The sequence below is a fragment of the Camelus ferus genome, chromosome 21, assembly GCF_009834535.1.
Source record: "Camelus ferus isolate YT-003-E chromosome 21, BCGSAC_Cfer_1.0, whole genome shotgun sequence".
NCBI lineage: Eukaryota > Metazoa > Chordata > Mammalia > Artiodactyla > Camelidae > Camelus > Camelus ferus.
Window position 1 is genome coordinate 203,497 of NC_045716.1, and position 139,002 is coordinate 342,498.

The window sequence follows — 139,002 nt, forward strand, 5'->3', positions numbered from 1 at the left end:
CATTTCTGGTCCATTGGATAAAGCAATATTTTGAATTCAAATCCATTTGCCGGCAACAGTGACATAGTGACATTCACAATGGCCTCATCCAAGGAGAGGCTGTTCATATTTTCCATAGGAATTGATGAACTTCCCATTATCTCAAAACTGTTGCTACTAATGGCAGGCATTCTAGTTTCTGGCAGAGATCTCACTCCTTTGATAGATGATTGGAGAGGTTACTTTATCTTTTCCACTGATGGTAAGGAGGAAAAAGTATAGCCAGTTCAGAAACCATAGTTTGGGTGTCATTCTCCTACGTGTGATAAAAAGTAACGCTCCGCTCCATGTGGTATCCGATTTCAGTACAAGGAGCTTTTGAATATAGTGATAGATATGCCGTAATCTATACTTAGTGATAATTTGTTGATCTGTAGTATATTTTTAATAAAACAGTTCACTGTATTTCCCTGCTGTTTCACATCCCGCATCATGTCTCCAAGCCCACATCTCCCCAAGCCCGCATCATCTCCCCAAGCTCACATCATCTCCCCAAGCCCACATCATCTCCCCAAACCAACATGGTCTCCCCAAGCCCGCATCATCTCCCCAAGCCCGCATCATGTTTCTAGGCCCACATGTCCCCAAGCCGACCTCACTACCCTAAGCCCACATCATGTTCCCAAGCACAAATCATCTCCCCAAGCCCGTATGATCTCCCTGAGCCCACAGCCTATCTGTAAGACTGCTTCATCATCCCAAGCCTGTGTCATCTCCCACAGCCCGCATCATCTCCCCAAGCCCACATCATGTCTCCAAGCCGACATATCTCCAAGCCCACATCATCTCCCCAAGCCCACATCATCTCCCCAAGCCCACATCATCTCCCCAGCCCACATCTCCCAAGCCCACGTCATCTCCCTGAACCTGATAAGAACATTTATACAAAGCACATACTCCGACTCAGAGTTTCTCAAACCATTTCCCACTGTGACAAATGGCACAGTTTATGAGATCCCTTAATGATGCTTTAAACTTCCAAATAAATAGCATAACTAAAACCAGATCAACGCAGGAGGCAAAGCCCCCCATAACCCCCCCAAACATCCTCACCTACTCCTTCGAGAAGTCTCCGCATTGTGTGATTTGACCTCCCCTGCAAACCTGTGGGGTATGCTGAAGCTATGTTATTTCCACGTCTCAGAAGAAGAGCAGGAACACATTATTTGAGCCGAGGGACCCACCACGAGGGCACTGCAGGCGAGTAGGACCTAGTTTATAAGTTCCTGGTCCCGTCTACTGGGGTTTCTGAAAATTGAAGTTGAGTGGTATGGGGTTGAAGGACTCTCCCCTACTAAAATTATGAGGTCGATATGAGACGTCTTCTGGAAACACCTTTTTACTTTTAAAATTAAAAAAAAAATTCCTACACTGACTTTTTTCTTGCATTCTTTATTTCTCACAAACAATTTAGGTCAATGAAGGAACATGAGTGTTTACATTTTCAACTCGGTATATGTGAAAAACATCCTTTTCAAAAGAAAAGAATTAATCCTTTGTGTTCATAGCCAGCAATCAAGTTAAGTCTAGGAATCTGAGAATCAGTTACATTAAAGTAGTGGCTTTTTCTTCCCCCAAACAATGATTAGGAGGAAAATCTGCAAACAGGGTTGTTTGAGCAGGTCAAGCAGCCAAGACTCACTGTGATGACCGCACCCACGGAAGCTTCCGAAACCCCTTCCTCGGGGAGTGTAGGAGCTGAATCATTGTGCTGGTTCCTGAGAACCCGCCAAGGCGGTGAGCTCCAAATCCAAAGGTGATCTCGCAGGGATCCGCGGCCCCTGCTGAAGGGCAGAGTCATGTTCTTGGACTCGGTGTGGGGCTCCTGAGCTCTGCTCCTGCTGAGTGTGGCCTGTCCTCGCTGGGGCTGCCGTGGGCCCCAGTTCTCACCGCTGAGTTCACCCCAACGCACAGCCCCTGAGTGAGCCTCCTAGAGGTCCCTGCAACAAACGTGAATATGCAGGGGGAGGGGAGGGAGAAGGAAAAGTGGGCAAAAGAGGAGGGTAGAAGTATGCTGATGATAGAAAAAAAAATACAGACTTAAGAGTGGAAAAAATTTTCCAACACCAACATGGAAAAGTGTCACAGCAGAGAAGTATCTCTGAAGCTGAAGCTTTTCATTCACTGGGTTTAATTGCACAGCCTCTCAAAGGGATTTTAGGAAACCCAGCTTCATAGAGAAACTGGCGTTCTTGTGATTTATTCCATTGTTTATAAGGAGGAAGAGTAATGAACAATGTCGAATAGTAATACGACAGTGACGGGTGATGGTGATACTTACTGAGCTCTCGCTACGTGCTGGATGTGTGCCAGACACTTTCCCCACATCCCCTGTCCCAAGTAATCCCTGCAGTGATCACAAACTGGGCATGCTTACCCCCACTTTAGAGACGGAATAAACAGCATCCCCGGGAGTCAGGCCCTGGCTGGCCGGACCCCAAAGTGCACTGTTTGCTCTCCGCATTTACACTTCTCCAGCTGCTGTGTGGGGGGCCGGGAGCAGGTGTGCAGGGGCTGTGCTGTAACGTAGGGCACCTTCCTGAAGTGGCAGTTTTCCCTGAGGGGTTGGTGAAAAGGTTTTGAATTTTTTTCCAATGAGTATTAAACATTTCATTCAAAGATTTTAAAGGTAAAAAAAGGTACACAAATACAGATTACATTGTAACAAGACAGTATTCTACATGACAAAAATCAAAATAAAAAAATTAAAAAGTAAATACACAGGTATTAAACACGCATAGTACCTGATACCCACTTCAGGCTGCATACACGCAAAATGCCCTGACCACATACATGCTTATGCAAAAGAAATTTTTTCTTAGAACACAATTCCAACCATTCTGACAAGTGCCTTAGTCCCCTGGTGAGTAATTTGAGAAAACTTCTATGTAATATAAAAAGAATTGGCAACGGCACATAAAGAGTACAAAAAACAATACAATTAAAAATATATTTGTAATGCAATTCTGTTTAAAATACTGAAGTAAAATACACAGTAAATTTTATTAGTTAAAAAAAAGATATAAAAACAAAAGGCCACCCTGAAAAATGGTTAAAACCTCATCACAGAAAAATGCCCATCATTTGTAACATTATGGACAGAAAATTGATGGTGTGTGTGTGTGTGTGTGTGTGTGTGTGTGTGTGTGTGTGTGTGTGTGTGTGTGTTTTGAGAAGATACCTAACTTGAAAATGTCATTCATTCAAAATTTATTTAAAATTGTAGATAAGCTAGTAACTCGCTGTCTACCCCTTTGCAAAACCTTTTATCATGAACACTCTAGGGTGTAGCTCAGAGCAACATAGAAAGAAACAACTCAGGAGGAGTGTCTCAAAATGAGGCCCAGGTAGGTCAGGTCCCAGTGCCAATGTAAAACCTCCAACAAAACAAAGGTTATTTTCTATTCTGCAATTTGTTATCTTTATAGGAGTGTGAAAGTGTCAACATCCTTAAAGGGCAGAGCCCTGAGAATAGGCTCTCTGGTATATTTCAGGCTAAAGGCAACATTGTTTTACACAAAGTGCAGAGCTGGCAAGACTGAGCCTAGAAAACAGGGCACAGGGTTAAAGGAAAAGGAACAGATCTAATGGAGTCAAATTTGTTCTTCTCTACCACAGTGCCTTTTGGTGAGAGGTAAGAGGGTGTTTCTGGGCAGGTCCTCCTCTGCCCCAGGCTGGGGTTGGGGTAGGAGCCCTGCCAGGTTCACCATGACTGTGGACCTGATCTCCCGCAGAGAAAGTAATAATAACTGGTGATTAAAATTACCTGTCAATGTACCTTCAATTGCCTGTAAACTATACCACGGTTGGGGGGGTAAGAAACGTCTCATTGGCTGGTCAATGGTCAGTCTCCCCGTATGCAGAGGACCAGTGTCGTGGCGGGCTCCAAGGTGGCCTGGCCAGCTCAGCTGCCTGCTTTGCTCTCCAGCCTTGGCTTCCTAATGTGGACACTTTCAAAGCTCCAGATGAACTAGGGTCAACCTGCCACTCCTATTTCCAGGAACTAGTCTTTTTTTTTTTTTTTTTTTTTTTTTTTTTTGTTTCCTTACTCTAGTGATGACCTTTGAGGACTTTGCTCATTTTTCCCCTAAAGCTGTGAAGGAAAGTTGGAGAGTGAATGGGAATATAGAATGAAAGAGAAAGAAAGGGAAGAAAAACAAAGAAACTTAAACTCTTGAGCTTTATATTTTTTGCACAATAATTGAATAAATGTGTCCCCAAGCTTCTGAAGTCTCTCCGTCCATCACCAAATGATTGAGCAAGGTAGGGCTTGGGGAACAGGGCATCTGTCCTCTGACTCAAATTGGAGAGCACAGCTTGGCTGCACTGGAGATTCTGCAGAGCACCAGGAGACTGTGCCTTGGTTCTGGGGTGCAGCCCAACCCTAGCCATGCACCAGGGTAATGTGAAAACAAACTGAGATCATCTTCATAAAGGGTATAACTGATGGTCTACCTATGCTGGAAGCCATGATGTTATCTGGCCCTGACTGACTTCCAGCTTGTCACCACCAGCTCTTTTCTGTGTGGAGCCAACGTTCCTTCAGGCCTGAAATCTCCTAATTAAGCGCACCAAGCCTTCATCTCATCAGAGGGGAGCTAATGAAGAAGCTGAGTTGCATAACAGAGCATTGTCCCTATTCACCCACCTCCACTCTTGTGCAACAGGCCGTGGCGATTAGATGGAGCACACAGCAAAAAGGCAGGAAGGTGTCTCTTCAGGGACCTTTCCATACCTGGGAAATGGGGAGCTCAGGCCGTGGCAGAACCAAACCGTCTGTGGCCAGCCCTGCAGAGACCAGCAAAGCTGGGCCTCTTGAAATTTCCAATCTACTGCCGGGGGGGGTTTCTGCCTAACTTGTTTGGAATGTGAGATACGGTTAGTCTTTGCCTTTTAATTTATTAAATCAAAAACCTGTGATGTCTTTGTCTCTAAATCTATACACACACACACTTACGTTATATATCATAACTGGCTGATACAAATGAAGAACCATGTGTTGGTTTAATTGCCCATAACTGATGCAAGTATGTAGCCATCAGTGTTCAGCTTAGGAAACCAAAAAAGTTCTAGGTACTTGATCAAGAGAAGGTTTAATACTCAGAATTCAGTGTTTTAAAAACTATTGAAGGAACAGGTTTTAGGCTGGGGTTCTTGGAATGACTTTTGGAACAATAAGGACCAGCCCAGTTGGGGAATTACTGTCTCTGAGTTCATTGCTGGAGCCACACTAGGCAAAGTTCAGAGCCATTGGGGCTGTGCCCAAAAACATCAAGGTGGGACTTTCCTCATGCTCAGGAAATCAGAGGATGGACACTGGGGACACACTTGGAGGAGAAAGCAACAGAGACAGAACCCACAGGAAGGGCACCCAGCCTCAACCTTGCCTTGCCAATCCTTCTCTAGACTAAGGGTCTGCTAACCTTTCCTGGAAAGAATTAGGAAATATTTTTGGCTCTCTGGACAGTAGAGTCTCTCTCACAGCTACCCAACCAGGACATTATAGTGCCAAAGCAGCATGGATAATTTGCAAATGAATTAATATTCTATGGTCCTGTCCACAAAAACAGAGGGCCCACCAGATTTGGTCCGTGGGCCATACTAGGCCAAACCTTGCTCTAATGAATCTCAATAGAACTTAACTTACCCCCAGAATCCTCATTGCAAGGGAGTTTTGAAAGGGTAGTTTTTAGTTTTCCAGTGAAATGGCCCTGAGACAGTGAGGGAGAGTTGCTTTCCTGCCTAATGAAAGCATGTTATTTCTGCTGCTTTTATGTATTTGAATAAAGGAGAAGCATTAGCCAGAATGGAAGGTACGTACCAGGCACCAAGGGCTATGGTGCTTTTTCTCCAGTAAAGAGACCACATCATGATGAATAACGCCAGTTAGAATTGATTTATAATAACTTTACTGTTATTCTCCAAGAAGTCTCTGTCCTCTGATGGGTCAATAAACAAGAGAGGATGTGGAGCCCCCCCCCCGCTGCACCTTGCAGCACTGTGGTTCTCCCAGAGGTGCTGTGCTGACTTTGGTTTTACCCAGAGGGTGGTTCCAGGTCGCTCCACTTGACCATTTCTGGCAGAGAGGCCCTCTGTCCCTCAGTGAGGGAACCAAGGTGGAGGATGCAGCCAATCATTGAGTATGTCTCTCTTTTTCTAAATTATTGAGGCACAGTAGACATAACATTCTGTAAGTTTCAGGTGTGTACCATAGTGATTCACAGTTTTTAAAGGTTATACTTCACTTATCATGATGAAAACTTTACCCTAACTGTACATTCAGGAGCTAGGAAAGTGAACACAGGATGGGTTTCCAGAGCCACTGGATCTCCTGGGAAATGGACATGGGTTGAAATTCCATTTATCCCCTGACCTTCCCACCTTCCATTAAGTCCCAGTCCTGGAGTAGACTCATCAGCTCGGAGACCACATCAGTTGCTCCCTGACAAGCTGGGCCTCCCTTTCTCCTGGGCACAGCCACCCTGGTTAATGGCTTCTGGTCATGTGCAGGAAGGGAGAGGGGAAAAGCCACAGTGTGTTCTTGGAGTAGCTTCTCAGGGTCTGAGGTCAAGGGACTCAGTCAGCTCCTCATTCAAGACCCTTCCTCAGGCATCCTCACCCCAGGCTCCAGAGGGTTGACTCAAGGGCTGCTCACCATGGTGTCCATGTACTTCATGGACACCATGGCCAATGTGATCTCCCGGAGACCTGTGGCCCAGACACCTTGGTCACAGCTTGGCCCTGCCACTGGTCACTGTGGTCATTCTCATCTTGTCTCTGAGGTAGGGGTTGATAAGGCCTCCTGACATTTCTACCCAGACCACCTGCAGGAAATTCACCACTCACCTGATCATGAAAGGATCATGCCCTTTTCATTTGTTCAGTGAAAGAACTGTGATGTATTTAACACAGACTTCTTGCGTGATTTCTTTACCTACTTATGTATGACTGCGAGTGATGAAAATCTGTGTGTTGTGTTTCAGTGCTCAAAGCAAACACAAATTTGGAATTGTTTGAGTTGGCACCATTTGGAGTTCTGCCTCTTTACTGAGAGTAAGGATAAAGCCGGTGGAAACAGACCTTACAGAGGCATTTCCTGTTATCAGCCAGAACCAGAGCAGAGCAATAAAGTAATCTGTATGAATCAGAAATCTACTTAGCTGAAGCTTTTTAAGAAATCCTACCCCATAACCATTGTGGTTGCAAACCTGGAAAAACTCTAGGTCTCTGAGATTTGAGGTGACTTGTCTGTGGCAGCCAGATTACATGAGACTCAACTCAGAAGCAGAGACAGGTGAGGGGCACCCCAAGTGGACAACTGCTTCTAAAGGAGGCATCAGTCTGGGGCACGGCCCTGATTCCTCTGCCTCAAGGCACAGGACTGCCAGCAGTGAGGATGGGGCACAGCCGCAGGGTGGCTCTGAGCTCAGGCCCAGGAGAGGTTAGCAAAAATGCACAGACTCTGGAACCAAAGTGGCCTGGGTTTGAATCCCACTTCCATCACTTGCTGGAGAAGTTATTAGTTTTTGTCTTAGTTTCCCCATCTATAAAATAGAGATGAGAGAGATTGTTTTGAGATTAAATTAATTAATTCATGTAAAACACTGTGAGAAGTGCCTGCACATTGAAGCTCAGCACAGCACACACATCATCAATGTTGGGGGTGAGGTGGGTGCAGTGGTGGGGATTAGGGATGAAGACAGAATGCTACAGGGCTTCCGTTATTTAACTGGGCTTCACATACCCCTGTGTGGTGCCTGGATGGGGTTATGCTAACTTTTTCCAATTTTAATTTTAATTTTAATTTATTTTTTTGTAAATGAGCTTCTCTCTCAATAAAGAGGTTAAAAAAAAAAGCATGTTAGTTCAAGACCAGACATGCTTCAGGCCAAAAGCACAACAGGAAAACTTTGCAGCCCACTTTCCTGCCCAGGTGTTCCTGCCTGATAAACCCTTCCAGGCCCAGGTAGCAGGAGCTGTGGTCACCCTTCAGGGAGCCACTGGATGTCTCAGCCCTGGATCTGCTGATGCTTCTGAGGACAGTAAGTGGGCAAATAGCCCCTTCCCCTGGCCTCCCTCTTCCCTGCCCTTTCTTTTTCTTTGAATCCCAGAAGTTCTACATCTGCGAGGAAGTTTGAAATACTCTTAATTCATGCAACATCCCTTCAAGGCATCCAAAAAGCTTGCTCCTGAAAGAAATGTGATTTGTGCCGGAGAGAGTTACCCGTGAAGAGCAGTCCACTCCCTCAGTGTTCTGGGTTGAGTTCAGGGTTCTCAGTCAGGCCCCTCAACTCAAGGAACCCCAGCACAGGCAGCCACATCCTCGGTCTTCAAGTGCAGTCAATTCAGCTACCCATGCCTAGCAGGGGATTCATGGTCTTTGTGCAAAAGAAGCGCAAACACTCTGGATTCATATGGTTGGGCCACAAAGAGCTTTGTTGGCATCGACAGCTCTGAGGATGACTAGAGCAGTGTTCCATTCATAAACGGAACCAGGAGCCCCCTCCGGGCAGCCTTCAAGAACCTTAAGCAGGAGAGATTAGAAAAATGAGAATGAGACCCATCAAAGGAGGAGGAGCGAAGAGAGAAAACACATGGCCTATGGCAGCGGTGAACTGGAGAAGTTAGCCCAGTCTTCTAAGAGAGCAGCTAGAACAGTGAGAAAATATTAAAAAAGAAAGAAAGAATTTGCCTGGAGGCACGGAAGATAAAACCAGCCAACAAGGAATTAACAAGGAAGGATTTGGGAGCTAAAGGAAGGACAAGGGTGGTGAACCCAGTCTTCCCAGAGATGTTTACCAATTGCAAAAAAAAAAAAAAAGGCAGTTAAGAGAGAACAAGAGGGGGCAAGAGCCCCTGGCAGCCTTTCAGTGGAGGAGCTAAAACCTGGAGCCCAGTACCAGCCAAAGGGCAGGAGAGAGTCACAGGCCACCTACACTCCAGGTGGGGGCCACGAAGGGCTACATCCTAGGAATAAGGGTGACAGAGATGTTATTCATCTCTCAGAGGGACTGAATCCCAGCTTCAAGTCATGTGTAAAACTGGATTGTGGTGAATGTTCCAGCTGACAGCCAAGAAAAAGCACAAATCCTTCCTCGGGGAAGATAACAGCAGACTAGACCTCAGATTACTCCTACTACTTGTCATACACAGCATTTGATCCTCAACTGCAAATTCCAAATACCCATGAGACCAAAGTGAAGGAATGCAAGCCAAGAAAGGCAAGAGAAAATAGAACAAACTCTTAGGAACTCCCCTCCAAAATAGAGTCATCAGAATCAGACATTTAAAAAAAATTTTTTTATTTTGGAAAGTTTTAAGCATACATCAAAGAAAGAATAGTATAATGAACCCCTATGTATAAATTATTTATCTTTAACAATTAAACACACACACATATTTTGGGGAGCATTTTCAAACAAATCCTAAACATAATATCATTTCATCTCTAAAGACTTTAGTATATAATTCTAACAACCCAATTATCAGACCATTATCACATCTAATAAAATTAATAATAATTTCTCAGTCTAAAACCCAGTTAGAGTCACAGACTTTAAAATAACTACTCTTAATATGTTCAAGCAGATTAAGAACAAAAGTAGGAGTTTCTGGCAGAATATTGGAAAATTTTAAAGAAAAACAATGAACATTCTAAAATAGAAATAAAGAAAATTATTAACATTAAAGCTCAATTAATGGACTTGGCAGAAGTTTAGACACAATCAAGAAGAAACCGTGTGACTAGGAATACAGATTAAAAGAAAAGATTCTGAATAAAACACAAAGACACCAACAGATGGAAACGCAAAAGAGAAGGTAGAAGACCAGAGAACGTTGCCTCCTGTCCAGAGGTAACAGACAGACTGGAGCAGAGGCAGTCTGAACAGCTACAGGATGGTCGTTTACTCAAATTGATGAGAGACATTTTATTGAACACAGTGTATGCTACTTGTTGGATTCATTCATTCATTCCTGACTCCAAGGACTTTGGTCCCTTGGTCATGGGCATCCCCAGCTGCTGCCACCACTGCTGCAGCTACAGCTGCCACCATGTCACATCCAAAGGCCAGGCTGTCTATGCCTCACTCCTCCATGAGGTAAGGCCCAGCCCCTCCAAGTTCTGTTTCGGCAGTTGTGATGGTGGGAGCCGCAGCAACTCCGGTGCACAGGCATGGCCAGACCAGACGCTCTGAGGCTTCTGCTCCATCACCACTTATCCACTCAGCTGATGCTTGGGGTCTGGCTTCTCCGGGGTGACATACTCAGAAGTATGGGTGTGCCAAACCTTCAAGGGGAACTTTGATAAAGGGAGACAAGAAGTAAGAGTGCCAGCAAATAAGTTCTCTCTTCCTTCCTCTGATGGACTGTTCTAGACAGTGTTTTGCGTTCAGCCGGCCTGAAGATCCCATTAAATAATAAGCACCCTGCTTTGTCCCTCCATTAAGCTGCAGTCAGCACTTTCTTGCAGTTGCTTCTCTTTCTTCTACTTTATTCATCTTTCATTCTCACCATCATGTGAGACCTCCTTCACCTTTAGCAGCAACATGCTTGTCCACAGCATGTGTGTACCATAGTGTCATCAGCAATTCCACCATAGATGGACATTCAAATGGTTTCCTATGGTTTGCTATTATAAAACTGTACAAGAATATCTTTAGACATATATTTTGGTGTATTGCTTTTAATTTTTATAAAATGTATTGTTAAAAATGAGATTTTAACATCACAGAATTACTGATACTGATACATCACAGAGTAACAGATACTGCCAGATTGCTTCCCCTAAAAGGTGTAGCAATAGACATGCCCATCAGTACAATTACAGAGTGGCAGCGTCTTAAACTTTTTTACATCTTGGACCCAATCAATTTTTTAATTGTTAAAATTTGCTAAGAAACTTGATTTTTTTTGTTTTAATTAAAAATTTCCTGACACTAGTGAGATTGATGATTTTAATCTTTTGCCACTTTTTGTGTTTTACCTTGCCTAGTCATACCTTTTGATCTTTTTTTAACTAGATCTTTTTTTTCCCCGTTTCTGAGGAAGTTCTTTGTGTAGGAGCAATCTTAAACCTTTGTCCACGTATATTGGAAATGTTTTACCCTGTCAACCATTTATTTGATGATTTCTTATATTCTTTGCCATATAGAAATGTTTGCCATCTACAGAGACTCTGTCACCACTTGCCTTTATGATCTTTGAGGGTGGTTTTTTTAAATCGCTTGCGAAGGCCTTCCTGGTCCTAAGATTAGATGAATATTCTTCTCAGTCTTCCACTAATATTGTTATGGGATTGTTTTACAGTCAGCTATTTAAACCTTCTGGGGTTTATTTACATGGAACAAGGCAGGGGTCTGTCTTTTTTTGTTCTTCCAGTTGAGTAACTGTTATTCACCCAACTGTTAGTCCCTTTTCACTTTGTGCTTACCAGCATAATTCCAGACTTTTTCAAGAAACAAGTTCTGCCATGTTCTTCATGGAAAGCTGACTCCACTCTACTCCAGACTCATGCTAACTTGTCTAATCTTTTTCCAAAGGTTGGTTCAAAAGTAGGCATGTGGCCCAATTCTGGCCAAAAGGATGTGAGGAAAGTCATGCCATCTTTGGGGTAAGATCTGTCTTGCTCATCAGGTTAGCATCCAGAAGTTACGGGCTCTCTTCTTCCTCTGGAAGTGGTCCTGAGTGGGAAGAGGCCAGGGCACCGTACAGCATCTGACCACCTGTAGGGAGGCAGGTGACACAAGAGGGTACAGCCAAGAGACTCATGCGGAAGTTCTAAAGGCTGTACATCTCTAAGCTCATCTCATTCTGCATCCTCCCACAAGACTGTTTAGCGGTCTTCCTTTGTGTTCTATTAAATTCATTTCCATTTATTTTCTAGCTTTCATTTTCATTATAAAATTTATTTCTACTTATTTTCTAGCTTTTATTTTTATTATAAGTGGGGTAGTTTTCCATTTAATTTCTATTGATTGATAGTTTTAAAGCTATTGATTTTTATTTATTTTGTGTGAAAAATTCTCTTTTTAATTCAATAGTTTTTTAAAAATTTGGTCTATGATATTTTCCAAGCCTGCAACCCTATCACCTACAAATAAAGATAAACTGATCCTTCTGTTCTGACATTAGTATAACTTATTTCCTCTTTCTTATTTTTTACATTAGCTAGATCTTCCAAAATCATGTCATTTAATCATGATGCTAGAGGGCATTAAAGTCCTGTTCCACATTTTGTTTGCTTAATATTTCACAATTGGACATGTAGATTTTTGATAAATTCCCTTCATTATGTTACAGTAGTTTATTCCTAGTCTTATTTTACTTAGAGCTTATGTTACAAATGACTAAAAATTATATGTTATTTTAAATCTGTTGATATAATTATATGGTTCTTTAATGTGTTTATATAATGAGTTTGCAAAGCACGTTGAATCATTTTTACATTTTTTTGGAGTAAATTCTACTTGGTCAAGCAAGGTTTTTTTAATTCACTGCTGATTTCAATTTGCTAACATTTTAGAGTATTTTGGATTTTGCATCTACATTTACAAATGGAATTGATCCATAGTTTTCCCTCTTATTTTATTCTCTTTAAAGTCAGATTTTGGTATTAAAATTATAATGAGTGAAATATAAAACAAATGAAAATTTTTCTTCATTTTCCATAATCTGCCATATTGAATAATAAAAAACTACATTTTATTAATTGAGACATGTCCTCTAGCGTCACCAATCCCTACTAAATGAAGTGATGTGCTTCCTAGTATACAGAGTACCGCCAAAGTGTTCTCTTGCCTGAATAAATAGCTTCTTTGAAGTCAGAGAAATAACATTGACTTATGAAGCCCATTAATTGTAACATTTAATAAAAACATAAATTTAGGAAAAGCATTCCAACTCCTCTAAAAATCAAATAATATTTTATGCCCAAATTATATTGTCAAATCAATATTATTATTCATGAGAAATTTATTATTAAATGGCTTCACTGACAGATAAAAACACACTTTAGAGGTGATGAAAATTGTAACTTGTAAAGGATTCACATAGACCATCACAGTGGCCAGAGCCACAGAAAACCATAAAACTAAAATTGTACAACTGAAATGTATGAGAATAGCCCAGTTCACTGAGCCTAAGGAAATGGTCATTTGATACCAACAATCACTCATTCCTTTCCCACTTTACAATGATACAGTAAAGACAAAAAGGTTTCCATGAGAATGCTTCAGAGTGTTTCAAAGGAAGCTGCATTTGCTATATAATCACCATTATTTTTGAGACTGCCAACTTAAAAATGACCTATTTCTGGGAATGCAGTTCGGTGCAGCCACTGTGGAAAGCAATATGGACATTCCTCAAAACACTAGGAATAGACTTACCATAGGACCCAGGAATCCCACTCCTGGGTGTATATCCAGAAGGAACCCTACTTCAAAAAGACACCTGAACCCCAACGTTCATAGCATCACTATTTACAATAGCCAAGACATGGAAACAGACTAAATGTCCATCAATAGATGACTGGATAAAGAAGATGTGGTATATTTATACAATGAAATACTATTCAGCCATAAAAATGACAACATAACACCATTTGCAGCAACATGGATGTTCCTGGAGAATATCATTCTAAGTGAAGTAAGCCAGAAAGAGAAAGAAAAATACCATATGAGATCACTCATATGTGGAATCTAAAAAAAAAAAAAAAAAAAAGAACATAAATATAAAACAGAAACAGACTCATAGACATAGAACACAAACTTGTGGTTGCCAGGGTAGTGGGGGGTGGGAAGGGACAGACTGGGAGTTCAAAATTTGTAGATACTGGCAGGCATATGTAGAATAGATAAACAGGATTATACTGTATAGCACAGGGAAATATATACAAGATCTTGTGGTAGCTCACAGTGTAAAAGAATGTGACAATGAATATATGTATGTTCATGTATAACTGAAAAATTGTGCTCTACACTGGAAATTGACACAACATTGTAAACTGACTATAATTCAATTTAAAAAAAAGCAAACAAACAAAAAACAAAATAATTCAGATCTAGCCACATGGGTCATCCCACTCCCCAAGCACGGGGGCTTCCCATTTTCTGCTCCCTCTGCCTGAAATCATTTCTCTCCAGATCTTGATATTCCTTACCTTCTACTTCAATAAAACCTCAAAGTAAATGCTATTTCTTCAGAGAGGGTGTTCTTGTGAAATAGATTCCTCTTTACTGTCCCCAGTAAACATTTCTCTGGCATTTCGTTGGAGCTCAGTAAGTATTTATTAAATGAATGAATGTGAATCTGAATCCAGTTACTTAATAGGGATGACAGGGCTGTCCCAAGGGTGAGCAGGAATCTGACCAAATCTAAATTTAAACGTTTATTAAAAAACAAAATTTACAAATAAAAAAATAAACATGACCTATCTCTGGGATGACAAAAAAGTATAGCCATTTATGTTATTTGCAAGAACTTCAACTATGAGAAATGATTATTATTCTTGGCTCCATCACAGAATTATTCAATAGGTACCATGTGCCAGAAAACAGTAGGTTTTTCCAGAGAGCTCTCAAGCTGAAATTAGATGATAGTTGTCCAACCTGAGACTGGTTTTTAAAGGATACATAATCATATTACTAAGTCATCCCAGTTGAGAAAAATTCACACAATTTTACTAGAACTTGAAGGTTCACATTGAATGATGTTGTTTGAATTTATTGTTTTATAGAACATGAGCTGATTCTCAAGATGAAATTATTTGCACAAGGTCTCATTTATTCTACAAAGAAATAAGAAATGGTACAAGATGTTCAGGAAACCGTGGTGAGTAAGTAGAAACGATACTTGTCTCAAAATGTTCACAGCGCAACAGAAGAACGTAAAGATCAAAGCGCGTGATCAGGACTGGTAACCGTGTGAGGAGACAATGTGTTGATTACTTGACTGTAGTCATCACTTCGCTAGCTTTTATATATAAAATCACATGTTGTACACCTTAAATATATATAATTTTTGTCATTAAAACAAGAATTGTTGGACCCCTACCTCATCAAATACAAAAATTAACTCAAAATGGATAATAAACCTGAATGTAAACGCTAAAACTGTAAAACAAAAAAACTGTAGAAGAAAATATAAGAAAAAAAACCTTCCAATTTACTAGAATTTATTTGTTTTAGAGAAAAAAAAGAATATAAGAGTAAATCTTCATTATCTTGGGTCAGAGAACACTAAAATTACAAACAGCAAAAGAAAAAACTAAAGGAATTAGAATTCAACAAAATTTAAAACTTTTGTGTTTCAAAAGACACTATCAAAAATTTAAAAAAAAAAAAAACAGCAAAAGAGGATAATGTATTTGCAAATCATACGCCTGATAAGGGACTTGTATCCGGAACATATGAAGAACACTTACAGCTAAACAATAAAAAGACAACCTCAGTTTAAAAGTGGGCAAAGGAGCTGAACAGATTTGCTTCCAAAGAAGAAATACAAGTGGCCGAAAAGCACGTGCAAAGATGCTCAGTATCATTAGCCACTAGGGAACTGTAAATGAAACCCTCAATGCAAAAACCACTTCGCACCCACTAGCACAGCTCTTAAAAAAAAAAAAAAAAAGACAGACAACAAGTACAGGCAAAGATATGGAGAAACCAGAACCCTCAAACATTGCTGGTCGGATTGTAAAATGGGATAGTCACATTGAAAAACAGTTTGTAAGTTCCTCAAAAAGTTACCATTTGATCCCTCAATTCTACTGCTAGATATATGCCCCAAAAGAATTGAAAACAGGTATTCAAACAAATATACGGACATGCATTTTCATAGCAAAATGGTTCACCATAGCCAAAAGGTGGAAATGGCTGAAACATTCATAGAGGAATGAATAAACAAATTATGGTAAATACATACAATGGTACATTATTAAACCATAAAAATATAAAGTCTGATACATGCTATAAACATTACTCTAGCTAGATGAACCTTGAAAACATTAGGCTAAATGGAGAAGAAGCCAGTCACGAAAGGTCATATACTGTACTATTCCACCTACATGAAACGTTCAGAATAGATAAATCTATTGGTACAGAACTCAGGTTGTCAGTTGCCAGGAACTGGGGAGGATGGGAGTCACTGCTTACTGGGTGCAGGGTTTCTTTTCTTTGGTGGATGTGGGGGGGGCAATGAGAATGTTTTGGAATTAAATAGAAGCAGTGATTGCACAGCATTGTGAATATACTAAATGCCACTCAGCTGTGCGCTTTTAAGTGGTTAATTCTATGGGAGGTGAAATTCAATTCAATAAATTACTTTAAAAAATACAGATAATCATGTGATGAGTTGCTGCTGCTCCTGCTGTAGCACCTGCTTTATTTAGGTGGTCAGCGCCCTCCCTCTTATGTTTGCTCCTCTCTTTTCTACTAAGTTGTATTTGATGAACTCAGCATGTCCACATAAAGGGAACGCCTAAATCCCCTGCATACTGGCCCCTGATTAGCAGCCACTGGCCAGCATCAGCAAAAGAGGGACAGAGCAGCAGAACCAGTCTCCAGAGACCAGGTTAAAGATCAGTGCTGTCACCTCCCAGGTGTGCGGTGCCCTTGGGGCAGAGCCCTTCATATGGCCTCCACTTCCCCCTTCATAAACAAGGGTCATAACAATGCATTACCCAAGTCTTGAGACCACAGGGTGTGAGAATTATATACATGCTCTCGTAAGCTGTAAAGCACCAGGAGGGTGTAAATTTTGTATTTGATTGCACCACATGAAATAGCCGAGAGTCAACCATTTTGATCTCAGTTGCTGTCTTTTTTTAGGTTGAAAATGATTAACCCTTGGCAATTTCATGTGACTCAACCTAATTTTTAGTCCACTATGTAGCAACAATCTCTTGCATTAAAAATGCAAGATAATAATCTAGTTTTATAAATTCTTAGGTAGCACTTCATCCTGTCCCATCACTGACCCCTTAAACATGCTAATCTACACACCTTACAGAGCTTAGTCACATACAAAGAGGTTAAAATATTAAAGTATGTTGTCACATAGAAGTTCAGAGCACAGGTGCTGGAATCCCATTGCTACAGTTCTAATCCTGTTCTAGTATGCCCTGTGTGACCTTGAACATGTTGCTTAACCTCTCTGTGCCTCAGTTCCATCATCTGTAAAATAAGATTAATAATAATAACTACTCCACAGAACTGTTGTCAGGAGAACACAGTAAAGACTATCTAGTCATTCAATGTTATTATTATTGACTTTCACATTTTGGATTTAATTCCAGAAAAAAATAGAAATGGAAGTCACCCTTTAAATGCTCTGTGAATTTTTATGTGCCTATAGGTCTATCTCATTTAAGAGGAATAAATGGCAGTCAATTTTGTAGAGATTCAATAAATCATTCAGCCCTAAAAACTCCAGAATACATGACCCCTACATAATCTCATAACATTGGAATTCTGAGAGTCTCTTTCTGTGCTTCCATAGGAAGCCTCAGTATTTCTAGCCTACTAGCCATGAACTCTAACTTTTGATCCAAGTTTAATAAGATACTACACAGGAGTTCATATGTGATACACTTAGGGTACTTACCAAAGACAAATTTTTCCAACATGTTAAGAAGATGATTCTAACATTTTTCTTAACGTGAAAAGCCTGCCTTTATTCTTAAATTGTCTTAACATATGACTTTTTTCCTATTAAATTATGGGAAAATTTGATGAGAAAACCCAGTGCTTTCTTAAATTATATCCATGTTTATCCAGGAATGTTCTGAGAAATAGTTGCATCAGAGTCACTTGGAATATCTGTAAAAACACAGATTACTAGACCCTACAGGTTTTGAAGTGAACAGAAACTGAATTTAAATTAATGGTGTTATTAAGTAACTTTTAAAGGAAGCCTGAAAATATGATCAAGGAACAAGACACTATAAATAATATCTGCATAGCCTTTAAAAGCACAAAATAATTTCTAGATGTAAAAAAGCTTGGCTTAAATTAAAGCACAGTGAACAGATAAACATTAGATTATAGTCAATTAGAGAGAGAATTGGGAGAGGGCTGGAGGGTAGAAATAAATCAATTATCCAGAATACAATCCAGAGAAATAAAGTAACAGAAAAAATAAAAGGTAGTTAAGAGATGTGGATGCTCAGTGCAGCCATTAAGGAAAACAGCATGGAGATTCCTTAAAAAGCTAAAATTAGATTTACCATATGATGCAGCAATCCCACTCCTGGACGTATATCAAGGGAACTCTAATTCAAAAAGATACATACACCTCAGTGTTCACAGCAGCACTATATACAGTAGCCAAGACATGGAAGCAACCTAAATGCCCATCGACAGATGACTGGATAAAGCAGTTGTGGTATATTTATACAATGGAATACTACTCAGCCATAAAAAAGAATAAAATAATGCCATTTGCTGCAACATGAATGGATCTGGAGATTGTTATTCTAAGTGAAGTAAGCCAGAAAAATACTATATGATATCACTCATATGTGGAATCTAAAAAAAAAAGAAAGAAAGAAAGGAAAAGGAAAAAGAAGACATTAATGAACTTACCTACAAAACAGAAACAGACTCACAGACATAAAAAACAAACCTACGATTACTGGGGGCAAAGGGGAGGGAAGGGATAAATTGGGAGTTCAAGAATTGCTAATATTAACTACTATATATAAAATAGATTAAAAAACAATCCAAAAATGGGCAAAAGACCTAAACAAGCAATTCTCCAAGGAAGAAGTACAAATAATCAATAGGCACATGAAAAAATGCTCAATATCACTAATTATCAGAGAAATGCAAATCAAAACTACAATGAGGTATCACCTCACACCAGTCAGAATGGCCATCATTCAAAAGTCCACAAATGACAAATGCTGGAGAGGCTGTGGAGAAAAGGGAACCCTCCTACATTGCTGGCGGGAATGCAGTTTGGTGCAGCCACTGTGGAAAACAGTGTGGAGATTCCTCAAAAGACTAGGAATAGACTTACCATATGACCCAGGAATCCTGCTCCTGGGCATATATCCAGAAGGAACCCTACTTCAAAATGACACCTGCACCCCAATGTTCATAGCATCACTATTTACAATAGCCAAGACATGGAAACAGCCTAAATGTCCATCAGCAGATGACTGGATAAAGAAGAAGCGGTATATTTATACAATAGAATACTATTCAGCCACAAAAAATGACAACATAACACCATTTGCAGCAACAGGAATGTTCCTGGAGAATGTCATTCTAAGTGAAGTTAGCCAGAAAGAGAAAGAAAAATACCATATGAAATCACTCATATGTGGAATCTAAAAAAAATAAATAAATAAATACAAAACAGAAACAGACTCATAGACATAGAATACAAACTTGTGGTTGCCAAGGGGGCGGGGGTTGGGAAGGGACAGACTGGGATTTCAAAATGTAGAATAGATAAACAAGATTATACTGTATAGCACAGGGAAATATATATAAGATCTTGTGGTAGCTCACAGCGAAAAAAAAAAGTGACAATGAATATATGTATGTTCATGTATAACTGAAAAATTGTGCTCTACACTGGAATTTTACACAACATTATAAAATGACTATTACTCAATAAAAAATGTTTAAATAAATAAATAAAGTGTACAATTAATTAGTTAAAAAAACAAATTTCTTCTGTATAGCACAGGAAACTATATTCAATATCTCATATTACCTATAATGAAAAAGAATAGGAAAATGAATATATGTATGTGTATGTATGACTGAAACTTTATGCTGTACACCAGAAATTGACACTTTATAATTGACTATATTTCAATAAATTAAATATATATATATATATGAGATGCAGATGCTCAACTGAGCAGGTCAAATATATGTCTAATTGGAGTTTGAAAGGAAATAATGGAAGATGAGGAGGAATGGTTTTCAAGAGTTGGTAGCTGAGAATTTTCCAGAATTACTGAAAGACACCAATGTTCAGATCCAGGAAGCTCAATGAACTTCCAATATAAACTTTAAAAAAATCCTCTCCACGTATAGATATATCGTAGTGGCATTGCAGAACAGCAAAAGAAAAGAGAAGATTTTATAAGATCTCAAGGAATGAAACAGATCATCTACGAAAGAACTGATAGTAGCAACAGGATCCAGAAGACAGTGGAGAGGAATTACCTAGGTTGGACACGTTGCCAATAAGAGATCTTGAGATACCACCTCAACACCTCCCGGATCGGCAAAAACATAAAGCCTGATCACACCAAGTACTGGAGAGAATGTGCATCAATAGAAACCCTCATCACTACTGGTGGAATTACAAATCTGTTCAGCCAGTTACGTGTCACCTAGTTTGGTGAAGTGGAGCATGAGCACACTCTCTGACCCATCCATTCTGTTTCTAGGGCAGCACTGACAAAGATGCTCCAGAAAGCATACACAGAAGGTTCTAGCAGTGCTGCTGATAATACAAGAAATATGCAAGTAACCAAAATGTCCATCATTACTACTAAGAAAAATAAATGTTGGTTATCATTATGGAAATTTGCAATCGAGTGATCCATAGCTACATGAATCAAAGTGGATAAATTTCAACAACATGATATAAACAAAAGTAATCACATAGAACATATATAGTAGGATTGCATTAGTATTAAGTCCAAAAACAAGAAAGCTTAGGGATAATAATTAACGCATTGTTAACTCTAGGTGTATGTATGTGTGAGTGTGTGCATGTGTGTGTGTGTAGTAAAACAATTCAGCCATAGATATACACCAAGTTCAGATTAATGTTTACTTTTTAGGAGGAAGAGAAGAGAATTAGAGAGGGATAAGAAAAGGGCTTCCGATGTCCCTTATCTGTAACATTTTATTTTAAAAAATAAAACCCAAAGCAAATATAAGAACATGTTATCATGCATTCAATATGTGTGACAAGTTCATAGGATTTTTATATTATTATCTGTAATTTCCCCCATATTTGAAATAGTCCTTAATTTTAGAAAGAAAGCAGACTAGTATACATAATACATAAAGAGCTCACAAAAACTAAGAAAACAAACAACCATAAAAATGGGCAAAAGATGTGAACAGATACTTCACTAAAGAAGACATATGGATGGCAAATGAGCACACGAAAGCTCAACATCAGCAGTTAGTTAGGAAATGAAAATTAAAACTACAATGAGACACCACTAGTAGAGACGATAAAATTTAAAAGACCCTATCAAGTGCTGTTAAGGATGTGGAGCAGCTGGAATTCTCTTATGTTGCTGGTGCAGATGTACAATGACACCATTTTTTTGAACCTCACTTAGGTAGTTTCTTAAAAATTAAACTTAGAATCTGTATAAACATATAAACTGTATAGCCCAGTCACTCCACTCTTTGGCATTTATCTAAGGCAAAAGAAAACATATGTTCATAGAAAAACATTAACACAAAGAAGCATAGTGGCTTTATTTGTAATAACCCCAAATTGGAAGCAATCCAAATGTCCATTGACAGGTAAGTGCACAAATTCTGATATAGAATATTATTCAGCAATATAAAAGGAATACATTATAGGCTACAACAAGGATTGCTTTCAGAAAAATTACATCAAGTGAAAGAAACCAAGCAAAAAGAGTATATGGTGTGTAATTCCATTTATTTTTAGGAAATGTAAACCAGTGCAACAAAAAAACAGCTCAGTGATTGCCAGGGGATGAGGTGGTGGGGAAAGGAGGGGTGGACTGGAACAGAGCATGAGGAAACTGCTAGGACCAATACGTGTGTTCATTATCTTGATTGTGGTGACGGTTTTACGAGTGTATTCAAAATCTGTCAAACTGTACCCTTTCAATATGTGCATTGTTAAATATCAATTATATCTCAATAAATTATTTTAAAATATAAATAAAGCATAGGGAGAAGTAGTAACTGACTACCAAGGCAGATGAAGGCACAAGCCATAAAAATGCAGAGAATTCCAACAAAATTGAGCAAATTCTCCTCAAAATACCAGAAAGTTTCAGGGCTTGGATGTCCCAGGGATGTGGGAAGGTATAAAAGAAAGACATTGGATGAAAAGGTTTGCAAACCAGCAGGTCACTTTCCCTGTTCCCCAGTTAGACACTGACACACTCCCCACCCCGCTCTGCCCTCTGCTGCATTACCGATGGCTACTCCCACCGCTCTGCTCCTGGCGTGCTGGCAGTCAGGCTCCTCCCGGCTCGCTATTGGTATATTCGTCTTCAGGGAGAGGAAGGGCCCCCCTGAGAGATACACATGGAATTCACGTGTGATGTGACGCCTCCCGCAGTGCAGCCCTCATAGGGTACAACCTGCCCCTGGAAGTCAGCTTTCTCTTCACTGTCTCTTTAACACAAATAGATGAGGGCTTCCCAAGCTTGTAAGGAAACCTACCAATATGAAAGAGACAGCCAAAAGAAAGAGAGAGGAGAGGTGGGGAAGGGAGGAGGGGGAGCGAGGAAGATTAAACCAGAAAAAAAAATGGAGACAAGACAGAAAACAAAACACAACCTTAAAAAAACGGTCACTCATGTATTTAGAGAAATAACAGAAGACACTATAGCCATAAATGAAGAATACTTGGCATACGAAAGAGCAATCACAGATTAAGAAATGATCCTGGGAATTAAAACTATGATAGCTGAAATAAATGTAGAATTTAGGGAAAGGGGATTTGGAGGAAGAGTATGGAAAATGAGCAGAGCTGGTCTGAGCTGGCCAGGAGGGAGGAGGAGGATGGATACAAGCAGGCCAGCCAAGAGCTCCGAGCGCTGGGACACCAAACTCAGCTCACGCTCCAGCTTTTTGAGGATTTCATCCTTTGCCAACTTGGGTGGAGGATGAGTGTGCAAGGTAACTGAAGGGCCACCACGCAGGGTGTTCCGTTTCTGCCCAGCCACAGGGCATTGGGATCCTGACCTGCTCTGGGTGCACGGCTTGGGGAACCAAGGGAATGAGTCCCCAGGGAAGGGGGCCTTAGTAAAATTGACACAGAAGAGCACAATGGGCCAGAAGGGCACCAGCACAGGACAGCTGTTTGTCCCACAAAGGAGCACAGACCTTTGACAGCAGGTCGCGGCCCTGAAACGTGACTGGGGCACTTGGCTGTTGAAAGGCTGTCCCCAAGCAGGCACAGCTCCCGCTGAGCTTTCTCCACACAGCATCCCCGCATCTGTCTCCCAGGCTCGCCTCTGCAGTCCGCCCACCCCCAGAGCCCCTCTCCCCGCAGAGGCAGCAGCATCCTGCTTCCTTTGGGCACCCCTCCCACAGAAGGACGCTTGGGGGCAGTCGTATGACGCTGCATACACTTCATCCTCTGGGAGGCTGGCGCTCAGGCTCCTGCTCACCCGGAGGATAAAGCCTTTATCTGGGGGCTCCAGGACGCTCTTTGACAACTCCGAGTCTAATCCCCAAACAAGACCGCAGGTGACGATGCTGGAACTCAGCCGCTGCGGTCTAGCCCCGCCAGCCTGCACTCATTCACGTCACTCACTGGGGTGGATCGGAAAGGCTGGACAGCCCCGCTGGCAGGACTCATAAATCACAGGCCTTGCTCCGGCTCAGTGAGTGGGAAGGGAGAGTAAATCGAGAGATGCGCCGATTTAAGTAAATTTAGAGAAACACACCAGCACACAACTTGATTTCCTCGTCATGCTCCCTTTCATTCCCTTAACAGCCCTGCCGCACTTGCGGGAACACTTCCTCTCCATGGAGACGTGTACAGATTCTATGTGATAAAATCATTAGGTCTTAAGCAAATCAAAAGAGGGGCATAAAACAGACCGAAAGTGATGTTGGGGAGCGCGGCGCCGCGATCCGCGCCCTCCGCGCCGCTCCCCCGCCTGCGGCCCCGCGCCGCCAGAGAGGAAGCCAAGTGCTGCGGGCGGGAGACTGCGCGGCGGCGGCCGCGGACTCTGCTCGGCCCTCCGGGCCACCTTCACCCCGTACTTTCCGAGCGTGTGTGTGCGTGCGTGTGTGAGTGTGTGCGTGCTTTCTTACAAAGGGCGTTTTACGATTGATTCGTAGTCCGCCCCCTTGGTCCTTTGTGCTGTAACCTCTCTCCCGCCACCCCAGATGCTTCGCCCTTCCTCCCCACGCCGGCCTCTCCGCGAGTGCGGGTCGCCGGTCGTGCCGTCCGTTCCGCTTCGTCCCCACCGCGTCCCGGCGCTGCCCTGGCCTCCGCGCTCCACTTTCCGCGCCGCTCGCCGTGGCGACCGCGCCCCCCGTGCCGCCGCGGACGGGCATCCCCGCCTGTGGCCCCGCCACGCCGCTGAGCCCCGCGCGGCTGTCGCGGCTGCAGAAGGAGGAGCCGCGCGAGCTCAGCGACCGGCTGGCCGCGTGACGGACAAGGTGCGCAGCCCGGAGCCGGAGGCCGGCGCGCTACCGCAGCAGTGACGGGGCGTGAGGAGGCGCGCGGCCCCGAGCTCACCGGCCTCCAGGCGCCCTGCGAGACCGAGCTGGCTGACGCGGGAAGCGCCAGGCTGCAGATCGAGCTGCGCAAGTTCAAGGCCGAGCACGACCAACTGCTGCTCCATTATGCTAAGAAAGAATCTTATCTTAATGGAGCCCAAATCAAGCCTCGAGAATACGAAGCAGCTCTGAATTCAAAAGATGAAGCTCCGGCTACTGCGCTTGGTGATTTAAAAAAAAAAAAAAGTTTAGAGAGCGATTTGGAGGACCTGAAGGATCAGATTGCCCAGATGGAAGCCTCTTTAGCTGCTGCTAAAAAACAGCAGATGAAACTTTACTTAAAGTGTATTTGGAGAATCGCTGTCAGAGCCTTACTGAGGACTTGGAGTTTTGTAAAAACATGTATGAGGAGGAGATAAATGAGACCAGAAGGAAGCACGAAACTCGCTTGGTAGAGGTGGGTTCTGGGCGTCAGACTGAGTACGAGTACAAGCTGGCTCAAGCCCTCATGAGATGAGAGAGCAGCACGATGCCCAGGGGAAGCTGTAAGGGGAAGAGCTGGAGCCGACTTACCACGCCCACCTTGAGATGCCCGACTATCGTCAGAGAGGAAGTCCTCCACTGTCTGCAGTGCCAGGGAAGAGCTGATGGAAAGTCATATGAGAATTGAGAGCTTCTCATCTCAGCTTTCTAATCTACAGAGAGTCTAGAGAGTGTTTGGAGAGAATTCAAGAGTTGGAGGACTTGCTTGCTAAAGAGAGAGACAACCCTCGCCGCGTGCTGTCTGACAGAGAGAGATGGCAGAGACGCAGGATCAGAAGCAGCAGCAACTGAACGATTATGAACAGCTTCTTGATGTGAAGTTAGCCCTGGACGTGGAAATCAGTGCTTATAGGAAACTCTTAGAAGGCGAAGAAGAGAGACTGAAGCTCCCTCCTAGCCCTTCTTTGCGCTTAACAGTATCACGCTCGTCCTGCAGTCGCAGTGCGTGCACAACTAGAGGAAAGCAGCAGAGAGCGGACGTGGAGGGGCCCGAGGGCAGTAGTCCTGTCAGCGTCTCTCCTTCCGCTTCGGCCACTGGGAATGTCTGCATTGAAGAGATGGGAAGTTCATCCGCTTGAAGAACACTTCCAAACAGGATCAACCAGTGGGAGGCTGGGAGATGATCAGAAAAATTGGAGACACATCAGTCAGTTACAAATATACCTCAAGATACGTGCTGAAGGCCCGCCAGACTGTTACAATCCGGGCTGCAAACGCCGGTGTCACAGCCAGTCTTCCCACCGACCTCATCTGGAAGAACCAGAACTCGGGGCACTGGCGAGGACGTGAAGGTTATATTGAAAACTTCTCAGGGAGAGGAGGTTGCTCAAAGAAGTGCAGTCTTCAAAACAAGCATACCTGAAGAGGAGGAGGAGGACTGGCTGTGGAGGAAGAGCTTTTCCACCCGCAGGGAGCCCGAGAGGTGCCCACGGAAGCTGTGCGATTACGGAACTTCTCAAGTCCGCTGTCTTCCTCAGAATAAAGACGTGTGGGAATCCTTCCCACATGAGGTGCAGAGCCCTCTCCAACGCGCAGAATAGTTTTCTGTTTCCTTTATGTGAATTTTTAAGCTGCGAATCTGATGGCCTTAATTTCCTTTTTTGACACTGAATGTTTTGTAAAAGAAATCCGTACACTTTGTTGCAAGATGAGAATTATAGACACTGAACTGTGTACTTACTGTTTGGAAATTTTCCCTCAAGCTTTTTGACATTTTTTTAGTGGTTTTTTTTTTTTTAAAGTTCTTATGAGAAGGGGAAGGGAGGGTAAATAAACCACTGTGTGTCTGGGTATCATTTGCAGGTTTCTCCGTCTAGGTTAGCAATCTGCTCTTGATTATTCTCTGCTATGTACAACGGGGCTGTGAGGGAGGGGAGAGGCATTTTTCAATATATTAAACTTTTTTACTGAGTTTTTTGTAATAAACAATCAAAGCTACACTTTTTTTTTTTTTAATAGAAAAGAGAAAAATTGTAAGAAGGTACTATGAACCTAATCATGTAAGCACTCTGGATGAAGGCTTCCACAAAACTTTGCTTTATGGCTACTTCTCTTCATTCCTGAGGGGAACGGGGGAGAGGAATGAGGGCGGGGGGGGGGGAGAGGAATGAGGACGGAGGGGAGGGTAGCTCCTAAAATGCATTAGCTGTGTTTTTAAGATAGCATAACTTGCTTAAATTTCTTGCATGACATTAACAAATAAAAAGCTGTTTTAATATTAATCGACTGTCTTTTTAAAACTTTAAACATATTTTGAGGGGAGAAAAGTATTGTTTCAGTTTTACCTTTGAGAAACATAATTTGGCTTCTTGTTTGAACTAGATTTTTCTTTAAAGCTCTGGCAGTGAGGAAGATAAACACAAACTCTTTTGGGGTGTTGCCCTGTTAAGTACTCTGTTGTCATTAATAATTGCACTAATAACAGTAATAAAAAGCAATTATAATAGCTAATGTTTTGAAGCCAGACATCGTGCTCAGTGCTTTATAGTTTTTAGCTTATTGACAATAAGACCTTTCAAAATCTCCAAGTAGGAGCGCCACTTGGGAACACAGCGGGAGAAGGCACTGGGAAAGACACTCCTTCTAAAGAAAAAAATAGACGTAATATTTCTAGAATCTGGTTTTACTATCTTTTAAAATATGGAAGAGAAAAATTCTTCTTTTAGAAGAGTAAGGCATGAGTGACAGAAAATACAGGAAAGTGTGCGCTGTGTGGCGTAGTTACGTACGGTGATAATGAGGGTGTCATTTGTTAGGTGTTTGGAGAATTTTTATCTTGTGATTGCTTTAGCTGAGAGAGTTCACCTTGTAGAAGGCAGAATATTCAAACCATCCCTAGAATAAACTGATGATAACAGTTCAGAAGCGAAAAAAAAAAAACAAAACAGACTGAAACTGCAGCCTGGGTACGTCCCGCAGCACTCCTCACTGGAGTTTGGGCTTCTTCCTTCTTTATATCTGTGTTTCCCTCACTAGAGGATTTTAATTGATGGAAACAATACCCATGGAAGGATTGTGAGAACCTCAGGACTGGAACACTAATAAACAGACAACATGTGTACAAATGGCAAGTTCAAGAAAGGCAGTCCGGGTAATCAACGAGCAAAAGTTCAAAGGAAGCCGAGTGATGTAAGATGTATGCGTGTGACCCACGCGTGCGGCATTTGAGATGGACTTTCACGAACAAGGGGTGGCCGGCAGAGTCTGCAGGAACAGCTACAAAGTCCCCCAGCCCAGCCCCGGGTGGAGGTCCTTGGAAACCCCAGCAGAGGGGGGATTGCCACAGGGCTGAGACCCACAGGCTTGCTTGCAAACAAAATGACCCCACGCCTGCTCTGCCATTTCTGAGTGGCAGCTATCCCACGTGAAGTCACTACATCCCCGACCATTGTGCACTCCACGTGATTCCAAGCTGAGGACCCCACCTCAGAGGGGCAAAGCCAGTTTTGTGAAAGAGAAACTGGGATCCAACCGGAGCTTGCTGTAGGTTCCTTCATTGTTCTGATGAAAACGTCTTCAGATCCATGCCCACCTGGCAGCCCAGAAGGAAAGAATGTATGAATGTGTGTTGCACGTGTGAGAGTGTATGAGGGTGTACGTGTGTGCACAAAGACACATGGCCACGGGCTCCAGATGGTTCCAAAAAGTCCTCTGTACTGAAGAATTTCAGACTGCTTGGACGATTCATTTAGGGGAATTGCTGAGAGCACACGAAGGAAGGGAATATGTGCCCATGTATGCTACCCAAGGTTCACCAGCTGGCACCCCCGGCTGGGGAAGTTCACTGCTTTCTGGTTTCACTGAAAAGGAGACGCTGAAGGGAGGGTATAGCTCAGTGGTAGAGTGAGTGCTTAGCAGGCACAAGGTCCTGGGTTCAATTCCCAGTACCTCCATTAGAGAAAAAAATTCTACAAAGGAGATGCTGAAAATCGAATCCACGTACTGAGTGCCATCAGACAGATGTTGGAGACAACACAGGAGCCAGAGAAACATCCCAGTTCAGGAAGAGGAAACCTTCACAGGAGTCAGGGAAGTTTTTTATTTCCTCTGCCCTCTTCCCTCTGCAACTCTGTGCTCTCCCTGGTCGGGGGGTCCACCTGCCTTCCCGGGCATCCAGGCTCCCTGCGGTGACAGTGGGCGTAACGCACCAGTATCTCTGGCTGCCTGGGCTTCTCCTCCATTAATTGTATTTCTTTGGGTGGATGATGACCAACTCTTGGGCCACCTCAGGGATGCAGACAGCCCAAGAATTAGGCACCGTCAGGACAATGAGAGGTTAGAGTCCTCCCAGCATGGAGCGGTCCTGCACCTGTGGGCTGGACCCACCCCACGCGGGGCTTCCATTGCCCACACACATGAGCACATGAGTACAAACATACCCTCACACCGCCATACACACTCACATACACACAAACACACGTACTCACATATACACTCACATGCGTATACTCACACACCTTCAACAGCACCATACACACACAAAAACACACACATACACATGTCACACACAGTCACACACTCACCCCATCTCACACGCACACACATGCTTGCATACCTACTCACATTTACACATACACACTTACAGTTACCTGCCTACATTTACACAAACATACACGCACACACACACACCCTGGTTTCAGGTGAGACCCCCCAGCCCCACACCACCCCATGCTACAGACCCATGACCCCAGGTCCCCTGCTGGCTGGATTATCAGGTGACTCTGAGCCCTGTTTCGGGAGACTCAGGCCAGCTCAGGGGCAGCTGCCCCACTGTTCCTGCCCTGCAGTGCCCGCCCGCTGGCTGGAGGCCCTGCAGGAAGGGACCAGGCTGCTGCACTGCCTAGGATCACACTTCCACTTCTCTGTCTTCTCACCACGGCTTCCTTCCCATAGTGTTGAGGTCCACAGAGTCTTTTTTTTGGCCTCTTATTTCCCTCAGGACCAACAGAACTTCCAAACAAGTTGTGTGCAGCCCACGTGGTCCCACTTGGGAACCACTAGTCACTCCTTTGATCAGAACTGATGGAGGCAGGATTTCTCCAGCCTGGGATAGCGGGGCTTCCTGAACATCCTGGCTCATCCACGATGAGCCAGATCCAAAGCTGTCCCACCCTTGTGACAAGCTCTCATCTGAACGGCATGTCACCATGAGATGCAGCAAGGAACATTTCCATACTATCTCTCTGAATGCCAGGCCAGCCAGGGTTTGGGCTTCTGTGAATCCATAATCACCTAAAATTAAATTGTTTATGATCAAAACACTATCCTCACAAGGCTGATTGGAATACCAAGAGGTGATTTTTGCCAACCTTCTTTCTCACTAAGTAGCCATCCCATGTTTGCAAACATCTCAGACGTTGGGTATCCACAGCATCGTACGTAAATGCCTTAATCGGACTGTACGTTCTGTTTCCTCATCCAGGAAAGAGTTCCAAGACCCCACCCTCTGCACACTGGTGGGCTCAGGTCTGTCCACTGATGACCATCTACACTCACTCTCCTGGTGCCCAGCCAGCCTCTGGGCTTGAGACAGCTGCCCTCAGGTGTCTCTAGACTGACCCTCTCCCCCAAACCTTAGAACCCAGTACCCAGCAGTCTGCTCAGAATCTCCAGGATGTGGAACACGCCCTCTCACAGGCCATGTCAAAGATCAAACTCACAATTCCCACCCACCTCTTGGCAAGGACTGGGTCAGCTGCTAGAAACCATCTCCACATAATACAGGCTTAAGCAAGAGAAAAATTTATCTTTTTTTTTCTCCCTTCCTTTTTTGCCAAGTCAGGTGATTTATTTACATTTCTTTAATTTAAGGTTTTACAGACAAGGTACAAAAGTAGTCTCTATATGGCCTTCCCCCAAGTTTCCCTGCCGTCAGCATCTTACATAACCCCAGGGCAGTTATCAAAATCCAGAAACCGGTTTTGGTAAAACACTGTTAAACTGTTAACCAAACGCTAGGCTTTATCCAGATTTCAGGCACTTCCCCATCAATGCCCTTTTTCCTTCCAGGACCCCAGGTTGCGTGTTGCCGTCAGCTCCTCGGTCTCCTCCAATGGGGACAGCTCCTAGTCTCTCCCTGGCCCTTCTGGAGTGCCCTGGCCGGGTGTTTTGCAGGCGCCCTCCGCTGTGTTTATTGGCTGCTCCTCCAGGTTACATCAGGCTGTGAGCCAAGGCTGGCTCCATTTCCCTTGTGCCTCCGTCTCCAGGGCAGCTTGGCGTGGCCTGGTCACTGATGGGCTTTGTTTGACCATCCTGGATGGTTTTGCATTACTACTGATTTTTTAAAATACTGCATTAAAATGTTTGGCTCTAAGGCAGGCCCCTCTCTTGTCTCATCCTAACCCCACCGTGTATCATAGTCAAGCCCGAGTTTTGGGGAGGGAATAGCCTGCTGCCGAGGGGCGGGGATGGTGAAGGCTGTCTTTGGAGACAGCCTCTTCTGCTCTCTTTTCCATCACTTTCCGGGGTACCTTTCTCCTCAGGGCTCTCTTTTCCCCCATCCTGCTCCAAATGTAGAAATGCTGCACTACTTAAAAATGACAATTCAGCAGAGGCAGGGAGTCAAGCCCCAGTTCGCCCCGAGGCCCTCCTCAGCAGGCACGAGTTGCTGGGCCCCCAGGAAGGAAGCTCAAGGAATGCTCTGGGAGCCAGGAGAGGGCCCAGGAGGGAACAGAGCAGGCAGCCTGCTAGGACCTTCTGTTCTTCCCTGGTTCCTACAAGAATGTTTTGTTGTGCATTCTTCTCCATGAAGGCACCACAGCTGTAGGAACAATAAAAGTGGAACTAAAATCTGGATGCCAGTTTGCTGCCTGCAAAAAAGACTCCACGTGGGAAAGAGGCAAGCATGGCCACACCATCCCCATGGCCAGCTTCCACGTGGGGTGTGTGCAGAGGGACGACATGGCTGCCTCAAAAGTGCTCATGGGCATTTACCAGCCCCCCTAGAAAGGTGCAAAGAGCTGCTGACATCACATGACACGGGACATCATTCTCTAGACTCCTCCCCCAGCCACAGCATCCTCACAGCAACTGCCCAGAATCCTCCCCTCCTTCCTGCCCTTCTCACTCACAGTCACCGCTTGCTTTCCCCACTCCCTTCCGGCCACCTTCTTTCTTCCTTCCAGGAATTTCTAAAGTCAATCACCTTTGTTCCTTCTATCCCACCATTCTCCAATTACGCTGCACCAGTCCCATACAAGACCCTCCCCCTCTGCCCCTCTGTCTCTCCCCTCCCCCTTCCCCTCCCCCAATTCCACTCTCTCTCCATCCCCACTACCCCCTCTCCTCCTTCCCTCTTCTCTCCCCTCCCTTTCCTTCCCTCCCCCTTCCCCCCTTCCCCTCTATCTCCCAATTGCTTCCCTTCCTCTCTCCCCCATCTCTCTCTTAGATGCAGACTTTTCACCCTGGAGTGTAGAGTGACTTGCCCAAGGCCACAGACCCAGTGAGAGGTGGAGTTGCCATCCAGCTCCCAGGAGAGCACAGCCTCTGGGTGGGATGCCCCATGGCAGGTTCCAGGCAGCAGGGTCAGAAGAGAGAGCTCAGCCCTCCTTCCACGTTACTGGGGGAGCTGGACAGATTCTTTTCATTCCCTTCCTGATCTGTAAAATCTGAAACCATTTCCTGTTTCTGGCTTGAGTCTCAGACCATGGGTGCTATCTGAGAGAGAGTACAGGGAACACTGGGGGAGCCCCTGCTCCCTGCCCCCTTCTCCCTGGTAATGAAGTGCTTGATTCAGTAGGTGGCACTGTGGTACATGCGCTGAGCTTGAGGGATGAGGAAAATGCCCCCTCTCCTCCATTCTAGTGTTTTCCTTCACTAATAAGTTAGGAGACCTTGGGTGGGTCTTTGAACCCCTGGGTGCTTTCAGCTTCCTTTTGTGTAAAACAGAGATAAGCATATCTGCCTTTCCGGCCCTGCAGGATTATGCTAAGGATCAAATCGTGTGACGCACATGATGATGCTCTGGAGTACACAGAAGCTCTTCATTTTGTATTTCTAGGTATATTTATATTCATTAGGTTTAAAAACTAAAATGCATGATGAACTCCTCTAAAGGTATAGAAGAAGGACTCTTTGTGTCTTAGCTGACACAAAGAGTGGGGCGTAGGGAAGATTCTGAAGTGGCCAAAGGGAAGGGCAAGTGTTCAGGAGAAGAGGACATGGGGGATGTCCCAGCTCATGTGAAGAGCCCCGAGAACCCAGCTGGGGACTTGGGCTTCATTTTATAGGAAGCAGGGCACCCCAAGAGGATTCCTGAGCAGAGAATCGTCATGATGGAAAAGAGTCTGCTAGACAGTGGAGAGAAAGCATCCTGGATGGCTTGGAGAATAGAGACTAAAACCAGAGAGGCTAGCGAGTGAGTAGTTGCATTTCAGGAACACGGTGATGGGGACATGGACCAGAGCACCTGCAGCTACTGTAAGGAGGAACAAGAGACGTAGATGCTGTGGGAAGGAAAGTGAGAGTTTCAAACACCGTGCAGTGGAAGGGACGTCCTATGTAATGAGGTCATGTCTTTTGTTGGTCCAGGAACATGGCACAGAGGAAAGGAAGCTGGAAATGCCATCAGAATTGCAATCAATTGACTTATGCAAATGTTTAATTTCCCCTTTGTCTTCCCAAAAGGGAAGACTTATAATTTGCACAAAGGTGTTATTAATATCTAGAGCTTGGGAAAACAAAAGCGATGTTTAAACTTCAGACTTTTAAGTCTTCCAGTTTGCGCTGCTCTCTGCCTTACTAAATTCACCGCACTGGGGACTGATGTTCTGCAAGCCTCTCTCCCCACTCACTTTTCCTCTTGACAAAACATTAAATCAGTGGATTTCCCACCCCCATCCCTCCCTTTTCCTCTCTAAAGAGTTTTTCTGATAACCGAAATTCTGTTTAAATATGATAGAGTTCTGAAAGGAGCAATGGCTGCAGGGGTGGTATTTCAGATCGTTAGATTTTGAGACTTTAAGTGGTTAAATAGGTGCCTATTAGAGTTTATAATTCAAAATGCTTTCCTCGTGCGGGCGTGGGGCAGAGACAGACAGAGGGCAGGTTCACTGGGGGGTGAGGAGGGCTTAGCCTGGGCTCTCGCTGGAGGCTGCGCTGGCGGCTCCAGTTAAACCTTAAATGCACATCTAGGAACTTGCGAATGGCAAGTGTGTTTGCTGCTGACTCATCCGAGCCATATTTTGTATTTTTGGCCCCCTTTGCTGGTGCTGTTGGAATGGTTAGTGTGTGACTGCGCATGTGGGAGGGCGGGCTATGTATGGGACTTACAGGGGCGTGGGAACTATCTTTGGGGAAGAATATTCCAGGTCAGTGTTTCTCAAACTTCTTTTTTCACCATCAACCCCCACCTCCCATCCCCTGAGTCCTCTTAGACATTTTTTTTTCCTAATTTCTCCCTATTATTAAATTTCAGTATCAAAGACATGCTGTATATTAGTTTCCGTACTTAGTGTATATCTGTACTTTAGCCATAAAAAGAGTAATCATTTCTACTTTCCCAACCAGTTTTCTCCCCCTTGGGGGAGAGATCTTCCCTGTAGAGTATGCATGTCCCAGGTGGAGTAGAAAGTGTTATGCGTCTCCATCACATGCTGTATTGATGGTAACTACAAAGAGATGAATAAACGCAAAGGAGGGGCAGTGGGTTGAATAGTGTCCCCAGAAGGATATGCCTCCATTCTCATCCCAGAACCAGAGGCTGTTATCTTATTGCCAAATGTTGTCTTTTTGTACAAAACACCAATTTTTTCACCAAATTACATTTGCTAGTAAAATTAGATTAAGACTCTAGGGATAAGATCATCCTGGGTGATAAGAGTTGGCCCTAAATCCAAAGACAACTGTCCTAATAACAGACACAGGGAGGAGAGACACAGACACAAGGGAGAAAGGCCCTGGAAAGACGGAGGCAGAGACTGGAGGGACGCTGCTGCAAGCCGAGGGGTGCTTGGGGCCTCTAGAAGGGATGCGTCAGGCTACTGGGAAACCTTCTCCCCTCCGGGTTTTAGAAGGAGCCCTGTCCTGCGGACACCTGGATTTCAGGCTTCTCATCTCCAGGACTAAGAGAGAGGACGTTTCTGTTGTTTTAAGCTACTCAATTGGTGGTAATTTGTTACAGCGGTCCCAGGACACTAATATAGGGGAGCATGGTCAACTGTCCATCAGAGAGTATGAGGAAATCTCTAGAGGACATGACTTTTGAGCTGAATCTAGACAAGTAGGAGGTTGGCAGGTAAAGAAGAGGAAGAGGATTTAGCAGAACGAACAGGACATGGAAATAGATGAAAGGCAACGAGGACGCGGAGGTACTTCTTCCCGCTTCAGTCCTCCCTGACCTACACAGACATTTGGAAGACCTGCAGAGTTTAGAGCTGGACCCTTTTTAGTGTCTGTTTATTGTATTCACTAAGTGAGCTCATCCTTTTCACAGAATCCTTCTACATGTTGGTGACTCCCAAATGTTTATCTTCAGACCTGACCTGCCCCCCGCAATGGAGACTCATACCCAACTGCCACCTGACGTCCCTGTTTGCCCGTCTCCCAGGCAGCTCCAAAAGGGTCTGCAATGTCAAGTCCTTCTTCCCAACTCATACTGCTCCTGCTCAAGCTTCTCCTCCTCTGTGCCACCACTGAGAAGCATCTCTATCTAACAGACTCTTCAGTGAGAAACTTTGCAGTTCTAGAGGATTCCTTCCATTTCCTCGTCTCCACCTCCCATTCATCAGCTTCCTATCAGGTCTTCCTCCAAGATGCACATCACTCCGGCCCTCCCATCTCTGTTGGAAGGGTCATATCAGTTAACAGCTGAGAGCAGGGCTTTGAAACTGCTTCATTTCCAATCCCAGCTCCATCCCTACCCTTGCTTCAGTTTCTCATCTGGAAAATGGAATAGAACAGTTCTTCTTTCCTCATAAAGTCATTGTGAGGATTAAATAAATTAATCCCTGTGGAGGGTTTAGGACAGCAACATTGAGCATTGGCTATTATTCTGATCATGCCAACACTTGTGTTCAAGTCCTTCTCATCCCTCACTTGCACTATTACTACAGCTCCTACCTTGACTCCGATTCCATCCTTTGCCCCTGAGGAATCATTCTGCACACAGGTTTCATACTTCCCATTGCACCTAGAGTAACACCCGGCATCCTCACCGCACTCTGCAGGCTTTGCAATGACCAGCCTAGTCTATCTCTTCCATCTCCTCTCATGTATTACCCCCCTTACTTACTCAAGGGCTGTGCTGTCCAGCACAGGAGCCCCTGGCCGTGAGTGGCCACTCAGCCCTTGAAGTTCCAAATTAGGAGGTGCTCCAAGTGTAAGATATACACTGCAATTGGAAGATTTACCATGAATAAACCATATCAAATGTCACTATTTTTGTTTTAAATCTTTTGTGTGTGTGTGTGTGTGTGTGTGTGTGCGTGTGTGTGTGTGTAGTGAAAGGTTTTAAAGGATTTATCAGCAAAGGGAAAGTGCACCTAGAAGAACAGGACGCAGGCTGATCCAAGGGTCTTGTTTTAAATCTTGATTGCATGTCAAAATGACAAAATTTTGGATATGCTGGGTTAAATAAATTATGTAAATTTAACCTGTTTATTTAGTATTCTTAACGTGGCTACCAGAAATTACATGTACATTATGTTGGGTTAAACAAATTATGTTAATTTCACCTGTTTCTATAATACTTGCCAGATGTCAGAGACTCCACTAAGCGTATTGCATACAATATTTTATTTCATTCTCATCGCAGTCTTTGCACTGGGGATTTTCTCTACTTGGAATGCACCCACCCTACTCTTTATGTGACTAGTTTTTCTCATCCTTCACCTGAAGAGACCTCTTCTGACTATCCACTTATTTCCCTCTTTGTACTAACTGCCACCTCCTCCCCAACCTTTCCCACTAGAAAGTAAACCCCATGATTCAGGAACCGTTTGTCCTGTTCACTGTTGTAACCCCAGGACCTAGCCAGGTGCTACAGGTATACACAGTCCATCTCGAATGCACACCTGTGGAATAAACGTGGGAAAGAGAGTGCTTCTTTAAAAAAGACATTTCTTCCTATTTATAAGGTTCTCTGAGCTCTGTGGAGGGCAAAGAAATGGAGGAAAGGGCCATTTTAGAATCTGCTCCACTGAAGACAGGGATGCACAGGAAGTATATTCTAAACACCAGGAGGCAGAAAACACTGAAGCGAAATGTAACAGAAACTGAGATCTCACAGAAAATGACTGCTTATGTATGCAAGAGCCATCGCAGTGGCCCAGGGCTGGGGGTGAGGGGAACTTACCTGCAGTTACAATTCTCTGTATGTCTCTAGGTAGGAGTTAAAGGGTGTTGGAACTGAGCCCTAGAGTCACACAGACACCCACGCAGTGTCACTGTGCCTGAAACGTTCGTAGAAGCTAATCATTACCACGGGCCAGAGACTCCGCTGAGCGTGCGGTGTGGGATATTTTATTTAATTCTTACCATCATCTGTGAAGATAAGTTCCAGCTCTGTTTCCACTTTCCACCAAAGAAACTCAGACAAAGCAGTAATTCATCTCAGGTCACATCGTTAGTGAGTGATGGAGCCAGGATGAGGGCCCATAGTTAAAGACCAGGGTAAGAGGCTGTGCAGAACAGAGCAGGATGCCAGCTTGAGTTCCAGTTCCAGTTTGCCATCACCTGGGCAGTTTTAGCTTAGTCCAGAGCCCAGGACCTCGGGCTCAGCTCTACCCCGGAACCACTTATCCTTCAGCGTTTCCTGCTCATAGAGTCCCTGGAGATGGATAACTCGGTTAATTCACCCTGGAGTTAGGTTTGACCTGTTTCCCTTCTTAATGCCTACAACCAGTCACTAAGTCAGATGCGCTGTTTCTACTTACAAAATGCTCTGCCACCTGCCCCGTCCCCCCGACCTCTGCTCTCCCTGCCTTGGACCAAGCCCCACATTTCCCACCTGGAGTAGTCCCATGGGCTCCCTACTGGCCTAATCTCCAGTCTCCCCCACTGGAGTCCTTCTTTCTGCTGCTACCAGAGTGATCCAATCTACAATGTAAATCTAACTGCATCAAGTACCTCCCTTCCCCACCCCTTCAACATGATTAGTTGCTTCCCATGACCCATAAAATAAGGCACCACTTCCTGGGTTGAGCACATAAATGCCTCCATAACATGCCCCAGCCTGCGTGTGCTAGGTGAGAGTCTGTGGTGGCCCCAGTGATCCCCTCCCTCCTTCTGTCATTCACTCTTTGTGTGATCTCCTCTCCTGACTCACTTCTAACCAGTAGAATATGGCAAAAGGAATGGAATGTTATGCCTAAGATTAGGGAAAGACCTTGAGATTCACCTTGCTGGCACTCTCCCGTGTCTCATGCTCTCCTTAAGCTTTGCTCACCTGGATGAAGCCAGCAGCCATGCTGTGAGCTTCCCCATGGAAAGGTCCACATGGCAAGGAAGTGAGGGAGGTCTCAGGCCAATGGCCAGTGAGGAACTGAATCCTGTTAACAGCCACGTGAGTGAGCTGGGAAGTGCACCAACCCCTGGTAGAGCCTGGAGATGACTTTGGTCCTGATTGCAGCCTTGTTGGAGACAAGGCCCAAAGCAAGGGTGCACAGAAGCTGTGAGATAATACATGTTTGCTGCTTTAAGCTAAGTTTTAGGATGGCTTATTAAACAGCAATAAATAATGAATGCACTATGTGTCAGACTTATCTTGTAGCAACTTCTACTTATACTCCCAATATTCCGATCACAGTGAATTTCTAATTTGTCCCAAACATGTCAAACACACTTCATCCCCAGGCTTTTGTGTAGATATATATATATATTTTTCCTACTCTTAATGCCATTTCTTTCTTTTCCAAAGAAGCTATTTGAATGGCAAATAAGCAAATAAAAAATGGCACAAAATCTTCATCATTAGGGAAATGAAAATTAAAATCATAATAAGACACCACCATACATCCACTAGAATGGCTAAAATTCAGAAGCCATCTACACCAAGTGTAAATGAAGATGCAGATCAACTAGAACTCGCATATGCTGCTGGCAGGAACTTAAAATGGTACAAGCAGTCTGGAAAACAGTTTGGAAGGTTCTTAAAAAGTCCAACAGATACCTGTCATAAGTCCCACCAATTCTACTCCCAGAAATGTAGCCAAGAGAAATGAAAACATGTCCATCAAACACATGTACTTGAATGTTTATAGCAGCTTTATTTATAACAGCCCCACAGTGGAAACAGCTCAGAAGTCCATCAACAGGTAAATGGATAAACAAAGCATGATATCTCCATACAATGGAATACTACTAAGTGATTAAAAAATAGAGGATTATTAAGATGCATGACAACCTAATAGTATAAATAACCCAGATGTTGACCGTCAAATGAACCGACTTTAGTAAGAGCCATGCAGTGGAGCACCATAGAGCAATGAAAACAATGATTATTACAGGCAGTGATATGGGTACATATACAAACACAATAATGAGGGGAAGAAAGCCAGACACAAAATAATAGGTTTTTATGTATATAAAGTTTTTCTTTTTTTAAGGCAAAACTTATCTATTGTGGTAAACCTTTGGGGCAGTGATTACTTTGGGGAAAATGAATTAGTGACTTAGAAGGGGCATGAAGTGAATTTTGGGGTGTTGAAACGGGTTTATTTCTTGATGTGGGTGGTGCCTTTATAAATATGTTCATTTTTAAAAAGTTTATTGAGGTATACATATGTCTTTTTCCTTTTATTCTAGTTCTATTTTACTTCACTAAAATAATTTATTTTAAAAAGCTTAAGAAGAAACTAAAAGGGTCTGAATGATCTTGGTTACTCACCTTTAATATAGACCCACTATTACTCTCTCAATTCTGAGTGGGCACCAGTTTACACACGTGTCCCCGCCCTCAGCGCACAGCCCCGCCCCCAGGCCACGAGAGCCAATCCGCGCGCTTGCGCTGCCCGGCCCCGCCCCGGAGCCCTCCTCTGCCGCGCCCCTCCCTCCGCCCGCCCAATGTTCAGTTCTTCAGGCGGCGAGGCGGCAGTTGGGCGAGCGGGCGGCGGCGAGGCGAGTCTCCCCAGCTGCGCCGGCCGTGCTCCCACCCGCCAGCGGCGGCGGCTGCGGCGGCGGCCGCGGAGCTTCGTGCCCAGCATGGCGGCGGCGGGCGCGGGCCCCAAGGTGGTCCGCGGGCAGGTGCTCGACGTGGGCCGCCCTCCAGCAACCTGCTCCCACGGCGTGGTGTGGTGAGTGTCCGCCCCCGTCCGGCCTCCGCGGACGCAGCTGCGGCGTCGGGCCCGGCCCCGCGACCCCAACCCCGGCCTCAGCCCCGACCCCAGCCGGGCCGCCCCGCCCCCAGCTGTGCTGCCCCGCCGTCCGTGCGCCGCGGGTCTCGGGAGGAGGGGGTAGGGGCCGGGCCGCTGGGGCTGCGGCGCTGCTCGCGGCTCTTCCCTGGCGGCCCTCGCTGGGCGCGGGGATCGGGGAGGGGCGCGGGGGTGGGGTGGAAGCCCGGACCCCGGCACCCAGGGACCCCACCAAGAAAGGGAACAAGGCTCCCCAGCCCCAGGTGCTGGCCGCGCGGCCTAACCCTTGACGTCCGACTGTGAAGCCGCCAAGTTCTTCAGATGCTTGCAGCGGCGGCCCTGGTCTGGAAAGCGGTTGGCAGCGGCGTGTGTGCACAGCCCTGAAATCATTGTTTTGTTTGTCCCCCTCGCCTGCGTTTTCCGCAAACGGCTTTGGTTCAGCACCTTCCGTGGCGCCAGTGGAAATTGCCCATCACGTCCGGGCCCTTAAAAGAAATTAACGTTTAAATGTGTACTGAGAAAAGTCCTTAGTTTCATTACATGTCAGTTGAGAAGTTTTTTGTGTTTTTTTTTTTTAATCTGTTAACAATTTTTCCTAGCCTGAAGTTGATTTAGATCTGGTAACTTTCTATCACAGCTGTCAACTTAACGTGACATGTCTCTCTTAGATGAAATGTCAAGTCTTCTTAGCGTAATTTTTTTTCTCTTTCTTAAGTAAGACCCAAGTACAAATAATGGATTGGAATCCAGATGATAGCTTTTAATCTTCAGGTTGATGATATTTAATATGTTTAATCTATATTGTGCTTTATTAGTATTTAGTAAATGTTGGTTAACAGTGCTGGGTTTATAAAGGATTTCTTGATTGAGATATTAATGATATTTAAGTAACTGATATATTTACGTATTTATTTAAAATTTTTCTAATTGAGATGTAGTCAGTCACGATGTGTCAATTTCTGGTATACATCATAGTTTCAGTCATACATACATATACATATATGTATATTTGGCTTCATATTCTTTTCATTAAAGGTTACTATAAAATATTGAGTATAGTTCCCTGTGCTATAGAGAAGAAATTTGTTTTTTGTCTATTTTTATTTTTTTATTTTATCTTCTTGATTTTTTGATTTAAATATTAATAATATTTGAATCACTGATATTTTTTAAAGCTTAATGTTTCCAGAAGGACTTAAATCTGATCCAGCTTGGGCTAGTGTCCAGCACTGGTCTTGCACTTGCAGACCCTTGGAGGGGAGCCCTCCTTGCAGGAAGCCCAGGGAGCCACGGGAGGCTGGGGCCGCAGCCAGGGCAGGGAGGGCGGCAGGGGCCAGGCTGGGCTTTCATGCCAGCGGGTCATCGCAGGGCCAGGTGACGAGGTCCAGGGCTCTTGGCCCCTCCTGAGCTAGTGGGGCTGATGGATTCCACAAAACAGCATCTGTAGAGGCACCAAACAAGATACGTGGGGTTACAAAGGAAGCCGGTTATCTGGACCTGATTTTGTTCATAGCCCCAAAGCCGAGGATCAGGAGAGGAGGGAATAAGTGGCCGGAGCCCTGGGAAGTGGGACAGGTGTGGTGTCCAGGAAACCAACAAAAAACCCCCATCTTTCAGGGTCCCCAGTGCTGGGGCAGGAGACCAGGAGGGCAGGTCTTTGGGGCTGGCAAAATGGAGGTCAGCTCTCCCTCCTTCCCCCAGGCTGGCGTGCTGGTGGCAGTGGTCCTTGGCAGGTGGGGAGGAGGTGAATGGAGCAGAGTACGGAGGGCTCTTCTGAGGAGTGGAGATGCAGGGCATTGGCGGATCTGGGAGGTGGGAGGGTGCAGGAGCTGTCCGTGCTGGCGGCCTGGGCCCCTAGTCAGCTCTGCCCCAAGATCCAGCCAGAAGAGGCAGAGCGGGCCAGTTCCATGATGCTCAAACTCATAGTGGGACCACCTTCTGGCCAGCAGAGCTTGCTCCAATGCCCAGGGCGTGGAGCGATTCGTGTTCTAGAGGACGGTCCCCACTGTGGAGTCCCAGGGCTCCAAGGAACCCTGTTTGAGAACTTCATGTGTGGGCTGTTATGGGCTGTCTTCTGGCCCCAAGAGCAGGTGAAGTCTCACTTAAGAGCCTCAGTCCTAGGGGTGTGGCTGCCAGACGGGGCTTTGCCCTGTCGTGCCCCTAAACTCCTTCCCTATTGGTACCTCCCACCTCCTCAGGGTCCAGGCCAGAAACGGCCCCGCCAGGCCCCACGACCCAGCTGGGGCTGAGGTTCTCTCTCCTGTGTCCTGAGCATCTTCCTCCTGCTTCCTTCCTCCCCGAAGGCCTGCCCCCCTGTGCAGCTTGGAAAGCTTGGTTCTGATTGGGGTGCTGTCCTGCTGCTAATGCTCACTGCCACCTCTTGCCCTCTGTGCAGGACAGCGGGTGGGCCTGGCTCCCCCGACATGCGCTGAAGAAAGGAGTGAGCTGGTGCAGATGAGGCCGGCCCACAGGGATGCCGGGAGGGCCTTGACTCGGTCCGGCTCCCATGGGCCCTGGGACACGAGCAGAATTCAGATATGTTCTGCCTGTCCTGGTGCAGTGCCCGGCCGTGCAGAGGGCAGGGACTTTGTCCAACAGACCTGGGCTTGGATCCAGTTTCGGGCGCCCAGGACCTGAGAGTCCCCACCAGGGTGGCTACTCTGTGGCCCCCATGTGCCCGTCTGCAAAGTGGAGCCGCAGCAGGTGCCCCCAGGACTGCTGCTTCGGGGACCCAGCACCTGGCACAGGATGGAGCCCAGTGGTGGTCCCCTCTCTCTGTAAGCCCTGCTCTTCCCTCCAGGCCTGCGAGTGCACAGCTTGGTGGAGGCGGCCTGGCCCTCACCTGCCTCCACCACCTTGTCATCCCCAGCAGACAATCTGAGTGTCTACTCCGGGCTGTACCTGCTTTCCAGACAGGAGGGCTGTGAGGTGGGCTGCCAGGGGCTGGGATGAGGAGGGGAGAGTGTGGGCCCAGCCTGGGCCAGCTGAGACTGTACAGGCCCCTCGGGGGGAAGGTGCTGGGTTTTGAAATAGCCTTGACCCCTGGTCAGTGGGGACAGGACAGAGTGAAGTGGCTGTCACATAGGGTGGTGTTGGGGGAGGCACTGGACTGTGGTCAGACTTTCTGCTAGGGTTCTCCAGGACATCAGAGAGGGTCTGTTCCGGGGCTGGGGCCCTGAGGTGGGGGCTGGCGGCTGCATTAGGTCTCAAGTTGGGTGCAGGGGAGGGCGTGCTGCAGCTGGGGCTGAGGCTCAGGAGAGATTTCAGGTCCCACTGCCACCCTGCCATCAGGCCGAGCAGGCACCCTCCTAGGTGTGCGATTGGCCGGAGGACGTTGGCCCCAGTCTCTGTCCCCAAGTGTTGATTAGGAATCCAGAGTAGGTGGCTCTGCCTACCGCCAAGACTGTCCCCAGAATGGTCCAGAGGCAGGGCAGGAGAACGGGCTTCCCAGTGATAGGGGCCAAGTGCACGTGTGCCCAGTACTGCTCAGAGGGGCAGCATCAGGAGATGGCAAGTATCCTCAGAGGAAATGAACATTTGCCACTGAAGAGCCCCCACAGGGCCGCCCCTGGTGAGCCAGCATCCCCAACTGTACTTCCTCCGCCTTAGGTCCCCTCCTGCCCCATCTCTGGGTAAACCTACAGGTCCAGCTTTTACGCTTGTGCTGAGTTCATGAAGCCTAATTCCCACCTTACAGATGGGGACACTGAGGCTGGGAGGTGAGGGATGGGCCCCGAGTCCACACAGCCATGAGAGGGGCAGCCCAAGTCTAGCTGTCCTGGCCCGGGTCGCTCAGAGCCAGAGGCCTCCCACGCCCAGCTCTTGTCATTCCTACAGACCTGTCAGGACGGATGCTAGGAGGGGACTGCAGAACAGTGACCAACCTTATGTCGCCGGCCAGCTGGGCCCAGGCAGCAAGAAATAAGGAGTCCCTGTGGGCAGGAGGCCAATGTGTGCACAGTCCGCAGAGCAGAGGTGCCAACACCAGGAGGCTGGGCCAGCTCTGGTGCACAGACTGCAGCCTCCCTACTCGCCCGCTGGCCTTGCTGCTGTGTGGGGCGATGGCTGGCCACAGGCTTTGGGAAGGGTAGGAAAACTGAGGCTTGGAAGCAGAAGGAACTTACCAGGCTTCACGTGGGGGCGAGTCCAGGAAGGGCGGTGCTGGCTTCCTGAGGCCAGGACAGCTCTACTGCATCCCTGCTCACCTGGGCCAGGAGCTGCCTTCCTCCACTGGGTGTGAGTGGGTAGCACACAGCCAGCACCCTCTCCTGGAGCCAGGCAAGTGACCCCAGGGCCACGGGCATTGGGGTCAATCTGTGGGGTTCAGGTGTGGGTACTCCGACTTCCTTACTGTGACTTTGTCTGAGCCTTGGTTCCCTCGCCATGAAATTGGGGGATGGCAACCTTGCCGACCTGGTCAAGGCAGGATGCAGGGATCTGCCCAGGCAGAAGCCTGGACCCAGTGGCTGCAGGAGAATCTAGGTTGGGGGTAAAGGAGGAGGGGAGTTTCCTGTTGGGAGCGCAGGTGGGAGGCTGAAGGGGGCACCTGAGGGGCCCTGTGACAGGCAGCAGGGTGGGTGGGGGCTGAGTGGAGGCAGTTGGATGTGAAAGTCACGGCCAAAGACCGGGGTCTGACCCCACCTTCAGCCCCAAAACAATGGGTAAATTTTTATGTGAGGAGGCAGTGATGGGAGGGGAGTCTGCACCCACATGGGCTGAGGTTCAGAGAGTGGGGCTACAGGGAGGCTGTGGGATGGCTGGAATGACCTCTCTCCTTTGCCTCCCTGTCCTGCATCCCCTCTGGCTGGGTTTACAGATCCTTGCCTGAAAGATGGGGTTGGGGAGGGGTAAGGTCAGAGAGGCCAGAGGCCCAGAATGGAAATGACCCCCATGGTCACCATGGGGCTTGGAGACAGGCCCAGAGCAGGGGGGCCATGCCAGTCTGTCTGTCCAGATGGGCACAGCAGAGGCCCATGTGGCCTGCGGCCCTGGCCAGGGCTGCCCACTACTCCCACCCAGGCCTATGTGGGAAAGGACGTGCCCTGGCCCCTGGCTTCCTGCCCCTCCCACCCCTGCAGGTAAACACACTGGCATGTGACAAACAGGTTCCTAGAAAAGGTGCTTGAGAGCAGGGCCAGGGCCTGTGTGAGGGCCCCAAGCTCAGGGTGGGCACTGCCCCCAGCACGCTCAAGTCCCAGCCTCCCCACGGGGCTGACAGTCCTCTCTTTTGCTTTCTCTTCCAGCTGCTGATGGCAGCCCAGGCCAGCGTCCGAGCCCCGGAAGTTAGGAGCCACTGCTGCCCCTGTGGTCGCATGAAGCCCTCTCTTCTTCCTGCCTCTGCTCAGAGCCTTGCGACCTGGCCCTAGCCCAGCCTGGCCCCACTCGCCGCCAGACCCTGGAATGTCAAGGCCTGGCCCATGCCTGCATGTCCAGCCCGTGGAACCCCGGTGGCCCTGCCAGCCAGGATGAGGGGCCAGGCCACTGCCCTGGACGCTCTATGGATTTTTGATCCGCTGCTTTTGTTGCTGCTGGGGTGCCATCCATGTGTGGTCTCGGGGTCGGACGTGGGTCCTGGGGCTGGGCCGTGCCCCAAGCTGATGCAGGGAAAGTTCTTCGGTTACTTCTTGGTGGCCACTGAGTTCCGTGCTAACGCCTTGTGCTGCTCCTGGACCCTGTGCAACCTGGACCCGCGCCGCTACAAGCTCTACATGAAGTTGCCAGGGTGCCTGCCTGCAGCAGCCCCGCCTGCGTCTGCATCTACCAGTTGGAATCCTTGGAGTCCATGCCTAGCTACCTGGGACTGGAGAGCTGTGATGAGGTGCTGAGGCTCTACGACTCCTCAGGGTCCCCTGGCCTTCCTGCAGATGAAGGGACAGCAGCTGCCCCCGGACGATGACCCTGGCCCCAGGGTGGGGCCCTCCCACCCCAGCGACAGCTCCATTAATCACCTGGTCATGGGCAACCATAACCCCAGTTACTTGGCTGGTGGCCCTGAGAACTGCCTCACCTGCCTGACCCAGGATGGGGCGGGGATACGCTCTAGGTGAGTGACCGTTGGGAATGGGCACGGGGGAGAGGGTCTCCTCTGCAGGGCTGCCCTGGCCACCCGTCCCTGAGGGCTCCCTTGGGGAAGTCAGTTGCACTGTGAGTATAGGGACCTGGGGTGCCTGCCTTTGGCCCCCAGTGTCGGGCGTGGTGCCAGCACTCTGGGAGGTGCTTGCTGAGTGTTCAGGGCAGGATGGGTCTGGTTTCTCCTAGGATGAGGGAGGTTTTCATTTCCGGCTAGGGGAGGTCCCTCTTCTGCAGTTAGGGCAATTCTGATGGGGCAGCAGGCTGCCGCGGCCTGTGGCAGGGTCTGCAGGGGCCTCCTGGGACATGGGGGCAAAGTGAGGGGAGTCGGCCTTCGGGATGTGTGGTCAGGAGGCGCAGTTTGGGGGTTGCACGTGTTGTGGCCGCACAAATCCTTACCCTGCAGCTAGTTCCCCAGCTCCTGTGAGGTGTTCTGGTGCCAGCGACGAGATGCAGTGAAGAGGCACAAGGAAAGTCCTTTGTGTCCTGGTGCTGCCTTCTGGGTCAGCAGAGGGAGGAGGCGCAAACACCAAAACACAAGAAGCGGGTGTCAGGTGCGGGGTGAGGGGGTTCCCTGGTGTTGGGGCTCTGTGTCATCCCGAGTTAGGAGCTCATTTGGTTAGGGAGCCGTGTTCAAGATTCTGGGAGAGGTACGGGTGTCGGCGACAACGGCGGGGGTGCATGTGTGCTGGGTGGGATCCAGCAGGGAGGGGTTGGGGCATGGTTCACCTTCTTAGTGTCTTGGTTTCCTTGGTGAGCGGGGTGCCTGCATAGGAGGGCACGATCAGTGGGCTGGGACACTGGGCGGGACTCCATGGCAGCAGGGCAGGTAGGGGGCCTTGCAGACACTTGGAGGGGATCCCTCCTTGCAGGAAGCCCAGGATGTTGCGGGAGGCTGGGCACCTTAGCCAGGGCAGGGAGGGCAGCAGGGGCCAGGCTGGGCTGCGTGTTCATGCCAGCAGGTCATCATGGGGCCAGGTGACATGGTCCTGGGCCCTTGGCCTCTCATGAGCCAGTGGCACTGATGGATTCCCCAGAATAGTATCTATAGAGGCACAAAATAAGCTAAGTGCGGTTAGGAAGGAAGCCGGTTATCCTGGACCTGTTTCTAGTCATGGCCCCCGTGACTAGAAACGTATTGATGCAGTGATTTGCTGGAGAGGATCAGGAGAGGAGGGAACAGTGGCCAGAGCTCTTGGACGAGGGTGCAGGTGTGGCATCCAGGAAGCATTAGAAAATCCCGATCTTGCATCCGTGTATCAGGGCCCCCAGTGCTGGGGTGGGAGGCCTGAGGGCAGATCATCGGGCTGGGCAAGGTGGAGGTCACTGCCACCTTGTCTGGGGCAGCTCCTTCCTTCCCCCAGGGTGTTGTGTGCACAAGGGGTGTATGTGTGAATGTGTCAGTGCATGGGGCACGTGTGTGCCCCTGGTCATGCCTACCCCCTTCCAGCATGTCAGTATGTGTGTGTGTGCATTGCGTTCTTCTGCGCGTGTGTGTGAGGGTGGGAGGTACTCGCATCCACTGTGTGTGAGTGTGTGCATAGGCCGATTTCAGCAGTTGTGACAAAGCGCGTTGAGGCTGTGTGGCAGGGCTGGGGGCCTTGAGGGAAGATGGCTGGCAGGGCCTGTGGGATGGGGCTGCCACGTTGTGAAGCGGGGAGCTTGGCTGCAGGACAGGACACGGTCACCTGGCCCAGAGGCAGCTCAGACTCCCATATGCATGCCCGGGTCTCTGAAGGCCTTGATGCTGTGAGACGTTGAGAGTAAAAATCATCTTAGTGGCGGTGACAACAGCCACGTCTAAGTGTCTCTTTTGTGCAGGAAACACCGCCTGTCAACCAGTTAACTCCTCCCAGCAGCTTGGGGATGGCTCCTCAGCGAGGCGGCCATCTGCGCAGGGCCTTTGCACAGGCTGTTCCCTGGGCTGTAACACTCTTACCCAAACACCCACAGGGCCCCTTCCCTCAGCTTGTCGTGCCCTGGCCATCCTGACCCCCTGACCATGCTGCTTCAAGTGGCAGCAGCCCCAGTCGCACTGTGACCACACCCCATCTGTTTTTCTCTTCCCACACGCGTCACCTGTGAACACTAGATAATTCCTGTGCCCTTTTCCTCTGTCCTGCCATGACGTACCCCTGAACAGGGCAGAGGAATTTGCCCTGCTAGCTCTCAGGTCCTTGCTCTGGGGAACCCCACTGCCCTGTCATCTGACCTCTCAGCTATGTGAAGAGGCCCACGTGGAGAGTGTAGTCGGTTTGAGACCCAGCAGCCCCACAACCCCACATTCAGGTCCTTCCCAGACCTGGGATGTGACCTTATTTGGAATCAGGTCTTTGCAGATGCTGGTAGTTAAGGTGAGGCCATCCTGGGCAGCGTGGGCCCATAGTCCAGTACGCCTGGTATCCTGGGGAGACCAGGAGGAGGGACACAGGAGCACATGGGGAGAGCCTGTGTGAGGATGGAGGCAGGGCCTGGAGCGACGTGTCTGCAAGGCGGAGCGCTCAGTGTGGCTGGCACCCCCAGAAGCTACGAGAAAGGCATGGGCCAGATCCTCCCCGGGATCCTTAGGACCCTGGTCCCGCTGACACCTTGATCCCAGATTTCTAGCCACAAGCACTGAGACAGTAAATCTGTTTTTCAAGCCACCAAGGACGTGAACCTTTGTACGTTGGCCCCAGGAGATGAACAGAGAGGTGAGCCGAGCCCCCCGTCCACAGCGCCAGCTTGCGTGCCGCCTTGGTTGCCTCCCCCCGCTGCAGGTGCCATCTGCCCTGCAGCCTCGTGACAGACCGTGAGCCAGAAGTGCCAGCTGAGTTGCTCTTCAGTTTCCCACAGAAGCAGACATGTTTATTATGATTTTAACTGAGTTTTGAGGTAGCGTGGTACACAGCTAAGATTAACACTGCAGGGACCTTGGGGGAAGGCCATACCCTTGGATGAATACATTCACTCCTTTATTTTACAGTTTGTTGACTCTGGTCTAGATCTATGATGATGATTTGGAGACTTGTCCTGAACAATCAACTTAAAGGTTATCAGGCTGAAAAGGTGGTCTGGGAAACAGTGTGGCCTTCAGGGTGCTGGAAAGAGTGTGCTTCCATGTTACAGAGTGTGAACCCCGAGCACTTCGCACCCCGCCTTCCCCAGAGCACGCACCTTGTCTCCCTGGCCCTCCCACAACATGGGCTCTCCTTTCAGCCCTTCCTGCCCTACCGCTGCTGCAGGTCAAAGCCCTGCTCTCCCAGGGTTCTTTCCAGACCGCTGTAGACCCACGGTTCCAGTCTCAGTTAGAGGAAATTTCAAAAAACCCCAAAGAACAGAGATGAAGGTAATGAACTCTTAGGCACCCATCACTAAGCGCCCCCGCTCGGGCATCTTAAAAACACTAAGGCGAGCTCAAAACCCCTGCCTGGTGGCTCCCCACCCTCCACTCCAGCAAAACTCCCCACCCGTTCCATTTCTGTTCATTTCTCGGGTGGTCTGTCTCTCATGCTCATCTGAAAGGTACCGACAGGAATGCTGGAAAGTCTTACCCCTGGGCCATCAGCTTGGGGAATCTAATACATAAGAGAGACACCACCTGCCAGTTCCCTGTTTGTCAATACAGAAAACACCCCACTTTAAATATTATATAGAGAAGCGGCTGCCATGTGCCCTCAGCACAGCCAGCTCGTGCTCATGGACAGAGAAGGACTTCCGCTCAGAACTACCTGCCCCTGCAGACAGCAAACACCGAGAGACATGCAGACGTTACAGAGAGCTCCGTGTGCTACGCGGTGAGGGGAGCGCTGGCGCGGAACGCTGACGGGACGGCTCTGACTCACGCTGACACGGGCCCGTGAAGGTGTCTGGTCCCCCCTCTTTCAGGATTCACAGTTGGTTCTGTGTCAGGCACTAAGCAGCCTGGCGGCTTCTGGTCCAGCTGGGTCAGTCAGTAGTCTTTCTGCACCTTTGCATCCCTCTGTGAAGATCCAAGTTCAAATGCTGGAAACCGTGATGTCTCTGGGACCAGGATGTCTGACAGAAAGTGAATGGCGCGAGTCATGCCTGCAATGTAAAACGCAATCCCTTATGAAAAAGGGTGTGAGACTGGTGTCCAAGCCAAGTGATCGTTTTGGGGGGGGGTGTTGGATTTTACTTCTTTTAACGGAGGTAGTGGGAATTGACCCAGAACCTTGTACATGCTAAGCATACGCTCTACCACTGAGCCATACCCTCCCCCCAAAACCAAGCGACCTTTAATCACTGCCTTTACCAAAGCTGTAAGGATGTGGGGGAAAAAGTGGTGAGGACTTTAAAAGTAACTTCAAACAAAAAAAGGAAATCCCTGTATTAGCACCCAGCAGGTAACAACACCAGTTGTCTTCACTACCTATTTAAAAAAAATTGGTTTCTGTACCAATCTTGTACCCTGACGCTTTAAGATGGTTGCACAGAATTGCTAACAAAAATGTTAAGGCACTGCTACTGTGATATTTCAACATGTAAACCTCCTCTCAGAGCCTTGGTTTTTATTCCAAACAGAAAGTTGGATTTTATACCTAAGGAGGCTTTAAAAATGTTCCTTTAAAATGAACTTGTCAGAATCCCCGCAGCAGACACGGCAGTGGCTCAGCACTGGCTGCAGCTGCTGCGTGGGGCGTGCGCAGGGTGGGTCCGGCGGCCGCGGGTGCCCAGCCTCTCTTCAGTCTGAAGGCCCCATCCCCTGCTGCTGGCTTGACATTCTCCTTGTGACGTGAAGTCTACACAGAGCAAAACACTCAAGTGTTCAGCGTACTTCTGTGAGTTTTGACAAATGCGTACCCGTGTAAACCAAACCCTGATCAAGACGCAGAACATTTCCATTACCTCCCCTAGGAAGTTCCTCTCAGTCTGACCCTCGGATTAGTGTCGCCTGTTGTGCGCGTCACACGAGTGAAACCAACAGGACGACAAGCCTGCTGTGTCTGGCTTCTTCCCTCAATGACCCTAACACCAGCATGAGGGGCCACAGAGCCGGCCACGCTGAAAGGACCCATGTTTTTGTTTGGGGGGTGGGGCAGCAGGCCTCCCCGAAGAACACTTGGACAGGAGGGACTCCTCCAGAGAGGGTCACGGGTGCTGGCGGCCCTGCCAGCCCAGTGGCCTCGGCACACGTGCTCACCCATCTGACAAGGACCTAGTGTCCACTGCCTGGCGGAGCAGACAGAGCTGACAACTCCCAGCCTTGAGGAAGCGGACACTCCGAGATGTTCATCCACTGGGGCTTGAAAGTTGCCATCAGAAACGTGAATTTATAAACCTGAATGAACTCCACTTAGGGTTCAGGTGTTAACTCTTACATCTCATACAAATACACTGGTTTTATGACACACAAGACTAAAAAGGTTTATTCTGAAAAACATTTTTCCATTATGATTTGAGTATTAAGATCTTATTCTATAAAAGATCATGACATATGCTCTGTTTTCTGCTCATTTTTCTATTATATGATTAAAATATCAATAGAAATGAAACAGGGCACATCACTACAGACAACTCAGACGTTAAAAGGTAATACAGGGCCATCCCCAAAGCTTTATGCGCACACATCTGACGCCACAGGTGAGAGGGAGCAGCATCTCAAAAATACAAACGACTGAAACTCACTGATTATGAACAAGGTAACTTGAACAGCCTTATAAACAACTAAACAAATTGAATTTACAAATTCAAAACTCCTGAGAAAGAAATCTCTAAGCCAGGAAGGTTTCACTGAAGAATTCTACCAAACATTTAAGTTAGAATTAACACCAGTTTTTCCACCACTGAATACACAACCTATTCCAGAAAACAGAGGAGGAGAAAGTACTTCTCAATGCGGTGTTAGCCAGTATTACCCTGACAGCAAAACCCCAGACAGTGTGAAAAAGGAGAACTGTATTCCTCGTGTATATAGATGTGAAAATCCCCAACAGAGTGCTAGCAAATGCAGCTCTGCAGGATCAGAACTGCACACCGCAGCCCAGGGAGGGTTACTCCAGAGACGCAAGGTTGGCTTAAAATTCGAAAGTCAACCAGTGTGACCCACAACACCGGGAAGCTGAAGTAGAAAAGCCATGTGACCTTACCAACTGATGCATGAAAAGCACCTGACAAAATTCAGCACCCTTTGATTTTTTAAAAAGTGTTCAATCATTGATTCCTTCTGAAATTTATTTTGGAATTAGTATAAAATGTGGCTCTAAAGTAATCAAAAAGTTACCTTCAATTTATCCTAACACATTTAACCTTTGCCCTTTGGTTTCTGTGGCTTATGTTATAAAATACCCAATTCTCTCTCTCTCTCTCTCTCTCTCTCTCTCACACACACACACAGACACACACAGTAAACAGCGGGTGTCTGAGTCTGTGGGAATTCTGCTTTGTTCTCCTGAGTTGTGTCCTACACACCCCGCCTGCAGCAGACTCAGTGTTTGCTGGTTTCCTGTCATTGCTCTTGTTTTTCAGAACTTTAATATTCTCTTAACTATTTTTTCCAATTACTAATGTTTTTACTTATTACAGCTTTTAAATTACTGTTAACAGTTATTCACACTTCTTTATCTGATTTAAATAATCATATTGAAATAACTAGCCAAGTTTGCTGTGAATAGGTCAGTGCTGTGCACACATCACAGATGAAACGCAGAGGAGTAAACTTATTATTTCTTCCCATACTGAGCAGCAGTCTGTTGTGTCTGCATAAATATTTCACAGAAGATCTAAAAATACCTGGAAAAAATTCACAGGGGCACAAAACAGGCCAGGGAAATGGACCCGATGTAATTTTCAGCAGTGAACTGCTTTGCTCACAGTCAGTTAACAGCTGCGGAGTCAGGAAGACCAGCTGTGGCAGGGCCAGTGCAGACAGACGGGGACAGACTCCCGCACCCAGATATTTAGACCTCGAGCTGTTCCCTCACTCTTACCTTCAAAGAGGGAATAGGGTCTGTCAGGAATGCAGCACCCATACTCCGTATCCTAGACACCACTCTGCAAACTAGGAAGAAAGATTTCTCTTTAAGAGTGGAGATTGCACTTGGTGGAAATGCAACAAATAAAAGACACCGCAGTGAATTCATCAAGAATCAAGGAAACCAGACTCCAGGCAACAGAGCGGTCGGGAGTGTGGGCTCTGGCAGACACAGCGCCCCCTCTTCTGTGCTGGTGAGACCTGTGTGAGCCTGTCTCCTCATCCGTCAAGTGGAATTCCCTCCAAAGGTCGCAAGGACCGAAGGAGACGTCTCACACCTCAACGACCACCTTGTCTTTTCTAGGCACTGTCTCCTGCCCCAGATTAAGATGTTGGCTCTGAAACCGCTCCCTGGGTGTGCTTCCAGCTCGGCAGGGCCCCGGCCACCATCCCGGCCCCAGTGCCAGAGCCCGCAGCCCTCGCCCCCCTCCCCACAGCTCCCTGGCCTGCCCGCTGCTGACCCACCGCATGGTTCATCCTGAAAACTCGTCCCTCAGCTTTCTCAGTGATTTCCTTTGAGCTCCTGGCTCCTTCCCCCTTAAACCTCTTCAGTGGATTTTTACAACATTGTAATACATTTCCCTCTTTTTGGTTAAGCTAACTTACTTTTTGTTACATGTACATAAAGAATCATAGGTAATAAACACAAGGAATATCAAATTCAGCACATATAAAATAAGACTTTGCTTTCCGCCTCCAGATCTGCTCACTTTTCCAGCCTGCTTGATGCACCGTCTGTCTGGTCTCCCTGGTCAGACAGCAGGGAGACACTCATACATTTCCCTCTTCTCTGCATTAAAAAAACCCCACTAAGTTCTGTAGACTGAACATCGTAAGTGTTTCTAAATCTCTCCTCTTTCATATCACAGCCCATGCCTTGGTTTATAACTCAACATTTCTTGCATTAATTATTAGAGAGCAGTTTGGAAAAACCCAACCCCTACCTCATTTGTTCCACTGTGACCACGGCAAGCACCTCGAGAGAGGAGTCTCAACATGAGTCTCACATCTTGTGAAGCCCCCCTTCTGGGTGAGGACCCACCTGGCTGGTCACGAGCACCCCTGGGGGCTGGGCACCGCCGGCCTGGGCTCCCTCACCACCGAGTCTAGGGTGGGCTCCAGGCATTCTTTCAAAGCCCCCCCCACCGTGAGTCTCAGGTGTGACCGAGGCTGAGACCTGCTGACTAAAGGGAAGGACTAACTTCCTTTGGCCTCTATCCCCCCGACTTCCCCGCTCACCCCTTGCATCCCCCAACGCTGCACTGCACCGTGCTGGGCCTGCCTCCCTGCCTCTGCAGGGCGCCTCTCCGACCCAGCGGCCCCCCCGCGCCATGCCGCACCTGCCTGGCTCATCATCTTTAGAAGGCTAGCCGTGTCTCAGCCCCGTGATGCCTTTGTCAGTCTCCACTTTTACTTAACTGCCTGCTACTGCGATCACCGCCAGCCAGCGCTGGCCCTCGCCTCCCCAGCCCCATTGCCTGCTCCAGCCACAGGACCTGGGTGATCACCCTCCAGGCCCCTCTGCTGGTGGCACTGCTCCCACCCCTCCTTGCTCAATTTCCAGCTGTCTCCTAGGTCTCGGCCTGGATGTCACCTTCCGACACCCAGCCTCAGCGCCTGCCCTCCCCTGCCTGCCGGGCCTCGCTGTGAGCGCGGGCACTGAGCAGCACGTGTGTCCCGGGCACCGGGCCGGGGTCTCTATTCCTCCTGGTTTGAGGGAAGGTTTCATGATAAAAAGAATATAAACAAGAAGCCACCCCGAGCGCCTCCGTCTGCCAAGGGTCACTGTAGACATTCTGGTGTATTTTCTTCTGTCTTTTTCTGTGTCTCTGTGACTCTTTTGTGAAATGTGTAGAGTTATAAAAACACCAGCCAGCATTTACTGAGTCCTGCATCTTCACACCGTGGATGTGTATTAAGTCTCTACCCCGTGCCGGGCTCTGCTCCAGGTACCACGGTAGGGCTGTGGCCTGGACAAACGGCTGTGCAGCTGACGGTCCAGGGTGAGCACTCAGGGAGGAGCAGCACACAGGGAGGGACCGGGCGGCTCCGTCACGGCAGACCTCGCAGGCTCCACAAAAGCATGTAAGTCCGGGTGGGAATGGCAAGGAGCCGCCAGGCAGGTTTCAGGGGGCCAGAGGTACATCCCACTCTGGAGAGAGGGGTGAGGTGGTGGAGAAGCAGCCGACGGCCAAGGCACACAGGGCGCTCTGCCCTGGGGGTGTGGGTTCTCCTCACGGGGCCGTGGGAAACCACTGGAGGGCGCTAAGCAGGGGCCACTGCAGATGATCTGTCTATTGCCTCAATTCTTCCTGGAACAGACTGAGGGGGTTAGTATTTTTACAGATGGGGAAAACAGAGAGCTTGAAGAAGGAGCACCCCGAAGTCATTAAGCTAATAACTGCATAGGAGGGCATTCTAATAGGTCGTGAGTCTCCAGAACACACTTCCTCTCCTTGGGCCCATGTTACAGGAGGGGCCCCGAGCACAGGGCGGCCAGGGGCAAGGCTATGCTGGAAGGAACCCCAGAACACGTCTGAAGGAGGAGAGAGCCATGTGGGGCTCTGTGCCCGCTCTGGATGGTCCAGGAGCTGTTTGGATGGGTGCCCTTACCTTGCAGTCATGGCAGAGGTGCTCTGTGTCCCGCGTGAGGTGGTACAGGGAGAGGAAGGGGTAGCTGTTCCCCGCGGTCCCAGGCAGATCCTGCAGCAGGCCTCGCCGCCAGGTCATACTGCCGCACTCCACAGCATCTTCCAGGTACTTCTCCTTAAACACCTGGCTGATGAAAAACAGATCAGTATTAGAAAGATGTCTTTAATAATGACCTAGCAAAATACTTCCCCTTTCTGTTTAGAAAACTACCCGGTGTTAGGAAACCTGAAGTGGCTCCGGGGGTAAGACTAACCCCGCCGGAGTGTCACACCACCGGCCTGCAATCTCGTCCACTCCTGCACCCCTCATCCTCCGTCTGTGCGTGGTTTTTCAAAAGCAGTTCTACAATTGAGTTCAAAAATCGAAAGGAAAACTACCAGGTCTCTTTCATGAGATGTTCTATCACAAACAGACCATTTGGTGCTTCCTGGGACGCAGGCTGCAACTCTGAAACTCCTTCTCATGTAGTGGGCAGTCGATGGTTTCACAGCATCCTGGCAGCTACATCTAGAAAATTCTATATCCCAGATCAGCCACACATCAAAAGTGCCCCATGAGAGGACATAAACCTCCACAGCGCTTCCAGCCCGGGGGCAGCAGCACTGTCTCCAGGGAGGGGTTACGTGGACGGACAGACAAAGAACGCTGGCAAGACGAGGCACCAGCTTCCCTTCACACTTCATTTGTTTTCCCTCCCTGGCCCTCTCCTCCGAGCCCCTCACTGGCAGCCTCCACCTACTTAGCTCGTTCCATCCTAGTGTGAAAATGTTTTGGGCCACGGACCAGAGGCAGAGTCACTGGGGACAGCTCCTTGGGGTGGGAAATAGGGCCCTCCATGTGGCTGCTGAGTAGCGACCTCCTGGGCACGTGGCTGAGAAGGTCGGAGGCTGCAGGAAAAGCAAAGGGCCTGAACTGCACCCAGTGTCCACCCAGGGCAGGAGCGGGGGAAACGGGCACACCCGCACGCCAGTCACCACTCCTGGGGCAGAGTCTCGCCGGGGTCAGAGGCGACTCTTGACTCACGAAAGCAGGTGAGACTTGGGCTCTGGGGCCCGACTGCCAGAGTCTGAATCTCAGCTCTGTCACCGTTAAGGGTGCCCTTGGACAAGTCACTTCACCTCTTATGTCTTAGTTTTCTTTACCATTTCTTCATCTCAGCGGCTTGCTGGATTAGGATGAAGTACCACGCAAGAAGCTCTCAGAGCCCTGCGTGGCACGCACAGCGCTGACTACTCCTGAGCTGCCATTAACTACTGCTCTCCCACGTTCCCAGCCCAGCACAAATACTCCTTCCTGCCATTAGTGTCTGAAGCCTCTTAAAATGGATTATAAAGAGAAACTTCCCCATCTTAAACAAATATTTGATCCAAGCTAATAGGTGAAGGGAGACCGTGTTAGAAGCTCTGTCCTAAAACCACACAAGAGCAAGGCCAGTCCTACAGGAAAGCTGACTCGCTCCTTTCTAGGGGTGGCCAGGAGTGGGTGAGGGCTGAAAGGGAATTGGGTCAGATTTCCTTCCCGGAACCCCCGCTCCCCTGACAGACTGCTGGAGGGGTGGCCCACTCATGCTGTAAGTGAGGAACTACTTTTAACAGTTTGGGATAGTTTAAAATTTAATGATTATAGAAGACAGCTAACAGATTTAGTCACAGATCTATCTTCTCTACATTGTAGCCATTATAACTTGGCCAGAAAATCTGTTTACTTATCCACCTTACTTTTCTCAAATGGTAAATTTCCCTGGGAAATGTCACGGCATAAAGTCTGAAGAGACAGTACATGCAGAGGAAAACAAACATAAGGGATCTGGAGTAGGGAGACACTGATTGGATTCCTTCTTCCACAAATACTAACTGTAACTTTGGGGGGGTCATCATGACTTCTCTGAGCCTGTTTGCTCATGTTACAGAATGGACAGATGCAGAGATGACCAAGTGTTGAAAACAGAAACAAGGATTTGGGGCAGTTATTGAAAATCTTTCAGGATGAAAAGGAAACTACACTCATCACCAATGAATGGTTTGGAAATCCAAGAGGAAATGTCGCTATAAAGAGAAACGGATATCCAGGAACTGAAAAAATACCAACAGGTGAAATTTGAAAACTTACTGGGTAGGCTTAATAGCAGACTGGACACAGGAGAAGAAACCATTACTGAATATAAAGCTGGATAAACAGAAATTAAGCAATCTGAATTACAGAAAGGGAGAAACCCTAAAAATAAAAGCCTCAGAGATCTGCTGGAAAGTCAAGGCCTAACATTTACCAAATGTACTGAAAGACGTACAATTACGAGTTTAAGAAGCTTAAGGAATCTCAAAGCAGGATAAATACGAACAGATACACAGAGGTACATGATAAAATATTGAAAACCAAAAAGTAAGGAAATGAATGCTTCCAGAGGAAAAGCACACTATGCATAAAGGATGACGAATTTCTCAGGAGCAGCGGAGGCCACGAGACAGTGGAGCTGTATCTTTGAAGTTCTGAAAGAAAAAAAAGAACTGTCAGCTTAGAACTCTACTCCCAGCAAAGTATCTTTAAAGAATGAAGGGGAAATAAAGACAAATGTAAGATAAGTGAAAAAATCAATGTGTGGTCACCAAACCTAGATGATAAGAAACACTAAGGGAGGTTCTTCAGGCCAAAGGAGAGGACACCAGATTAGAGACTGGACCATCCAGAAGGAATGAAAAGCACTGAAAAGGGGAAATATACAAACATATCAAAGACCATCCTTTTTTGTCTTAATTTCTTTAAAACACATAGGACTATTTAAAAAGCAAAAATTATAAAATGGTACTGAGGGTTTACAGCATTTGCTGACACGTCTGACAGATGCAATGAAGATGAACAGGACTGCAGTCAGACAACAGGCGCCTGGTCCTTTCTTGCAGTTCACGTGAAGTTGCAATGTTAACTCTGAGCGGACTGGGAAAAGTTAAGAATGTATATTGCAATCTGTATGTTGCAACATTAAAGATGCATGTTTAGCAGCCACTAAAAATATGTACAAATAGATACAGTTAAAGAGTCAACAGAGAAATTAAAATAGAATTTTAGAAAATATCCAATTAATCTCTCCTACCTCCTTAAAAAAGGCAAGAAGGAAAAAAATCGAAGACAAAAAAGAGTCCCTGGATGTAGCCAATAGAAACCACATGAAAACATGACTGAGCTAAATCCAACCATATAAATAATTACATTAACTATATGTGAACCACACATTCCAAATTAAAGGCCGAGACTGTCAGACTGCCTTGCTAGACAAGTCCCAGTTAAGAAGAGACACACATTAAATATAAAAACATCAAAATTACAATCAAAATTACTGATGTAAGTGAAAGCAAATATAAATAGAGAGATATATCATATTTGTGGATAAGAACACTCAATATTGATACAGGTTCTACCAAAATTGATCTACAGATTGAATGCAATTTCAGTCATAATCCCAAAAGGCCTCTTTTCTAGACACTGACAAACTAATTTCTAAAATTTGTATAGGAATGCAAAGGATTCCAGTATAGAATATTTAAAACAATTCTGGAGAAACAACAACAACAAAGTTGAAGTCTTAAGACTTCAAAACTTACAATAAAGCTAGAGTAATCCCATCAGTGTGGCACCGCGGTGACAGGTGAACAGGCCAGAGTCACAGGACAGAGAGCCCAGCAATAAACCCAGGCTTACCAGCTCACTTGATTTTGACCTCATGCCTTTCTAGGCACCAAAATCAATCAAACGGGAAATAAACATCTTTTCAACAAGTGATGTGGGAGCATTCAGATATCCCTATGGTTCAAAGAAAAACCTCACTCCTTACTTTACATAACATACAAAACTGGGGAGAGAGGGTACAGCTCAGGGGCAGAGCGTATGCTTAGCATGCACGAGGTCCTGGGGTCAATTCGTTAAGATACATAAGTAAATCAATAAACCTAATTACCCCCCCATAACATATAAAAGTAATGAGACAGATCACAGTTCTAAATGTAAATCTAAATCCATGAAGCACGCTGGGGAACATTATTGGTGTAATGTGGGGGCAAGAAAAAATTTCTTAGACAAGATACACAAAGTAACTGCCATTCAGAAAAACGACAACACTGATAAGATAGACTTTATCAGAATTAAAAAACTCTATTCATATTCATAAAGACTATAATTAGGCCAACTACAGACTGGGAGAAATTATTTCCAAAACATATATCTACCAAAAGGACTTGTAACCAGGACATATGAAGAATTTTTACAACTCAGTAATAAAGGGACAAAAAATACATGAAACAATGTGGGTAAAAGATAGGAACAGAGACTCAACAAAAATATACGGCTGACCCACGAACAACGTGGGGGTTGGGGCGCTGACCCCTACCCAGTTGGAAATACTTGCATAACGTTACAGTCCCTCTCTGTATGCCTTTCTGTGTCCTCAGATTCAACCCACCCTGGACTGTGTGGTACCGTAACTGTACTGACTGAAAAAAATCCACATAAAATGGCCCCACACAGTTCAAATCCATGTTGTTCAAGGGTCAACTGTACACTCAGCCCATGAGCACAAGCAAAATTGCTCAACATCATTAATCATCAGGAAGATGCAAATTAAAACCATGATGAAATACCCACCAGAGTAAAACCACGGAGACTTCCAACACCAAGTGTTGGCAGAGACGTGGAGCAGCTGGAACTCCCCTGTACCACTGACGGGACGAAAAACAGCACAGCCCTCAGAGAACAGGTGTGGCAGTGTCTTCTAAAACTAAACAAGCTACTTTCTGATTCGGCAGTTCCACTCCTAGGTATCAGCTCCAAAGAAATGAAAACATATGTTCACAAAAAGACTTGTACAAAAATGTTCACTGTAGCTTATTCAAAATAGTAAAAGAGCAGATACAGTTTAAAAACAAAGGGGTAAATGGTAGCATGTTTACAGATGATGCTTAATACCGGGAAGGTATCAGAATCTTGAGGAAGAAGAAGGCATAGTTAAAAAAATCTCACCAGGTGACTCTGATATGTACACCACCTAGAAAGACATTCCATGTTAGAAAAAAACCAACTTACAAATGAGCCTTTGGAACATAACTTGTATGAAAGTACTTTCTGATGTACAGTCAGCAGTTGCCCATCAGGACACATTTCGAACACAGCTCTATTCTGGGGATGTCAGAGCAGGCTTGCAGGTGCGGGGGGGGGGGGGGGGGGGGGCGCGGGAGGTGTGGTTCCCTCACACATTTAGCCCAGAAGCAAAGGAGTGCACTGGTACCACTTTGGTGTGACTTAACGTGGTTTTCTTGGGCACCATATTTCCCTTTCCAAATGTAATTTCATTTGACCAACGTGAGCACTTGTTCACAAGTGCCAAGTCCACAAAAGCTGCTAGTGTCCTAGGGCTTAAATGTGTGGTCAGAGGAAGGTAGAATTTGTTACCATTACCTGTGGTTTGCTGGCAGATAATCAAGAACTGACTGTAACTGTTCATCAGAGTAGCTTCCAGCTCTGAGGTTCCCAAATGTAATGTGCTAGGAAATCATTTACAGTTAATAAAGTTCCTACCACAGTATAGAAATATTGTTAAAATCTTGACCTTTTCCCCCAAGACTATCTAAAATACTAAATAATTCAGAATAATGCATGTTCATACAAAGAAGAGTAAACCGTAGCTGAAATGTGATTAGCATCTATAGGAAGGCAAAACAAAGTGAGTGAATATGGGCTCAACTCACAGTTTTATTTGTGAAAGATATTAATTCTTTTTCAAATACTTGAACAATTTACGCCTTCATAAGTGTTCCTGAAGAACTTACGTCTTCGTGTGCCAGCATAAGAAACTGTTGAAAACTTATTACTACACAAAATTTAAACACTTGCCAATTTTAAGAGATGGTCTCAATGGACGTGGACCCTCTCGATCTGAGTTAACAATAACTTGAGAGGAAACAGAGGCTAGAGCTGCATTTCCCTAGCTGCGCCACCCCCTGCCCCGGCCAAACGCAGACTGCGCACTCTCCTCGCTGACTTACGCTCAGAGGACGGAGTTTCACCTCCAGTTGTGAAACTATTATACACGCGTCTCCAAATTCCCCTTGGTGCCTCTGCCCCCAAGGATTCTGCTGTGCTTCCCCTTCCTCATGTTTGAGAGTCTTGATGTAAGAGGACAAAATTAAGTTTTACTGACAAAGTACAGGATGTTAATGTCATTGTCCATGCTTCCTAGAAAAGAGACATTGCTGTTTCGGAATCAGCGGGGTGGGGACAGCGTCCAAACGTTCCCCAGAGCCGAGCGCTGCAGGCAGAGTTGCCCATGCGCCTGCTCCCCGGTTTCCAGCCGCAGCAGAGACAGGTGGCGGCCACTGTCAACAGACAGGTAGAAATGAACTGCCCTGGACAGAGGGCCCTCTGGGGGCCCTGGCTCCTGACCACCTGCTCACAGCCCATGGCTCAGGTGAGGAAGCAGGGCTGGGGAGACCCCCAGAAGCCAAAGTTACCCACCACCAGGAGCACCTCCCTCTACAGATGATCCTCTTTAATGTGAAAGAGAAAAGGAGTCTGACAAACAGAAGTTTTCACTTTTAACAAAGTCATAAGTCTGTTCTGAATATCAAAGGATTCCTGTTTGTGCTGTCAATACTGTGCTTAGATATGATGGTTGGATAGTTATAATATTACAGATTTATCTCTGTGTCACTGAAGATACAGCAATTGCTCTCAACTCCAGGAAATGGGAGGCAGTGATGTGAACAGAATCCTGCTGTAATTTAAAAGCTGAGATATTGTCAGCAACATGAATGACTCAGCTCTTCTGATTTCCAAAAAGTATACTTACTGTGCTTCCCTCTCATCAAAAATCATAACTTTGAGTTATTTTCTTGAATGCTTACACCTGACTTTTATATTATGTGAATATTTTTAGTGTTCTTGTTGTAGGACTAAAAAATTCTGAGAAATTAGCCTAACTCATGAGATTATTCCCCCAACTTTTCTAAGTAATTTATTATAGTTCCTGTTAAAAGGAAAATAAAATTTAATCAGGGGCCAGTTCTTCTGTAATTTTCAGGGAGACTTATGCATTCTGCTCCAGTGACTCCAGCTATTTCTGCAAAACTGAGAGACCCGGCCAAACACTGATCAGTCGTTGTGGTGCCAGTTACATCCTTTTGTGTATAAGCAACAATCTCCAACAGCAACTATTGCAAATAAAGATGCACTGAGAGGAAAACAAAATTGCAAAAGAAGCGTTGTTTGCTTTCAACTTTCATGATAATTCAAAGTCCAGGAGAGAGAGCAGCAGTATTCTTAATGCTGTGCCCGGACAGATCTCGAACCTACTGTAATTAATCAGTAGAAGTACTGCCTGTTTTCCTGTAATACCCCATATGTATGAAAATGTGAATGCCACATCCATCTCTTGTAAATAATTTTATAGTAGTTTTTAACTCAAATTTTAAAAAATCTTTATAATACAGAGAAATATAAAATGATGCAAAGTCAAACAAAGAAGCATTTGGCCTATAATACTGCCTATTGGCTTAGTGGCTCTTCATACTTACTAGCATAAAAATCATTAGGATGCTGTCATCTTAGTTTTTTTTTTTACACATGAATAAAATTCCTGTTAAAACACACACGTACACTTAGAGCTCTAACCACAGTGATGAACAGTGAAATAAAAAGACTTTCTGTAAAAACATTAATTCTAAAAGGTTGTATGTTTGCAAGCAAATGTGCTTACCAGAACCAAACTGAAAACTTGGTAGGGAAAACTGCCTCTGCACACATGGATGCTGAGGACACGGGCTGCACGGACCTTGTACACCCCATTCAAAGGACCAGCTCGCCCCCTCTTCAGAGAGCGAGCAAAGGAACTTGCTACTTGTTTTCACTCCCAGGAAAGCCTTGTCTGAATTTCTCATCCGGCCTCTTAGCAACTTCTGTTGCTTAAGGAGACTAAGAACCCTGGTCAGGAGCAAGTTCACGGCTCCCCTTTATTCCCCGCTTTCATGCCATTTCCCATTACAGTTGCCACTGTCATTGCTGGAAAACATGATTTACATATTTTAATGCATTTTAATCTTCTTCCCCCTAAACTGAACTATACAAGGGCAGGGAGTATATTTGTTTTATGTACTAAGAGAATACCCAGTGTTTTCCCGTAAAACCTCAGTGCTTAGAAGTTCTTAAATGTGAACCAAAGTGGTCTCCCCTCTAGAGTCTGGCTCTGCTTTTTGACAGCCACTTGGAGGCAGCTCTTGAGCCCTGCAAGGAAGTTCTTAGTTCCAAGCCCAGTGGGCAGGGTGAACGCTCCCCGGTTCCCTCCAGCCACCTCCTAGCACCTTGGGGATCAGCAAGCAATGGCTGGAACCCACTCTGGACTCTGTGAACAAGTCTTACTATTGGAGATCAGATTTCTGCCCCTCAGGAAATGAACTTTCCATCTTTCAGAAGATGCCAAACTTCGCTGGGGAGAAGATTCTGGTCTATTTCCAGTCTGTCTCTCTGAGGATACACCCCATGTGGAAACGCTAATGAGGATGAACACGACACTGTTTAATTATAGCCCAGCAAGTCATTTATAATTACCTCTTCATCTAATGCTTCTGGGGAGGAAGGAGTGAACTATGTTCCCTTTAGAGGTGAGTGAACTCTTTCTGGCTCCTTATTGCAGTAGGAGCTGTAATTTCCCAAGTGTGACGCTTGCAGCAAAACAGTTCAATTATAATCCAAACACAGGCAATTTACTTACTGGTAGGATGGGTGCCCTTGGTTCATACTTAAGAGGACTCAAACATCAGATGGAGTCGTCTCTGGTGCCGATCTGGTCTTCCTGCTCCTTCAGTTCCAATCTATGGGGCCTTGGAGAGTGCAGTGTGGTGCTCTGAGAACACGGCTCAGCGCATCTGCGGTCACAGCCAGGCCTGTATCTCCACGGAGGCCGGCGCAGAGGAGTCCTGGGAGACCGGTGCTGTGGATGAGCAGGGCAGGAGGAAGTCTAGGGGGCACAGGCCTTTTGGCAAAAAATGACACATATCAGAAAAATGCCTTATGGCAAGATTTGGGGCTGGGGACTCAAAGGTCATTGATCCAGCGTTTTCTGTCAACATCTGTGACATAGTCTCTCCCTAGGGAAAAATGTGTTCAACACACCGCATATGGCTGCCTGGAAAAGGGGTAGTTTTCACAGAGCCCAGGAGCCCATGGGGCAAAGCACTCAGCTTCCCTGCAAAGTGGCCTTTGGCGTTGCTGGGGATAGCGCCGGAGAGCTTTCTCCCTTCTCTCTGGGCAGAAAAGCCAGATGACAAACGCAGTGATAGAAAGAGTGCAGGCACGACGGTTAGGGTTGCAGGGACATGGACGGAGGTGGCTTTGGCCAGGCGGGGAATCGCGCCTGAGGGTTTCTCTGATGGAACCTCCCCTGCAGCTGCCTTGCTATCAAGGAAGACCCTCTCCCTCCAGAAGCCTGGGATTTGGGTCAAAGGGATGGGAGTCGAAGAAGCAGGAGCTGGGTGAAGGCTAAGGCGGAACCGTCTATAGTGAGCACGCTGTCACCTTGGCTCCTCCCCACGACCTGGCCACACCCAGGGGCGGGGCCGAGCCACGAGCCCCTCCCATGCTGGCTTCTGCGGGGTTTGCAGCTTCCAGAAGCAGCAGGGCCCTGCTGGTTTCTCACCTCCCCCCCAGCTTCCGGCGTCCCCTGGTATCTTGTTAAGGGGTGGGGGACGGCTTGCACTTACATTTATTTGTTTCTTGCTTTTCGTTTTGGGAGATTGCCTGACACTGGGAATAATGCGCAGATATTTGACGATGTGCTGTGAGTTTCCTTTCTTAGCAGAAAGTCCTCCGCTCAGAACACCCCATCTCGCCCCAGTGTAAGGCTCCATTTTAGCGCCGTATTTACACAGCAAGTGTCTGGTCCTCGGGTGGGAACTGTGACCACATTCCCCCGCGATGCCGTCACGTGGTTCTCCGCAGGGCCTGGGAATGAACTGAAGATGACCCTCCCCGGACACTCAGCCAAGGTGCTTATCAGAGACTCTTCTCTGTGCGTTGAGGGAAGTGAGTTCAAGTGAGCCTGAAAGCACGGTGGGTGGGAGGGGTCCAAACCCACTGGTTTGTGCTTCAGACTTTTCAGACTTTGCTTTCTCTGGAGCATGAAGAAAAAGCAGGCAGTAATCCCCTCTCTCAGCTAAGGACGCAGGCCTCCATCACATTCCCTCACGTGTCCGCCTGCTAGGGAACAACGGGTGGTGAAATGACAGGTGTTTCAATTGTGAGTACTAATATTTTTAGCCATTTCATTCTCTATGAACAAAGTAGAAAAATCAGAGCGAATTCTTCTTGAAAGTAAATCTAGAGGAGTGGTGAGCTTTCTCCTCAGTTTTTGTGTGCCAATGAGAGGCAGAGACTGCTAATCCCTCCTCTTTTCCTTGGTGCCAGAATTCCAACTGTGTTCTACGGATCCAAGTACCGAGTTAAGAGAGTACAGCTTCCAGTTTCCTTGAGACTAAGTCCTGGCCAATGAATGAGCTGTCAGCTGAAGTCTGGTGTGGTACTTCCTAGAAGGCTTCTTGAAGGGAGTTGACTCTACCAGGGAGTTTTTGCAACATCAGCTCTCTGCCTTCTTATAGCCTGCAATCGGGACACAATGGCTGGTGTGACAGCATCCACCTTGTGGTGTGAGGTGATGTTGAGACTGGAAGTTCCATGTTAGGTTAATAAAGCAGAACATAGGGGGTCTGGGATCCTGAAGATCATGGTACCACCAAACAGTCCTTCCTTTGGACTTTTGCATGAAAATATAATGAATAAACATCTATCTTGTTTAAGCCTTAGATTAAAAAAAATATTTTATTTCCATTCTGGATGCCATTTGGTCCTTTAAAGGATCAAGTTGTCTGTGAGTGATCCCTATGTAATCTGTTCAGATAATGACTTCATCTGATTACAACTAGTCTTTTTACTAATGCTACTCTGGCCTGGGGGAGTTAGCAGTGCTGTTTTATTGGCAGTAACCAGTCCACTCATTCTAGATAAGCTGAAAATAGCCTTTTGGTTGTTCCTGGCTGTGATCTGTCACTTTCTGGTCCAGCCCTAACCAGGAGGGAGAGCTTCCTACAAAAGGAATGCCAGCGACCTTTGTGCCTCTCATTTTCTTTTAAGACTCTTGACTTAATTTCTTCACTTGCCAAAAACTAGGTACCCTTTGTCATCCATGCATCTCAATATTTCTAGCAAGAATAATAAAGCCAAAACTATAAAAGGCCATGTCAGTATATTTGACAGTAGTGATAGGAAATTCTACTAGTCCTGAGTATTTATCCATGACTGTGGTGACACAGCTCATGGGTCAGCAAATTTCTTCTCTAAAGAGCCCAGAGAGTAGATATTTTAGGCTTTGAAGGTCACACGTTCTTTGTCACAGCTACTCAGTTCTGCCATTGTAGCTTGAGAGAAGTCATATTCAGTTATATGAACAAATGATTGCATTCCAATGAAACTTTATTTGTAAAAACAGGTTACAGGGCCGGATTTGATCCCAGACTGTAGTATGCCAACTCCTGATCTAAAGGAAAGAATTTGAAGCAAGGGGTCGAGTGAATTTTATGGGTGCCTCTTGCTGACTGAAAAAAGACACTGGTGGAATGACAGGTAGAGGGTGTGTGGCTGCTGCTGCGATGATGGAGGTTGTCCATGTAGAGGCTGGGATGCGCTCTGATTCTGTGCAGTGTTGTGACTCCAGGCGGCTGTTGGACCCCAGCAGTGACGAGCATCTGCCATGAGTGGGCAACAGAAGACTTTTTTTGGAGGAGGGTAATAAACAAGCAAAGAAATTTGTGTTTCTTCTGAAAAGAAGAGTAAGAGCTTTTGCAAATCAGAGTATGACTCAGCCAGAACCTGAGCCTCTGTCAGGTCGAACAGGTGTCCAGGCGACGTCCGCATGCTTGAGACCTGTGTGTCAGCACAGTGGGGGCTGACAGAGCCCTTCCTGTGGCAGCTCCGGGGCCCGTAGCTTCTCCCACAAGCTGAATATGGGGGGGGAACTGCACAGTTGGGAACAAATCCTTCCTCTGCAGTAAGGTGACCATGTCCTGGCTTGTCTGGGACTGAGGAAGTTCCCGGATGTGAGAATTCCAGAGCCAAAGCTGGGAAGTCCTGGGCAAACCAGGGCATCCTGACCACCCTACTCTGGAATAAACAACCGACCATTCTTGAGGGCCCCCCTCTTGATCCTAAACCCCAATGGGGACGTGGGAGTCAAGGGAAAAATGATTCTAGTCAAATACACATCCTCATGGTACTATTGGAAAAGAAGTCCCAATATGTCTCCTGGAAAACACTCCAGCCTGAAAGTCAGAGGGCCTTTTTCTCATCTCGGCCTCCACTTCTAGCCTACTGTGGGACCCTGGGCAGTTTGCCTTAACATCCTGGCCCTTGTTTCCTCCACCAACAAAATGAGGAAGGAAGGTGAATTTGGTCATTTTTAAAGGTCTTTTTAATTCTCAAATTCTAGATCCAGGTGGCTTCTGCTGTTGCCGTCTGTGACTTTGTGCACCTGTAGTCAGAAACAGGTCATTTTCTTGTACGCCCTAATTTCTTTAGGTTTGGGTGCACGTCTGTTGTGACTATCAAGAAGTAAAAAGATGAATTTAATGATACAACTCTGTTAGATCTGATGGTCTATGAAAAGTCATAGCAAGATCGCGTTGGCCATGGATGAGTGAATGACTGTGGAAAAACCTATGGTGAGCCGTTTGTGCTTCCTTTTTGTTGACTCTTTTACAAACAGCAAGACTGAAATTATCCCTCTCTGGAGGTCTAGCTTACTAACAGCCTGCAGTAAGTAAGGCTTAATCCATAGAGTACTTTGTGTTACATTTCCAGCCTTGTTGCTTATACGTATCAGGCTTCTGCTGTGAGGCTGCCTGGGGTAAGAGCTGCTGAGATACCGAAAGCAGCCCAGATAGTTACTCATCTCAAGGAATTTATCTGAGAAGGAGCTGAGTTTTACACACATGGCAGATAGAGAGGATAGAAAAGTACATGAAAAGTACAAAAGGAGATATTCAAGAAAAAGCAAAAATGTGTAGGCTATGAATTTGCTTTTTTGTTTAGTCCTTCTGTGAGGACTGAACGCATCCTGTCTTTTCAGGGACAACAATATTGTTTTCAAATACTCTGCCCCTTTGTCCCTACCGAAATACCCCAAGCATAGCAGCATTTTGATAGCACAGTAGCATTCAAGCTACAATTTCATCGCTTCCCATACCCGGAAGTAGTACAGAGCCTTCTGTCAGGTTGTGTTCTCATTTTTGGTACTGAAACACGGACTTGATTAAGAGCAGAAGCGATCAGTATTGGCAAAAGTGATAGGCGTGTCTTCAAGGGATAAGTAAGACTTAGATTTAGAGAGTGTGAGACCTGGGCGAAGTTTCAGAAATTACGTAGCCCAGCCCGTCTCTGTACAGGCCGGGGAGATGCATGGACCTGTCCAGGCGTAATTCTAAGGAGGAGCAGAGCCGAGGGTGGAAAGCAAGGCTCTTGACTTTTGATACAGGGCTTCCACTGTGTGTGGACAGGCCATCCCCAGGATGGGCTGCTGTCATTCAGTCAATGTATGGTGACTCTGGGCTTACTCCCCTCCTGGTAGGATGAATGGTGGGCACACAGCCTTGTCCTTTTCATAAATAATGACAACATGTAACAGTACATGCTAAGGATCTACATGGGACATATCTGGAAGATCAAGAGGTGGGAATGAGTGGTGTTTGGAAGTGAAAGGATATATAGTGGGGAGGCCAGCGAGTAGAGAAGAGTGGATGGTGACTGCAGACAATGTCAGCTGGAATGGAGAAGCCTTACTGGAATCCAGGACGAGGAACTGGGGCTGGACTGCCAAGGCAGGGTGGCGAGGCCGACTAGCACAGATGGAGTCAAAGTGTCTGGGCTTAAATCCTGGTTCTGACTTTGGTTTTCAGATATACTTTGCTTATCCGTCAAAAAGGTATGATAGAGGTATCCTTCTAAAGGAGGATCTGATGAAAAACTCTATGATACGGCGTGATGCTTGGCACGTAGGAAGACTCAGTGTTTATGATCATTATGGTTATGATTGTGATTATTAAGTAGTGGTAGGATTTTATCCTTGAGCAAAGGATTTCTTATGACAAAAATCAGCATGTCTTGGAAAGAGATGCCTAAAAACAAGCCCAGTGTTTCCTAAGAGGCAGTTGGTGTGATCCTTAAGAAGAAACGGTATGAAATGTACCAACCTGAAGATTCTGTAAACAACCAGAGTGGAGACTAGGTCCCCCCAGCAACATGGATGAGACGGCTGAGTAACACCAGGTGACGTGGAGGGAATGATACAGGGCAAGGGGAGTGGAATTAGAGTTTGGTGAGAGAATGGGGCTTCCACATGGGCCAGCAGGACCAACCCATACAACATTGCAAAGGACATGGATGCCAAGCAAGGAAGATGAATATTCATGAGGGTTTGGGGCAAACAGTCAAGCAGATTCTGGGATTAGAAGATTAAAAGATGACGTGACCCACTGCGGAAGCCAAGTTCTGAAGTCTGAGCGTGTGGGCTTGCAGTCACTCACTCACAAAATCTTTGGCAGCTCTTAGGAATCTAGAGGTTCCCCCAAATCTAGTGTGCCTGTGACCTCCTGTGGTTCTTGTTAGACACGTGGGTTCTGGATTCCAATCCTGCAGCTCCATGGTGAGATACGGGAGTTTGTGCCATAAGAAACCCCCCAGGTGGATCTGATGTAGGCATTTGTTGGACCATCTCCAGAATATGGGTAATGATATCACAGCACCCTACCTGTTGCGGGTTGCGTTGTGTCTCTCCAAAAGATATGTTCAGATCCTAACTCCTGGTGTCTGTGAATGTGACCTTACCAGAAAACAGAGTCATTGAAGATGTAATCAATTTCAGACAAGGTCATACTGGATTAGAGTTGGTCCCAGTACGATGATTTGTGTCCTTATAGGAAGGGGAGAAGCCGCATAGACAGAAGGTGGCCACATGACGATGGAAGCAGAGACTGGAGTGATACGTCTCTGAGCCAAGGGTAGTCAAGGATTGCCTGCAAGGACCAGATGCTAGAAGAGGCAAGAAAGTCTCCTCCCCAGAGCCTACAGAGAAAGGGTGGTCCTGCTGGCATCTTGATTTCAGGTTCTGTCCTCCAAAGCTGCAAGACAATAGATTTCTCTCAGTTTCTGGTGCTTTGTTATGGCCACCCGAAGAACTGAATACAGTAACTCAAGGGTTGTCAAAAGAATCAACTGAGTTGTTACAATGTAAATTGGTACATTATAGCTAATTTTTTTAAAGAATCCAGAAAGCATTTGTTTCATTATTTGTCATACATGTCCACTGTTACCATGGGTATTTCCCTAAGGTAAAAATGAATTTAGGGATTTTGCAATATATTGTAAGAGGGGCTTAGGGAGAATGACAGCAGTTTTGAAAGAACATTGGACTAGGCATCCAAATTCTAGTCTTAGGTCTGCCATCCACTGACCTCTGACCATGGGCACGTGAGTCAGTGGTCAGACTGCCACATCTCAGTTTACCTGTGGAGATGAGGAAATGCCCTCCTTCCAGGGCTGTTGGAAGTTCAACTGATTTAGTGAATCTAGAAAAGCTGTTAATAAACTCTGAGATGCTATGTAAATGGAAGCGATTATTGCATTGTCTTTTTTTTAAGTTTTCAATAGGATTGTACTTGGAAGCTTACTGAAGGACTTACTCTCAGAATAACACTTGATCTGAGTCTTACAAATCATGGCTCCTTCAGAAGAGGAGAAATTTCAGAGTAGGTGGATTGCACCTGGGTTCTGTGAGTGATGGGGAGAGAAAGTGTTTTTGGTGAAGGGGCTTTTGTGCCCTTGAGGGGAGGGGTTTTGGAGACAGCGTGGTGTCTGTCTCTAAGATCTGTGAGTGGGTCTCAGAGCACAGGCAGAAGCAGAAATGACAGGGGGTGGGGGATGTCACATGCCAGCTCTGTGAGATGTTCAGGCCGGTGTGCCAGGAAGTGGCGCTGAGGGGCAAGGGACCCACCTACTCCAGCAGGGTGGCTATGGCATAACGTGTCATGGGCGTGCAGCAGTTCGGGGGTGGCCCTCAGGAAGCAGAGCCTGGGACAGTGGCACAGGAAATGTGCTCACAGTCCAGCCCATGAGTGTCCAACCAACCACGGGTCTGGGGGAAGGACAGGAGACAAAGTGAATGGCACCGAGACGGAAAGCCTTGTCCAGCGACACTGGTCCAGAGATACCTTGCTAGAAAAGGTTGAAATCTGGGGCAGAGTGTAAAATGGGGAGTGAGGGAGAGTGGGCCAGGGGAGGCCGTGTCTGGTGAAACTGCTCTGTCTGCGCCCACTGGCTGTGGCTGAACTGTGCCCGCAGAAATCTGCCTGTTGAAGCCCTGAGCCCAGGGGACCTCAGACTGTGACTGCATTTGGGGAGAGGGCCTTTAGAGCAGTGATTAAGGTAGAATGAGGTCATCAGAGTAGGTCACCATCTGACTGGTTTTCTCAGGAGAAGAGGAAGTTGGGACACACAGATGCCAGCGATGGGCACGCGCGGAAGAAGGACCACGTGAGGACACCGGGAGGGGGCGGCCTTGGGAGAAACCAGCCCTGCTGCCACCTTGCCCTCAGGCCCCCAGTCTCCAGGACTGCGAGAAAATGAACGTCTGCTTTGTAAGCGGCTCGGCCTGTGGTGTGTCGCTGTGGCAGCCTGAGTGGACTAAGACGCCACTTCGTTTTATTCTCTGTTAGCATCTAAGGGAGATGTTCTTCTCAGAGAGAAAAACCTCCGCAAACAACGGTGGGACCGACGCCTTCCCTCTCCGCCCAGGCCGCCTGCGCCGGGCCCAGTAAGAGGTGTGGGCCCTGGTGAGCACTTTCTAATAGTGTTGCCAACTCGACAGTCAACATGAGCAGGAAGGAACTTCCTGAATGCTTTTAGAAAGACACATCTCATGCCCCTTGGGACAGGCGCTGTGAGTTTCATCTCCAAATCTGCTGCTGGTGTGCGCTATCTCTGGTCACCTCCTCTCAGAACCAGCTCCAGCTGGGAAAGGACAGGAGACTCTCTGTCTGACTTCAGGGAATTCAGAAGCACCCTTTTCTAGGCTCCTGTGATAATCAAACCAAAAAGGAACCTGGGATGTTGCCTTTTGCTTTTCAGCTTAGAATGTCATCAAGGAATACATCTTGGAAAGATGACCCCAGAACCAGAAGTAAAGAGGAGGAAAGGGAGAGATGAGGAAGCAAGTCAACTGAGGTTCTGTCAGCGGGCTGTTTTCTGCTGTGCAAAACTGGGGCTCAAGCCTTCAGGGGCCCGCTGAGGCCCAATCCCAACCAAAGGATGGAGGTTGGGTGTTCATTCACCAAATCCCAATGGTTAAGGATGCCATTGGCAGGTTAACCTCCCTGTGGGACCAGGTTACGCCTGAGCTCAGGCTCTGTGGCTTTCTCTGGTTTTAGAGACAGTTCCATGGTAACCAAGCAAGGGGATGTCATGGTACCCTCATGATTTAGATGTTAGTGACATACATGGACCTGCCGATCAGAGCTGTGAAGTTAGGTGGGCTGAGGGGATGGGGCAGGGTGCAGAATATTCCAGGCAACACAAACAGCCTGTGCAAAGGCCCTAAGGTGAGATCATGCTGAAGGCATTCAGGGAACACCAGAAGGCAAGTGGAGCTGAATGGAATAAGCAAAGGAGGAGAGTTGTAGGAGTTACAGTCAGAGAGACAATGAGGGGAAGGCAGATGCTCCTCTGAGAAAAGTCTGGCTTTTACTCTGTGAAGATGCGTGTAACATAGTCTAACTGATGTTGAGGTAAGAATGGACTTGGGTTGGGTTTAGAATGGGAGTGGAGGCTGTTTCAGAATTCCAGGCTAGAGATGCTAATGGCTCACACTGGGGTGGAGACAGTGGAGGAGCAAAAAGTAATATATATTCTCTGATTCAATAACCCAGCAATGTGATTTTCAGTTTTAATCCCCAGAGTTTCCGTTTTCTGGGAATTTGAAGTCTCTCAGTTTATAGATAAGTTACCTGTGAATCCTATAGGTTAGGAAACTCATCTAGTTTCTGCCCCTGATAAGGGACAAAACTGGGTCCTGAGCCTCCATTGTCTCCAGCTCTTCCCCCAGTGATGTCAGAAGAGCTACTTACTCTTCACGTCCTGTGTCATTAAGCACTGGGTACACTTACTGACAAGAATGAACAGGAAGAGCAAATGAAAAGCACAGAAAGTCCATACTGTTTTTCGAACAGAGAGCCCCCTTTTCTCACCACATTCCAAAGTGCTGAACAAACTAGATGCAAGACCTCAGAAACTACAGAACAGCAGATTATTGAGTTGGGAAGCAATAATTAGAAAGGAAGTGAAGAAAATGGACATTGGGGGCCTTAATGTGAAACATGACATTGATAAATCAAAGGAAGCCTTGAATTAGAGATGTGGACATTTTGGCTGATTAGCCAAGAGAACTCATATCCTCCACGAACCTCCATCATCTTGTTTTGCCTTTTTGAGGACAAAGAGAGCTTTGCCAATTGCCCGGCTCCAGGGTTGTGTCTCCCAAATGTTTATTCAAAGAGGGAGGGGAGGAAAGGGAGAGAGCAGTTGAAAACTTATTTGCTTGTTAAGCAGCCCAGAGCAACGTTCTCCTTTCCACTGAGCCTGGTCTGTTCATGGGAAAGATAATAAGAGAAGCTCATGACGGATTTTGACAGTGAGGCGAAGGTACACAGTCAGCCCAAGCCAGAACTTGCTGGGTTCCCGCACCTTGACTTTCGATACTCAACCTAAGAGGTGAGTGTAAACAGAGTGTCCCGTGACTATGTGGAGAAGAGACATCGCTCAGCTGCCTTCCCTTTCCCAAGGATTCCAAAGCAAATGATGTTCATTTGGGGGACTTTGTTTCTCTTTTTTTTTTTTTTCCCTGAGAAAGATGCCATGGGGACAAAAGGCATATTGGGACAGTCATATGAGCACGTGTCCCCAGATTGTTTTGATTCACTTGATGATGTGATGAAAGTCTAACGGAGACCACAGAGGTGGGAATGGAAAAGACTGGATTGGATTATTCCATTTCAGCCACTCCACCCTTCCCGGCAGGAGAGGGTCCCGCGACAGGGGATGTAATGCCCGGCCTCAGCCAAATGTCCCAGGGGTCTGGAAACTGACAACATGACAGGAGATTGAACGGGAGCCACGAGACGCCTCACAAAACCCTGTGGGTGGAGTAAAAGGGCTGGATTTGTTTCGCATGCGTGTGTTTCTCGGGCCTTTCATAAATGCTTTGGTGCTTAGGTTATGGTGGGCGAGTCCCTGGAGAACCCCTTTTGGCTGTTTTCCAGACCTGTGGCTGCTCCCCTGATCAGCTGTGGCTTTTACGAGTGGAGCTGCCCGACGCCAGGGCTCGCGGGAAGCAGGTCTGATTTCACTGGGGACCAGCAACCATTCAAGTCTTTGTTTCTGACTGGCCCCAGGAACCAGGCCTGATCTGGCAGCAAGCGTGGGGGCCTGAGGTCCTCCTGAGCTCACACATTATGCTGCCGATCATAGGATACCAGTCGCCTAACTGGCCTTTTACTTTCCTCCTTGTTATTTAAAATCCAAAATATATGTGTCTGTCTGGAAGAATTGTTCTATATATATTTAACCAGTGTTGAGAATTATGTAACCCATCATTTTTTTCCCATTCTTAATTTGTTTAAAAATTCAGGGTTAAAAGTCTTGCTTATTCTTCGAACCCTCTGAGATTTTTATTGATGTATTTGCTTTTTGTCTTTCTTTGACATTTCTCTCTTATTTCCATTTTGAGTTTTAAGGATATACATCATTTCTTATAAGCCTTCTTATTACATTTTTTAATTGGGAACAGCAGAGATGGAACACAAAAATAATCATATGATATGGTTTACTTCCCTCAAGACCCATTTAAAGTAATCAAGCCACCAAATCAGAAGTCAGCATGGTGGCTTGCAGTGGGCATCCTTGGCCATCTGTCTGCACAAGTGTGCCCACCGCAGGAGGAGGGCTACAGTGAGGGGGCACGTGGCTGCTGTCCAAGGGCAACAGGCATTCTCCAACCATGCTGCTTGGGTGCATCTGCTAATCCCGTGGTTCTCAAAGCTGGTCCCCAGACCAAGAGCATCAGCACCATCTGAGTACTTCCTAGAAATGCCACTTCTTAGGTCCCACCCAGGACCTACTGAATGCAAAGGTCTGGGGAGGGGCACAGCAATCTTGTTTTGCCAGGTCCTCTGGTCTGATGCAGGCTCAAGCCTGAGAGCCGCTTGCCTACCCAGATGTTACATGCCTGCAGGGATCATTTGCCAAGCCTCCCTTCTGATTCTTCCTGCCCACCGTGAAGCTTCATGTCCTGGCCACTGAGCAGACAGGCTTTATTCCACCGTGTGCTTTCTTGCTCAGTCCAAGTCTCACTTGCTCCTTTTCATTCCTTAGAGGGGAGTCATTTCTCTGCGTCCCTTCTGTCCGGCCCACACGATTGAACAATGACCTTAAGTATCTCCTTGGACCCAGAAACTTGCATGTTTCCTTCAACTTGCAGCGTTACTAAGAATCCGAGTGCATTTTTCATTCCCAGGCACACAGTCCTCATTAATTCATTCCCTGGTGCCCCTGCTGACTCACACTGTTGTTACTCACTGTCCCTGGCTTTTTGAGCTTTAACAGAGGGATATGAACAGGCAGGGAACTTCCATGTATGCGGCCACTAAGCACTGAGCAGCAAAGCCTCAGCAAGGCCATCAGCGTGAAGATGCGAGCGGTGTCCCCTCCGGCCCAGAGCGTCCTGCCCCGGGCGCAGGAGACAGCTGCTGAGCAACGGGCTTCTGCAAAGTGAGGGAAATTCAAGTAGCACTAAGCCTTGAAGTCAGCTCTTTCCTGCCTAAAACCAAGGGTGTTTGTAAGACCTTTCCTACCACATAAGGGTAAAGAAGAAGCTTTGTACATTTTCAGCAGACGTTTGACGGAGAACAACCCCAAAGGAAGAGCCTCGGGCTCTCCACTGATCACATGTTGCTCAGACATGCTAGGAAGCTCATTACTTTATTTGGGGTCCTGGACAAACAGGTACAGATAACTGAAATATGTTTGGCAATCAAAGACGGAAATAGACGAGGCCTGTGTGCATGAAGGCGGCCAGGTGGGAGGCTGGGCTCACTTGCCACAGAGCAGGGCTGTCGCTGTTTGAACATGCTGCCATCTGTGAAGTCCCCGCTCTGGTCACCTGTGGGGTTGACTGTCCCCCTTTTGGCTTCGCATCAGGCCCTGTCTTCCTCCCCATCATCAGGTATGTCCATTCCTGTCCGCACATAATCCACAGGCCACAGTATTCTGGATGGCTTGATGCCAGCTCTATGGTGCGGACACGAGAAGTGTACTGTCTAGTGTTAATCTACACAAGTACAGTTAGTCTCCAGGCATCAAGTTGAGACAGAGGAGTATTCCCAGCTCACCTGGCTAGTCTCCTTAAAGGCTAACCCTCAAAGCCTCGGTTTCCTGAGATGTTGCCACTGTCACGCCTAACTCCCAGGATTTTTTTATTGAAGTGTCGTTGATTTGCAGTGTTAGTTTCAGGTGTACAGCAAAGTGAGTCAGTTACACGTGTACATACGTACGTACTTTCCTTTTTAGATTATTTTCCATTGTAAGTTATTACAAGAAATTGAATGTAGGTCCCTGTGCTGTACAGTGGGTCCCTGTTGTTTATCTCTTTATTATATAGTAATGTGTGTATCTTAATCCCCAACCACCAACTTGTCCCTCCCCACCCTTTCCCCTTTGGTAACCGTAGTTTGTTTTCTATGTCCATGAGTCTGATTTTGGTTTTTAAATAGAGTTTGTTTCTTTTTTTGTTTTAGATTCCACATGTAAGAGATACCATATCATATCTGTCTCTCTCTGTCTGACTTCCTTCAGCATCTTTGTGAAGTTTAAATGAGATAACATGTGTGAGGGACACCCGCTGCCATGCCTGGCGTAGAGCACACCTGGTAAACATTACATCCCTCCCCTCCAGTCCTCAGCCATCAGGCTGCTGTCTGCATGCTCCTTTGCCAGTGATGAAGTCAGAGGGGCTGAGGGGCACTGAGGCCCGCGGGTCCGGCCGAGGGGCCACTAGGGGACATTTCTTTGTAAACTTGGCACTGACCTCCCCTTCACAGCTATTTTTCCTTTTAACTGTTTTCATTCCAGACTCTCAGTTTTACAAACACATCTAGATGCCAAAGGCAATATTTACTCTCTTTTTTTGGCTTATAGCTTTGCCCAAAGCAATCTAAATAGTAGTGAGCGGGGAAAGGAAGCAGCTCCTTATTTTATTTAAGGTTCTGAACAAATAGGCATCAAGGTCTTAAGCACTGATGTAACGTCTGCTCAGGCAAAAAGGTGGTTAAGCAATCTCGCGCAGTCAGGATGCCACCGCTCCTCTTGTGAACACGGGCAACAGAGGGAATAGAACGTCCGTATGCAACATAGCGAAGGGTCAGAGATGTGGCCTGGTTCTGAGCTAAATATGTACATCACCTTTCTTTTTTGATATAAAAATACTCATTAAATATTTGTTAGCAAATAGGCACAAACTAGTCTACACAGTCTGGTGGACTTGATGACGTTGGTCTGACTCGAGACAGACATGTCAGCATTCCAGAGTCAGGATTCTTGACCTGAATGTTCATCAGGCCAGTAGAACTCCCCTTGAGTCAATGGCTGTTCACAGGATGTCAGGCAGAAAGCCTTGGGTACCGTCTCTCTGTTATAACCTTTTTCCTCCCATCTCTTCTAAGTGAAACTGCTTAGCTCAAGAGTCCTTCATTGGGCGGTCACAGGTGGGATTTCTGTTTCATGGATGAGGAGAGGACGTGGGAACCCAGGGCACCTATTACCTGGACTCATCAGGGGCTTATGAAACGGTTTACTGTGAGTGGAAGAGCTGAGACACCGCCACGCCTTCTTGTACTAGGAACAAACAGAGAGAATGAGGTGGTGGCCTCATTGCTTCGATCAGAGCTGAAGCTCACAGAATCCCATTAAAAGAGGGAATGCGGGGTGGCCATAAGGAGCCCTATGCAAAACGAACTGACCAGAAACAGAGCAGAGGCTATGCAGCCCAGAAAACATATAGAGTAGAAGGTACAGAAGCCAGCCAATACCAGGACAGGGAGTAAGAGACGCCCAGACGTTCTGCACTGTGCAGTACGGGAGCGCCTGAGCCCAGGAGCGGACGCCTGCTGCTGAAGTCTTCAGAGCATCCTTAGACCTGGGGACCCTTCAGGTCATGTGTCCGTGAAATTTGCTCTAATGGTAGCTCCTGGTTACCCACTCCCCCCCTGTTGTCCTCCGTGAGAATTTGTCCCCCTTCTCACGCCATGCCATGCAGTTGAGCTGACTTGAGTGAGTCCTGGACACTTGCAACCAAAAAAGTTAACCATAATGTGTTTCTTCTCTGTGTGTCTGGCCACACTGAAATACTGACTTTTATCACAAATTTAGCCTTTGAGCTCTCCCCACCTTTTTCTGTGAAATAAAGAAGAAATGCTTCTCTTGGCTTCTAGAAAGAAGCATAACAAAATGTAACTGAAAATCCACTTTTTTTCATTTTTCACAAATAGTAATCTCCATTTTGCCATTCTTCTGTAAATTGGGATTCATGATTTCAAGTTTCTCCGAAGAACTTGCTCTGTTCTGGCTCTGACTGGTCCACATAGCTTGTTAAGTGACTCAGAGCCCCTCTGTCCTCAGTGTCATGTTGACTCATGCAGAGAAGGACCACAGTGAAGTTAAGCTGCCTTGGGACTGTCACTTTTAAAAGAAATGTCTTATATATTTATATGTTCTTCTTATTCTGGAAGTTACATATGCTCACTGGGAAAGAATGGAGACAGCAGAAGAGTAAAAAGAAAAGACACTCACCTGTAACCTCAGAGAAAAACAAATCACAGTTAAAATCTATACATGTCTTGTCTTCATTTTCTGTGCATGTTAAGAATCAGTTGAGGTCACGTGGTACAGACACTGCTGAAAATGAGCTCACAGCTCACTTAGCACATTGCTGAAACCTCACAGCTCACTTAGCGTTACAATGTAAACATCTTTCCAAGCTCTAAAACAGCTCTTTGCAAACGTCAGTTTTAATAGCTGCCCGCTAGCCCAGCAAATGGAATTTTGTCACTCCTATATATGTAATAATTGCACAGGGTCCAACGCTTGTTTACAATGTTTGGCTGATATAAGTAACTATGTAGTGGGTATTTAGTGCATGTCTTGGCTGAGTGTTTGCAGATGGATTCCTGAATGTGCAATCACTGGGAAAGAGCTTTCTTTAGCTCATTTTTTAAGGCCCCTGAAAGGCTTTTGTCAAACTTGGAAACTTTTTAAATTAAACAGCTTGTCCTCTTGGAATCTATTAACTCTCACGAAAATTCGATCGCTGGGTAGTTGTCAGGAAGCCTGGCTGTCAGAGCTCCCGATGACTAAGGCTGCCTCTGTGCCTACGTAACTTTGCGGTTTGGAAATGTCACAGAGTAATAACCTGATTTTCTCCTCAGAGAGTTTGACCAGATGAGTGGTCTTGGCTAATCTCAAGTAGGAGTTTGGTGGATTAGACTGCTGGGTTGGGTCTTAACTAGATTGTTATCAAAAGTAAAAAAAAAAAAAAAAGTATCAGTTATATACACACTCCCATATACACATGCGTATGTACAAAACACTCCCCTCCACCTTTAAGACCACCTGCTTGGTAGGAGATCAGAGTCGGGGGTGGGGAGGGCGAACTGAGAAGGAAACACTCCGCCCATCCCACCCCCACCTCTGCTTCAACGAGAGGACCTACGCTTGCTTCTCTGTACTTGCCCTCTGGCTGAACCATCTTTTGAAGAAATGATACTTGGAGACTGGGGGATGGAAGAATTCAAGGGCACCAGTCTGGAGGCTATAGGTTCGCCAAAGAGAAGCTGAAAAGGGTTGGCCTCCTTCTGAATTTGTTGTAGTGTCATGACTTTGTTTGAAGTGCAGCACATTTTTAAACTTTCCAGAAAATACGACTGTTAATGCATATATTGAAATCCAGAAAGGGAAACAGAAATGAAAGAGGATTTATTACTTGTCATTTAATTTTTTTTCAATGCCCATGTTTAAATGATGTTTAAAATATTCTGTGTTATAGGTATGGGACCTTTAAGTCATACCTCCAGGAATTCCGGAAGGACTAAGCCGTTACGGTGCTAGTAGGTGTTTAGGACTATTGTTCTGGAACAACCAGCCGAACAACAGACCGACCACCCAACAAAACCTGTGAATGAAGCAAGACAGAGGTAACAGCAGCCTCCCACAGAAAACAAGCTACAGAGGTTGGGGTGGCTCATCCATTCAGTCAGCAAATCCATCCTGAGGACCTACTATGTGCCACATATTGTTCTGGCCACTGAATATACAACATTGGCCAAGGCCCTCAGGAACTTACAGCCCAGTGAGGAAACACGTACATGAAAATTGAACATGCTGCAGGATGAGTGTGAAAATGGAGATGTCTGCAAGGTGTAGTGAGAATAGAGAAAAAAATCTGCATCTTTTAGGGAAAAACATGGGGAAAGTGTCAGAAAATGGAGGTGAGGACTGGCCATGTGAACGTTGCCCAAACCCTGTGCTTGGAAGGGCCCTGGGCTTGACTTAATGCTCTACTCTTGCCATTCTGAAATTCTCCATAATTTTTTTAAAACAAGAAGCCCATAGCTTCATTTTACACTAGACCCTGTAAATTATGTAGCTGGTCCTGGCTAAGGGATTTTCAGGTGATGAAACGGGGGAAGGTGTTCCAGCCAAGTCAAGTAACAGAGTGAAAGAAACAGACTTGAGGAGTGGGAAATGTAAAGTCTACTGAGAGGCACACAGCCTGACACAGGCTCACGTTGGGGAGAGTCTGGAGGTGTACGTGCCCATAAGGTGAGACAGGTTGTGAGATCTGAATCTTGAAGGATCTTGCATTGGTTGCAGTCAAGTTTGGATTTTATGCCAAGGGTACTACAAGTCATTCAAAATTTAGACCAGGTGAGCAGCAAGAGAACATTCTCATACCTGTGAGGTCATTGAAATGGCAAAGCAGAGATAAAGTGAAGGAGGGCAGCATCAGAGGTAGGTAGACTAGTAAGACTTACTCAGAAAACGCCCAGGAAATAAAAGCTGAATGATAGTAAAGGGGACTTTTAAGATACACAGGAAGAAGGTGGATAGAGACATAGGAAGAATGGAAAGAGATGGACACTGGCTGGATCTAGGATATCGGGAAGAGGGAAAAGTAAAGAATGAGTGCTCGGTTTCTGACTTGAACAAAATGGATAGGATGAGATGCGGTCACTTGTGATGGGGGATGTAGAGGGATAACAGTGGCAAAGCAGTGATGATGGCTTCAGTTTTGACTACCTTAATCTTGAGGCAAACACAGTCTCCATCCTAGCTGGGCATGCCGGTGTGGAATTCGGTGCCGTGGTCTGACTGAAGAACTGGGAGTAGGTCAGTAGGAACTGGGAGTACGGGCCTGGAGGTAAGGGAGTACACTCACGGGGGCGTGCAGGGCAAGGAAAGGGGCAGCAGGGCCAGCACTGCGCTCTGGAGAAGGTTAGAGCACAGGGCTCCGTCAGGGGAGGTGGAACCTATAAGGCGTCTCACTCCAGAGCGCTCAGCCCCCACTCCATGCCACCCACCCACTGACATCACTTATTTTCCCCGAATCAGCCATGTGTTGGTGGAGCACAAGCGGGCCGGCCGACTGCAGCCTCAGAAGACGCTGATGGCCGGGGCGGCTCTGGGGACCTGGCTACATTGCTCCCTCACTGACGGGTACATTAGGCGGATGGGTTGGTGCTTCTGAATCACTGAAGCTGGAGGTGGTGGAGCTCAGTGCTTGTCCCTGGTCCCACGGAAAGGGGGAATACCCAGTGACGTCACCAAAGGCTCCCTGGCCGTCATCTCCCAGAGCGAGGGAGGATGCAGGACACAGTGTTAGCCAGAGAGGACGCAGCATACGAGCCAGAGAACACATTTCAAAAGGGAAAGGACAGTCAGTAAATGCCATCAGGGAAAGGGGGGTTCCTTACTCTTTTCTAGAAGCCAGTGCAGCTGCATATTAACCGTGTGACTTTGCCCTCGTCTTTTTATTTTATTTTTTCTCATGCTGGTTTGAACGCTGGACCCTGGTTCTCTCTCTCACTTACTCAGACTTTGTATCAGCAGCTTCCTGGCTGATGTCCGACTCTTGACCACAACACAAACCCTGGTTTCCCTTTGCAAGCCCAAAGTGGTGCTTGACATCCTGAGGGCGCGCCACCCTCCAACTGGCACTAGTTGGGCAAGGACAGATGACAATTCAGAATGGAGGGGGACTGACCGCCTTTTGGTCACGATGCTGACTTTAAACCAGACCCAAACACCCAAGGGCCACATACCTGGCTTCACACCCCTGTGCATCCATGCTTTGTGTTGATTTTCTCTCCAGTCTTCCCCTCATCCCTGACATCCTGCTTTGTTCCCCCAGCTCCCTGCTTCCTGGGTCTCCTAGTCTTGTAATCTTTCTGTGCTCGCACTTTGCTTTTGGACTTAATGGCAGAAGCAGCTTCCCCTGGTGCTCCTCAGGACATGCGTGGCACTCAGCTTCTGGTGAGTTGAGCCCTGTCTGCCATGATGGTGATGGAGAATGTTTTGATCTTGCTGTTTTTCCCCAGAGTCGAACTCATCATTTTAAACCAATAATACAGGAATTATGGGATGCTCTTTTTTCCCTATCCTTTGACATTCTCCATTGGAAGGTCCTTTCTGGAGTCCTTTCAGATGACAGCTTGAGACTGAAGATAGTGAGGTTGCCCTGACTGTACTTGGGGTAGGACTTCTATGTAGTAAATGGTCATCTTGGCTCCATTCACTCTATCATCTGACTTCTTGTGGGATTCTGCTGGGTGAATCTCCTATATAGCATGTACTCTTTTATGGACCATTTCTCAAGCAAAAAAATGCATCTCCAAATGCTTCATTTTAAAGCTCCATGTAACACTTTAAGCTTTACTCACACCTGTGCTTTAGCTATGAAGTAGATCATTTCAGGAGTCTCTATTTCTCACATACTTGTTTGGGTGGAATGATAAGGGATTCTGCAAACAGTTTCATCAAACACAGATCCAAACAGGAAAAAAATAAATAAATAAAGAGGAAAAACACTATAGAGAGTCCTGGCGAGGTGTTAGGTCGCAGGGGCCTGATCGCCGTCTGCGTCTGGATGCGATACGAAGTCTGCCTTCCTAAAAGAGGAAGGAATGCCAGACAAGCTCTTGGTCCCTTAGTTTGGACAAGCTGCCTGTTTGGTGGTTGGAGCCACGCTAAGAAGCTGTTTTGAGAGCCTGCGTGCGTGTGTCAGGAGGGCGAAGGGCCAGGAAGTGGGAGAGGGAAGGAAGGACCGCAGGAGTTACGACAACGACAACGGGGGATTTACTGGGATTTGCCATGAGGAACCTCAGCTGACAGAGCCTCCAGTGGTCGTATGAGGGGCAGCTGCTTCACTGGATTTAGGACAGCCAAAAGGCTATGCTCTCTTGATTATTCCTTACCTTAAAAAGAGAGAGAGAGAGAGAGCTAAATCCTGGCTGATCAGAAATAATATTTCCTAGTTCTTTCTATGATTTAAAATAGAAGGTCAAAATAGAGAAAACTCCATCCAGGTTTTCTTTAGCTTGACATTTTTGGCTAATCACCACTGTTCCCAGGGGCGTTTTCTAGCAGCCACTCGGCCAGTTACGGGGCCCTGGAAGGGTGTGCGGAGAGGGCTAGCAAGTGCCCCTGGGGGTCTGTATCAACTGTCCCCTCAGGGATAGCAAGGGGCACGTCCGTCCGTCCCTGCACCCGGAGCATCTCACTGCCAGACTCCTCTCTGGACCACAGGACAGAAGTGTGCCTGACCTGCAGGGTGTGGGCCACCACCTCTGGCCCTGGTTCCCCTTGTCCTTTCAGTCCTGGGTTTTCAGTTGCTCCCATGGTAATGTCTGGCCCTGATACTGTATATCCTGATCTCACTGAACTTCCAGTATCTTTTGTACATTCATTCAACAAGCTATTATTAGGCTCCTACCACATTCTCAAGGAATTCATGATTTAATTTGAGTAAATGGGTAGATGAGATATAAAGTATTGGTAGAGCTTAAAAGTCATGAGCCAAGTGACCCTTCACCAATGAGGTAACTTCTATAATCTGGTTAAAATATTTATTTTGAAGATTGACGGGGAATCACTGAATTCATGCAGATAAGTAGGTTGGTTCTCAAATTACTTGTTGTCCAAGTGGATTTATTAGCCCCCTTAAACGTACTTAATAAATGGCCACCAGGGGCTGAGTTATCTATCTTGAAGGTTTTTTCCCTCTAATTATATATTTATTACAGGCTAATGCCCACGGCAAAAAGATAAGGCATTCTCTTTGGGAAAAAGAAAATTTATTAATATTTTCCACTCACTAAATTATCAAGAAAGACTCCCCCGATGTCTGCTCCTTGTTCATGGATGACACAAATCACAGACAAGATTATAGATGGACAGTGGAGGCTCCCCGCTCAGTTACTAACTAACTCAGTTACTAACTAACTAACTAATGGCTAAACTCAGGGCCCTGCAGGGAGCCTATTTCCCCTTCTACAACATGGAGGGCAAGATGGTTTCCATCAATTTTAAATTCCTTTTAAATTCTCAGTTGAGGAGTACTGAGTTCGTGCAAAATGCCTACCCAAAGAAAACAAAATAATGACATTTGCAGCAACATGCATGGATCTAGAGATGATCATACTGAGTGAAATAAGTCAAAAAGAGAAAGACAAATATCATATGACGTAGCTTTGGAGTTCATCTCGGGGTTCTTTCATTATGTGACTCCGGGCAGGCGAGCCCAGCGAAGCCCAGACAGGCATCACTCCCCATCAGACAGCCCCATCTAGAGCCACCATTTTAAACTATCCCCAAGGCTCCTGTAGTCAGCCTTTACTTAAAGATCACTTCTAGAAGGCATCCAGTGTCTGGGCTGCCCTGGGCAGCGGCTTAAGACAGGCTTCACCGTGTTTGCTGTTTATAGTTTTGAGCTGACAGCCACTTAAGGGCAAGAGATTTCAGCTGCCGCTACCCGTTACAGCTTTTGCCACCAACGCATTTGCCAGATAGCGCTAGCCGGAACTTTGTGGAAGCCCGGAAACAACTTTAATACGGCAGAGGGGACAGAGTTTAGATTCGGAGTTATTTTCCCGCTGTTATCTGCCGTGTCCTCTCTCACACTGGAATATGGGGAGTTGTTACTTTTGCAGGAAAATGGCACCAGAGAGGATGGTCGTGTCCCAGGTCTCCGGTGAGTCCTTGGGACGCGCCCCGCCAAGTGAGGGTCCTTCGCTTCTCACGGGAAAGAATTCAAGAGGGAGCCATAGCAGAGTGGAAGTAGATTTATTTAGGGAGACACACACTCCAGAGACAGAATGCAGTCCGTTTCAGGAGGCAGACTGACACCAGGGCTTGGGGTCGTCTAGGGAAATCAGAGGGGCCCTGGGGTGTTTCATTTTTATGGGATAGGTTATCTCATGGGCTAACGAATGGGAGGATTATCCAACTATTTGGGGTAAGGGACAGAGATTTCCTAGAAGTGCCCCCCCACACCCACTTTCTGGCGTTTTATGGTCAGCCTCAGAACGGTCGTGGGCCTGTGGGTGTGTCACTTAGCTGCTAATGCATTACAGTGAGCCCACACCGAGGCTCGGGCTCTACTGGGAGTCAAACCTTCTGCCATCTGGGGCTGAGGTGGTTCTAAGCATTTATGTCTTCTTCTCAATTGCTGTGTCATCCTTTTAATAGTTGTGCCCTGCCTCCTTCCCTCCTATCAGGGGCATCTGTGTGGCCTACAGTAACAATTATTTATTCATCAGGCATACGAGGTGCTCAGCTCTACTGAAGTCACTCACATTGTGGGCTAGAGTGACTGGCATGACTGGTCTCTGCTCCCCAGACCTCAGCCTCAGGAGGCTAGCCTGGGCATGTTATCCCAGTGAGGGGAGAAGGTTAGCAGAAACCCTCGTAGCCTCCGGAGGACTAGGCTCTGACCTCATGCACTGTCAAGTCCAAACTGTTGGACAAAGAAAGTCTCAAGGTCAGCTCATTTTTAAGACATTGAGAAAGAAACTCTGACAAGAACTGTCAAGTCCCAAGACACAATAGATGGATGGGTCCAGGGAGAACTGAAGTATGGACATTATCCACGCAACTGACCACAGTTACTTGCACCCGTCCCCTCTTCCCTTGGAGCTCTGTAACTGTGCCTTACTCACCTTTCTGTCTGCCGGTTCCTAGGACAGCACTTGTACGCAGACAGTGCCCAGTAGGTCATCTGGTGTTAGTCTGAGTGTGACTGTACCCAGAATAGGCTCTGACACTACAATGGCAGTTTAGACTTTTCCTTATAACCACCACATCAGTCCTAGGGAGGCCTCCTCGCCCTCCACCCACACCTACCTGGGCATTTTCTCTCTACATTTCCCTAGAGTGTGTCTAGGTCTGGATTCTTTGTATTTATCTACTCAGCATCCATTAGGGCTTTTCATGTCCTTTCTCGTTTGGAGAAAATATTTAACCATTTTCTCTTTGACTGTTTCTTCTCCACCATGCTCTCTAGTCTCTCCTTCTGGGATGCTGAGATACCTGTCAGATTTCTCGTTACAGCCTTCATGTTCCTTCACTCCTCTCATATGTGTATCAGCTCATCATCCTTTTTATTTTCTCTCTTTTTCTCTGTCTTAAGCTATGTCAAGTTTGTTGTTTGTTATCATCATCATCATCATCGTTATTTCTCTCTTCAGTTATGTCTAGTAATTTATTTAACAAAGTACTTCACAGTACTGGCTGCATCTTAGAATACTCAGCAGATTAAAAAATATATAAATGCCTGGCCCTGCCCCCAAGTTTCTGGTTTAATTGGTGTGGGTCAGGGCATGAATATCAGTATTTTTAAAGCTTGAAGGTGATACGATATGCAACTGGAGTTAGGAACACTTGATGAAAATGTTCTTGGAATTTTTTCTCAGTGATCATACTTTTCACATCTAGTATTTCTGCTTTTTTTTTTAAATCCACTGGATCTTATTTCATAAACCTTATTCTTGTTTTGTGGATGCCATTTTTTCTTTAGAACATTTTAAACACTCATAATTTGAGTCTCTTTTACATTGTTCTATTCTCTGTAACTCCTAAAATGTCAGTTCCCCCAGTGGCTATGTCTGGCAGCTGTCTATCATGGTAGTGAATCTCCTCACGAGCTTTGTAATTTTTGACTGTGAGTTCATCTTGCATCTTGCACCTTAGGATGGGATGGCCTCCTAATGAGCTCTTTGCCTGTGCCTGGTCCTGTGGCTTTCACTGGCTCCAAGTCAATTTTTATGTAAGTGTATCTTCTCAGGGTTTATACTGCATATACAGCTCAAATTCAGGGTTTCTATCTAGCCACACAAAGGCTTGGTGTTCTGAGCTCAAGCAAGTGACACATTTTACATCCGTTACCTAGTGCCAGAGGCTAATTTTCAGCCTAGAGGATAAGGGTATCTGGGATTTTATTTGGGAACTTACAGTATCTTCCTGGCTCCAGTTCACATGGGAGCCCAGTTCCGGCTCCTGGCTGGTCTTCCTGATGGGCATCTTTGTGTCCAACTCCTGTGCTTTGGCCATACGTCTTCAGCTCCTGTGCACAACTATGGATTTTCTTTCCATTTCTCTCAGATGGAAATTTCCCTTTCTTGCTCTTAAGCTAGTGTATGTATTTTCTTAATATAAACCTTATTTTATTATAGCTTTATGTTTAGGGAAAATTTGCAAAGGCAGAGAGTTCCCATACACCCCACCTACAGTTCCCTCATTGCTAACCGTTTATATTAGTAAGGGACTTGTGTTACAACTAATGGATTAATATTGGTACATCGTCAAGTAGCTAGAATCCATACTGGATTTATATTTGCTTAGTTTTTAACCTAAGTCCTTTTTCTACTCAGAGATCACATCCACAGTACATTTCATTTTGTCATTCTGTCTCCTTTGGCTTTTTTTGGCTGTGACAGTTTCCCAGACATTTCTTATTTTCGATGACCTTGACAGTTTTGAGGAGTACTGGTCAGATATTTTTATAGACTGCCCTTCAGTTGGGATTTGCCTGATGTATATCTCATAACTAGATGGGGTGATTGGTGTTTGGAAGGAAGACCACAGAGATATCAAGGATCACACCATATCAAGGGTACATACTATCAATATGACGTATCAGTATTGATGTTGACCTTGGTCTGCTGGCTGAGGTTGTGTCTGTCTGGTTCCCCACTGTAATGTTACTCTTTTTGCTCCTCTCCATACTGTCCTCTTAGGAAGGAAGTCACTTTGCACAGCGAACGTTTAAGGAGCAGAGAGTTAATATTCGATCTCCTTGAGGGAGGAACAGCTGCATAAATTATTCTGAATTTTACACAGAAAATTGTGTCTATTCTCCCCGACTGATCCATTTATTCAATCATTTATTTATGTCAGTATGGCCTCATGAATATTTACCTTATACTTTGGGTTATAATCCAATATTACATTACTTATTTTGTTGCTCAAAGGGCTATATAATTTGGACTATTGGGAGCTGTTTTCAGGTGGCTCCTGTGTTTCTTGGAAATACCATTATTGTGGTGGGGGTTTTTTTTGTTTTTTTTTTGTTTTTTTTCCTTCTGAGAGCTTACTCTCCGGCACCAAAAGATGTTCTGGACTCATCTTGTATACTCTCTGTCTCTCTATCTTAGTCTTTGAGTTAGTCATTTCCCCAAATACCCCTCATTTCTTCTATTGGAGAATGGCATTAGAAAGTCAGATCTGGGGTGCTCAGGGTACTTACTGGTTGTTCCTGGAGTTCGTTGCTTCTATGCTCCTCCCAGCTGACAAAGAAAGGAAATGTGTGTGTATGCCAATCTCTGTGCATACACTCACCCCTAAGTTTTTCTGTATGTATCTGTCTCCGTGTGTATTAAGCTAAGCATGAGTCCGTGCTCTAATCCATTGCTGTGTGGATTCTCCTAGCCTCCTCTTGCATGTCTGCCTCCTCCCTGATTCCTGCCATCTCTTAACCGTACAACTCCAGTGTACAGTGATTTCAGAATTGCTAACCCACATCCCCAGGGAAAGAACTTTATCAACAACACATGTGTACAATTCTCATCAGCTTTAGCCTTACTGTCTTCACTCAGGTCCAAAGTTACTGAGGCCAGCACATTCCCCCCGCCCCCATCCACTTCAGTGGCGGTCTATGATGCGTTTGCGGTGGAGTGAGAATTTCTGTCACAATCTGCACTCTCTTGCTGGGATCCCAGGTATCAATGTCTTGTTTTTTTCAGCTTGCATACATGGAGTTTCACTCTCTGTACTGTAATGTTGTTTGTTTTGAGAAATTCAGAGTCATGTATCCACTATTACAATGTCATGCAGAATAGTTTTCCATTTGAAAAAAAAATCTTTGGGCTTCACCAGTTCAACCGTCTCTTCTATCCATGCTCCTGGCCACCACTGATCTGTTTACTATGTCTGTAGTTTTCTAGAATATCATATCAATGGAGTCCTACAGTATATAGCCTTCTCAGGTTGGCTTCTTTGGCTTAGTAATTTGCATTTAAGATTCAGCTATATTTTCATATAGCTTGATAAGACAAATCAAACACCCTTTTTGCCACTGTATAGTATTTCATTGTAAGGATGCACCACAGTTTTCCATTCACCTGTTGAAAGACATTTTCATTCCTTCTACTTTGGGGCAATTATGAATAAAGCTTCTATAACATTTGTGTGCAGTTACATTTTTGTCTGTATGTATAAAATGTTTCTATGTTTTGAAATATACACATATTTGCTTTAATAGCACTTGTATGTGAACTTGTGAAATGTTATTCTGTGTTCAATCTAGCATCTCCATACAGAAACCATCAAGAATTAGCCCGATGCCCAGATCTTGAAGGCTTAGAAGAGTTCCCTAGTACATAAGTAATTGGACCTGAAAGTGGCAGAGAGTACCCTGCTTAGATGGGGAGAGTCATGCTCAGGGGTTGAAGTTGCCACTTTGCCACCCACATACATGAGGCCATGCTGAGTGAACACAGTCCTGTGTGCAGAGAAGGCAGCTCTGCACGGGGAAAATCACAAGCACACACAGAGAGGTGACACAGAGAGAGAAAGGAATAGAGAAGGCGACTCTGTTTCAGTTTCAGATCAGCGTTCCAATCTCTACCTCATCTCCTGTGGTGTCCTGCTATATTTTCTGTTTAGATTCCATGAGATTCCTTTTCATCCATTCAGTAATCTTCCTTTCTTACTGGAGCTAGCCTGGTTCCTTGCAGCTCCACTGCTCCCCACAAAAAAAGCAAAGCAAAACCTTCAGAATAATTCTATTGCTTGTGTTTTTGATAAAAAGAGACAATGAGAGAGAGATTACTGGAACCCCAAATCTCCCAACCCTTACCAGCTGCTGCTTGCTGTGGCTTAGAGCTACCCCACCAGGTCTCTGAGACAAGCTTGAGAGACTCCTCCAGAGCCTCCAGGATCTCTCTTAATAAAAATGAAAGCATGCACTATGCTGTACACCAAAAATTGACACAACATTGTAAACTGACTACACTTCAATAAAAAAATACATATACCAAAAAAAAAAAAAAAGCAAGCAAACAGGGCCTTGAATACCTCAGTGGTCTCCTTTCCTTGTTACCTAGCGTGCACTACGTTGCGCCTCAAGAAATTGATCCCTACGCCTGCTCCATGCTCCTCCTTCTGGCCCCAAACTAATTCTATTAGAACTTTTAAGGACAGGGAAACTTTTTTTTTTTTTTTTTTTTGCCAAGAAAAGAACCCAGTCCCTTAACACACAGCTACACAGATGCTGCAAGAATGAGCAGCAAGGGTCAGTAAAAGGAACCAAGAGGGGAAAGAGCTTGTTACTATAGTAATCTCCACCCCTTGAACACATTCTACTCATTCTCTATTTTATGTATCATTTTATTTTCTATTGAAGAATAGCTAACATGAAGTGCACTAATCTTCAGTGTATAGCTTGGTGACTTTTTACATATGTATACATCAATGGAACCACCACCCAGATCAAGATTTAGAAAATTAAAATCAGAAAGTTTTCTGAACTTCATATAAATGAAATCCCATAATATGTACTTTTTTTTGTTATTTCATCTAAGTTGTTGCATGTATCAGCAGCATGTTATAATTTTGTTGGCTGTGTAGTATTCCACTATATGAACCACCACAACTTACTTATCCACTCTTCTGTAATTGTGTATTTGACTCTTGTGAATAAAGTTGTTCTGAGTATTCATGTACAAGTCTTTTTTTTTTTTTTTTTTTTTTTTTTTGTAGGCACATGTGGTCATTTATGTTGTATATTTACCCAGGAGTGGAATTGCTGGGACAAAGTGTAAGTGTGTGCTTAGCTTTATTGCCAAACAGTTTTTCAAAGTGGTAGGACAAGTTTATACTCTGCCATTAATGAATCAGAGTTCCAATTGCTCCACATCTTTGCTAACATTTGTACTCCAAGTCTTTTAGAATATTTTAGTAGTTGCTTAGTGGTATTCTTTGTTTTTTTGTCCTTGATCCGTAGCATGACTCTTCCTCAGATTTGGTTCTTCCCAAAGTTAGCAGATTTGGCAAATGGGGTTCTTCTTCTATGATAATTTCCTTGTAATAATAGTGGTTTCTTGGAATGAGCACTGGAAAGAGATATGATGGATTAATGATGCCTTTCGCCAGCCCAAAAGGAAAAACACTGGAGTACATACAAAATATTTATCATCCTGAGATTAAAGTATGCCACCAACAATTTCTGAGGAGCAATGAAAGTGCCCTCTCATCTCCTCCCCCCTGACAGATGAAAGCGCACAGTCAGCTCTAAATCCGCGGGAACCTGTTGGATTAGTTCATGCGCATCTCACGGATATACTCTGTATTGCAGGTTGAATCATTAATACGTGACCTCTGCCACTGTCAGGACACTTACTGAAGGAAGAGTTTTGAAGTTTCCAGCAGTTAAGTTTTCCATTTCTCTTTTTCAGTTTTTAGATTTTTGCTTTTCTTAAAGCTGTTTTTAGATACATAATATTTTAGAATTTTTATGTTTTCTTGATAAATTGACCCTTTTATCAATATGTAATGTCTCTTTTTATTCCTGGTAATTTTCTTTGCTCTGAAGTATAACTTGTCTGATCATAATATAGCCACTCAGTTTTCTTTTGGTTAATGTATGCATAGTACACCTCTACCCATTCTGTAACTTTTAACCTAGGTGTGTCACTGTACGTGAAGTGAGTTTCTTGCATGTAGTCCTTCTGACAGTCTGTCTTTCCATTCATTTCATGACTTTTTAAAGAATTTTTATAATAGTTGATTTAAAATTTTTCAAATATTGTCAATATCTATATCCTTTCAGTGTAGGTGTCAATTGTCTTTAACATGAGTTGAGATTTTCTTGATTATTTTTATGATCAGTAATTTTGGATTGTATCATGCACATTTTGAATATTATGTTATGAGACTCTGTGCTTTATTAAATCCTATAGAACATGGTTGTTTCTTCTGTGGATTGTGGGCTTAATGTCAGCTCTGTTTTTAAAGCTTTTAATTTAAATTTGTCTTATATGTGTGCCACTCATTGGATAGCCTGGGGCCTGTGTGCTGGTCTGTTGCTTCGGGAAGTTCTCATACTATTTGGTATGCTGTTTAATATCAGATCTATACACCGTAAGTGCTAGAGTGACCCCAGAAGTTTATCAACAACCTTATGGGGTCACTTTCCTAAGGTCCTCTCTCTCCACTTTCTCTCTGGTGTTTTCCAGTTTCCTGAGGCTCCCTCTTTTAGTCTTCTAGCCAAAAAGCTGGATTTTAGATTTAATGGAAAAGAAAATATGAAAACAAATATATGTATGTGTATGTATGACTGAGACACTGTGCTGTACACCAGAAACTGACACATTGCAATTGACTATATGTCAGTTAAAAAAATAATTTTATTAATAATATTAATATTCACCTCTTCGGTTCCCCCCTCCTTTCTTGCTCTCTCTCCTTCATCTTTAGAGGAACCAGAAAGCCCCCCCCTCCCGTGTGATGTGCACAGAAGTTCCAGCCACATGAAGATGCCTTGGAATATCAGCTTCTATTAGCAAGTGTGTGTTTGTGTCCATGCGTGTGTGTGTGTGTGTGTGTGTGTTGTAGAAAATGCAGTTTTCTTTCTAAGAATATGGTGACATATCTTAATTTAATAGTACTTTAAGAGCATCTTCAATCTACTTGTTTCCTATAGTATCTGTATTCCCAGATACCATACTATCTTTGTAACGGGTTGGCCATGACCTTCTGCCCATGGTCCCCTACTGACCAAGAAAGAACTGTAAACAGTTCATCCCATAAGTGGAGCAACCCAGCTGCCCTGGTGGGCACAGCTGGACGGGCAGGAGTCCTTGCTGATGGCTCTAAACTTTCCCATTGCTTGTTCAGATCAGCACCTTGGGAAGCTTCAACAGCAGACTCTAGAAGACAGCTGGGGGAACAAGAGATAAACAAAGAGAAGATCGTAAGTAGCAGCCATGATGTAACAGAAGCCATGAAAAACAGCAGCCCAGGTGACGAAATCAGTTCGTGTGGACGAACCAGCAGGTGGCTACATGCTAGCACAGAAGGGCACAGAGCAGCCATGACTGACCACTGGGAAAAAAGACAAGCAGAGAGCCAGGTTGCTGGGGCGGGGCGACTCCTCAATGCTGTTCCGCTTCTCTAGAAGGCCCGAGTTCCAATGGCAGGTGCCTCTCCTACTCTGCGAGACCCAGCTCTAAATCTGCTGCTTTTATTTTTCTCTTAGTTTAATTCCCCTACATCCTGCAACCTGACTGTCACAGGAATCTCTCTCTCTGTCCTTTGCAAGAAAAAAAAAAAAAGACCTGATTAAAGCAAAAAAAGGATAGCTACTGAGATGCAGAAATTCAGAGATACTTGCCTGGCAGAGGAGACACCATGATCACAAAGGTGGTTTTCCCAGGGTGAGGCTTATCCATTGCACTCTTGCAACTTCCCCAAATGTGCGAAACTTGACTCCATAATTTGTGGTGGGGGGGGGGACTGCGTTTGTGCTTCCCCACCTCCCAAAACTAAGAAAAGAAAGGAAAAATTCAGAGAAGTCTGTCTGTTCCAAGTGTTTCTGGTTATCTAAATGGAGTCTCTCTCTCTCCCTCTTTCCTTCTGCCCCTCTCTCACTCCCTCTCCCCCTCTTCCCTTAGAAGCAGCCTCCCCCCTCTTCGTTTTGAGGCCTTTCTCCCCTGGTCAGGTGTGATGGGAGCAGGGATGCCCCGTAACTGGGAAAAGCCCCTCCTGTCACTTGCTGGGGTTTTATCCTACAGTTATTCAGGTTTGAGGGACAGAGTGTGACCCCTCTCCAGAAGCGGAACAAACGCTCTTCCCTTTGTGCCTGTCCCAGGGCCTGGATGCTCAGGCTCTCACGTCTGCTCCAGGATGGGATCTGACCACTCGAGTCAAACTAGTGGCGCATAAATGTTCTCTACGCCCCCAACCCCAAAACATAGATATGCACCCTCAAGTCCATGAGCGCAGGTTCTGGGTCCCTTCCCTGCAGCCAAATGTTCTCATCCTGGGGTCTTCAACTCTGGGGTCCTCCTTGCTGGTCTCTGCTGCTGCATCTTCAGACTTCTGAAGCTGCTGCTCCTCTGCATAGCTCTGCCAGGCCCTGTCCCCTCTACCCGCCAGCCCTACTGCTACTCTGTGGCTTCAAACCGTGCTTTCCTGGGACTTCCTGCTAAATTCCCATCTCCGCAATGCTGACACCTTTATTGTTCCTGGGCCCACACAGCGCAATCACAGCCCAGCAGGGGACTGGACTTCACCAGAGAGTGATGACTCCTTCAGACAAATAACTGAAGCTCATTTTATGTGGTCACCGAGCTCTATGCAATTTTACGTGCTACTTGGACTTCTAAGAAGCGCCCTCTGTCCTCCTTCCACTCCCTGAGTCCTGTGTCTGAGACTGCTTGGGCAGCTCCCCCAGGGAATGCCGTCACCCCGTGCACACGGCGCAGGCGCAGGCCTACTCAGCTGACACTCAGCTTGCCGAGTCGCTGAAGCCCTTGGGATCCTTTTTCTAATCGAATTTACTAGATTTTTCTATTAAATTTTATCAAATAATTTTTATTTCATATTTATTTTAATAAATAATTTAAGATTATTTTAATATTTGCTTATTTAATATTTATTTTACTAAATAACATATATTATCTATTTAATATACAAATACTTATTTTATCTATTGAATTTTTATTAAATCATTTTAAGAATTTTTAAATCTTTAATTATTAAATTTAAAAAATTAAATAATTTTCTAATCTAATCTAATTTGCTATAGCTCTTCCTAAGGCCTGGGGTCCTATTTAGATAAACCTCAGGTACCTGATTATGACCTTCCCCTGCCCTTTTCTCTGAAAGGCTGGTATATTTAGTCCACTCAGGACTGTTTACTCATGATCTTGTCTCAAGATGCCACGAGAGATGGATTTCACATAAATCTCTAGTCCAGCTCTGCTTCATAGGACATAGCAGTCATGTGAGTTTCTTTATAAAATTTTTTTTGCATAACAACAAAAAATAGAAGGCGTGTAAAGAGGGAAAGAATCGGGATTCGGATGGATCCAATGTGGTTAGAAAAGTTTCTGTCACATCTCAGGAAACTCGGTGCTCTTCCCCCCACACTCTAATTACTACCTTCCATTTTACTACAGAGGCTGCATTACTGCTGTCACGCCACATGACATTAAATTACCGCTGGAAGCTAGCCAGCTAGGCAGACGCTGGAGTCTGGATGAAACGCCAAGTGGTAAATATTCCCAGCTTCAGGAGAAGCAAAGGCAAATGTGAAATGCAGTGAACTTGAGTTCAGGCATGTTTATTTTGACTTACAGTCTGTACAGAATGGAAATTCCATATATGGGTCCTTCTCACCCTTTGAGCACTGCCAGCTAAAAGGCAGACCTCACTAACTCATCAGCCTACAGACTGTCTTTGAGGAGGAGAAATGTGAATAGCGGACACTCGAGAAACTCTTAATGCTACTCACTCCTTCAACAATAAACAAGGACAGTGGCCTTTTAAACCTGCTTTCATGTCCAGACCTCACATGCATTTTATCTGCTAACTAAAGTACCAATGATGTAGCTGATCACTACTCATTTTCAGGTTCCAGCTGAAATGCCCCTTCCTCCAGGAAGTCTTCCCTGACAACCTTAGTCTGAGTTTGCTCAAACTTCTTGCTGCTTGCTCTCTTAACTCGATGTATTTTCCTCTTCTTATTAGCCATCATAGCCCACTTAAAAGTATGCCATTCAGACCAGACTGCAAGCCATCTGAGGTTAGAGCCCATGCCTGTTTTCGTCATTGTTCTTGGCACTTGGTAGGTATATTCTGTTCAATTCCATGGAGATACGGGTTGAATATAAGGGACTGTCTCTTGGGAGTTTTAATTTATTATCAGAATCAGAGCACACAACACTTGGAGAGGACCTTGGTGGAGAGAGCAGAGTTGGTGTGGAGACAGGGAAGTGACGCTTGCAGAATACCCACCTGTTCCAGGCAGCTTGCGAGATACTTCACACATCTTGTCTACTTATTCTTTACAGCCACCCTCAAGAGATCACCTAATCCAGCTTCTCACAGATGAGAAACTGGAGAGGAACATTTCCAGGGGCAACATGAAATGTCCCTGCTTATGCACATGCGTACGTATGTGTATTTTCACGCCCTGTTGAATGACACCAGGACTTCTGTAGCTTCCTTGTCTGACGTGTCCTTCATGTATTAGTCACTCACAGAGTTCACACTATCCTTCAAAGTCCAGTCCAAGCATTTTCTCCATCTTAAATCTTCCTAGGAGAAGCCTTCCTACTCCACCACTAATCCTTTCAATCAGAATTAAGAATTGCTTCCTTTGAATCTCTTTTGAACCAGAGTTTCTATCAGCTACATGAATGTAGTCGTTCAGTGCAGGGGCTTCACACACAAACTCTGAGCTTAAATACTCCTCCCCCATGCATTAGCCCTATGCCCTTGGACAGGACACTTAACCTCCCTGGTTTGTTTATGCACTTGTATCAGTCAGGGTTCAACCAGGGAAGCAGAGCTGGAAGGAGATACATAATGAGAGATTTTTTACCAGGAATTGGTTTATGTGATTGTGAGGGCTGAGTCTAAAATCTGTAAGGCAAGGCTGTCAGGAAAAACGGGCTGGAACTCTAGGGTCGAAAGCTGTAATTTCTTCTTCATCAGGGGAGCCTCAACTCTGATCTTAACATCTTTCACCTGATTGAATCAGGCCCACCCAGGTTACTGGGGACAATCTTTCTTACTTAAAGTCAACCGATAATGGGCTTTCATCATATCTACAAAGGATCATCATGGCAACAGTAGAGCAGTGTTTGGCTGGATAACAGGGGACTATAGCCTAGCAAAGTTAGTACCTCAAAAGGCCATCATACTAATGTAGCAGGAGGGGGGTGATTTGGGGCAGGGAAGTAACAATAGAACCTCCCTCCGAAGGCCATTGTAGAGATTAAATGGGTTTATCCATATCATGGATTTAGAATAGTGTTTGGTAAGTGACAAGCTCTCAATAACTGTTGACTCTTAATATAGTGTTTTTTATATTATAATTACTTTTATGCATCCACTTTCCCTCCTAGACTTTGAATTTTTTATTCATACTTGTACCCAAAGCTTTGTATAGAGCCTGACCTACAGCACAGATTGGTGAAATTTTTTGAATGAATAATTACTCTTCTTTCAATTCTGAAATGGCTCACAGAAAACCCAGAAGAAGGCCACAGAAGGGATCCATTAATATTAAGACTGCTCTGCTCTTCTTCATGGAAGCTCTTTCTTGCACTGGAGGGCTACAGGGATATAATATTTTGGGCCATTTTCCAAAGAAGGAAAGGGCTATGATGGTTCCTACCAACTGAATTCCACAGCTTTTTAAAAATATATATATTCACTTATAATTGTATACAAAATGTTATAATTTGGCAGCAGGCCAGATTAAGAGACGGTCCACCAAGTGGTCTTGAGATTTGAAAATGTATGAAGACTAAGAGGAAGTCATTTGATTTTCTGCAGTCACTGTGTAAAGATTTTGAAAGGAAATAAACAAACAAACAAAATTTTACTTTCATGTTCCAGAGAGAAGGGCATCTCACCTGAATGTTATACCATGAAGAAAGGCTTTCCATCTGACAAAGATTCAAACAATGGCAAAGGTCTAAACTCACAAAACTCTAAGATAAGAGAAATTAAGGTAAAATCCGCAGAGGTGTCCACATCTTGTGAAGCAGCACTTCCTGCATCCCTTCTGCCCACTCCTGGAGGTAGATTTGTTTTTACTTTATTATCTTGGGGTGGGAGGAGGTAATCAGGCTTGCTGATTTATTTATTCTTTAGAAGAGGTACTAGGGGTTGAACCCAGCACCTTGTGCGTGCTAAGTATGTGCTGTACCACTTGAGCTACGCCCTCCCCGCTTGATTTGTTTTACATAGTGTAACATAATACTGCAGGAGGCAGAAACTCATCAGTAATCTCTTCTTTTATGTGGCAAGGATGTTGCAATATCTAAGATCCAAAAAGTATGGCTGCAGGAGAGAGATTTACATTAACTTTTAATTTTCACTGTCTCTGTCTCTGTTTTTGTTTTTTTTTTTTTTAATCTGTAGAAGTTACTTAGACTTGGCACCCATGTGTGAATATCACCTTTAAGCAGGGTTGCAGGGAAAACTTGCTGGGGTGGCTTTAGAATGATCCTACTTGGAAGGCTAAGTGTAAGCAGTGTTGAACATTTAAGAAATAATGATCAAATTCAGGTCCTGGTAAACAGTTTGTGTGCTTACGTGAACTAAAAGATCAGATGAAAGTGTATAGTTAACTTTTCTTTTTATTATCCAACAGTTTTCAGCATTCAGACAGCATGCATACATTCCATGCCAATTTAGGAATGAGTTGTCACTAAAGGATTGAAAACACAGACACAGATTTTGTTTAACTTATATGTAAACTCCATCCTTCACAAAACCTTTGCATACTATATATGTATGAATAACCAAATGCATAAAGTGTGATACAATTTCTGATTCTCTTTGTCTTAAATTGCTTTTAACAAAAACATTTTCAAGGTGGCCAGATTCTTATTAAAACTTGTTTGAGAAAGATCATTCATGAGGGACCTACATTTGGTGTTAACTAGATGAACAATGGATCCTTCATTTACTCATCCACATGCTAGACATTTACCCAGTGCTTGCTGGGTGCAGGCAATGTGACAGGCATCAGTAATATAAACATAAACCAGAAATTCTCGTCTAGCAGACAAGCTGCTCAAATGGTGTTAGGGAAAAACACGGTGCCAGGGAGGACATTAGAGGGGTGCCCAGATTCTAAATGTTACAGAAAGCTTCTTGGAAGAAATCACAACCACACTGAGATTTTGAATGAATTCATCATGTAAAGTATGTATATGTGTGTTATTGTGTGTCAGTGGGGAAAGGCAAATTCAAACTGTTGCAAAGAGAACAGAATATGTGGGGGCTTGGTGGCCAGTAGAAGCATGGCACATTCCCATTGTACTGTATTTAGTACAATTAAAATGCAGAATGTTTATGTAGACTTGTTGTTACAGGAGTGGGTGGGACCATGAATGGCAAGAAGACTGGAGAAGAAGAAACCCAACAAAGGAGAGTGGTAGACGGATTCAAGAGATATTTAAGAGTTATATTTCAGAATCGTATTAAAGATAGGATCTCGACGGTGAGGGAATGAATGAATCAATGAAGGCATTGAGAGTTCTGCTGTGAATAAGTGGGTAGATGGTGACACCGTTTACCTAAAGAAATGACCCTGGGAGGAGGCAAGGTTTTCAGGGGTAGATGACACAACTGGGTTGGATTTTTGAGTTTGAAGTGGAACAGTTAGGTATGTGGCTCTGGCTCTCAGAAGCCCCCACTGAAGACTCAGATTTGTGATTCATTATCATATAGACGAGGGCTTCTCAGCCTTGGCACTATTGCCTTTGGGACCAGATAACTATTTGATGTGCGGGCCATCCTGTGCACAGGAGGGCATTCAGCAACATCACCTGCCTCTACCCACTAGATGCTAGTAGCACCTCACCCAAGTTACTACAACTTACTATGCTTCTAGATACTGGCACATGTCCCCTGGGGGACAAAACTGCTCCAGCTGAGAACCACTGATGGAGATGGTACCCAATCCATGGGCATGGATGAGCACAGAAAGTGAGGAAAGGAGGTCTCAGGATAGAACACCGAAAGACACCAATTTAGGGACCAAAAAGGGAGAGAAAATCCCATGAGGGAGAGATTGAGAAGACATCAGAGAAGTGTGGGAAAAATACAGAAGCCAAGGAAAAAAATATTTCAATAAGAAAAATGTGATTCCTCAGGGCAAATGTGGCCAGGAGGTTAATCCAAACGAAGCCTAAAAAGCAGCCCTCTGTTTAGCGGCAAGAAGGCTACTGACAATCCTCCCTGGAAATGACTTTAGTGGAGCAGGAGACAAAAACTGGAGGGCAGTGGAGTGAGAAGTAAATGAATTTATATTGTATTGTATTATTTCCTCTGGCCAGACATGGCAGCCTAGGCAAGGGACTACGGACAGTTAAAAAGGCCTTGGCTTGGGGTTTTTAAGAGAGGTCAAGGGATGGTTCAGTGCTAAACGGAAGCTGATGCCATTGGCAAGAGACTGGTTGAAGTGGAGACCCATGAAATATAAAGTAGATGGTGAAAGAAATGAGTACAAGAGAGAGCTGAGGGGTACAGACAGAGACCTTGGATTCGAGGGCTCTGTGAGCATAAGGAGTAGGTAAAGTGCGAATCACTGAGGGGAAAATTTGGAAAGTTCAGCAGTAGAAAAGTCATCCAAAGTCAACCAAATTGGCCCTTGGTTTCTTTATCGCTAATTCCAGGGGCTTAACCTAGATGCCACCAACATCCTTGCAGACTTGTTTTAGTCTTTCTGAACCTTAGGTGATAGAAACAGGACTCTAGGAAATTAAAGATAATTGTATCTTTATGCCTATGAAAGCTTATTGATATAGAAATTTTTCAAGATACAATTGTTTGATTTGGGGCCATGCTGATTTTGATGCTATAAATTTGATGCTGTAAGTTATTTTATTCCCAATGATTAGGTCTAACCAACGTTGATAGATTCTTTAATTTAGAAAGAGGAAACCATAGGTGTATGAGATAATTTTTGGTGGTTCAATGACTTTACTTTAAGAAGCAGCATAAATTCTTAAGAAATACAAAGAACACGGGACCTTTGTTTTTGTGGGCTTTCTTCCTTGTTAGCATACTTTTGTGTGATTTCCTTCTCTCCCCTATAATCTCTTCTAGTAGATTAACAATAAAGGCTTAAATTGTGTGTCTTATAGGAAAATGAGAAGGCTATAAACCAAGGTCAGAAAATACAGGGGGCATACACCTGTGTTTTGCCTTCTGACCCTCTAGGCAGACATCACTAACTGATTTGAATACTCCTCTCTCCTAATTGTGGACATGCGCTTACTGCCATGATTCTTACCTCTGGCTGAGCATCAGAATCATTTGTAGGCTTCATCCTAGATTTACTCAGTCAGCATCTGATGTACTCTGCCTAAGACTGATTTTCTACACATGATCCAGGCAGACAGATTGGAATTGGCATTTGAGATGAAAGACACATTATCTCAGCTGGAGAATAACTGACAACTCTCACCCTCCTCCCTATAGTCCCACTTCACAAAGTGGAGATGCATTTCACTTAAAAAGTTGTCAATTCTGCATTAGAGTAAGACTTAATCCATAAATGAGCTAGAGCAAGACTGGAAGTAATTCTTGCCAAACCATCCCCCATCTAGTTATTATCTAGTTATTATCTTTAAATGTAGTAGCATTAATAAGCTCAGGGAATAATTATTCCATTGAGAGTTGATCATTGATTCATTTATTCCAAAAACATTTATTAAGAGCTCATATAGTCTAAAGATGGCATGTATTTCAGATTGTAAGTGGAGCAGATGATAAACCTGTATAGTGAAGCAATTAACTAGCTCCAGTGGTCTTGTGTTTGTGCTTTCCCAACAAGGCAAAAAAATCTTTAAATAAAAATTCAATCATTAGGGTTTTCCTAAACAAGGGACATACTTGAAAAGCAAGAGTCAGAAGTGTGACAAAGTCAGATCATCTGAAATTGTGTCCCAAGAAGACTTTTGTGAGAGAGCCAGGATCAACATGGTGGGGTAAGAAGACCCTAAGCTCACTTCCACCTGCAGAGCACCACCACCACCACCACCACCACCGCAACCACATATGAACAGACTCTCTGAGAATGACCTGAAGACTAGGTGAACAGCTCTTCTACAATTAAGGATGTAAAGGAAAAAAACACCAAGATGGGAAAGAAGGGAAGAGGAGCAATCTAGTCAGGTGGTCCAAAAGAGGGAGGGGTATCACAAACTCAGAGGTCCTCCTTAAGAAAGAAGACATCTCAGCCCCACACTGGGCACCCCCACACTGGGCACCCAACACTGGCCATTGGCACTGGGAAGATAAGCTTCCCTTAACTAGTTTGAAAGTCAGTGGAGGGCGTGGGTGGTACAGCTCAAGCGGTAGAGCACATGCTTAGCATGCACGAGGTCCTGGGTTCAATCCTTGGTACCTCCTCTAAAAATGAATAAATAAATAACCCTAATTACCTCCCCCCACCAAAAAAAAAAAAAAAAAGAATTAAAAAAAAAAAAAAGAAAGTCAGTGGGGCTTATGACCTGGAAAATCAGAAGACTATGGGAAACCTGGACTCCACTCTTAAAGGGCTTCTGCACAAACTGACTTGCTCTGAGATCCACTGCAGAGGCAGAAGGTTGAAAACTGCCTGCTACTCTAGCTGCCTGCCAAGGCCACTCCAGTGTGCCCCTCACTCCCTGCCTGCATTCAGCTCCAGCTCTAGCACCCACTACCAAAGCAGCAGATTCTAGTGTGAACCAGGAGAAGCCCTGACCTGTACCATGTTCCAACTCTATGCACCCTCATTAAGGAGAAAGGCTTGATGCACCCCAGAAAAAACCCCAGTCTGCACTCACTTCAGCTCCCAGCCTCCCGTCAAAGCCACTGGGCACACAGTCTGCACAGGGATGTATCCACACAAGGACACACCATCAAGCTATCACCTCTAATTTAAAGACAAAAAAAGAAAGTCAAACAAAATGAGAAGACCAAAGAGTATGTTCCAAACAAAAGAACAAGATAAAAACCCAGGAAAAAAATCCCTAATGAAATGGAGATAAATAATTTACTTGATAAAGAGTTCAAAGCAATGGTCTTAAAATTGCTCACTGAACTTAGGTAAAGAGTATAAGAATACAATGAGAACTTCAACAAAGAATTAGAGAGTATAAAAAAGAACCAATTAGAGTTGAAGAATACAATAACTGAAATGAAAACTACATTAGAGGGAATCAACAGCAGATTAGGTGATACAGAAGAATGCATAAATGACCTAGAAGACAAAATATTGGAAATCACCCTATCAGAACAGCAAAATGAAAAAAAGAATTTAAAAAATAAAGCTAGTTTAAGGGACCTCTGAGACAACATCAAGTATACTAACATCCCCATTATAGGGATCCCAGAAGGAGAAGAGAGAAAGGAGCAGAGAACCATGATGAAACATTAGTGAAATGTTTGATGAAACAATGGCTAAAAACTCCCTTGGCCTGGGGAAGGAAACAGATATCCAAGTCTAAGGACCACAGAGAGTCCCAAACAAGATGATTCCAAAGATACACCAAGACACATATAATTAAAATGGCAACAATTAAAGAGAGAATTTTAAAGTCAACAAGAGAAAAAGTCATATTCAAGGGAAAAACTAAGTCTATCAGCTGATTTTTCAGTGGAAACTTTGCAGAACAGAAGATATATTTAAAACGTTGAAAGAAAAAAAAAAAAAAACCACTACACCCAAGGATACTTTACCTGTCAAGGTTATCATTCAGAACTGAAGGAGAGAGAAAGAGTTTCCCAGACAAGCAAAAACTAAGAGTTTATCACCAATAAATCAGTCTTAAGAAATGATAAAGGGGCTTCTTTAAGTGAAAAGAAAAGAGCACAAGTAGAAACATGAAATTTATGAAATCAAAAATCTCACTGGTAAAGGCAAATATACAGTAAAGAAGCATACAATCTTTCAAGACTGGGTCAGGAGGAAATAGAAAATTAAATAAATCAATTACTACTAAAGAATCATTAAATTAAAAAACCCAATAAACAAAAGCCCAGGACAAGACGGCTTCACAGGTGATTTCTCCCAAACATTTAAAGAGGAGTTAATCCCTATCCTCTAACTAGTCCAAAACATTGAAGAAGGGGGAACATCTCCAAACGTGTTCTATTAGGTCAGCATTATACTGATACCAAACCAAAGACACTGTAAAAAAATTATAGGCTAATATCCTTAATAAACATAGATGAAAAAATCTTCAAAACAACATTAGCAAACCGAATTCAACAATACACTAAAAGAACTGTATACCATGATAAAGTGGAATTTTCTCCAGGAATGCAAATATGGTTCGATATTCACAAATCAATCAGTATGATACATTAACAAAATGAAAGATATAAAACAATCATCTCAATAGAAACAGAAAGATCATTTGAAAAAATTCAACATCCATTCACAACAAGAATTCTCAACAAAGTGGGTATAGTGAGAATGTATCTCTAGATAATAAAGGCTATTTATGACAAACCCACAACTAACATAGTACTCAGTTGTGAAAAGCCGAAAGATTTTCCTCTAAGATCATGAACAAGACAAGGATGCCCATTCTCACCATTTTATTCAACATAGTACTAGAAGTCCTAGCCACAACAATCAGACAAGAAAAAGAAATCAAATGAATCTAAATTAGAAAGGAAGAAGTAAAACTCTCTCTATCTGCAGCTGACATGATACTATAAAAGGAAACTCTAAGGAATCCACCAAAAAAACCTGTTAGAAATAATGAAGGAATTCAGTAAAGGGGCAGGATACAGAATTAAAATACAGAAATATGTTGTATTCCATATACTAAAAATGAACTTACAGAAAGAGAAATTTTTTTAAATCCCATTTACAATTGAATTAAGAAGAATAAAATAACCCGGGATAAATTTAATCAAGCAGGTGAGAGATCTGTACTCTGAAAATTATAAGATATTGAGAACAGAAATTGAAGACTACACAAATAAATGGACAGATATTCCAAGTTCATGAATTAGAAGAATTAGTATTGTTAAAATGACCATAATACCCAAAGAAATCCTGAGAGTCAATGTAATCCTTACCAGAACTGTAACAAATAATCCTAAAATTTGTGTGGAAACAAAAGATCCCAAATAAACCATACTATCCAAACCAATCTAGAGAAAAAAGAACAAAGATGGAGGTATCATGCTCCAAGACTTCAAACTATACTACAAAGCTGCAATAATCAAAACAGTATTGTACTGGCATAGATTAATGGAACAGAATAGAGAGCCCAGAGATAAACGCAAGCACATATGATCAATTAATCTGTGACAGAGGAGGTAAGAATACACAATGGGGAAAAGAGACGCTCTTCAATAAACGGCACTGGGAAAACTGGACAGTTACATCCAAAAAAATAAAACTGGACTACTTTTTCACACCATACACAAAAATAAACTCTAAATGGATTGAAGACTTAAATATAAGCCTGAAATCATAACCGCCCCCCACAGAATAAAATACAGGTACTACACGCTTTAAAATCAATCCTACCTAGCAATATTCTTTTATACCTGTCTCCTAGGGCAAGGGCAACAAAAGCAAAAATAAATAAATGGAACCACATTAAAAATACATTTAGACATACATATTAGACATACGGATAAATGGAACAGAATAGAGAGCCCAGATGTAAACCCACAAACTTGTGGTCAATTAATCTTCGACAAAGGAGGCAAGAACATACAGTGGAGTAAAGACAGTCTCTTCAGCAAACGGTGTTGGGAAAACTGGACAGCTGCATGTAAATCAATGAAGTTAGAACACTCCCTCACAGCATACATAGAAATAAATTCAAAATGGCTTCAAGACTTAAGACACAACACACCTCTTAGACGAAAACATAGGCCAAACAGTATCTGACATACACCTCAGCCATGCTCTCCTAGGGCAGTCTACCCAAGCAACAGGAAAAAAAAGCACAAACACACACACAAACGGGACCAAACTGAATTCATCAGCTTCTCTACAGCAAAGGAAACCAAAAACAAAACAAAACAACAACCTCCGAAATGGGAGAAAATATTTGACAAGGGGTCAATTTCCAAACTACAGAAACAGCTCATACAACTGAATAACCAAAAAACCCAAGCCAAAAACGGGCAGAAGACCTCAAGAAGCAATTCTCCAATGAAGACATACAAGTGACCAATAACAGACACATGGCAAAAGGCTCAATGTTGCTAATTGCCAAAGAAATACAAGTCAAAACTACAATGAGGTGTCATCTCACCCCAGTCAGAATGGCCAGCATTCCAAAGTCCACAAAGGAGCAACGCTACAGAGGCTGTGGAGAAAAGTGAACCCTCCTACACTGTCGGCGGGAAGGTCGTTTGGTGCAGCCACTGTGGAAAACAGGACGGAGAGGCCTCAAAAGAAGAAAAATACACTGGTCAAAAGCTTTTGACCTCGGGGGCAAGCTAGCAAGCCCCCAGAGGCCCGGCCCCGCCTCTGCTTCTGCCCCAGGTCGCCCGTGCCCCACAGGGGCCGGGGCGGCCGCCGCTCCCCGCGCAGGTCCGCCCGCGCGGGAAGGCCACGGCCTGAGGGCCAGTCTCACGCGCTGCGGGGCCGGCCAGCGCCCTCCCGTCTCCCGGGGCTGCTCCCACTTTCCCAAGCCTGCGTATGAGCGGCAGCTGAGAAAGCCGCGGGGTTTAGTGAATACTAATGGGGGGTGGGGGGGCACCGCAACCTGGGCAGCGGCCAGGGACCCGCCTCAGGGTCCTAACCCCTCCCTGTGCGCCTCCCCAGCTGCGCAGCCCAGGCCTCACCCGCCGGCTCCCCGACCTGCGCGCCCCACCAGCGCCCTCTTACCTGCCCCGCGACGGCAGCGGAGGTGAAGGCCAGCGGCGGGAGGCCCAGACCCCAGGCCGCCTTCCTCCTCCGGCAGCTGGTCCAGGGGCACCCGGCTCCGCCCATAGTCCACACTCTCTGGGCGCGCTCCCGCGTCCGCGCTCGTGCGCGGCGGTGCGCGCCCCTCCCCCTCCCGCCCGCCGCGCGGACGCTTGGCTGGGGTTCCTGCAGCGGGGACGCTGCGAGCCGGGCCGGGGACGGCGGGGCGGCGGGCGGGGCGGCGGGGCGGCGGGGCGGCGAGGCGGCGGGGCCCACCTCGAGGCCTGGGCCGGCGGGTCCCCAACCCGACACCGACCAGGTGCAGGCACCCAACTAGAATCACCACTGGCCCTGGGCCAGGCCTCACCCCCTCAGCCTCACGCCCCCTGCTCGCCGACCCCCAGCCAGTGACTGCCTCCCCACCCCCTGCCAAGGCCGGTCCCCGATCCATCGGACCCCCAAGACAAGGCTCCTTCTCACACCGAAATCCCCGCCCCAGGTCTGCGCCCCACTAGGTCCTAAACTACAGCCCCCTCAAACCAAGCTGACCCCTCATGCCTCAGCCCAGGTCCCCCTACCATCCAGGGATAGACCCCTCACCCTTCACCCCGGAATTATCCCCCACCCCTCAGCTGGGTCAGTTCCACTCCCAGCGACCCCTTCCCCCTCAGCCTGTCCCCCCTCACCGTGGGATGCCCCGGAGTGCACCCCTACCCCAGCTGACCCCTCACCCCTCACCATCAAATTCTATCATTTCATGCACTCTTTACTCTCTTACTTCAAACGAGTTCCCTCCCTCCTCCTCAAAAATTAAATAAAATAAATTGCCAAGAAGCTTAATCAAATCTAAATGGTTTCTGTGTCTGAGACGGTTGACAAGGGAAGACAAATGACAATCTTATGCTTAGAACTATAAGGGTAAGTTCACGTGCTTTAAATCCAGTCCCATAGAAAGTACATTTACACCTTTCAAATTTGACTTCAACAAACAACCTTTCAGAATTTCGCTTTATATTCTAATCATAGTGTTACACATGTGCTTACTGGTTTATTAGGACTTATCCAGGAATCTCTTCTCAGCATGCTTATAAATTTTGTGATTATTATTATTTGGGACCAAAGCCTAGATCTGCAGGAAGCATGGAAGAGTAAGACCAATATTTTTTCCCCTAAACTAACCTAAACAAGTTAAAAAAAAAAAACAAACTTATTTCAGAGATTCTCCAATCATCATAGCATTTAGCTTTAAATTCAAATTGAATTTTTGTGTTAACATATATTGGAATTAGAGCATTCAGTTAGTTATTTAGCTGACTTCACAAGTCAGAAATTTATTAACCAATTCATTTCCTCAGTTATATAATTTTTTTAACCTTTTCTAACAAATATGTTTACCACATCTAAACAGAGGACAACTGTTTATTTTTCTTAATAATTTTTATTTATATTCACTACCATGTATATTTTCACTAATCACTCAGCACCAAGAAAATGCACACCCACTGGTTTCTACTCCCAGTTAATTTGCTCCAAAGGGATTATCACAGGTTGAAAGTTCACCTGCTGTTGTGGAGACCAGATTTCCCTAAAAGACACAATGCCGGATGGACAACAATCTGACCTCTACAATACAGATTATCAAGGCTGACAGATTCGAATACTGTGAAATCAGAAGCAGAAGCTTGACTTTATCGGCAAAATATTTTTAACTATACTGGCTACCTCCTCCATGATAGAATTCAGCTTCAACATCACCTTGCAGTACGGAATCAAAAAGATGAATATCCAGCCTGTCACTTGAGTAGCTCAGAAAACACCTACATTTATAACTATTTCATGTCTTTATAAATTTTATTCCAGAGAAACTACTTTTCTTAAGGACAATGCAGTGAACAGGATGCTCTTAAACTTAAATGTATACTGTTTATAACCTTTATTGTCTTTGTGATACTTTCCAACATGTATATTCACCTTAAATTAGTCAAATATTTTAAAATTTTCTAATATAAAAATGTAGTTATGAAAATAAAAACAGAAATTTTCACACACACACAAAAAATGGACAGGAATGTTCATAGCAGCATTACTCTTAATAGCCCAAAAGTAGGAACTGCATAAACAGCAGTCAGGTGATGAGTTCATAAAGAAACGTGGCATGTCTGTACAAAACGGAGTAAAGTATTGATACGTGCCACGACATGGTGAACGCCGACGACATTTTGCTAGGTGAAAAAAGCCTGTCACAAAAGACCATATACTATAAGATTCCATTTATATGAAATACTCAAAATAAGCAAAACCATAGTAATAGGTAATGAGTGGTCCCCCAGGGATGGCGCTGAAAGGCAGGGTTGCTGGAAAATGGGGAGTGCTCTAAAATTGGTTGTGGGGATGGTTACATAAGTGTGTGACTATACTAAAAAACATCAAATTATACAATTCAAATCCATGAATTATATATGTGGATTATATCTTAGCAAAGCTGTTTTTAAAAGGTCACAGCAAACTTCAGCAGTACTTCTGCTGTATTCACAGTCTGTCTTCCCTCCATTTGGAGGACATTCTTTCAGAATCAAGCTTTCTAATCAGACATTTGAAGTTAATGATCCCCTTGCCCTTCTCCCTTAGAGATGACTCTAAGGGATAAAGGAACCAGCTCACAATTACACAGCTAGGTGGCAACAACTAGCACCCAAATATTCTCTCCCCTTATCAGGCTTTTGCCAATATCAGCCAAGTTTCTTGTTTGTTTCTTCTGAAATGGATTTGTACCTACTGTAAGTATTCTCTGACAGTCATTTTGTTATATTATGACCAGTTTCTTTCTAAAATATGTATTACTTATTTTTAAAACACCTTACAATACAATATATTATAATATAATACTTAGAATAAAATATACAAATTAACTATCTTCTTCCTTGGACTTTTTTTTAATGGAATAGTCTTACTTTCTATGTGGTATTAAGGGCTTGTACATTCAAAATCCAATCATTTTTTCAATTTAGGTAACTAAAAATTTGAATATCTTTATAACAATTAAAGGATGTCAAGAAATGATTTAATTTATAAATATACACACTATTTTTTTTTCTTTCCTTCTTTGCTTGCTTAAGAACAGTCCTTTAAGTAATTCGTGCTTTAAAATTTTTTTCCAGGTATCAATTTGAAAGTAAATATTCATGTCATTTTGACTAAAGCTGTGTTTTTCGGTTTTTTGGTTTGGTTTGGTTTGTTTTTTTACATTTGGTATGTGAATCACTGAAAGTGGTTTCTCCGGGGTCACCCTTCCTGGATAATACCCCTGTGGGAACTGCAGTTCTCCTACTGGTCATATCCTGATTGTCCACTGAAAGATGGATCTGTCCTCCACTCCGAGAAACTCTTAAGTTTTCACTTTCCTCTTTAATTCTTCTGAGAACAGCTTTTATTTTGCCCCCTTCTGCTTTATTTTAATCACTTTACCTCTCTTATTTCCCTCCTACCCATCTCCTAAACAGTCTCCCTTGGCGGACTTTCATCCCCTGTGAGCAATTCATCTTAGCTTTTACCTAGAACGCATTGCAGTTTTCTCCCTGAGATATTGAGGAGTAACTGTATTCCACATTCAGCAATAAAATAACTGAGACACAAAGATCACTGACAACATTATCCTGATTAGTTAACGGTAAGTCCAAACATAGAGCCCAGTTCTTACCTGAGATCTACTGTGGACATTCAAGTTACATTGCTTATACAAACTTAAGAAATCAGGCCTGGGTTTCACCAAATCAGACAGAAACACTGAAAAGCAATTGAATACATCATCATAGTCTATAAAACCTATTACAACAGTGCATGCTGTGTACAATATTTTTTTCTTTGTTAAGGTTACTCATAATTAGGATGCATATTTATTTATTGAATATTTATTGAAAACGTGTCCACTAACCCTGGTATATTTGGCAAAGTCATTCCAGGTGGAAGGTATGTCTCCTCTTTGACACCAGACTGTGTTGTCTATCATGGAACCTAGCATTTTTCTGCCTCATATTTTTTGTATGTTTTGTCTCTTTTACTAAAAAAATAAAAATTCTTGAGGGTAGAATCCACATCTGAGTCCTTTTCTCAAACCAATGATCCTAGGCAATTCACTGTCACCCAATAAAACAGTATTCGTTGTAGGAGGACGTGTTCCTGTCCTCTTCACAGCCGACGGAGATGTTACAGAGCTGTGAAGTACCTTCCAAAGTTGCCACTATTTTTGAGTTATGAGAACCTAAATTATTTTCCCTCTTAACTATTAAATAAGAATGATTGTTGTTGTCAGAATTAGGGGAGAAACCCTCTCTTTGCAATTTTTAAATGAAACCCAGTTACAACAGAGGAGACCTCTTATAGGTCCAGAATACACTGCATCCAGTCATTTGTTCAGTGCTTTCCTTATCAAACTTGCTCTTCAGAGGCCACATTAAACAAAACGGATCCATGCATTTCCCCCGAACGGGAGACAGCGCGGACCACAAGCAAAAGGTGGACAGTCAGTCTACAGAAGCACCGCCATTCATGTAACCAACACTCAGACTTGTGGGGAATTCAGTACTCCGTGAGAAAAAGTAGCTTTGCCAACACAATGCTAACCTTTCCTTAAAGACAGATTTTTGCTTCAGGAACTCCATAGACTTTTCATACCAAGAAGTTTCAATGAAAACGTGTCAGACAAGATGGTAAGAGCCTGACCCAACACAGAAAGAGTAAATATACACTTAAAGCAAATAATTCAATAAAGCTCATTTTTCATAATTTTTCCACAGACATGTATTTAAATATATTTAAATAAAGGACTGTTACCTATTCTAATTCTTCCAAACAAATTTGATTAATAAAGTAGAGTAAGGGGTATACATTGCATTAAGAAACTGAACTCTGATATCAAAACTACATTTGAATTCCTGCCCCACTATTTATCAACTGTGAGACATCCGGCAAACCCAGCAACCTCTCTCTGCTCTATTTCTTATCTGAAAAATGAAGTGAATAATTGTACCTACCTAATAAGGTTATATGGCTGAAAAGAAATACTGCTTATAAAAGGGTTTAGTAGTGTATTGGCACATAATTTAAAATTCTAGATATTTTTATAACAAATATCATACAATAACATGGATAACTAAGTTTTGATGTTTTCTTTATTTCAATTGCCTGTTGATGTTTCAAAAACAAAAAGTGTACTATTTACTAAGAGAATCTCAAAGTGTTACTATTTTAGAAAATAATCTCATTATAAGCAACACACTAAAGTTTTAATTTTAACAGAACATGATTCACTCAAATAAGACCCAAAGTTTTAATGTTGTCATAGGAAAGAGGCTACTTCCAGAACCCTGGGCAAAGAGCAATCACCTATAATGAAGAACATGCTATTCATCTGTTTTACCCTGTCCAACAGGTTGGTGGAGGGAACGGGGTAAGGAGTGGTCACAGAGAAGGTATGCCACCCTCCCAGGCAGCCAGATTAGCCCATGAAAACCTCTGTATTGATCTGGTCACCAAACTGAAGCCTTACTGCACTTCCGTCTGAACTAACTTTGAATATATGCATAGAACCTGTATTTTAACACCAGAAGATTCAGATGATTATCAGCAATTTGAAGGCAGAACAATTTCTCAGAAAGCGGCAGGGATCCAGTTGTCCAAATCAAGTTGAGAAGTAAAACTCTAGTCATTTGGAGGTGAAAGTAAAAGGGGGAGTGAAAACTTCCTGGAACCCAGCTCTGTGGGGACCCCGCATGCGGGCCAGGGCAGAAACGCAGACACAGAGGAGACGCGGAGTTGGGGTACGGACCGGCTCTTGGGATAACACCCCCAAGGTCATTTGATGGTAACTCTCAAACCTTTTCAAATTCCTCCTGCCCGAGATAAAAAATAGTCCAAAGACAGCAACCGAGCTACTCCTAGGGGTGAAAGCTGGATGGCTCCAGTTTGAGAAGACAGACCTCAATGTGGGATGACTTGCCCAAGAAGGGAAAGACTTATTTGCAGAACACTGAGCAATGGACAGGATACTAGCAGCACCTGGTGGCCTGCCTGTGCACACACCCCTGGGCCAGGTCCTAGGAGAGACAGAGTGAGACCTTAAACCAACACAGTGAACTCATGAAGGACTTCAGTGGATTTCTTATTTCTGGGGGAATAACAGTGGAAATAGGGCAGCTGTCTAGATTACTATGTTCAAAGTATCCTGGAGAACAATGAAGCATAAGCTGTCCCAAGAGTTTAGTGTAACTGTATCCGTCCTGCACAGCTGACCCAGTTAGAGCCCAATCAGTGAAACATGGCTAAACAGACTGATCTTTTCATATTCTTGATCAATCAATAAGTAGAGTATTAAAATAATGAAGAAGTAATTTCAAGAAAGTAACATGACACATGACGAACTTCCTGCTCTCAAAGTAGATACGGCTTTAGAGCCTACTTAGATTCGACCTCTGTATCTATACCTGGCATTTTTAACCACCTTTGCGCAGGAGCAGTTCCATATTGTTACATTAAATGGATGATCAGTTTTTCACTATTTGCTGTTCATCCACCTGTCTAAACCATTTATCCTACGTCTATGGTGATCAAACATCGTTTGTTCTAAATAGTTCTGATGAGCTGCTGATGTAAATCATTTGGAAGAATTATTGTGTCACAGAGAAAACTCTGTGACAATTTTGCCAAGTATCTGTGCATCAAAGGATACAGGTATACTTTTTTCAAAGGAATGCACATTTAGAAAATTGTCAAAACAATCTTTAAGGAATGAAAGCAGCTTCTTAAAAAAGAAGTGTCTAATAACTGAAAAAAATAAATTAAGCTCCCCTTTAAAGGTAGAAAAGAAATGGACATTACCTGAATTCTCATTCACTTGACTGTTATTAAAATATTAAGGAGTTATCTAAATCTTGCCCCTAAGTCTTATATTAGAATTTAGATTTGACAACCAAGAACCACTCCTTTTCTGAATGCAGCAGAGTTGCAAGTTTCTCTCTAAAGTCTTTTACAAGGCAGTTCTTTTATTCACAGCTCACTTCTCTTCTTAATTAGTAGCTTGAATGTGGTTTTCCTTTTTTAAACTGTGCAGGCTGTGTAGCTAAGCGGTGTTTTTGACATTCCTGCACTGGGGACAGATTCAAGATGAAGGCAGAAGACAATAGAGATTGGCTACACACTTCCTGGCCCCAAACCGAGGAAAATGCTGATCATTACAGGAATTTGGCAACACTTCGTCTCTTGGTGTCTGTACTTGGAAACACAATGAAAGAATCATGGACTACTATGACATGAAACGTGTTTATGGAGCAGAATATTTTGTTAACACTGAGCACTGCGGAGAGATAAGCACCACTTGCTAATTTTAAAATTTCTATGGACTGTGGCAATTAAGCCTACTAATTCTTTGAAGACTATAACAAAGATGAGTCCACTCTGTACTGCATTTTAGAGAAAAAAATAAGTAGGGTGCCAACGTGCAGTTTGACAGTTTACCGCCTGCGCTGTTTTGTGCTTGTCCTCTCTGGTATGATTTGAAAACGGAGACATCTCCTAACATGCTAGTCTTAAACTTAAGGATTTCCTGAGTTCACATTTTTCTTCTTTGTTATTTTTTCTTTTTTTGTTGTTGTGGAAAATACTTTTGGGGGGGTCTTTTGTACCTTAGATGTTAATTTTATAGAGTGTTACACAGAACACCATAGGTGGCCATCAGGAGACAGTAAATCTAATTGAATAATTGACTATATTGTTTCTTCCAGGATAGTCATTTTTCCATTACAGATTCTTTCCAATAACAACCAAAAAAAAGCCACTGATTGTTTTTAGTCTTTTGATGAAAAACTAGGGGAAGCTCGTTAGAGCCCTGAGCAGAGCAAACCATCACAGCCCAGGACTTGCTAAAGTGGGGTTTATTTTTTAAACCCTTATTTTGTTTTTTAAGCTCTTTATGCCCTTTTGTTATGTACATTTCTAGAATCTCAAAAATTCAATACTTCAACATGAGACCAACCTGACTGAAAAATACAGAAAGCTCTGATCTCTTAGACTAAGGGAAGGAAAAGGAGCAATCCATTCATGTTTGTGCTCCTCAAAGCCCTTCCTTTGTAGTTAATTAGAAAACTCATCTTTTCGTGAACTTTAGAATCAAAATAAACATATGTGTCTAGGGTTAGTGTACAAACAGATCTGTCTGCCAGAGCAGGCAGGGGAAGCAGCTGGACCGTCACTGCCACGCTGGTCACTCGAGGCCTCCCCCGACCCCCCGCAGTCAGCAGCCCCAGCACCACTGGCTTCTCGAAGGTAAAACTACTCTGCTGTTCAATTTTTCTACCCTCGGTCTTCTCTTTGACTCAGGACCTCTTGTCGCTTCCCCAATTTGATGGAGGTGTTTAAGATTTTAGGCTTCCAAAAATTAGTTTAAAAAAAAAGAATAAAATTTAAAGCCTACAGAGAAACCACATCTTTTGAACTTCAGCGCTAAACTGAGAACCCGTGTCCGCCAGATAACATACACAGGGAAAAGGAGTCATAATATCATTATTTCCCTTGAAGGAAAAAGTGTAATCATTTCAAAAGAAACCAGAAACCACGGGATGTGGAAGAGAAAGCAAAGATTCCGGTAACAGCGGGGCCGGGGCCACATTTGCTCTCCGTGGGCATTTCTGCTCTTATCAGCCCCAGCCTTGTTGAGTTCTGAATCTCAGAGCTAACCATCGAAATAATAATATGCCAGGGACACACGGTTCAAAATAGATACAAAACACTTTAGAGAGCTGGCATTTTGTGTCCACGGGGATGGAAGCAAAACAAAGCAGTCATTCTTGTAACATTTTCATCATTAAGGTTACCTGTTGTCTCCACTGCATTGTCTGAGGCATGCAAGGTATTTGCACCAAAATACACACACACAACACACACACAAATTTACTAATGGATTAAGATTTAAGGAAAGGCAAAAGTAAAATAGGAGATAATGAAATAAGTACATGTGGCAACACCTAGCATCAGATTTAAAGTGGACCAACTTATTTGAAGAAAATTATGAAACTACAGGCCATCACTGATGTTAATAACTTACTAAATGGATTATAAAGCAATTCTATTTTTCCATTCTGAAGATTATGCTTGACACTGTTGTAAACTTAATTTCCTCTTTCTGTTTAGTTCCTTCATTTCTTTGTCATGATTAATTTTCAGGGGGAATTCATGTCATTGGAGTGCAGTGTTTCTTTTCCTGAAATTGATATATGAAACACCAGACAACCACAGGAACGTTCCTGAATTTTCACAGAGCAGATACATTGGTAAACTTGGACTGTTTTGCATGTGGATGACAGATGCAATTCAAACCCGCTGCAGCAAGAGGGGCGTCTCGGCTTGTGTAACCAATATGCTCAAGACCAAGCTTCAGGTTCAGCTCTATCCAGGAGACAAACAATACCTTGGATTAAGTCTTGCCTCTCTATCCCTGCCTTCCTTGGGTTGGCTTCATTTCTTCTGTTTTTTGCAGTGACTTTTTAAATTTTTTGTGTTGACATTCCTTAGTTCCTATATATGTTGTAGACGAGGGCCTGGGGTGGGGGGCAACATTGATGGGGAGCTAGTGTCTGTCTCCTGAGCCCAGGTGGAAACCCCACTTCCCTGAGTGAGTGTGGATTTGGACAACAGGGCCTCAGCTCTGGGTATCACGTGGAGAGTTTAGGCTGGGCAGGCTTTCCATTGGGGTCAGGAAAGATGGCTTTCCTCTTTTCAGAATGTGCACAAGGCTTTCTGACTCGTGAGTGTCATTAGGTACCATCAGGTGCTGCCCTTTTCTAACCCAGGTTACCTTCCTGCGACAGCATCCATGGCTCTCCCACCATCCACAGGCCCAAAGTCTTGAAGGAGCCCTCATTTCCCCACCTCCCACTCACCATCACTCACTCCCACTGGGCTTCTGGGCCCCCCACCCCGGTGAGTGGCGCGCGCCACGGCGCCCTTGGACTTGCTGCTGCCGTGCGTCCCCAGCGGGTGGAGTCCAGCTGCCACTGCGCTTGACGTCCCAGCTGCGATGTGGCCGGACGACAGGTTCTTGCCTCGTGCAGGAAAGAATTCAAGAGCGAGGCATAGTAAAGGGAAAGCGAGTTTACTCAGAGACACGCACACTCCACAGGCAGAGTGGGGTCCGACTCGCTCAGCAGGGAAGATGGCTGCGGAGACACGGACTCCAGAGGCAGAATGCGGGCCATCGCAGAAGGCCAGGGGGAGCGAGGCCCAGAGGGGCGGGGTGTTCAGGGTAAAAGCGGACACACACCCCATGGACAGAGTGCGGCCGTCTCAGAAGGCAAGAGCGAGAGTGACCATGTTTTTATGGGCTCGGTAACTTCACATGCTAACGAGTAGGAGGATTATTCCAACTACTCTGAGGAAGGGGCGGGGATTTCCAGGAATCAGGCCCCCCCACTTTTGGACCTTTTAAGGTCAGCCTGTCATGGTGCTGTGGGTGCGCCATGAGGCTCCAGGTCTGCTGGAAGTCAAATCTTCTGCCATCTTGGTTCTAACCAGTTTGTCCTGCCCTCCACTGCGGAGTCAGCCTTTCAGTGGTTGTGCCCGGCCCCCTTCCCTCCGGTCTCAGCAGGGACAGCTGTGACAGCTCACTCCTCCTTAGAGCAAGAATATTTCAACTCCCTCAGACCCCAGAGCACAAGTCCCCTGCAGGGCTCAGCCCTGGGCTCTCCCCTCTCCTCACCCCCCATCCCCACCCCTTCCTGGTCCCCTCCTCTGCATACAGAAGACACAAGACACAGAGGCACTCCATACACGTGAGTCAGAGAAGCAGGTGGATGAATGAATAGCAAGTGAATGAACAAGCTTCCGGGCACTCCAGCATTCTGGGAAACTCTTCCAAGCCTGGTGGGCACCGACCTGTGCAGGACCACTCGAGAGACCCCACCCCAGGGAGCTCCCCTGGGCGTGGCTTTGCCCCTCAGGGCCTGGAGGACCTATTCCAAAGCTTTTCTGAATCTGCATCATCATTCCAGATGTGGGTTGGTGATGAAAAACTCGCTGCCTGGGGGTTCTGTGAGTCCTGGGTACTAGCAGAGAACCATTCTTTCCCCATTCTTCCTCCATCGACCCACTGACAGAGTGAGAATAGCCTTATCTGAAAAACAAAGCAGACTCATTCCTTCCCGTATCAGCATCACAGCTTTCCCTGCTGGTCCCTTGCAAGTGTCAGAGCGATGCTGGCAGTGGTCCCCGCGGCCAGGCAAGGACGGCTCGTTCCCTGTTCAGAGACACGGCACCTAAGAACATGACTGTAGTTGACTACTTGAATAACAGCACTGAATTCCCACAGACATATCATGGCAGCATTTTCCTTAGAAATAAACAGCATAAAGATGTGTTTGATTTGGGGGGTTATTTTTAAAGTAAAAATGCAAGCAAATGGATGCTAATAAAATCTATTGAAAGCAAAGGCTTTTTGAGTTTTGCATGACAACAGAACAATATTAATGTGACAGAACTTTCCAAAGCCATTTTGACATGTAATGTTACCTTTCCTGATAGTCCAAGTTATGGATTTTGTAATCGGCGACTGTCCAGAAAAAAATAGATAAGTAGGTAAACTTCATTGCTACTTTTTTGGTAGTTGAGAAAAAAAGAAATATATGTGGAAAAATCAAATGCTCTTTTATGACAAAAGAGGTCATTTTTTTCTCCTGGTAACTACAACAGTAAGATTCATATACTTATGTGTATATACATGTATGTGTGTTCTTCGACTTTAGGTAATACTGAATTTTCCTTTTAAAGTAATTTTTATTTCTATATAGTTTACATGGAATTTGAAACTCAAAATATTAAATAGAGAACAATGAATACCTCCTGCTGGAATAATTTATTTTATTGCTTTTGTCTTGAGTGTTTTGGTCATATTTACTCTCCAGAGCTTTGATGCAGACATATTCAGAGGTGCCCACCTCCACAGAATCCCAATTTGATTTTCCATTTTAAAGTCTCTGGAACCTAGACCTGCATTGCACTGTGTAAGACTGCTACCTAGTGGTTACTTCATTACAAGCAACCCAAAATGAAATTCATATTGAAGATCTTTCAAAAAATCATAACCATTGAAGTAGTTAGATATATACAACACATAAGCAAAGACAGAAGGACTAGACACTTCCATGTTTATAACACATTGGGTACATTTTAATATTTTGTGATGTGTGGGTCTTTATATTCCTGAAAATATAAAGCGTTCCATTTCCTGAAGTTAAATTCTGACAGATTTTGAAAAGAACATGGTGCAGAAAAGTATTAAATGCCTCTTAACCTCCCCACCAGCTCTGCTTTCCTAAGACCTACGGGAGGCTCTGTGAGTGGGGGGTTTTAATCATTGCTTTTCTGTTTATAAAAACTATACACGGTCATTTCAGAAAATTTAGAAATTACAGAATTTTATTCTTCTGGTTCCAAGTCCACTGGGAGCATTTCCTGTATTGGTGGTGATGGGAAGGGATGATTTCAGGATGCCCTGCACACTGGCTTTCCTCTCCCACGTGCGGGTCTCGAGGCCCGGGCTGGGCAGAGGGGACTGGAGATGCTCCCACTCTGGGGTCCACGTTCCTCGCCACATTCCCGTGCGCCTTCCCTCCTGCTCCTGAGCCTGACCTGGGCTCTTCATCAGTGAGGAATGAGGGTGACTTCCAGAGCTCAAGGCAAAGGCTTCTTCAACTTCAGCCAGTCTGAAGGGTAGGAACCCAACTCACAAACTGACTTCCTGATGCTAAAAGTGTTTGTTTACTGATTCATCCTTTACTGAGAATAGCTTTAACCCAGGGGCTATGCTCCAAGCAGGAGGTAACAGACAGACAAGCTCCAAAGACTGGACGGACCCCCTAGAGTCCCAGATTCGTTGAGGTTAAAAGGAATGCAGCAAGCTGTAAAATGCCCTGATGGCTATCACCTTTTCTGTTCCATCCAGTTCTTCTATAAAAGCTCAAGACCCCGACCCCAAGACAGATTCACAGCCTCTGAGGCATTAGCCTGCTCTGACTCTCCTTTGGCTGGCAAAGCAATAAAGCTGCTCTTCTCGGAGTCTCCCAAAACTCTGCCTCTGAATCTCAATCCACCTTTTGGGGTGCAGAGGCCAGTTCTGAGGCAACAACCTGGCCGCAGACTCAGTCACTTGGGTCTGTGCAATACTCAGGGAGAAAAAGGCGCAGACCGCTGCACCAGAGCTGGCGAGAAGCTGAAATGGGATTCTTTCACTCATTCGACAAATATTTGCTGAATTCCAATCCAACACCAGAAACCGCGTCTAGGATACAGATGGATGAGATGGCTGGAGGTCTAGAGCTGTAATCACTAAGGTGGCGTGATGCTACTTAACCACAAACCATCAGAGAGAAAGTGAACACTAACATATAACAAAGCAGAAAGACAAAGAAATATTAACTCCTGACTGATCTGTGCCGAAGTAGCACTGCTCGGTGATTTGTGACCTTACTAATTGCCGTGAGGCATAGCAATCAGGAAGCACACCTACACTTTTACCCATTCCAAAGTGAATTTTGCTAAAAAACACTGCACAATGAAATACATGAATATTTCACTTATGCCTGCTCAGGTTTACTCTTTCATACTCATGGGATGTAACTCATTGCCAAATTAAGAGAGAGCTGGGGCTGGGGGGGGGCGGGTAGAGCTCAGTGGTAGAGTGAGTGCGTGCTTAGCAGGCACAAAGTCCTGGGTTCAAAAAAAAAAAAGAAAAGAAAAAGACAAATGAACATAAATACAAAACAGAAACAGACTCAGACATAGAATACAAACTTGTGGTTGCCAGGGGGAGAGCGGGATAGGAAGGGACAGACTGGGAGTTCAAAATTTGTAGATGCTGACAGGTATATATAGAATAGATAAACAAGATTATACTGTACAGCACAGGGAAAAATGTATGCAAGATCTTCTGGTAGCTCATGGTGACAAAGAATGCGACAATGAATATATGTATGTTTATGTATGACTGAAAAATTGTGCTCTACACTAGAATTTGACACAACATTGTAAAATGACTATAACTCAATAAAAAATGTTTAAAAAAAAGAAAGTAGAAACAATGGAAAGAGTAGAAAACTTCACAACACTTAATTATACCAATACACATATTTATGTCGCCCCAGTAAACAGGAAACCTGGATTTTCTCCAGTCTCTATTTGCTTGTTGTGTATCAGTAATCCCCCTTTTTTAGCTTCTTAATTTATGTGAACAAGATATCTTTTACATAAAAACCTGAAAAGCTTCTCAATATTTAGATGATTTCCACTGGAAGGTTGGAACGGCTGGCCCAGCCCCCCCCGCCCCCCATGCCTCCCCCACCTCCGCCTGCTCTAGACCCCACAGCGGCAGTGCCCAGCCCTGCCTGTGTCCTAGAGAGACCAGAAGCTGCCCTGTTATGCCATGCTCAGACCTCGCAGATGCGTCTCACTGAGCTGTGTGCTGCTGCCAGCTCCCACAACGCCCCCAGCACAGCAGGAAAAAACACAGCACTTGAATCCAGCCCAAAGTCACCCAAGACGCACTGGTAGACTGTGCCCTGGCTTGTCTAGGGTAGACTTGGTCTAACAGGGGGAGAGTCACAGACAAGCGCCGTGTCAGAGCAGCGGCATGTTGGAAGCTGAGCCCAGGAGGCCGGCACTCCCTGTGGGCAGAAGTTCAGGTCCCGGGAGCGTGAGGGCCAGGGGAGCCCTCCACCAGGGCACGGAGGTTGAAGACATACCTAACATTACCCACAGTTAAACCGCAGAAGGCAGCGTACATTGTAGTTCTGAACACCCTTAAGCTCATGCATGGACTTAAAACGCCAGTGCTCACCTCAGTTTACCCAGTCACATACTGGGATGAGTTACAATCTGCCACCAATGGAAAACCATCGCATGTAATAAAAACGTTCTCCACATATTATTTAAAATACATTCTGTACCAGAAGAGAGCTAAACGTCCACCAAGGCACTTAGCGTAACTCAACTATTAAAGAAGAAATAAATCAATGTGTTGATGCTAAGCACACAGAAGTGTCTTCATCACTGTCTTGCCATCAAAATAAATAAAATACACTGGGAATGCCAGGATTTCAAAAGAGTGACAGAAGGTGTTGTCTCCCCTAGGCATTACCAAGAGATAGTTGGCAATTATGGTATTTCAACAATTAAGACATAACACTGATAGTTAGATTAAACACTTAAGTGCACAGTAATATAACAGTCACAAAAGAGCTTAGGAAATATTATTAGGTGTATCTATCTACCTAGATGGGATAAAATTAAAGATACTTTTTAAGGAAGCAATTTGGAAGAAAGGGTAAGTACTTCTGCCTGATGCCCAGCATCCGTCTACCAGCTGCAAAAACTACCCACAGCCAGCAATGGCCACACATACGGCACCATCATGAGAACAAATCTGTTTACGCTACCTTGTTTCTGAGCATTTGCAGGTTAAAAAGGCAGGTATTTCTAAAACATGCAAAACTGCTAGGTGAGTGGTGTCCTCGCCTCCTGCTTACAGCCTTGGACTTCACAGAAAAAGAGATGGGGGACCTAGAACTTTCTGCCCCGGGATCCAGAGTGAGTGAGCAGGCACTTGCCAGGTGTCAGGTGAGGCCGGGCTCCTCCAGGCCTCCGGCAGATTGGGGACGAGCAAAGAGTCCATTGTTGTCACATCAGGAGAGGCCACAGTTATGCGTCCAGGCCCACTGGACAGTACTTCATAGGACCATGAATATCTGGGACCTAATCAGTCATATCAGAGGAAAGAAACAAAGTGACCTCACGTTCAGCAATTACAGATGAGCAGTTAGGAGAAGGAGCAAATGTCATGATAAATTCCACCCCTGGCGCTGCAACACACAATTGGGGAAAACCCAAAACTAGGAGATTCTTCCAGAGGAGCAAAGGGTGTGAACCCCACATCGGGCACCCCAACTTTTAAGACCCGCATCTGAGAAATGAGTGCCCAAAACTTCCAGCTTTGAAAACCACTGGGGATATTGCATCTGTAAGACCCCAGGACTGTAGTGAGCTGAGAAACAGCTCTTACAGAGCACATCCACTGGACACGTCTGTCCAAGGGCCCAGGGCAGGGGTGGCCCGTGGTGCTCGGTCTGTAAGTGAAAGACACTCATTTGCATGTATTACAGCATCGGCTGAGGAGCAACCATCTCATACACACATCTCAGAGCCTGCTGGGACACTTGGGGATGGGGGCTGGGGGCACAGCAGCTTTGTGCTCTCCCTCTGCCTTGCTCTAGACAACAGGTGCTGTCTGGTTTTTTTCTATTTCTGTTGGGGACCACCTTCACACGGCACTCCCGCCTTGCTGCAGGCAGCAGGCAGCTCATTTGTGTGCCGCCTCCACCACGCTCCAGAGCACCAGTGTCCACCAGAGGGAAGCTTTTAGAGGCATCTGGGGCCCTATTTCTGCAGCTACAGCTCAGGGAAGCCCTTGACCACCCGGCTCTGGAGACAAGGCGGGGCTTGCATTCCTGGGTCTCAGTCAGAGAGACACTGCCCCCAGGGCATTGCCCAGACAGCAGACTAAAAGACGCCCCAGTCTTTCTCTGAAAGAGGCCTATTTGCTGGTCCAGGAGCTTCGGCCTGAGGGAGAGGCTTCAAGTTTGGCAGACACTTAAGGGTCTGCAGAGCTGTTCTCAGGGAATGGTGGTCAATGGACGCCATATCGGCATTCTCCCTCTGCCTCACAACAGCTAGCCAGCATCTCCCGGAAACAAGCTCACACACTTTCCTGGGGCCTTGAGTTTTGTGGCTGCTGCTGGGAAGACGCCTCCAGCTCAGAGGAACTGGTGGCCAGCAGAGCGTGTGCAGACAGTCCCACAGGACTTGACACATCTGCATTCTTCAAATGCTGCTGCCTGGGGGTCAGATGTCTAAGCAGCCTAAGTGTGGGTCCTGGCTGAGACTCTCCCTTTCGGACACTGGCAGGTCTTGGCACACTCTCAGCTGTTGAGAACTATTAAAAATAGAGCAGGCTATTTGAACAATCAGAGATTTGAGAGAAAACCGAGAGCTCGGGCAGGGTTGAAGAGGAAGTTTCATCTCCTATGAAAGGCCAACGCTTCAAGACTAGGAGGAGATTTTAATTTATCTTGAAACAAAACAGTATGTGAGTTTACAAATTTTAAATAATAATTTATTTTACCTCGGAAAAAAATGATCAAAAAGAAATCTAACATGCTATATTGTTCACCACAATAGGACACCCCCTTCTCACTCTACTATCAGAAATATTATGATTGAAATAATTATATTCTCTTTTTTCTATTAAAATGATCTTATAAATTTACAATGCTATTATTAGTTTCCAAGACTCAGAAGCAAAGATGTTAGAAATTTATGAAAAATATACTTTGAAGGTTTAACTATTTGAATTTGCTTTATAATTCTCTAGCTCTATACATTTTGAATACTTATTAAGTTTTAAGTCCCTGTAGCTCAATATAGTGAAGATTAGCTGAAACTTTTAAAAATTTTTGAAAGTTTTCAAAAGTCACATGGCTCAAGAAGAATGAAAGAAGTTTAAGTTCTATGTCTGGGTTGATGCAGGGCACAAACAGACTATGTGGAAAATGTGGAGTTACAGACAAGTCCATCCTGAGTAAAGATCCCCGAGAATTAACCAAAATTCCAGGGACAACTCCAGATTTTTAAGGGCTACGAATGAAATTCAAGTAGAGATCTTAAAGGGATCCACTGTTATCTGGGTTCCAGGTGGAATTAAAAGAAAACTGGCTAACGCCTGCCTCAGGGTGAGAAGGCGGCGTTGGCTGGCTCAGAAGGACGGATGAGCGGAGCTGCCGGGCTGGGTGGTTGGGGTGTGGTCCAGCTCCCTCCCCAGCTCAGGAGCCCTTTGTGACCAGACCACAACTGTGATGCGGGCCTAGGACTTTAGTCCCCACGTACACCCCTGTGCTCAGTTGCCTAAGGGCAGCAGTGTCGTTCAGACGATGGAGAATTATCTCTTTTCTCTGAAAAGCACTTTGGACACGTGGCTGGGCTCCAGCTGCACGTTTCGGGTGCCTGACATCATCTTGGGCGCCCTGTGCGGACTGGGGCTCTTCTTCCTAATAACCTCCTGCTTCCAGGTTGGTCCACCCGCACCACCTCCTAGGAAGCATGGAAGCTTCAGGAAGGTAAGGAACGCTTGGCTCGGCCCCAAAAGCACATGACTATCTTTCTTTTTTCCTCCTATTATTTCCACTTTTGTGATCAAGGAGAGAGCCTCCTGAGATGGGAAAGACTAGGACATCTATTCTCAGGGAAGAACAGAACAGCAGCCCTCAGGGACAAGCCGGGCTGGGCAGGGGCTGGACTGGGCGCCAGGATTTCCAGCCAGAGAGCTCAGGCCAGTCGTCCAGGGAGGGTAGAGGGCTCCAGGGCAAGTCCCAAATGCAGTGACCAGTGGCCGAGGACTGGATACAGGGAGTTCAGCCTCAGCCAGAGGTCAGGACCCTGAGCCCCGGCTCACCAGCCGTGAACAGGTGTCTGGGACAAGACTTTCCCCGGTCAGGGCTGATCTGAGGGCAGTGCTGAGGCCCCCAGAGGCTCCGACTGGGGCTGCAGGGGGGCCCTGGCCTCGGGAAGCAGGGCCCACATGACGGAGCCCAGTTGCACCTGCAGGTCTGCGAGTGTGTGCTTCCTGAGCAGAGGAACTCTGACAGAAGAAATCCGGGGTGGGTCTCGCGTCAAAAATCCTTCATGTTCTCCGATGAAGGAAAACCGAAAAGACTTTTATCCACTTTAAAAAAGAGGGAAAGGGAAGAAAACCCACAGAGCCCCGTTAGATGCAGAAAGCTGTGCTGTGCGTGGACACGGGAGTCTGACTCCTGCCGGGAGAGGGCAGAGTGAGAGCCGGGCCCCAGCCCCTTGTTCTCCCTTGCCTCTCAGCATCCACCGAAGGGCAGGGGCAGGAGTCGGAAGAAAAATGGAGCTTTGGAAGGTAAGCTCCGTTCAGCCCCATGTGCCCGAGAGTCAGCCCCCACCCCCCACCCCCAGCTCCACGGTCTCCAAGGACGAGGATGCCAGTGGTAGAGTTTGTCCCTCAGAAACCGAACCCTCAGGGCGGCTTCTGGGAAGGAGAGCAGAACCCAGATACTTTCCAGATTCCATGCTCAGAACGAAGCTGTGAGGGGCCTGGGAAAGGGTGTGGGCGGCGGGCGTGCGGGCTGCAGGGGACCAGCGGTGCCTGGGCTGGGAGGTGGGACCTCCAGGTGTAACTGTGCTGTTTAACTTTGCTCAGATTCCTCCGTGAGGTGACCCCTGCCCTTTAGCCCCCACAGGGGGTTGTCAGGGCCGTGGGGGGGATGGATGTGGAAGCTCTTTGTAAATGACAAACCCATTCGTGAGCTTTCTCCATCACTGTCAGGGACCAGGCAGCCTTGGGTGCTGGTGCTTGGGCTCCAGCCTCCCAGTGATGTCCCCTAGAGAGGGACACGGCTCTCGGCCTCCTGCGAGGCCCCTAGGCTCCCACCTTGACTCCATGACCCAGTCTCCTGATTTCCAGCTTGCAGTGTCTGTCATGAAGAGCTGGAAGAGATTCAGGACCTGGTTTTACTTCTGCAAAGGTAACTTCCCCTTCTCTCCCAGGTTCTCCTTCCTCCCAGAACCTATGGGGTGACCCCAGGGCTGCAGGCAGCTTGGGGCTGACCTGGTGGGGGGAGCCCTGGGGATGGGGGATGGCTGAAGCCCTGGGGGTAGGGAAGGACAGCAGGAGCATTGTGAAGTCAGCGCCAGGACTGGGCCGCAAATGCCCACCCCTACCTGGTCTGCCCAGCCGTCCTGGCCCTGCCAGCTCCTGGCTGCAGCCTGTGCCTCCTGTCTCCTGCAGCCACCTGGGGAGGTTCCTTGACAAGGGCGGCTTTCAACATCTCTACGGCCAAGAGCCCCCTGACAAGGTGTGCAAAGCAGAGCCTGCTGGAGCCCAGCAGCCGTGCAGGGAAGAGGCCGTTTCCACCATGTTCCCAGCTCCTCTCACCAAGCACCTTCCACCTCTGGCCTCCACCCTTTTGCCAGACTCAGTGATCGCGCCAGTTTCCATTCATTTGGACTTACCCTCAAGTTCTTGTCCGTCATCGGAGCCTTTCCTTTCCCTGGACAGCCTTTCGTCCCGGCCGCTTGCTCCTTCCCCTTCGCCCCCATCTCCTCCTGATGCCAGGGCCTGCTCGCCCCCTCTGACAGCCCCCTCTGCCCCACTGCCGCCAGACTCCACTCCAAGACCTCAGCGTGACCCACTGGCACCCCCACGGGGCACCACCCCACGCAGCTCGTCTCCACGCATCACGTGGGCACCAGCCATCTCAGGCCTCGACGGCTCCAGCTGTCCCATTCCAGAGCTGCCTTGGTGGCAGGTGGCTTCCAAAGCCTGGAGGCTCTCCACCTTGACATGCTCTGAGTCCCAGCAAGGGTGCCTGTCCTGTCACCCACCAGAGGCCCCATTCTGGGAAGACCCCACAAGCAGACAGGTAAAGGCTTGTGGCCTGCCCTTTGTCACCCCAGATGTCCAGAAGCTGCTGGAGATACTAATCACCAAGAGGGCAGGACTGAAGGTTCGGAAGGAGAAGGGAAAGGAGCAGGGACCAGGCTACCACCTGGATTCATCGGTGAATACGTTCAAGTTCCTGGACCCCAGGCATCGCCAACACTTCTGGAGCATAAAAGGCCAACCAGCAGGGCTGCTTGGTTCTGAGAAGTCCCCATATCTCCACACTCAGGGGGACCAGCTACAGCAGACATGCAGCCAGCCCTTCTGGGGTCTCCCCTTTCTGCACAGTGAGTCTCTGGTGGCTCCTGTCACAGTTGCTGATTCCTCTCCAAAGTTACCCTCTGTCGTATTCAATGAACCCTCTAATGCCAAACCACTCCAAAATCAAGCTAAAGTCACTTCACATCTCTCACTGGCTCAGCCTTTGCCCTACCCTCCAGCCCAGGCCCAACCACAACCCTTGACCCCAACCAGGCCCCAATGTCAGCCCCCACCTCTGGCTCAGGTGGAGACCCAGGCCCGACCCCACCTCTTGACCCCAACCAGGCCCGATTTCCAACCCCCACCTCCGGCTCAGTTTGAGATGGCCCACTGCACACCCTCTTTCCCAATCCTACCACCTTCTTCTCAGCCCCAGGCTAGGTACTGTGACGTAGCTTGCCCTGCAGTCCCAAATAAGGCACAACCTTTCATCTCAACTGCAGTGCAAAATCTGGAAAGTCACTTTTTGAAAAAGCAACTAGAAAGGGAGAAGAATCTACCCTCTGGGGTTAGAAAGTCCCAGCGAGTCTCTAGCCAAGCCCCTCCCTGCCTTCCCCAAGGCAGCAGGGCCTCCCAGGCCCACAGCACCGTCTCCGTCCCTCCTGGGGATTTCATCAGCCCTGGGGTTCGGAAGAAATTGGAGCAACACCTCCAGCAAAAGTTCATGCCACAACAGAGCAGACTGCCCTTCAAAAGCCAAGTGTCTCAGAAACTGATGGAGCCTCAGGGCACATTCCCAGGGCCTTGCCAGGCACAGGCACGATGGGGCCCTCAAAGCCCTCTGCGTTTATAGGCCAGGGGAGCTGGGATGCACAGAAGATGGGGTCCAGGTGCCCCGCAAGGGCCCCACCAGGGAAGGGCCTGTACAATGATGTAGGCCATAGTGTGGGAAGGATCCTAAGAGATATATATGTGACCTCAGCCAGCCACTCACCGAAGGCTCCAAGCATGAAGACTGAGTTAAAAAGTCACTTGAGCATGAAGACTGAGTCAAACAGAGACTTGAGCCTAGGCAGGAAGCATCCAGAAAATGTCTTGGGAGTCCTTTTGGGCAGGATGGCAGAGCAGACCCACAAGGGTCACATCCATATGAATGTACATTGTTCAAGGCCTGCCGCCAACCCTGTCTTAGACCTTCCTGAAAAGTCAAATTCTCATAAGGGAGCAGGAAGTTCAGGACCCCCCCAGGATTGGGAACCCTGCATGAACACCTCCTGTGAGTCTCTGGTCCTTAGTCCGTGCGTTCAGCAGGTGCTGAAGCACATATTATCAGGTTTCGGGGGAAGCACAGTTGGAGTTTACTACGCAAGGCCCTCAAGTTCCTAAGTCTCTTTAAGTTGAAAAAAGCTCACCCCATGGCCGTCCCCAGCTCCATCGTGGAAGTCACCTGTGAATCTGGGGACCATGCAAAACCCCAGCTAACTGAGGTCTTGGAAAAGCCGCCTCAGCCCCAACCGGAAGAGAGCGTCAGAACCGCAGAGTCAGCTTCCACGCTGCTGAGTCCCCTCTTGCCCCCTCATGTCCCTGTGAGAAACTCCCAGGGGGCCTGGGAGGGAGCCCGCCTGGCGATGTCCGTGAGCCCCCTGAGGCCTCTCTGATTGGACAGGGGGACAAGTCACCTTCTCAGGCTGTCACATACAAGTTTATAGGCAGAATCTGGCACAATGAGTCTGTCATGGGGGCTGAGAAAGGCAGCCTGCAACAGCCCAGTCCGAGTCCATCAGTGGCCAGGGATGAGCCAAGGGAAGAGACTGGGGGACGGGCCTCATCAGACTCCTGCAGTGGCATAACAGTAGTGGACCTGGACGCATGGCCCCTGGTCTTCCAAGTCCCAAGACACGGACCCTGCTTGGAAAAGTATTTTGGACCCTGGTATGATGATTAGGTCCCAAACCATGAATGTGGATCAGAAGGGTTCCTGGTCTCCAAGGTCCATAAAAAGCCTCTCATCAAGTGCACAGTCCGTGGACCTAACTCCAGAAGATGTATACTTGGACGCACAGCTTCGGAAGCTTGAGGGCCAAAGGTTCGCAAAACCAGAGCAACAGCACATGAGGGTGCTCCTTCAGGACTATGAAACTGGGGTTCTCCTGCAAGACTGTGCCACCAGCACCCTTCTTCAAGACTGTCACTCAGATATGTCCCTTGCCGCAGACTTCTTGGCTGCTGAGGCATCTCTGTCTCATTCCCAGACCTTGTCCAGTGGGGATATGTCAGTTTCCCAGGTGCTCTATGACCTGAGCTCCAGTGGAGGGAGCAGTTGGGGACCGCAGGAGCCCTGGGGACAGCAGGCCCCATCAAAGAGCCAGAGGAAGAAGTCTGGGCCCACTGATGCGTGAGAGAATGATAGGAGGCCCAGGCCAGGACAGCACAAAAAAGGGCTGGCAGAGCGCAAGGCCCACCAGGCCCGGGGGCTGAGCCATCCCAGCCGGAAAAAGGAATCAGCAGACTCCCAAAGAAGCGAGGCCCGCCAGCTGAGGAAGGGACAGGCTCCGTCGGAAATCTCCTTCAGGAAATACATGAAGCTCCTTCTCCAGTGGGTTTTCCCCAGTAAAGACAAAGGACCCAAAGACCCCCTGCAAAAAGGCAAGCCTGCTTCAGCCACTGCGCAGAGCCCAGACCCTGCCCAAAGCCGATCGTTTACAGACAGCACGGTCGCCGAGGCGGAGGCTCTCATGACGGCTGTGGGGCAGATCCTCGAGGAGAAACTGGCCCTTCACCCTGGACACGGGCCTTATGCCTCAGAGTTAAATTGGCACGAAGGAGACCCCCAGGCCCCAGTGGGTCAGCATTACTGCTACCAGCGGGTTGTCTCCTACCAAGAGCACAGGAGAGTGATGAGTGGGAAACCCTGCGATCCCCGAGCTCCCCCCAAGGGCCACAGCTGTCACGGCAGGAATAGGTGGGCCAGTCGCAGCCACAGAGACGGCAAGTGGGCCTTCCTGCCTGGGGAGCCCGGGCCCCCAGGCAGACGCTGCCAGCACGGGCTGGGAACGGCAGGCCTCCCCGGCCACCCCGCCCACTGTCCGAGGCACTGTCTCCTTCGGAACCACGCCTCTCCTGCGCCGTCGGGGTACGCTCCCTACGTCCTTCCTGGGAGGGCGACTCTTCTCCAGGGAACAACGTACACCGTGCAGAGCTTTTTTCTCTCAGGTTAGCACATCCCCTTTGTGCTAATGGCTTCTTCCTACCACAATTTTTATTGTTTCCCCCAAACATATGTGTTTTTCCCATGAGAGGTGTGGCGTGCGTCTGTGTCCTGCTGGGGAGAAGTGTCCAGGCACTTGGCTTCCAGAAGGGATGACAGGGCCATGGAGGGAGGCTGACCCCAGCGTGGAATTCTCACCCTCGCCCCAATTCCCTCATTGCTCCTTAAAGTCCCACAACTAGCAGCGTTACAGAAACAAATGGAAGCATTCAGGGCCTGTCAAGGAGAACAAAGCCTAAAGACTTCCCCTCTCCGAGGATCTGGCTCAGCCTTACTCCCCCGCAGGCTCTCTACCTTGAACTTGTGCAGCTCAAGGGGAGGGGTTTGCAGAGGCTGAAATTCCCCTCAGTCTCCAGAAAGTGTCAGAGACAAGTTCACGTGGCAGATTAAGGAAGGGAGTCAGGGGCAGCACTGGCCCCGCGTCCAGAGCTGGGAGAAACCTTGCCCCCCCCACCCCCGCCATGTCTTGCTGGGAAGAGGTGACACCTGCCCTGAGCCCTCCCCACCCTGAAGCTGGGTTGAGGTGGGCCGGGAGCGGCCCCTCCCTCTGCCTTTCTCGGGATCTGGAGCAGCGGTGAGCATGGGGAGCGCGGCTCCCCCAGCTCTGGGCGTGCGCAGTGGGTGCCCCGAGACCTCCGAGGGCCTGTCCAGACTGCCCCAGAGGAGGGACCAGCCCTGCCCACAGCGCCCACCTCCCCTCCCAGGCTGTGACTCTGTGCAGTCACCTCACCGCCTGATGGTGGGACACTGGGCACCGGGGGGGTGGGTGTGGAGGGGGCGGAGGCAGGTGGCGCAGGGTGCTTGTAAATGCTGCAGTGACCAAGGAGCCCCCGGCGTCCCACCACCATCTACAGGCCCAGAGGGGAGAAGATGGGGCTGGGGGGCTCACCCCAGAGTGTCCACCCTCCTTCAGCTCCCCGAGCCCAGACAGAGGGCAGCCACCTGCAGCTTCTACTCTGAGGGCCAGGTTCACAGAGGCAGCAAAGCCTCAAGCAGGAAGGTTCTCTTCTCCACAGAGTGTGTAAAAAGCTCTCACAGGATGGGGAGCTCGGGACAGACTGGCAGTCCACAGCCTTTACTTACACACAGGGCCCAGGGAGGCTCCCAGGGGACAGACAGGACTTAAAAGACCCGGAGACTGTCCCGGGATCCTAGCAAGTCTCACGTGGCTCTCAGCTTTGCTTACCCCAGAGCCCAGAGTGGGAAGAGGCTAGCAAACAGGACCTGTCACACAGCGGGCGGAAGTGACCTGTGGGGACTGGTGTGCCGTCCACCTTTCCTCCCCGGCCCGGCCACACGGGAAGCTGGGAGATGGGGAGCAGTGCTCTAGAGTGATGGATGCTTCATATCAGTCACTCCCGCGATGGACAGCCCTGCTCCAGGAGGGGCCCCTCATCCAGGTGACAGCACGGATGGCCTTGCCTCCACACCAGTCAAGAACCCAACTCATGGGACCAAGACCCAGAGGGGAGGGGGGAGGAGGCACAGGACTGTGGTTTCTCCCTGGAGCCAGGTCCTGCCTCGAGCCCCATCCTGCAGGGTGGACGCAGGACCTGTGGGAAGGGCTGGGACCCAGGCCAACAGAGGGCCCTCGGGAGCTCAGGGGAGGGTGGCACAAAATGGGGACCCTGAGCCTGGCTGCCACTGCATCCTCTCCAGGGCTAATGACAGGTGAGTCCTGGGGTGGGGGTACCCCAAGGCTCCTGTGGGGAGAAGCCACATGGAAGGGGACACTGTTAGAACAGCAAGAAGCAGGAATGGGCAAGTCCCTCTGCCCTTGTCCTGCGTAAAGTGCAGTAAGGCCAGCAATGGAGGCCGCCCACTAGGAGTTCCCACACAGAGACCTCCGACAGAGACCCACACGGAGACACCCCAGCCAGAGAGCTCTGACAGAGCACCCCACAGAGACCCTCCTCAGATACCCTGCACACAGGCCTCACAGGCAGGCTTTAGGATCTGAGTCGCCACCCATTGTCAGCCTTCCTGGTGGATCTGATGCCACTTATTAACAAATGGGCAGCACAGGGGGAGGACCAGGGGCTGCCTCCCCTCCCCAAGTACTCCCAGACACCCAGACCTTGTCAGTGTTGCCCCAAATGGTGGTCTCTGCTTGGAGAAGTACTCATGAATTTTGGTCCTTTTGTAACGTCGCTGCCTCTGAACAGGGGAATTACACACACCACGTGTAGCCCTGCAAATTTCTTTCCTCCATGGGTTGTTGTTAGCTTGAGCTCTGACCCCTAGCTTAGAGAATCACAGATTTTCAATGTGAATAAAATGCTGCCAACCTTCAATGAGAGAAAATACTTTATTTATCCAGTCTCAGTCATCTTCCAGGCCAATGGTGTCATTGTCAGATTTCTAAAAAATTTCACTGGGGACAAGGTCTGAACTCCAGAGGGTGGGTTTCTTTATTTTGGAAGCAAGGTAAAAGCCTGCAGCCAATGGGCTCCAGGAGTAAAATAAACCAACAGAAAGGCCGGTGGCGTCTCACTCACCCGCCAGGGGCCACGCCACTGGAACATTATTTTGTACATAACACCTTGTGTCAGGTTTGTGGGCTTGTTTTACTTTTAAATGAAACAGGCTAACAATCATGTGAAGTTATTTTTCACAAATGAGTCCTATATCTGACAGTATTCAATTTTTTTGTCCTCTGGCAAAATTATACTTAATTTTTTTTTTCTTAAAATGCGGTAATGCCCTCCATTGGTATTATACCTTTTTCCAAGATGTGATGGAGTCCTAATGTTCAGCCAACTGAAATGATAGACTATTTAGGAGGATTCATTTTTTAAATAATTATTTTAAAACAGACATTTTCCAAGACTCAAACAACAGGGCTCCATTTCATATTCATTATAAGGCTGAAAAAAGGACCAAAGGGTATATTTCAGTGATGCTACGTACATTTCTTGTTGCTCATAAGCAACTAGTTTTCCTTGTCTTGTTAAAATCGACTGCAACATTAGTTGTCAAGCTTGTGTCATTGGTGGAGCCTCTCAGGTTACCCATCAGAATGAAAGGGTTGCAGTCCCTCCACTAAGAGAATTGTATTGTCAATTTCAATTTAAAAATTCCCTTTTTCTATTCTTCATAATTTACAAATTTATAACTAATTTTCTACTTTACTCCCTCACAATATCATTGAATCACAAAATGATGGAAAATGGTCCAGGATGTACCCATCTTTTTTGTTTGTTTGTTTGTTTTTGTTTTTTGTAGTGCAACTTATGCAGGTAAGTTTCATGATCATCAAAAAATGGGGCCAATGAGGAAAAACTTTATACAAGAAATGCTTTATTAAGAGTAGTATATCCTTTTCAAGTCAACTATTTTAACAGAATTAGAACAGTATTCAACTGAGGGATTATTATCCAGTCTTTTGAATTAAAGTTGTACGGGGTGGCCATGAAGTCCGAAAACATAGACAAACACCATAATAAATAGTTTATTTTTATGGCATGTGAATGTGTTGTCCCTCACTAGCAATTTATAGCTCAATAAGCTGTGAAAAACTGCAATGAGCAATGTGCATTAAAGCACCATTCCCATCAGCCATTGCACATGTCTCTGTCATACGTTCCCTCCAACGATCTGTGTGTCCAATTTCCATGGCATAATCTTGCACCTTTACCCTAAATGAAACAATCAAGGGGGTTCAACTTATGAAAAAAAACATTGTCAATATTTCCAGACTTTATGGCCACCTGTATTTTATTTTTACCACGATTCACATACAGCAAGTCTTATAAACATTTTACCATTAATATATACCAAACAGAAATGAATCCCAAAAAACAAGCTAACAGAGAAAATTAAGAAAAACAAGTCCTTTGTCTTTGACATGTTTCTCATGAGAACATTTTGCTGGAAATAAACTGATTTTTAATCTACAGATAAAAGGCTGTCTGCATGATATTCAGGATGTATTATGTTTGGGTTTGAAACTGACTTATATTTAAAACAGTTCTCACACTGATTATAATAAGCCAAGTATTCTAGAACAAAATGTGGAGGGTGGCAATGATGTGATGATTTATGAATACTCCAAGGGGCAAAGCTTTTTTCCAAGTGGACAGAAAAAAAAAAAGATGGGGAGGAGGTGGAGAAAAAGTCAGTCTACAATATTAACCTGCAAAAGCTGTTCCCTTTGATAGGTTACAATCCTGTTTTCAGTTTCGTACACTTTATAATGAACTCCCACAGGCAGTGTTCTGGAAGCGTTCCCAAATATATACAGCTACACTCTCTGCCATGCTGACACCACGGACTCAGTAGGGAGCATCCAGACCCGGATGTTCCAGAAGGTCCACAATGACGCTAGCACCTCTGAGGTCGATCAGGTTCATAATTATTCATGGAACAGGATCAGTCTTTATGATTGTGCCTCTGCCTCTGGCCAAGTGAACGGCTGCATTTCCCAAACAGGTACACGATCTGGTTACTCAGGTTCGCTGGGATGCCCTCCTCTCCACCTGTGGCAACTTTACCCTCAATGAAACAGTCAAGGGGGTTCAATTTATTTTTAAAAAATATTGTCAGTATTTCCAGACTTTATGGCCACCCATATTTTATTTTTACCAAGATTCACATATGGCAGATCTTATAAACATTTTACCATTAATATATATCAAACAGGAATGGATACCAAAAAAAAAGCTAATGGAGAAAATAACAAAAACAATTCCTTTGTTGATGCTGCAAATGACATTATTTTATTCTTTTTTATGGCCGCATAATATTCCATTGTATAAATATACTAAAACTTCTTTATCCAGTCATCTGTCAGTGGACATTTAGGTTGTTTCCATGTCTTGTTTATTGTAAGTAGTGCTGCTATGAACATTGGGGTGCATATATCTTTTCAAATTAGAGTTCCCTTTGGATATGTGCCCAGGAGTGAAAGGGAAATGAGTTAAGATAGTAAAACATCACATAACTAGTACTGAATCGTTTTGCTATTATCATTTGTATTATATTTGCCAAGTTAGTTTCCATCTGTTAAAGTACACACAATTAGTTACTTCTTACAAAATTCAGACGTAAAATTTTGCAGCACAAAACCTAGTGTTTTAGATGTGTTAAAAATTTTAAATCCTCTCTAAGAAAATAAACTGAATATTCTCTCAAGTGATTTTCCAATCATTTTTTGCCACATAGTATTTAGCAGGTTTCTACTAATTTCTTTTGATTTTAGAAGACTTTCTGCAATTCCAAAGCCATTGCGTCTTTTTACGTTGAACAAGCTAGACTCACTGGGTGCTTTGACACCAACACTGTTTTCTCTGCCTGCCTCTTCACACGTGCTTCTTGGTGAAATCTGCGGGTCCTCTGGTTACCTCCAGTAGCAAGAGGAAGCCTGATTTTGGCAATTAAATCCCACAGTCCAGGGTAATGGTCAAAATCCCCCGTTGCATTTCCCTCTTTCTTCCCCCCTTTTTGTTAATGGAGGTTCTGGGGGTTGAACCCAGGACCTCCTGCATGCTAAGCCAGTGCTCTGCCACTGAGCTGTTCTCCCCACCCCCTATGCTTTGTTTCAATGCAGAGCTTCTGTGACCCCGGAGAACAGCCCACCTTAGCCATTGATGGGAATGCTGCTGTGTGGGGCCGATGGAGAGCACATGAACTTCGTCTGCACTTGGCGCTGCTCCCTCTTCTTCCCAGCCCTGGTCCACGGGGCTCTTCTGCTTCCCAGGTTACTGATCTTGAGTTCTGACCTCTCTTAGCCCAGCAAGCGGAAGGTGGGAAGGAAGGAAGAATAAAACAGCAAGAAAGGCTCGTGTCACCTGCCCAGCACTGCTGCAAACCCACTATGGTGCCGCACGGACTTGGCAGGGGTTCCCAGGGGGCTTTCTCTTGTGGGCATTTTATGCCATTTCCAGGGGCCTCGCCCTCACAGAGCCTTGTTGCGGGAGGGGGAGCACCTTCTCTGGTTGGTCCCCACAGCGCCCCATCACTTGGCAGTCCTCATGCTGCTGCCATCCCTTCCCCTGTCATGGCAGGCCTCTCAAGCTGGGCCACATTGGAACAGCGTGGCACCCCTTCAGCCCTGAGGCTGGGAGAGCACGTACTCCTGACGTTTCAGCCAGCCCTTACCCCATGTCTCCAGGATGGTCCTACAGTCATGCCCTGCTCCCCTGGCTTTAGGCATTTTACTCTGAGAACCTGCCTGCGTCCCCAGAGTTGGTTCCTGGGCACTCCCTGTTGGGGGTGCACTCACAGAACCCTGAAAACCCTCTCTAAAAATCCTAGCCCATGTCCACCTCCCTGGGCCTTCCCCACGTTCCTAGAAGGCAGCTGCGCTGCAGTCATGGGAGGTGCATCTTCTATTGGCCCCTCCTTTCCAGGCACTGCTGGGGTCGCGGCGGGCTTGGTTTTCTCATCAGGAAACCCTCAACTCCTAGGGTTGGTGTTAGGCCTTTGAGCTGCTGTAAAGGTATCTGAATTTATAAGATTTTCCTTTTAATCTTCAACCAACTTTGGTACCAACTTCTAGCAGTTCATTGGAAAGAGCATTTCTCATCCCCAGGAAAAAGAATTCAGATGTAAGCTTATACATTTTTATATAATTCGGAAATTAAAGAACTTAGGGTTGGCTATTATTTATTTATGTAATATTGGCATTTAAACCTAGAAAGATATTTACCACTTTTTCTTCCTTTTTTCCAGTTTCAAAAACCAGAATATATGTTAAGAATTAATTGGGAAAATGCCAGTATCTAGGGGGGATTTTACTTGTGTGTTTATTTCTATGTCAAATTTTCTATTTTCACATCACTAAGAAGAGGGACTTCTTTGGGAGGGGAGAGTCAGCCTTAAGGACATACCAGGTTGAAGCACTTAGACATCAGGGTCCCCTGACCTTTTCAAGGTGCTTCTCATGGGTCAGTGAAAGGTCCTAAAAGCTCAGGAACAGAAACAAGTTGAGAATTAAAAGCCAGATCACTGAAGGGAAGACCCAGTGCCAAGTTTCTGGCAGTCTCCTGCACCTCTGATAAGCGGGAACAGCTTCTGTGCAGAGAACACGGCTCTGGCTTCCTCAGACAATCCAGCAGGACAGGGCAACCCCAGAATTGAGGCTGGCCCCCTCCACAGGCCTTCTCACCGAGATGCTTTAACACAAGGGTGACAGATCTCC

At 46.0% G+C, this 139,002-nt stretch overlaps 3 long non-coding RNA genes and 2 pseudogenes across 4 annotated transcripts; 3 read left to right on the forward strand and 2 right to left on the reverse strand.

The window, feature by feature from the left end:
* The first annotated feature begins 24,514 nt into the window (after positions 1-24,514).
* On the forward strand, positions 24,515-26,548 carry LOC102518306 (annotated as a pseudogene).
* A 12,969-nt stretch (positions 26,549-39,517) lies between these two features.
* Positions 39,518-119,700, forward strand: LOC116656672. Of its 2 annotated transcripts, XR_004313809.1 has the most exons (14): positions 39,518-39,736; positions 45,037-45,836; positions 63,936-64,126; positions 80,713-80,860; positions 89,816-89,938; positions 91,980-92,037; positions 92,575-92,647; positions 93,696-94,350; positions 96,108-96,225; positions 96,401-96,495; positions 96,972-97,068; positions 98,850-99,034; positions 114,944-116,154; positions 117,052-119,700. It is a non-coding gene; the product is annotated as an uncharacterized LOC116656672 (long non-coding RNA). The 2 variants fall into 2 exon arrangements; XR_004313810.1 differs by lacking the exons at positions 96,108-96,225; positions 114,944-116,154; positions 117,052-119,700 and having other exon boundaries at positions 93,696-94,191; positions 98,850-99,791.
* On the reverse strand, positions 57,433-69,851 carry LOC116658616. Its single transcript, XR_004313812.1, has 3 exons — positions 69,842-69,851; positions 68,624-68,628; positions 57,433-57,591 (listed from the first exon to the last, which is right to left on the reverse strand). It is a non-coding gene; the product is annotated as an uncharacterized LOC116658616 (long non-coding RNA).
* On the reverse strand, positions 91,949-94,134 carry LOC116658615. Its single transcript, XR_004313811.1, has 2 exons — positions 93,997-94,134; positions 91,949-92,332 (listed from the first exon to the last, which is right to left on the reverse strand). It is a non-coding gene; the product is annotated as an uncharacterized LOC116658615 (long non-coding RNA).
* On the forward strand, positions 94,604-94,754 carry LOC116658827 (annotated as a pseudogene).
* Positions 119,701-139,002: the final 19,302 nt, after the last annotated feature.